Below are 116,617 nucleotides of genomic sequence, written 5' to 3'. Positions count from 1 at the left end.
CATATCGTTGGGGTGCTATGCTTAAGGTCTTCCTTTGAGGAAGAGCCTACGTCATTATTTGTGGCAGTGGGGGTTTGCGTTCGCGCAGACCCTACAATTCAACATTAGTCTTAAATTCTCATACTACAAGTAGTAGTCTTAGGTGGTGTTATTCAATGATGAATTTTAATAGAATTGAAATCTAACACTAATTCAGTGTTATTCAACTAATGATTCTAAATCTAACTTTAAAATCTGGTGTTATTGGATCTTATACTTCATTAGATTTTAATAATTTGGTGTTATTCAACTAAGATATAAAATACTTTATTAAAATCCAGTGTTATTCAAAACTAAAAGACTTGTAAAATTTTTTTATATTAAATCATTTGAAATGAAACTTCTTTGGAGTTTCATGAGTAAATTATTAGAATTAAAATCCAAAATATACTGCAGAGATTTAGAAATCCACACAAACAGATTCTTTAAAACAATATCAGAAAGCAAATCTAAACCTTAAATAATTGACTTTAACTCCATCATTAAATAACACCCCCTTAAATTCATGGCCATAATAGAAGATTCGAGAACCCATTTTGGTGCCGTGTATACTCAATAGTCCCACATTGGAAGTATCTTTATTTTAATCCTAACTAAATCTACGCAAAACGATAAACACAAAAAGTCCCACATCGGAATTATATATTAGCTTGATAGGTTCTGTTTTGGTATAAATAAAGAGGCTCTCCTTCACACAAACTCATCTTTGCGCTTGGGGCAATGACGCAGCTAATGAGGTCTTAACCGAGGCGCGTCTATTGCTGGTTGAAAACTATTTCCAAACCCCCTCCTAGGCCTAAGCTTGTCTTGGGCCTTCGAGAATTTCTGGAAGAGCTCCCTTCGGGGTAAAGCTCTACAATTCTTAGTTCAATATTTATCTCTACAATGTCGTTGGAGGTTGGAGCCACATCGGATGACCTGAGCCTACGGATATCTCTACAATATTTATCAAGGTATTAACGCAAGACTTGTTGCGGTCAAGCTTTGAGCTGTATTTAAGGGTTTTCTAATTTCTAGATCATGGAAAAGAAATGTATAGACCCTAGAAGAATGCAGAATTCAAATTTGTTGTTGAGTCACATAGTGTTCTTCAGGACTTCTTTTTATGTTTCATATTGAAAAATATGACGACAGCGAGTAATATGATCATGCCAACAAGCTCCACTACTTGCAAGTCACTTCTTGATGGGACGTGGGGATAAAAGGTGCAATTGCTATCTCAAAACCGACTCGACCGTTTGAGAAATTATCGATCGAGCAGAGATCTTTCTGGTGGTCCATGTACGCTATAGGCTACACTTTTTTCATGGTATATTAATGTGGACCAGAAACAGAAGACAGTAAGTCATGTCATAAAGAATATCAGTGATCATTTAGCTATATAATAATCTGATCGTAGTTATCTCATATCAAATATCATCTGGATATGCTAATCAAGAATTTGACATTCCATCCACTTTGATCAGCTTTGCGTTTCACATATAAGATTAGATTTCCAAGAAGAATCCATGAACTCGCCTTTGTTATCAAAATACAAGGTAGCGAGACTCGATAAAACAGAGGAAAGTGTTTAAGTTTCTTCCATTTTTGTTGCTTATTTAGATACAAAAAATTCAGTTTGTTCTATTTTTGTTGCAGGTAAAATCATTAATGCGTTAGTATGATTTTAAATTCCCTATCTCAATATATAGGCTATTTATCTCAACACACAACTAGGGTTTTTTCGTGTGTTCGTCTATGTATCACCATCCTCGGTTGAGCCGCAAGAGAAACTCTGAGTATATGATGTATATCTAAACCCAAAAGCAGCCACCACAGTGAGTGGTAGAGAGACAGTTGAGCCACTTATTATGTAACTTGCGCAGGAAGTTTTTGGTGGTTATATGATCTGTTGCTTGTGCTGCAAGCCATCTGAATCCTAGATCAACTCTCTGTTTTGCTTTTGATTGTTGTACCATGAGAATCTAGCCACCATGGGTTTGAAACACCGCAGATCTGTACTGCCGAGCCGCCAAGAAAACCGCTGAGTGATCGACTGATCGTCGAGAAAGGTAATCGGTTATGAACTCTGGTGTCTGTTCTTGACTTCTTGTTGCTTTTGTTGTTTATTAAACCGAGAGACTAAACCAGCCTAAACCAGTAGATCCTCCTCCGTGTATTTGAGTCCATAAACCAAACTTAATCACCGTGAGTTGATTTGTGGTATTGAGGTTGGATTTGTTTATTGATCCGGAACGTATTATCGTGGTCACGTTAGTTGGTTAATGGACCTGTGGTGGCGTAGTTACGTCTTTCGCAATAATAAATTATTAGATTTTGTTTGGTTTAGTTATTAAACCGGCTCTAATTAATTTAGTTGATAACACTAGAATCAATTTACCGATTTGGTTGGATTCGTGGATTAAATCATGGATATTAATTTTGGGTATTATTTTGATTTAATTTCTGACCAGTTAACCTTAATTGATCTAGACCGAGTTTGTTGTTGAATCGGATTATAATCTCCTGCAAGTCCTAAACCCATAAATCAATCTGAATTGTTAAAGTGAGAACGAGTTCATGTCTTCTTCGTATACCGATATATTTTTGTTAATCACTTAGTTTAAGATTAAGTCATCTGTACATATCAGTTATATATTTTATGAATAACCATATTTGTTCGTTGAGTGGAAATGGAAACGGAAACGGAGAAGTGAAACATGTGAAAACAGATTTTTTTTAAAAATACGAAATGGACACTTTTTGGAAACGTGTATATATCCTTATCTAATAAATCACAAGTAGATTTTCAAGGAATCCTTATCTAATAAATCACAAGTAGATTTTCAAGGAACTGCAACATTCTCTATTTGATACCTGTCATAAGTCTTAAAAATTCATCTTTCAGCTTTTTAAACAATTAAATTTTAAATAGAAAAAAGTCAGTCGAGAAAATCTTTTGCTTTTCGACACAACCGCATCCCCTTCTTCTCCCACGATCTCAAAATCGATCTCCACTTCTCAACAATGGAACTACAAAAAGGTTTCAGATCTCTCAAAATCAATATTCCTTTCAGATTACTTCTCACCCTTATTCCCCGATTTCTGAGATCAAAAACCAATGATTTCTCAATTTCTCAATCAATTGAACGGTGTTATTCATTAGAACGGTGTATTTCTCAATTTCTCCATATCTCTACTGAGCCTCCGTCGTTTGATTTGAATCAAAGGTAAGCTTTTCGACTATTTTAGATTATGAACCAAAAACCATCAGTCTAATCTTCTCCCACCTCATCTCAATCAAAGTATAATCCGTTGGAGAAGTTTGGGCTATTATAAGAAAGCTTTTTTTTCCTTTGATCCAAAGAGCTTACCTTTTTATGTGATTCTAATCTAAAATATTGCCTGTTGCAAACTTTTTAGTTCAATATTCAATCGTGATCAATCCGCATGTCACTTATTCATCAAAAACCATCATTTTAATCTTCTTCCACCTCATCTCAATTAAAGTATCGTATTTCTTTTTGTGTGTTTGATTTGCAGATATGCCACTCGACATTACACCTATTTCCCAAATAACTTTAGGCACTGATCCATGTAAAATCAATGTTCGAATTGTCCGTCTTTGGGGTTTTCCAAAAAAGGATAAACTAGAAGAATTTACAGGAATTGATCTTCTCCTTATGGATGAAAAGGTATGCTAAATTAACTTTATTTCCATGTTGTCATCACAAACAATCACGTGTTGTTGTGTTCTCAATTCTTATACAACTCTATGTATAATCATTTGTTGCTTTTAGAATGCTATTGAACAAGAAATAATCACTGTCTCTGGAAATTCAGTGGGACTTCAATCGGGACCTCAACTCAGGTTGTAAACTCAATTTATCACTTATCCATATCCCTTTACTATTACTTATTTTTATCTTTTTTTGCAGGCTGAAATTAACTTTGTTGATGTGGAAAAATTAGACAACAATGAAGACAACGCTTATAACGTTTCCACTCCAAAGCCTACAACTAAAAGATCCTTGGCAACATCTAAAGATGTTCAACAATCATCAACGAAGCCTAAGCTAATGTCCAAGGCTCAGATTAAGAAGGAAAAGTAATGATTGTACTTAAAACTATTGTCTCTCTTATTCTACTCTGCTAGGACTTAGGATTTAGGATTATCATTTTTTCTTAGGACTTAGGATTTCAGATGTTAGGACTTAGGATTATCACTTCTCAATTTGCGTTTTTCTTTTTAGTTTTAAGCCATGTTAACTTTCAAATTGATAATCAACTCTTAATTGCAAATTGGAATTAAAGAAGCTTTTAATCAATAGAAAGCCAAAGTAATTAAGGGAAAATTTATAGATTTGTGATTTGTGTTTGATTACACAAATCTAGAGCCAAATTAAAGTAACATGGGGTTGGGGATTAAAGAGAGAAGTCAGAAAAAGAGACTTTGACGAAGGAGTTAATAATCAGATTCATGTGCATATGTATTATTATTGCTTCTCGGATTTCTTACCAAATAGCTTTGCCGAAATCGAAACAGCTCCTAGATGATTCAACTCGACCGGAGACGGAGACGTCGAAATTAAGGAGACGAGAATCATATTAGAAGATAAATAGGATTTAGTGAAGGAAAACAAACGCAAATTTCAGGATGAACAATCAGAAAAAAAGAGAAATCGAAGAATTTTTTTTGTGAATGAGCTGCAAAAAGGATTATCACTCTCGAAGCAATTTTTTGCTTCTGCTATTCTGTTTTTTTATATATTTTTATTTTTAATAAACTAATATAGTAGCCCAATAGCTCAACAATACTACAAAGAAAATTTAACAATGGCCCAAAATAAAGAAAGATCCAAAATGTTGAAAAAAAGGCGCACGAGCTATAACACTAGTATATATATAAAGGGGCAGAGCTACACGACACTATAGAGGGACAGTTGCCACCGTCAATTTTTTAAAAACTAATGTTATTTTGTAACACTTTTTAATTCTGCCCCTATTAATATATTACTCAATGCCCCCATGACTTTATTATCTTCTATACAAACGTTTCTATTCTATGTTTTATTTCTCTTTTATTAGATTTTTATTATTTTCTCTTACTCCAATCTCTCTTTTTTACTTTTAAGTTTAGAACATTGTTTTTGTGTATTTTCGTATATGAAATCTCTGAGAATTTGGTTTATTAGAAGTAAAACCAAAAATGATTTGTCTTACAAATTTACAATTTATAAACATATATAATGTATACTATAGAATTAAAAATCAGAGACAACCATGATGATAAATTGATCATTATAATTGGATTTAGTGTCTTGGCTTAGAAAGAGCTGAATTGGAAACGAATTTTAAATAAGTGCTTAGTATGTTATTTTGAGAAAGATTTATTTGGATCTATCACTAATGGAAAAAGTGATAAGAAAATTTCAATTTATGAGTAAGTCGTAGGGTACGTTTGTAAGGTAGTATTTTTTTGTTCGTATATTTTATGGGGTTTGTAAGACATAATATTTTTTAGGTTTAATAATATTGCCACGGGTTAAATTATTTCCTAGATCCGCCACTATATATATATATATATATATATATATATAATATGAAACACCAAACTTTAAACTAATATTAAAAAATAATTTAAATAACATAAATTTTAATCTAAATATTAAAACAAAAATAAAAATTCTTGAATACCGTTTTAGTAACTAGAGCACTACATGCAGTTTTTATTTTAATTAAAACAAAAACAAAAAGACATGAATGGTGTCTTGGTAATAGAAGCACCTGTAAATTTTTTTTTTTCTGGCAGAAATCTTAGATTTAAATAGTAAAACAAAAATAAAGATACTTAAATAGATGAATGGTGTCTTGGTAACAAGAGCATTATATGCAGCATTTTTTTGCTTTAATTAAAACAAAACAAAAATACATGAATGGTGTCTTGGTAACAGGACAACTATATGCACGAGTCAATTCTTTATTTATTTTTGGTAGAATTCTTAAATCTAAATATTAATACAAAACAAAAATGCTTAAATACATGAATGGTGTCTTGGTAACAAGAGCACTACATGCAGTTTTTTTGCTTTAATTAAAAAAAAAACAAAAATACTTAAATGCATAAATAGTATCTTGGTAACAAGAGCATTACATGCAGCTTTTTTTTTTTGCTTAAATTAAACCATAAATAAAAATACTTGAATGGTGTCTTGGTAATAGGAAAACTATATGCACGAGTCAATTCTTTATTTTTTTGGTATAATTCTTAAATCTAAATATTAAAACAAAAACAAAAATACATAAATACATGAATAGTGTTTTGGTAACAAGAGCATTACATGCTGTTTTTTTTTGCTTGAATTAAACCATAAATAAAAATACTTGAATGGTGTCTTTGTAATAGGACAACTATATGCACGAGTCAATTCTTTATTTTTTTGTATAATTAGTAAATCTAAATATTAAAACAAAAACAAAAAAAACATAAATACATGAATGGTGTCTTGGTAACAAGAACACTAAATGTAATTTTTGTTTGCTTTAATTAAAATAAAAACAAAAAATACATGAATGGTGTCTTGGTAATAGAAGCATTACATGTACGGATCAATTATTTTTTTTTTTTTGCAGAAAACTTAAATCTAAATATTAAAATATATATATATATATACTTAAATACATCAATGGTGTCTTGGTAACAAAAGCATATTACATGCAGCTTTTTTTCTTTAATAAAAACAAAAATAAAAACACATGAATGTTGGTAACAGGACAATTATATGCATGTGTCAATTCTTTTTTTTTTTTGCATAATTCTTAGATCTAAATATTAAAACAAAAACAAAATTACATAAATACATAAATGGTACTTTGGTAACCACAGCACTATATACAGTTTTTTTTTTGCTTTAATTAAAACAAAAACAAAAATAGATAAATATGATTTTCTTGGTAATAGGAACGAACACTACATGTACAAGTCAATTCTTTTTTTTTTGGCACATATCTTAAATCTAAATATTAAAACAAAAACAAAAATATTTAAATACATGAATAGTGTATTGGTAACAAGAGCACTACATGTAGATTTTTTGCTTTAATTAAAACTAAAACAAAAATACAAGAATGGTGTCTTGGTAATAAGAGCACTATATGCACGGATCAATTCTTTATTTTTTTCTGGCAGAAATCTTAAATATAAATATTAAAACAAAAACAAAAATACTTTAATACATTAATGGTGCCTTGGTAACAAGAGCAGCAGTTTTTTTTGCTTTAATTAAAGGGAAATATCAAGGGATATGCATAGAGGAAGCGATAATTAAGTCCCTCCTGTTTACACTGTTCCATCGTTTCTGTTCAATTTTTTTTGACGCATGTACCCCTATAGCATCAAAGGAATCGTATTTAGATTATAGGGTTGTATCATTGCAGAAGGTAGGAGAAGATTTTGGGAATATTGTTTTGGGGAGATGTGCGATTTAAATTTTTTTTTTCTCCAGTTTCCGAACCGTCGTGTTTGTTCTCATCATATATGAGGAGGAGAGACGGTGTTTTCAGTCAGAGAGAAAAAGGAAACAACTCCCCAAAACTGTCCTCTCGTCTTCTTTTTCTCTGGTTCTGTTTTTCTAGCAAAGGGTTATCTCTCAGATCTGGGTTTTGTTCTTCTCCTCTTTTCTTGTAATTAAAATCGTTTTTTTTCTGTTTGATTAAGCTTTGAACGCCGTGTTTATTGTTGTGTAACTAGATTTTTTTTTTTTCTCAGAACCAATGCCTCCGATTCTGCTTCCTCCCCGGTTGATTGCGTTTGGTCACGAGCCTCGCGGCGAGAGGGTTAATGTGTATCATAAGATGAAAACCCTTTGCGCTATCTTCAACGCTCTCGACGATGGTGAACGGCAGTTCCTTTCTCGATCCACATTCGGTCAACTATTGGAGTTTCCTAACAAACCCGCCTGGTCTGCGAGCTTTGGGATTTTTATATTGGGTAGACAGTTGGAGGTGGCGAAGCCGAACGAGATTTGGGTGCTCTTTGCCGGAATTCCTATTCGTTTTTCTTTGAGAGAGTTCAAGATTGTTACGGGTTTACCTTGTGGGAAGTATCCGGCTTTGAAGAAGAAAAAGAAGAAAGGCACTGCGGGGATGACGATTCCATTTTACAGTAAGTTGTTTGGCCTTGAAGAAGATGTAACTGTAGACCGGGCTATTACGATGTTGAAGAAAAGGATTATCTCCGATGCAGATATGAGGATTCGATGTGCTTGCTTAGCGATTGTCGATGGTTTCCTTGTCCCTACCTCTCATTATCCTAAGATTGTTAAAGCTCACGCCGAAATGGTTGAGGACGTGGATGCATTTCTTGCTTACCCTTGGGGCCGTCTCTCTTTCGAGATGATGATTAAGTAGATAAAAGAGAGGGAAATTGAACAATTAGCAATTACTTGTTTTAGCGTTCAGGGGTTGTTATACGCTCTGCAATTGGTTGTCTTACAGGCAGCTCCATCTATTCAAGATGGACCTGTAATTGATGAGATCATTGAGTCTGAAACTGAAGCCGGCGATGTCGATGTTGAAGATGCCCCTCGAGAGTCTGTCCCTTTCAAGCTAGGGAATGCTAAAGTGTTGGATAAGAAATGCTCGGTAATGTCCTTATCTCTTTAACTTTGTTAACATTTATCGAGATTGTTATCAGTATATATTGTACAAGTTTCCGATAATTATGTTGTTAATCACTAACGACTTTTTCACTTAAGCAAATTAACGCCATCTGGTATTATTATCTTGGTTGTTTTGCAGATTTTTGTTGATTCCATTATTTGTCCTGATTTTGTGTTGGATCCGGAGGAAGATTTGTCTTTGTCTGATGATGAGGAAGATGAGAAGGTCGATAATATTATGATGTTTTTAGGTGAGGGTCTGATTTTCAAGAATGACATGTTTGATGGTGGAGTTATCCCATCCCAGTTGAAATTGGCTTCAAAAAAACAAAAGCGTGGTGGTAAATCCAATGGTAGTCGCACTAGGAAAGCTGCCAAACTAACTAAGAACGGTGGTGTTAGGAGCAGACAAGAAAGACCTATCCCTGAGGAAGGCGGGAATTCAGGGGTTCCTTCGTTGGAGTCTATTTCCCTTTTGTTGGATGCCAAACTTGAAGGTCAGGCGAAAAAAATCATTGCCGCGGTGACTGATTGGTTCACTAAAAACACTGTTATTGAAGGCGAAACCTCGAAAGAGCCTGTCAGTGGGTCTACTCGTCCTAAGAAGGCTGCCAACAATGGTAACGATGGTGTTTCTAATTCTGATGGTCTGGGTTCCAATGGTGGTAATGATGATTTTGGATTTGATCCTCTCCGCCCCTCCCGCCGGAGAACAATGTCCCAATGGATGAAGATCTCCCCTCCCCAGGTCTGATTGCTCATCCGCAGGTAAGTTTGTAGGCAACGATTGTTAACTAAGAGATTAGTTGTTATGTCATTAGTTTGGTAATAGTTATCTTAGCATCAAAACATATAATGTGTTTTTGTTTCTTTTTCTTTCGTTGGATAACAATTACTGTACTAATTTTTTAAAAAAATTTTTAGGGCGGTAACAATGTTACAAGTCATGTTGTCCCACCCACAGAGTCTGTTGTTGAAGATAACGCAGAGGTTAGTTGCTATGTTATAGTGGTGTAACTGTTAGTAAAATGTTTAATCTATATAGTTGTGTTTAATGGAGTTTTGTTAACCAGGTTTGCATTCCCCCCTCACTGTTTAATTAAATTTTTTTTTTTTTTTGGTTCTAGCCGGAGAACAATGTCCCAATGGATGAAGATCTCCCCTCCCCAGGTCTGATTGCTCATCCGCAGGTAAGTTTGTAGGCAACGATTGTTAAGTAAGAGATTAGTTGTATGTCATTAGTTTGGTAATAGTTATCTTAGCATCAAAACATATAATGTGTTTTTGTTTCTTTTTCTTTCGTTGGATAACAATTACTGTGGTTATTTTGTTTTGCAGGGTGCTGACATTGTTGCAGGCGTTGTTGAACCCACTCTCCAAGCTGGTGGTGGTGATAATTCAAAGGCAAGTTGTTACGTTTTAATGTGCTTGTTAACTTCTAACAATTATATTAACCTCAAACAAATAAATTCCTCCTTTTTTCATGATAACAATAATTTCGATAAATGTTTGTGTAGGTTGCTAACAATCCTTCTATCGTCGACGACCTCCTCTTTAAACGAGTTGTCAACGAGGCAAGATATTAAAAATATTTTAGCAACAATTGCCCTCTATTTTATCGGCGTAATCATCATCTTGAATTCTCTGTATTTTGCAAATTTTTTTTTTTTATTTTTCTCTTTAGCGCGTTGAGAATGTTCCAGTAAATGAAGCATTTATAACTCCCAACGATTCGATCGTTAACCAAGAGGTTATCTGTCATCTATTTATTGCAGTCATTATCTAATTAGTGCAGTTATTTGTTTGTTGCCTGATTCTTAACATTTGTTATCGCTTGAATGGACAGGTTCAATGCTCTCAGCCGACAGGTGGCGTTGTGGCCCCCCCGCCTAATGCTTTAGAGGAAAGCCAGGTAATAGATCAATTTTATAATACAAGATAGAATATGTCTGTCTTTTGCAATTCTGTTTTCGCTGCTGGATTAAATTCATTTCAATTATTCCTTGCCCAGGGTGCCCCTGCGTCGGATGATGGTAGTGTTGGCGAGGAGACGTCTGTGGGGATCCCGGATATCTCGGTTAGCAGCTAAATTACAAACCATATTGTTCCCATTTCCTTAGGCTTTTCTTTCCTCTTATGTTCTATTCTCTTTGTAAAGGTCAATTTTACGGGTGATAACGTTATTAGGCACTAAACTATATATTTATTTTTGTTTTGGAATTATTTATAAGTTTTTTGGTGGTTTAAAATTTCAATTTTAGTTTTATTCAGGTACTTATTTTTATCAATGCATCCCTCTACGCTAGCCAACCTTAATCTAGATATGAAAGGTTAACGTACTAAGAGTCTTTTTAATGTCGCTGTTCTTTATTTTCTATGTCTATTTTTACTTAGTTTAGCCCTCAATCTGTTTGCGGTCTTGATGATGTTGGGAAGATTAGTTGTGAACCTCCCAATGACCCTGTTCGTGTGATACCTATTAAAATTTAGTCATCCTGCAAACCCGGTCGTGTACTCATATTGTCTGTTTTGTCTTAAAAAATTTTGTGAATAAGGCTGCTCCCCCTTCTGATGGTGGGGTTGTGTGTGATGGAGAGGCGGTTGATATCCCGGAGGCTGTTTCTATTGATATGGCAGCAACTAATGATCTGGTTTGTATTATCAGGGCCCTGACTTGTCATTTATCTGAAATTTTTTAATTATATATATCGAGTAGCCTTTAAATTTTTTATTACTCCCATTTTTTGTAGGGTGTTGGCCGGGGCGCACCTTCTTTTGTTGCCTCCCCACGCGAGGTTGTATTGTATTTTCTATGTGTTTGTTTTGGTTGCTAACTAATTCTTTACTCCCTATTAATCATTCCTTGTGGCTGTTTTCTCAGGATTCTGATGAGGTATTATCTAATTGTTTAAATGCTATTGTTTTACTAACAGTTAGTTTGTTTTTAATTATTTTCCCATTTCAGGATTTCACCACTCCCCCCCCCCCTTCTAAAGTAGGGAAGTCTCCCCTCCAGGTTCATTTGATAATATTTAGTATCTTTGGTAGGTAAATCTCAAATTTTGCTCCTTTTCTAATTTAGTCCACTCTCCCTGCAAGATGATGGTAATGCTAACGATTTGGATGGAATGATTGGGAGGAGAAGTAAAAGGGTCCGTACTCTTTCTACCAAGCTAGATGGTCGATTCCAGTATGAAAAGAAAACGAAGTTGTTAGTTGGTCATCCATCCCCTGTTGTCAATCAAGCTAACATTTCCGTTGACCCTGAGGAACGCTTCCAAAATTCACTGAAGAAACTAAAGGCGATAAGGTATTGTGTATTCTGATATTTTTTTGTTTAGCCCATACAATGATTACCATTATATTTCCCTCTCGATAATCTTTCATATCATCTTGTTCTTTCAACAGTTCTATTAGCTTTTGTGGTGGTGTTGCTCTGTCTAATAAAGATATTTTGGATTTAATTGACCGGAAGAAAAATCTTTCAAGCAAGGTACCGTTTTTGTAAAATATATTCTATTGAGTGAGTTTTATATTGGGTTATTTCCTTTTATTTCAAATGTTTTTTTTTTTCATTCCCCCAGGTTATGGATGCTCTCATCAAGTTTAGTCGTCATTTGTTGAGGACTGATGATGTTGATGGCGATAAACTTCGTGTTGAAGTCCTTGATTCAAAGTTTGTTTCTCTATTCTGCCGTCAATACCCTAAGTTTTCCCGATGCCCGTCCAAATCGGAGTTCCAATTCCCACCGTCACTAACCGATCTCCTTTCCGGTGCTGGGGAGTCTGACCGTGTCCAGTTATTCACGGACGCTGATTACTTGTATCTGCCTTTTAACTTTGACAAGAAGCATTGGGTAGCTTTAGCTGTTGATCTTAAATTCCGGAAGATCATTGTCTTGGATTCAAATATCCAACGCCGCAAAGATTCTGCTATTCAGGATGAGCTTATGCCTCTCGCAGTAATGCTGCCATACCTTTTCAAATAGGCTGCCTTGAATCCTCTTATGAGTAACTGTCTGCTGGATCCATTTTCTATAGAGCGCCCTATTATCATTCCTCAGGTTGCTTCACCCCTTGATACTGGCATCTTCTCTATATTCCTTATCCATACTCATGCTACCGGGGGTATGTCTGAATGCGTGGATTTCGAGGTTGGCGGCCTTCAAAGTGAAGTGAAAAAGTTAGTGTCGGCTTTAATCCTCGCTGGCGGTTACTAGCTAACTCTAATGTTATCGAAGTTATATTTTCAGTGGTGTTTATGTTCATCGGATCCTGTCTTCCCATTCTTCTTTATTTTGTTTAGGTAACTAGGATTTTATCCAAACTTGCCCCTTAATAGATTTGGAATTGAACGTTTTATTGTCGTAGCTTCGTAATTTATTATGAGAAATTTAATACTCAGTAAATTCTCAATTTTTGTTGACTTTGCCATATTAGTCCCGTCGTTAAGTAGGTTAACGGAATCCAAAACCGGGGTTAACTATCTGTTAATTGAGCCCACTCTCCAAGCTGGTGGTGGAGATAATTCAGAGTCAAGTTGTTACGTTCTAATGTGCTAACAATTATATTAACCTCTAACTATTGTTATCAGGAATAATTTCTTCCCTTTTTCCTGATAACAATAATTTCGATAAATGTTTGTGTAGGTTGCTAACAATCCTTCTATCGACGACGACCTCCCCTATAAACGAGTTGTTAACGAAGCAAGATATAAAAATATTTTAACTACCAAAGCTGGTAGTTAAGACAAAATGACGCCGTTTTGTCTTAGCGGCTCAATTAAATCAAATCGAAGTCTCGTCTCCCCCAAAGTGAGAAACAGAAATCCCCAATTCACAAGAACCCTAACCCTTAAAAGAGAAATCATTCAGAATTGTTCTATTTTCGTTTCGGAAATTGATTGAGTTTTCAGATTGTGAGTCTTTTAACTTGATCTTCCTACTCCAATGAGTTCAAGTTCAGGGTCATATGGTGCTGGCGGAGACCTCCGTGGTTTTCCGTTGAAGTGTTCGTGTGGAGTAGATGTGACGATCTTCACGTCGAAGTCTCAAGAGAATCCAGGAAGGCCTTTTTTCCGTTGTAAAACGAAAAGAGATCCGAAGTCGTGGACAAACAAAAGAGATGTTAGTAGAGTTGGTGTTTATGTTGTGTCTTTGTGTAGTTTAGTAGCTAAACTTGTCTGATTTGGTTTGGTTGTGCAATAGGGTCATGTGTTTAAGTGGGTTGAGGATGCTGTGTACGAAGAGGTTGAAGATGCTTTACCAAAATTTGGAATCATTGCAAACGAGATAAACCAAGTCAAATCTGAGGTTAATGAGCTTAATGTGATGTTACAAGAGCTTAAAGATGAAGCAATCTTGAGCAAAAAGGAGATCCGCAAGTGGAAAGTGTGCTTGCAGATGTGTTTTGTGTGGCTTTGCTTGATCAGCATTGTCATTGTTTACATGATGCTTAGTCAGGCAAAGAAAAAGGAATTAGCTGTTGGTATTAGTTATTGAAGAATTTAACTAGGTAATAAATGACTCGTTGTCTGATCGTGTATGTCGTTTTGATTAATTTTGGCGATTTCTGCCAGAAGGTTTAATGGGCTACCTTTTTAGATAGTCGTTATTTATTTTATCATCTAACGTTATTATCGTCTAGCACAGAAGCTGTCTTATAGCTCAGGTCATAGAGAAGTTGGCTCCCCCAGTGTTAGGATGTGTAAAAATGTGTCTAACGTTATTATCATCTATCTCACATTTTCAGTTGTTTAACACTATGTGTCGAAATGTGTTATCGTCTAACGTTATTATCGGCTAACGTTATTATCAGCACACCGTTACCCTTTTCTCCCGTAGTTTAAATTACTTTCAACTCGGTTGTGACATAAGTTGGCTCTCAGTTTAATATACATGTTTTATCGTATCGGGACAACATGTGATTTAATCTGTATATTTTTTAATCGGTAATTATTATTTCCTGCTAGTAGTTATATCGGCTAACATGCCTACCCATTTAAAGTTACGGGCTAGATTAAATTTTATGACATCTCGATTTTTCTAATTTTCATTTTTTATCCCAACTGTTGCTGTGAAATAATCTTCTATCACGATAACTTACTTATCCGTGATTAATGTCGGTTAGCTAACTTTTGGGCATAGAGATTTCTCTATCATTGAAACACTTAATAAACATTGCCCATTATATTGAACATTTCTTCCCTAAATATGGATGGGATACGATAATTTTACATTTAGGGAACAGTAGCCGTACGTATGCACAATGAAAAAATTTCTGATCCCTTTAATTCCTTATTTATTTCACATAGCCAGGCCAATTTCTTTATTAATCCTGACAACATCCATCCATCCCTTTACTCGCCAAAAAACGTCCTTCCTTCCGTTCTCTATGTACCCTGCATTACAACGAGATATAGTAAATATTCCATAATTCATTTACTAACTGTTAAAGTATTTATTACCGTTATTGGGCCATTGCAGGTTGCCCTGTTATGACCTAATGACTTGCATCGTGAGCATCTTTTCCTTGATGTTCTCTACAAATGTAATAGAATGTTACTACCTAATAAGCTTAGCACATAAGAGAATTAGTACTGTTTATCACATATATAGTTCACGGTGGGTACCTTGAACTCGCCTCTTGAAAATAATCTTCGTTTCCTTGGGCGTCCAGGCGGTCTCCGAACATATGGTGGAGCCCGTTTCCCATCCCCTACATCATTTGGGGAAGGAGTCAGTGTCTCCGTGTCGGGTACCGGCATTATTAGCGCTTGGTAAGACAACCTAAGCTGGGGGTTGGTGTGATGGACTCCAACTAGCGTGTCCACTCTGATTCCTTCTTGTATTGCTGCCGCTATGGCATGAGAGCAAGGGATTGTTAGCAGCTGAAACTCCCTGCACGTACATGTTCTCTCCCATAGGTTGACCGCAAATGCTGCGCCTCCTTTTTCTCTAACTTCATATAGCCCTTCCCCAATCTTTATTACAGCACATCCTGCTCCTTTCTCGTAATTTTCGATTACCATATCGTTCACCTTTGGCAGTAGGATATTGTCCTCAAGCTGGGCAGCTTGCCTCCTAAGCGCAAACCATGTCACGAGAGTTGTGCGGATAGACTCTAAGATTGAGATTACCGGGTAATCTCGAGCCATGGTTAACACATTGTTTAGCGACTCCGCTATATTACTTGTCATGAAGTTATATCTATTTCCAACAAAATGGGATCTCGTCCAATGCTCAAATCCAATACCTGCCAGGTAGTCAGCGCATGGCTCATGCTTAGCCCTAATTTCAGCAAAAAGCCGGTTGAAATCACATAGGCGATAAGCCCTCGCTGCACACGATACCAATGCACTTAGCTCCTCAGATTTAAAGTAAACCTCAATGTTCCTTTTCAGATGGACGATGCAAGCAGCATGAGATGACATTGGATAAACCTGCGCAAAGATTATAGACGTTAGTGGATATCTTAGCATGCGTAATAGATATTGGGATAATTGTCTTTGTATCAGTTAACAACAATGTTACCTTGTGTATGCTGGCATAAATTGAGGAGTGCCTGTCAGACACAAACACCAACTCTGGATCATCTGGTATAGCTTCCGTCAGTTTAGTCATGAACCAAGTCCACGCCTCATCGTTCTCGCTGTTTACTATCCCAAATGCAACGGGAAACACTTGAAAATTCGCGTCTTGTGCACTAGCTGCAATTAAGCATCCGCCATATCGTCCTCGTAGGTGAGTCCCATCAATGACTATCACCTTCCTCATGTAAGCATACCCTTGAACACATGCATGAAGCGCAAAAAACAAGTACTTGAATCTCTCTATTCCAGAGTTATCCTTCTCTGTCTCCATTGCTACTAGAGAATTTGGATTTGTCTCTAGAAGTAGCTTGAAGTATGGTTGGATTAGAGCGTAACTTCCCATAGCTGACCCCATTGCATTGTCCATAGCTATTTCTCTTGCCCGCCAAGCTTTCCAATATGAGACGTTGAGGCTGAATTCCTGGCGTAGCATCCTTCTCAGCTCATTAGCTCGTGGTCCCCTGCCTACTCCAATATATTTTGTTCGCATTAACTTCCCAATTACAGCCGTGGAAGCTTGCTTGTGGAAGTCTCCTCTAGCATCCACGCTACATGTGTGGTTTGGTGTTGTGCTTCTCACCTCGAACCGATCGCTATCTGCCAGCTTTGTTGCATAAACCCGCCACGGGCATGTATGGCTGACGCAGACAGCCGCCACAACATTAGGCCCGGATTTCGCGTATATGAAATGGAACTTCCGGCGAATCGCATGAATAGCTAATTTCGTTGCACAATCCTCTTTGGTTTTAAAAATCCTGCCGATGTAAATGTCATCTCCTTCGTAATCAGCATCCTTTAGGGCTCGTTGGAGAGCATCTGAGAAAGAGAGGAACGACGCAACTGACATTAATAATAAATTCAGTATTTAATTACTTTATTATTCTGATATCGTAGTTAGTGCAATAACTTCTTACTTATCACAAATGGATAAACTATTATTTAGTGCTCTAAACCTATTGTTACCTTCCTCTCCTGGATCGTCGAAATATGGGGGTGCATCTCTGTCATAGAATACCGTTCGAACGGGTGTATCCTTCACGATCATCTCATTCCTCTGTACCTCGGATACTCTTGTGTTAGTTGATGGCATCCCTATTTCTTTAGTTGATAACCCGTCATCTATCATGATACTTTTGCCTTTATCTATCATTGTGATAGGTTGAGGATCCATAATCACAGGGCCATCAGGATCAGAGTAAAAGTGTGCCAGTGTTTCGTCACCTACAGTTTAAAGCATTTTATGGTTGTTTGATTGTGCATAAACAAAATAGCGGATAATATATTGATTATTCATTAATATACCTAATTGTGATAAGCTGTTGTTGTTCGACGAGTCACTATCCTCCATTAGGTCTTCGGTACTGAAAGAAATGCTTCTCGAAAGCGAGGTTGGCGTTCCGAAGGTTGAATCGCTTGACGATAAAGCGACCACCGGCGGCCCAACAGCTGGTGCTTCTGAACTCGCTAGAGTTAGACGCAAATCCGCATTTGGATCTCTCTTTGACTGGTCGCTACTTCCAAAATCTAGGACCCTCGATGTTTTGTCTGTAATTTCCATGTTGTCTCTTATGGTTACCCCTTCATACTTGTTGCGCTGCTCACCGCCTTTACTTATGTTCACCTCGTTCTCCTTCCCCATTGTTGTCATACTGTCTGCGTTACCTGTAACAGGTTTAGTATTAGTAGATAACCAATTTATCTACTAATTTTATTATCCGCCAATATTGTTGATTTAGAGCTGAAAATATATTCTTGATTACATTGTAATAAAACCGGTTAATATCATTAGCTTCTAATTCTTACTGCAATATATTCAGTTGTTCACCTGAAATGTTACGCAGTAACATTCGTGTTAGCGCGGTTCCCCAGACAGCCCTCGTTTCTGCGCTATTCCAGTATTTTTCGGATATTTTTTTTGAACTTAGGCCGCTTAGATCCATGTTACTCCAATAACTATTAACGTTTCGCTCAGTCCCACCTCGTATAATCCTGACCCGCAGATGGACTTCATCTAGATCGGCCCTTATCGCCATGAACAGAGTCATGTCCTCATCGTCTAATATGTCGATCGGGTTTGCACGTTTCCAATCAGGGCCCATCATCCACTGTGGCCACTGGTACGTTAACTCGATATCGTCTTCAGGACGCAATGCTAACTTTTCTTTTACCGCCATAACCACTTTCGCAAACCCATCTTGCTCTCGCAGGCGTACTCCTAGTGCAAACCCATCCATATGTGAGACGTGTTCGAAAAAGCCGTTTTCATTTTTTTTCCATTCCCCAGGGACCAATCTCACCACGAACGCCATTTTTACCTGCTAGTGTTTTCAGCAATAAAAAAGTTGTTAGCGTTCTTGTTATTCTTAACTATGAAACCCTAAATTTTAAAAAATTCACTCTTCTGAACATCAATAATAAAGTATGTTATACCCAGATCTTTTACTTTTACCTTTATGCTTTGATGTCTCTGTGTGTTTATCTTTCTCTTGCACTAAAGATGTCGGAAGCTAAGGTATTTAGAGTGATAGAACTGGGTTGTTGCAGCAAAGAGGATATAGTGCTAATAAATAGACAAACGTCTATATTCGATATACCCGCAACCCAACATTTATCAGCTGCAATGATTTACCGTATCTCTATGTTTCCAATGCCGGCGGGCGATATCTTCCAAGATATCCTCAGCATTTAATGCTGCCGCCCCTAAGCTATAACTGTTTTCGTTTTTTTGGTTTTGTAGGGGCTTTTTCGTCATAATTTATGTCGGGAAGAGAGAGGTTTAATTACCTAATCTTCATGCATACAAACTTAATATTCTCATCCTCTGGGCATAGATATTAATATAGCCCTTAATTAAAATAAAAACAAAAATACAAGAATGGTGTCTTGGTAACAAGAGCACTACATGCACACGTCACTTCATTATTTTATTTTCTGGCAGAAATCTTAAATGTAAATTTTAAAACAAAAAAAAAAAATACATAAATACATTAATGGTGCCTTGGTAACAAGAGCATTACATACATTTTTTTTTTGCTTTAATTAAAACAAAAACAAAAATACATGGACGGTGTCTTGGTAATAGGAACAGTACTACATGCACGGGTCAATTCTTTTTTCTTTTCCAGCTTCCCCTTCAAAACCTTAATCAATGAATTTTTGGTTAGAGGAATATGATCATAGAAAATTAACATTGGGAGTAGCAATAATTGATTGACCATAAATTTTTAACTGATGGAGTAATGTGTCTCTTGTCTTTTCATCTTCATCAGTTTTCTGTATAAATATACAATGATTCAATTCTATGTAATCATTTCTTAAGAACAGAAATATCTGATCCAACCAGTGGAGATTATGTCGACGAAGAGGAGAGCATATGGAAGCAACGATGTGAAGATAGAAGGGAAAAAGCGTAAGGTTGAGTCGGAATCAACTCATGTTACTCTGAACGTGAAGGGTCAGGTAAAAAATTGATTGTTGAAATTACATTTTCAACATTAGCATGCATGACTTGATATAACATGTGTAGATTTATGTAGGATGAGGAAGGAGTAAAAGTGTTTAAGGTAAGAAGGACTGTTAAGCTGCAAAAATTGATGGAATTGTACACCAAAATGAGAGGCGTCGAGTGGGACACATTTCGCTTTCTATTTGAGGGCTCGAGGATTCGAGAGTATCATACACTTGATGGGGTATGTATTTATCATTCAAGCTTAAAGATTCTTATCATATATTAATATAAGTCATTCATAAATGATCTTTTTTCACTGTGTTTTGTTTAGCTGGAGCTTAAGGATGGAGATGAGATTCAGGGCCGGCCCATGGCTAAAGCCCATGAAGCAAGGGCTTTAGACATCAAATAATTATAAGTAGTTTTAGGGGCATCAGTTTTAAAAATGTTACAGTGGTCTAGTGGTTAGTTTGAAGTCTTATGTTGTACAACTCACGGTTTCGAATCCCAAGCATGTTAAAACTTGTATTTTTTTTTCCTTATAACAGTTTTTGTTAATGGGCCAATTTTTTTTTGCTTTAGGCACTCAAATATTTTGGGCACTGATGAGATTGATGCAATGTTGTATCAAGAAAGTGGTTTTGGTCCATCTTCTTTAATATTTAGAGTTTGAGTGTTCTGGTGTGAATGTAATAGTACGCAGATTTATATGTTACATTCAAGAAAATGGTTCATTGTTACATGCAAGAAAGGAACAAAATTCTATGTTGCTTCTGTTACAAGTTTTGAATAGAATCAAAAAGTTGCAAACTTTGAGGAAAGGGAAGTAACAAAAGGAAACTTTTTTCTGTATTACTTAAATCTAATTTATTTTCAATGATGAAACATCCTATACAAATACCATTGATACCATTCTTACATCGGCTTCTTTCACCAATACAGACTTTAAGAAGTCTCTGAGATTTTTTGAAATATGGCAGAAGAAACCGGTAACAATAATAATTCTTCTCTGTTTCAATATCAGACCATATCATAGTTCTGGTGTTTTGAGGGATCATCTATGTTAGCTAAAGCTGTTCTTGATGGTTTTTTGGTAAACAGAAAATGCTGCAATTGAGGTTAATCGAGGATTGCTTAAGGAGCTTGAAGATATGGGATTCTCGATGGCTCGAGCTTCATGGGCTTTGCATCACTCTGGTATGTATAAACCATTTCAAAATGTTCAAGAATCATGTCATGGATCAGTCATATTTTGTCACTCTCTTCATCTTTAGGTAACTCTAGCCTTGAAGCAGCTGTGAATTGGATCATAGATCATGAGAACGATTCGCAGTTTGAAAAAATGCCTTTGGTATGTATAATTCATCTTTATATTTTTCTTTCATAGATTCATAGAAAACTTTTGATCAAAGGTGGTCTTTCAGGTGGAATTTAACATTGAGATTGAGTCTCCAAATCCATCTCATGATACTGCAGAAAATGCTCAGGCAAGAGCAAAGGAACTAATGTAAGCAAGTCTCTTATGTTTATAGGCATATTTCTTAATCTTTGATTCTTTTTAAGGACAAGAGACTTCATTGTTTATGTATTCTCAGGGAACAAGCTCGTAAACTAAGAGAAGAAGAAGAAACTAAAGGTGAAAGAGAAAGAGAAAAGGTACGAATGTATTACTTGCATCATATATAATCGTTACGAAAAAGACTAAAAGCTCTAAAACTCTTGCAGGAAAGGATACGAGCAGGGAAAGAGATGATGGAGACAAAGCGAATTGCGGAAGAAAACGAAAGAAAACGGTATGAGAAAGAGAAGTTTGTTTCTCACATTGTCCCTTTGAACTAAATAAAACAATGTTTGATACTATAAAAACAGGAACATAGCTTTGAGGAAAGCTGAGAAAGATGAGGAGAAAAAAGCAAGAGAGAAAATTATGCTGAAACTTAATGCAGACAAGGTGATGAATCTTGATATCTTTTTGTACACTAAAATTGAAAACTGATTTGATTAAATGTATATGTATAGTTGGAGAGAAAGCGGAGGCGCGGTTTGCCAACCGAAGAATCTGCTTCGACATCAATTCAAGTTTCTTTACTTGACTATAAGGTACAGTCGTACGGAGCCTTTTCATCTGTTGTTTGTTACCTTAAAACTATGAAGAATCTGACAGTTTTTCTGCAACATTACAATTACAGAGGAAAGTAATGTCGTCGTCACGCCCTGCCTCGAAAGCAGAGGAGATGAGAGAATGCTTAAGGTCATTAAGACGAAACCACAAAGTAAGAGAACGTTTTAGGATGATTCCAAAAAACAATAAACATGAGAGGAAATGAAATCTTTCTTTTTGGTTGTTGTAGGATGAAGATCCAAGAATCACGAGGACGGCATTTGAAACGCTTCTGACAATTGTGAGGAACGCAGCAAAGAAGCCAGACGAAGAAAGATATAGAAGAATCCGTCTCACGAACCGCTTGTTCCATGAGAGAGTTGGAAGATACAAAGAAGGTATTGAGTTCATGGAACTCTGTGGATTCAAGACAGAGGAAGGATCTGAGTTCTTGTCTCTATCTTATCACGATGCAGACATCAACCGGCTTCGAGACGCTGCGTTTCAGTTGAACTCTGCGATTACCAATCCCTTCTTTGGTCTTCTTTCCACCAAAGCTGAAGAAGACCGTGAAAAATAATCTTTCTCTTTCTGACATGTTGTGCAAGTCGAAACTCAAAAATTGTTATTATATGGCTACAACAACAAAATGTAACCTGATCATATCAATACATAAAAAATTAATGGTTATGATACCATGTTAAAAACTCAAACTAGAACTTGAATGTACTAATGATTGTGATAGGATGCAAGACGAGAATGGCAGTGATGAGTTGGCAGGTGATGTGGCAGTGAGAAGATCGACCAGGCCACGTCAACAGAATCGCAAGTACTTGGTTTGAAGATGTCTAACGACTTCTCTGTTTTTATTTGTTTCAACAATAAGTGGAAATAGTCATCCTCAATTTGAGGAAAGAATTTCTCCATCTTTCCAGTTCCTGTTTTGTAGGAGTAGTGACTCCACTTTGTGTTTCTTGTTATTTTGCTTCCTTGTAATCGTTCTTCTATTTAAGCAATGAGAAAAACCAAAAATAGGTAGTCTTAACTACCACACAAAAATCTTGTCTATTGTTCTTTGAATTCTCTTACTCTGAAGAGGGACCTTAACATTTTGGTATCAGAGCAGTTCTCTGTTCTTGTTGTCGGCATTCCGTGAATCAACGCCAGCAAGAGCTCTTTTTCTTCTGTTTTTTTTTTCTTTCTTTCGATTTCCACAATTCCACCCAGAAAAACACAAAAACAAAAGTTAGTGCCAATGCCTAACAACAAAGAGAGACTCGATGACCTTGAGACGGGTTTCGGGTTGTTGCAACAAAGTCTCGGATCGGTGCAAGAGGAGGTCCAGAAAGGCAATACCCACATCGATGGAAGGCTCAAGAGGATGGAAACATCTTTTACGCGAATGCTTGAAGAGACTGTGAACCAGATGCGAGAACTCATTGCTACCAGCCGAGAGAGTGGCTCTAGTACGGGCCGGGGGTACCGACGGACCGAAGAGCAGCAGTATCCGATGGAGCAAGGGCATGACAATCCATTTTCTATTGCTGCAGCACAGGGTCAAGGCCGTCAAATCAAGTTAGAATTCTTGAGGTTCAGAAGAATGGCTGAACCGAGCCACACAATACTTCGCTTATCACGAGACTCCACGAGACCAGAGGGTCAGCTTTGCTTCATATCACGTGATGGAGGAGGCGAACGCATGGTGGCAGGCCAAACTAAGAGGCCGAGGGTTTGATGTGCGTCGTATGGCTTGGGAGACGTTTGAGGCAGAGTTGTGGACCCGATTCGGGCCAACAGACGAAGAGGACTTTGAGGAAGCGCTCTGTCACATACGGCAAAAGGGGACGCTGCTTGAGTATCAGAGGGAGTTTGAATGGTTTGGGACTTTTCTCTTTGACAGGTGTCGCAGGCCGCGATGTATTCCGAGATGGTCTAGTGCATTGATGGCCAATAGAATTAGCGAGCGAGCCTCTTTGTGGTGCGGAGCACTCCAGAATGACCACCTTGAGGAGTATCACGGTGTTCCTGCAGCAGCTGGTTGATGAGGGGGGGATTGCGGTGGAATGACTACACGGTTGTTATAACATACTAACCCGTCTTTCCAAGCGTACGGCTTGCCTGGATTAGTTGTGGCTGCGGCTCCAATCCGGATCAGATATGGCTCGGTGGTAGCTACCTGTCTCAACTCTTCCCATAATGACGCATATTGAACAGAGATTGAGTTTAATACCGGACTGTCAGGCACGCGTGATAAGGCATCGGCAGCCGCGTTTGCTTTCCCGGGCTTGTATACAATCTCGTAGTCATAACCGACCAACTTGCCCATCCACTTCTGTTGTTCGGGCTTGAGAATCCTCTGCTCCAGTAAATAACGGAGGCTCCGTTGGTCTGTTTGGATGGTGAACCTGCGCCCAAGAATGTATGGCCTCCATGTCCGGATCACCACTATAATTGCCAGCATTTCTCGCATATAGGTTGACAAGCTCCGCTTAGCGACGCCCAGGGACCTGCTCATGAATGCAATTGGTTGATTATTTTGAATTGCCCCAATATCGTCTCCTGAAGCATCGGTCTGGCGGGGTTACTACAGCTTTTACCAATCCCAAACTTGGTATGGGAAGATGTGTCAATGGACTTTGTGGACGGTCTACCACGTTCTAACAAGCATACAACAATCATGGTAGTGGTAGACAGGTTGAGTAAGTCGACGCATCTAATCCCTTTATCCCATCCTTATACTGCGTTGATTATGGCTAAGAAGTTTGTCGAGTGCGTTGTCCGTCTCCACGGTATCCCAAGGTCTATACTCAGCAACCGTGACCCAATCTTTCAAAGCAGTTTTTGGAAGGAACTCTGGAAACTGTCCGGAACGGCGTTGCGAATGTCATCCGCGTACCACCCGCAGACCGACAGCCAAACAGAAGTGGTTGATCACGTTGACCGTCGGCGGAGAGAAAGGTTGGTCGAGAGCTCCTCAAGCTCATTTGACCTAGAATTTCATCCCTGATCATGTTAGAACTTAGAACCCTCACCAAACACGTTATAGAGTTGAAAATGAAGCAAAAGATAGATTTCAATTAAGAAAGTCATATTTGACTATTTGACCAAATCAGAGAAACTTTCTGATTTGTGATGCGTGTTTTATTTTGCCTCAAAGTTTTCCCTTAGAGACTACACAAAATACTGCAAGTGCACAGTTAATCGGTTTTAGTATTTAAGGATCGATCCCACAGAGACTTATAAGTACGGTACGAATTTCAATAGAAAAAGGAATATGTCTAAGACTAACAAAGAGAGGGGTTTGGTTTGGGTTGTCACGGAACTAAACAGAAATTAAAAGCAATGCAAACGATGAAAGATATCAATAAACGAGAAGTTGGGTTTCAGGGATTTCTCAGGGTATCACGGATCGGGTTATTCTAGGGTTTTAAACAAAGGTAAACCTATGCTTATTAAACAGTCCATGAACTACGAAACACTTATATAAAATCGTTTGGCTTATGACTAAACGACTATCTAAGTCTAACAACTCCGTTACTAAACTGACGCATGCAACGACGAGGTTAGACAACATGATTAACGAGTTCGATTTTAGTTCGTAAAACCCTATAACTAAGTGGTGTGTGCTTGTTATAACACGATACTCACATCTAGGCTAGTGAACGCAGATCTATACACTTATGATGCATAAACCTACCTAAGATCAATTGCAAGTTAGCTATTCAAACAATATGCATTAAGAACAAACCTAGAACGAAGAACAAAGATGACCTAAATATAGATCTAAGAAACCCTAGAAAACAGATCCATGAATCCCCTTTGAAAACCCTTATACCCAACAAGAAAACTACTCACACATACTCAAAGAACACAACATCATATGAATAAGAAATTGTATAAAAGAGTATGAGTATAGAAAAAGGGATTAGAAGGCTTCTCTGGAAATCCAGAGTTTAGGATTGTTCTTCCTTAAACAAGTATAGAACAGAGAGGCAAACGGCGGTGAGGGAGCTTCGAAGGCTTCTCTGGTCGTTTCTCTGGAGGCTGCTGGTGATGGAGGTCGAAGACACACCCTATTTAGGGTTTACAACTTGTATTTATAGGCCTCAGGAAGTAACAAGTCGGTTTAGGAGTTTCTCGGCAAAACTACGTAGTTCATTAAGTGCAGGGACGGGGAGGTTTAGTCCGATCACGAGGCTCCATGACTGTTATCCACTAGAGGCTCCAGCCCGGTCACGTTGGGTTGTGACCGGTGCCACCAAGGGCTTCACCACCGGTCGCACGCCTTGCGACCGGTCTCTGACAGGCTGACTTCAATCGGCTTTAACTTCTGTTTGGCAGTTGGGATTGAGTTGATTCTTCCTCCATTGTAATCTTGACTCTTCAAGATTTCCATAGAGTCCAAGATCTCCAAATTTTCTTCAAGGAAAGGCCTCCAACGGACGCCTAACTTCTGGAGCTTCGAATCTGTCTTGAAACGGGTTTTGCTCGTCTTTTGGTCCATTTTGCTTAGAAACTCCTAAAACCTTCTTGAATCCAGAAATACTTGAATCTCTCCTCTTTGGCCTTGAAATCACACCAAACACTTCCTAAAACATCATAAAATATAACAAATATGAGCGAAAATCCCATGTTATCAATTTGCTTCTCCGGTGGTTAATAGAGGATTCTGGCAAGATCCTAATGCTTTCTACAACTTCAGAGGATGGTGATTGTTTTAGAAATAAGAGGAGATGAAGAGTGTGAAGCAACGTGAAGGAGAAAGTTAGGTACTACAATTGAGCTTATGTGAGAGTTGTATAAGTTCATTGTTTAAAGCTAATGGGAAAATCAGTTTTATAAGTACTATAAACCATTGGTTTACCAAAAACTAAAAATCATTTAAAAACCCACAACCATTTGAACCGATATTTTTTTTTTTTTTTTTTTTGTCGTCAACTTATCTTGTCATTATATTGAAACTTAAGTTACATCCGACCATGATATTACAAAGCTTAACTGCCTAATTTTTGCATCTTTAGCTAGTTTATCAGCAATAGAATTAAGCTCACGAGGAATTTTGACAAAACGTACATGAGCATATTTCACAGCAAGAGCCCTAATATCCTCCACGTGGGTTGACAAAGCCGAATGTTCTCGTCCTTGATGAGGATGGTGAAACATAGATTGTTGAAGTCGAGTAAACAAATTAAGCGCATCACCACATAACGTAACATTCCGATACCCCAGTCTATTGATATGTATCATGGCCAACCTTAGCGCCTCAGCTTCAGTTTCCAGCGATGTAGCCATGGGATTAATTGCAGCCATTCCTTTGAGAATAAACTGGGCATGTTTATTGTAAAGTACAAACATAATCTTGCTCTTTATTCCTGAGATCAGTGAAAACATTCCTTATATGTAATGGATTCTGAGGAGTGTTCCTATCTCGGGTTGTATCCTCCACTGGTATTGATTAACTGTGAGGCTGTCTTTCCATTGTTGGTAATCTAACAGAGCTTTATTTATCGTATCTGGAATGGACCATTGCTTGTTATTGAAATATAGATCATTTCTCACTTTCCAGATACGCCAACCAAGGAAAGGGAATAAACTTACATCCTCTCTTTGGTTTTTACAGTTGCTCTGTAGTGATTCAAGGTTTTGACTGAAAGAGTTCTGAATTATGAATTTACCTATAGCTGATTGGTTTAGGGCGTGTTCCCAAATCTCTCTGCTGACTCTACATTGGAACAAGAGATGATTAACGGTCTCTACATTTTCTCCACATCTCTGACATGTATCATCAGCATTCATCCTCTTTTTTCGCAAGTTATCTACAGTTGGCAAGGAATTATGAAGGGATCACCACCAAAAATGCTTAATTTTTTGGGGAACATTCATCTTCCATATGTTGGAAAACAGAGTTTGGGATGAAACATCAGAAAAAGGAGATGAGTAACTCAAGGTGTCTGAAGATAACTTACGACGGAGCTGGTACCCTGATTTGACTGCATACTGACCATCTTTGGTGTAAATCCAATTTATTATATCTTTTGCACCTTAACAGAAGGCCTAATATTTTTTATAAATTGGATATCTTCCTGGTCAATAAGCTTTTCAATTAGATCTTGTTTTCAAGTACCTTGGTGTAATAAGTCAGCTACTTTCATATGATAATACTAGATCATATGTTTTTGTCATAATTTGAGCACAATTTGAGCATATTTCAAGCAAATTTTGACCATATTTTCATATATTAAATCTGTCACAAAATATCATGGATTAGTAATAATTATTTCATAGCGATTTGAAAAAAAATTACAAGTGTAATCATATTATTCTTTGCAATATACTTACAGTTTGTTGTGATCGTAGATACGTGGAGGAAAAGCAAGATCAGGATCATCATACTTGAACTCATCTTCAAAGAATATATACTACAAGAAAACCTGCGTTTTGCAACTAACATTTGCGACCAAAATATTAGTCGCAAATTGTGTGACTATTCTGTGACTAATTTACAACTATTTACCGACGAATTAAAACACGGATGGAATATAGTCGCTATTCGGCGACTAAAACAAATAGTCGGTATTTAGTCGTTCATTAACGACGGTTTTGCGCCCTATTACAGACTAATTTGTTTTAGTCGCAAATGAGTCGCAGAGGTGCGACTGATGTGCAACTCGGTATTTGGTCTGAAACTATTGTCGCAATTTAGTTACGCTTTAGTTGCAAACTAGTTGGAAAAAGTTGGTACAAAACACGTTGAAAATGCAGAGGAGGTAGGTGTACTGAACTTTTGTGACTACATGGAAACGGTCGCAGTTGAAAATGCAGAGGAGGTAGGTGTACTGAACACCTCATTCATTTCATTTCTCCATCCCACTCTCTTCCATCCTCGCAAAATAGTCACAAATTTCTTTTTTGTTGTTGATAGATTGTGAATGGAAAAGGGTGTTATGGAGAATACAGAGACATCAAAGATTAAGTCGTTGAGCAATGGAGAGGTTTTAGTGGAAAAACGAGGAGTGTCAGTTTTGGAGAATGGTGGTGTTTGCAAGCTTGATTGTATGACGACGGGGCTAAAGTTTAAGCGCCGGAAGGTTTTTGCTGTGAAGGATTTCCCACCGGGTTGTGGGACCGGTGTGGAGCGGTTTGGATCGAGAACAATGGAAGATGAAGATGAAGAATTTGAAGATGAATAAGTTTTATTATGAGATATTTTTATTTGTTTAATAAATGTATAAATATGTGTTTTGTAAAATATTCTAGCATGTGTGTTTTATTCAAAACAAAAAAAAAACAATCTAAACATTGTATCAGATTATATATTAATGTTTCTAGCAAATTAACGAATGAGTATACTGGCAATTTGGTAACATACTTCCCATACGTCTAATAGGACAACTGTTCGAATCTACCCAAGTTTTTTTTCATACATTTTAAAAGGGGTCGTAACACAGTCGCGAACTTGCGACCGTTTTGCGACTAAACGTACATTGCTACTCCTATCTTCAACCAATTTTTATTTTAGTCGCTAAATCGTTGGTCTTTTGTGACTAGCACCTGAAGATTTTGCGCCTAATACCTGAGAAAGCGACCGGTTTGCGACTATTTACCAACTCTCGATTTTTGTTTTTACAAATTTCACATTTTAAATTTGTTTAGATATTAAGTTAAACATTTCTACACTAATTTGATGTTACTTAGTAATAAAAACTTAACCAAAGTCATATATATTGATGTTTACAAATAAAACATTCAAAACTACCAAATCTCTTTGTCTTGTTACATTACTCATAAGAGTAATGTTTATGGATTTAGTAAAAAATCTATATTACTAGAGTTTTGCAACGTTTTTCAACCTTAAACTAATATATGTCCTCTATAACACTAATATATGAGTGTTTGTGAGTGATCTATATCACCATTTTAGGGAAAAACGGTCTATTTCTCCCCGAGAACTATCGTATCTGGCCAGATAAAGCCCGATCTTTGACCTCTGTCTATATACCCATGAAACGGAAGTTAAATGTTTATTTCCCCACCAATTGAAAGTTCGAGAGCTTAATGTCCATGAATCCTAAGTTCGAGATTTAAAACCCTATAGCGCTGGGTTTAATTGGTTTACTGTATACCAAACCGATGCTTTAACCAATTAAACCTAATTAGAACCAGCCTAAACCCAAATTACAACCCGTTTATGACCCATTACCCAAAAAACAAATCGAAACCAAAAATTGAAACCAAAAATCAAAAATCCCCAAATTGCTCTCGACGAACCCTAGAATCCCCAAATCACTTTTCCCCGAATTTGATCGATGTCGTTAGTCCTTCACGACCCTGATCTTGTTGGTAATGGTCCGAGAGTGTATGTACCTGAGCCACCAGAAGGAGAAGAAGACAAGAAGATGACAAAGGCTGAGAAGAAAAGGAAAAAGGGTGTGAATGACGAGTCCCCCGCGAGACACAGCCTTATCTTCCGTGGTCTAATCCCGGTGCTCTACGCTGGATCCGCAAGAGCCTCACACGATGAATCAACAGAGGAGGCTATTGAGTTTGCTACTCAGTACGGGAAAGAGAAAGAGCTGTGCAAGACTGGAGACTCCGTTGTTTCTCTACTCCGAGTCGGTAATGCTTCCGTGATCAAGATCTTAACCGTCAAGCGATGATTCCAATCAAAAATCACGTTTTTGGCGTTTGGGGAACGCTACTTTAAACGTTTTATTATGAAACTATTCAAGATTGTGATTAAAATCTTGAGATAGAAAACTCAAGTTCTATTTTTTGCTTATTACCATAACTATTGTGACCGGTGAATCCACTTAACAGCTCCTTTTGGGATATTTTGGTTGTATGGAAACTATTGGATCATACATAAACGTATCAATTATCATGATTTCTTTTTGTTTCCAAGTATTTCTTATGTATACGCCATATATAAATAGTGAAAAATATGTTCTTGCTCTTAAAAATGACAGGACATGAAGAGAAAAAGAAGACAGCACATGAATGATAGGTTGCTCATTCTAAACTGGAAATCGGGTTTTCAATTCGAAAATTGAGAGTTCAGCTTTTTAGTGTTCTTAATTTGAATTTGGGGATTTTGGGATTTTGATTTTTGGGATGACAACGACAATGGGTCGGGTTTTAATAAGGAATCGGTTTTTTTTTTTGGTTAAGTTACGACCGAAACATGGTTCCGTCTCGGGTTTACGCACTAAACCGACGAAACCAGGATATATGGACATTAAGCTCTCGAACTTTCAATTGGTGGCGAAATAAACAATTAACTTCCGTTTCATGGGTATATAGACAGAGGTCAAAGATCGGGCTTTATCTGGCCAGATACAATAGTTCTCGGGGGGGGGGGGAATAGACCGTTTTTCCCCATTTTAGATCACAATGTGTAGATTTCTAAATTTTGTCTTGTGACTAATATATCACAGTCACAAACCCGTCGCAAAAGTGCCACAATTTTGTAACCATTATTCATTTAGCGACTATTTTGCGACAAATATTGTAACTATTGGCCGACCAATTTTGCGACTATTTGTGAAATTTCTAAGATTTTTACTAAGTGTTTGGTCAGTTTCGATTCCCCCCCCCCCCCCACTTTTTTTGCTTGTCACCATTTGCAACTAAATAGCGACCGGTACTCTTAATTAATTAGGTTAACCCTTAAACGATTCCTCATTATCTCGCAAAAACAAAATCGATCTAGGGTTTTGTATCTCAGACTCTCTCAATCGATTTCTTCCGATTTCTTCTCACAAACACCTCAAATCTTCGATTTCTCTCAAACAAAAATCTCTCTCAATCGATTTCTCGATTCAAACTTCTCAAATCGGGTTTGATTTTTTCCGATTCTCTCTCAAATCTCTTCAATTCTCTCTCAAATCTTCTAATCTCAAACACAAATCTTGTCTTTCGTTTTCTTAGGCTTCGAATCGACTCTAAATGCTCTCAAATCTCTTCCTAAATCTCTCTCAAATCTGAGTCCCAATCTCTTCTTATGCCGCCTAAAGGTAAATCGTCAAGAGGCCGCGGAGGGGGCTAGAAAACCAGAGCAGTAGCCGCTGGAGGGGGCCAGAACACCAGAGCAGTAGCCGCTGGAGGGGGCGAGACCAGCAGACTAGTAGCCGCTGGAGGGGGCGAGACCAGCAGACCAGTAGCCTCTCGAGTCCGAACATATGTTGGTCAGAGACCACCAGTCACTACGAGTGGGGTCGGAGCATCTTCTCACTCATCAAACCCATCGGCGACACAGTCTGCGACCCATTCCCATGCGACTCGTCCTTTACAGTATCATAGTAGACATACTCCTCCTCTCAGTCAACAGACTCCTCCTCCTCAACCGCAGCATCAGCCACAGCCACCGTCTCCTCCCCAACCTCTACCGGAACATGATGTGAATCACGAAGTGATACCTTAACAACAAAACCAAGACCTTGGAGAGGAAGAGGACGATAAAGTAGGAAACCAAGATCACGAAGAGAACCCTAATCCAAATGAAGACTACCAAGAAATGCTGGATCGTTTGCTAGCCCTTCTTATGTGTAAAGACCCAATCCCAGACGTTGAAACATTGTGGTATATATTCTGTGTCCCTCAGTCTAGTAGAATAAGTCTGAGAATTATTTTTGCATTTGTCTGAGAATTATTTTTTGCATTGTTCTGAGAATTGTTTTGGATTGTCTGAGAATTGTTTCGAATTGATTGAGAATTGTTTCGAATTGTTTGAGAATTATTTTTGCATTTGTCTGAGAATTGATTTGGAATAAGTCTGAGAATTGTTTTGGAATAAGTATGAGAATTGTTTTGAATTGTTTTTTGCATTGTTCTGAGAATTGTTTTGGAATAAGTCTGTGAATTGTTTTTTATTTGTCTGAGTATTGTTTTGAATTGTTTTTGAATAGGTCTGAGAATTGTTTTGATGAATTCTGTTGCAAGATTTTCTTGATCATCTTAAGAGGTCTCCTTAGTTGGTTTACATAAAAGTTCATAAGTTGAAAACTTGGATTGATTTAATAATGGATTGAACTACAATCCATGTGTCTATATGCTTATATGTACATCTTGCTGCTTAGTTCTAAAAGGACAGTAAAGCCTCATACGTTTATCTTCTGTACTTGCAATCTGTTGAGTATAATAGAGTCTTGTTTATTTAACTAATCTGTTGAGTATATTAGAGTTGCCCTAAGCTTTTTGCTTTATCTACTAATAGCCTGTTATTGTAACAGGTTTAACCGGCACAAAGGGAGGCTGTCCTGAGCGATTTCCACAATCTTTAGGAGGAAGTTTGATGGGCGTTATTACAGCTGGAAGGTTACTCCAATAGACAAACGAGAGAGATATTTCAGGACTTTTGCGGTAATGACATATATATATAGCTTTCATTCTCTCTTGTTGTAGTATATTTGACATTAGTCTGTTATAACTAACTTACTGTTTTGTGTTATGTAGTGGGAGTTTAATTGGGATATTGGAATTACTGCCATGTTTAGAGAAGGAATCTTGGTTATAGCCAAGAAACGGATGAAAGGGATTGTCAGTCAAGTGAAGAAGACTGGTGTACAACCAACTTGGATTCGTAACACACTTTGGGCTGAGATGCAACACTTTTGGAAAACCACTGATGCTATAGAGAGGAGTGAGAATGCTTCACAATGCAGAAATTCTGATCGTGGCGGACTTGGAGTGCACAAACACTTAGTCGGTCAGAAATCTTTATCCAAGTTCATCAAGAGATGGTAAGATGTTTCTTTCCATCCAAACACTTTACTTTTACAGAATTTCTAATATTTCTACACTTGATAATCTATTTGTCTTTCATTTTAGGAGGAAGAGTTGGGGCGTCCAGTTTCACTTGGCGAAGTATTTATGAGAACGCATACTAGAGCTGATGGATCTTTTGTGGATTAAAAGTCTGAACAAGTTGTTGAGTTGTATAAGAAGACAATTGAAGAGAGATTGGCTGAACTGGAAGAGGAGGGTCAGGATACTACAGAGATTTCCTCTGAACATTCAACGCATCCTAGAGAACTCAACATTGATGAAATGAATGATATCTTCCTTAAGGTAATTTATTTATGTCTTTAGTTTACTGAATGTTTGTTTTTTGTTTCTGTGTACTCATACAGATGACCAAGGCAACCCTTATGGCCTTGGATCTCTTGTGGAGACCCTACACAAAGGAAAAAGGAAGGAGAGTTATGCGAGCTCTTCTTCTACAGTTACAGTTGTTGAGCTTCAAGAACAGCTACGGCGCAAGATCTCTGATCAGGATGCTGAAAATGCAAGACGTGATGCGGAGCACCGCACGTCTCAAGCTCGGATCGCCAGCTTGGAGAAGCTCATCCTCTTTATGAAAGAAAAGGATCCTGACTTGGTAGCTTTCATGTCTTCTTCTCCACTCCTGCAACCAGCAGTCTTCATACCACCCATCACACAAACAGACACACTTCGCACCTGAAACCACACTAGCCTCTCCTTTATCTAACACTGCTTCAAACCAATGAACTAGACTTTTATTTGCTTATGTTTTTGTACTCTTTAATACTTTTTTAGGATGGTTTTTAGTATGGTTTTTGAATGATGGATTATTAGCATTTGAAATCGAAATTGCAGGTTTCGGATTATTAGCATTTGAAATCGAATTTGCAGGTTTGGGATTATTAACATGTAACCAATCTGTGACCAAACCAATTAACAAATGTGACCAATGTGTGACTAAACATTATTACAAGAAACTCCAAACCTGGTATCAAAATGGTTACTAATAGAAGACTCTTTTGCTACACAACAATGAGAGTCTTAAATTGGTCGCAAATTATTAAGACTCTTTTGCGAATAAATTGGTACTAAAAGATATATTGTCTGCGACTAATGTGGGACTAAGTATTCGATCCAAGAACTCTTTCGTTTGAACCGAACAAGTCGTAAACTAGTCGCTAACTTACGTTTGTCGCTCTTTAGTCGGAAATTTACAACGATATTTACCCGTCACAAATTAGTCGGTAATCTACGACGCTATATTTTATGTTGGAAAAGAGTCGCAAATTAGCGACTATCTTGGGACTGGAAAATTTTGCGACCATTTTTTTTTTGCGACTATCTGAGTTAGTCGTGAATGCGTCGCAAAACCCTATTTTGCGACCATTTTGCAACCAATATGGAGGTCGCAAATGACGTGTTTTCTTGTAGATCTTACCCTGCTTCTATTGGTCTTCCTCGGTTTCTAATGGCTCAAAGTGATGAAACCTTTCAATTTTGGTTTATGTCATTATGTGTAACTACACATCTATAATTTATTAAATTACCATTGAAGAAAACATAAATAAGGGTCTACTATAGACTTTCTGCAAAATCATATCATCTTAAAGTGTTTTAGTTTCTATGGGTTAAAATGCATTTATTGAGATTGTTATTATTATTAGATTATTTGTTTGTTATTTTTTCCTATATTCTTATGTTTTGCTAAAAAAATTCTTAGGTTTTGCTAATTAATGGTCAACTTTTTAAAAATATATCAATAATTATTACATTACTATCTTTTATATTTATACCACTTTAGAGTTATGGGGACGTACGAATGCTTCATATGTTTCTTCACGCTCTCTGTTTCACTTTATTTCAAAGATGCATCTTCATCAGATTACTCTCTATCAATACCTCACTTTCTCTAGAGGACACCATTGTTTCTTGGGGTAACGTGTTTGAACTGGTATCTATAAACAAAGTTATCTTCCCTACATTGTCATATGGTATAAAAATTACCTTTAAACTATAGTTTGGTTAGCTAATAAAGTATCTCGTTTTGAAGATAGTATAAATTCTTTGTTCGTTATAAAAATATCAAACGGAAGTTTAATTTTCTATGATAATTACACGGACCAGACAATCTAGTCCATTAGCCTTCCTTCTAATAGAAGCAGAAGAGGTAGCCGCAAAGTTCAAGCAATTCTTCTCTACAATGGCAACCTTATACTAAGAGATTCATTTAACATCATATTGTGGGAGAGATTCGACCACCCTTTAAACAGCTGGCTCCCGACGCTAAGATATGGTTGAACACACAATTTACTAGTTGGAAAAGCCGATCCATGAGCGAGTCTGGCTCCTGACTCTAAGATATGGTTGAACACACAATTTACTAGTTGGAAAAGCCGATCCATGAGCGAGTCAATATACTTTCAATATTGACCCTAGCAAAAGAAATTCAATCCTCATGGTTTGGAATGATTCTTTGGACGATTACGAGTTGATATACTCTCAATATTGACCCTAGCACAAGAAATTCCCTCCTCATGGTTTCATTCTAAACATGCGGTTTCTTCATTGCATGTAAACGCTGCATATTCCTATCCAAAGGAGAAATTTTGTAAGTGACAAACTAATCTTTTTCCTTATAAAAACATATGAACTTCAATCTAAAGTTTTTTTTTAATAAAACCCCAAGGATAGAAGGTTTTTTTTTTTTTTGTAATTCCACTCATCAATAAAAATTCTAATGCTAGATTCCATACTAATAGTTTCATGTTTATAGGATTTAATAAAAAAAATTTGTTTTGATTATAATTTTTTGTTATATATTTTAATTTATTTAAGTATGAGTGATAGGTTTCATTCTAATTTTCTACCAACTAAATATTATTTTCATTAAACATATGATTTCATATTTTTTTAATCTTAAGGACCAAATTTGTTTAACAAAGTTCTTTTTAAAAAAAAACACTTAAACCTCAAATTTTAAATAACATAAATATTATAATAATCTTAATATAATTATTTATTGGATCACAAAAATTAAATATAATGATACCTATATAAAAATGAATTAAAAAAATTTATTTGAGATAAGAAAGAGGTAAGAAAAAATTATTTTATTAATGTATTAAAATCATTTATTTCATTATATATTGCATAACTAAAAAAATACATAAATATGTTAGAAAATAATCAAATATCCAAGGTAAATAATGGAGATGGATCTTTTCAACTTCATTCCCTTGTTGTACGATGATAAGAATTGATATTTTTAATTTTCCATTACCAATAAACCTAAAAGTTTTGTTATAGCCATCAAAACTTTTATTTTACACATGTTAATTTAAAACTGAAAATATAAAAATTAAAGAAGAAATAGGTATAATCTAGTATGGTGTTTAGGGGTGTCAAAATGGGTCAAGATTCATGGGTCAACCCAACTCAACTCAACCCATGAACCCTAATGAGTTGAAAATTTTGACTCAAATGAGTTGATGGATAAAATAAGTTATTGAGTCAAATGGGTTGATGGATCAAATGAGTTGGGTTGTAATGGGTCAATGGTTTAAATGGTTTACCTATTTAACCTATCAATTTTTGTTAAATTAAATCAAACCAATTCAAATCTCTAAACCGATTTCAATTTGAGTCTAACCAAAAATTCTAAACCGATTGAATATAGTCTTTAATTTTCCCGCCAAAAATGTGAATACACAATTTTCCCATCAAAATATAATTCGTGATTTTCCCGCCAAAAAAAGTAAATCCGTAGTTTTCCCGCCAAAAACGTAAATCCGTGATTTTCCCGCCAAAATTTTTTATAATTTTTAACCAAAAACGAAAATATGTAATTTTCCCACCAAAAAAGTAAATCCGTGATTTTCCCGCCAAAAACGTAAATCCGTGATTTTCCCGCCAAAATTTTTTATAATTTTTAACCAAAAATGAGAATGTAAAATTTTCCCGCCAAAAACGTAAATCCGTAATTTTCCCGCCAAAAACGTAAATCTGTGATTTTCCCGCCAAACAATAGTGATGTTGATGATGAATTGATGATGATGATGATGATTATTATTATTATTATTATTATTATTATTATTATTATTATTATTATTATTATTATTATTATTATTATTATTATTATTATTATTATTATTATTATTATTATTATTATTATTATTATTATATTTTAATTATTAATTTATTTATTACATTAATAGGTTAATGGGTCAACCCATTTAACCTTCAAACCCATTTGGCTAAATGAGTTGAGTCAACCCATGAACTCATTTAACTCTAAACTCATTGGGTAATGAGTTGAGTTGAGTTGGGTTAACCATTTTGACACCCCTAATGGTGTTAGGAACAAAAAAAACATGATAAAAAAATTAGAATTAAATTTTTACAATGATGTTTTCATTGATTTCAACCCATATAACAAAAAAAATAGATACATGAATATAGTAGAAGGGGATGAGAGAATGATTACTTATAAGATGATAATAAAAAATATACAATGGAGATGAATCTTAAAAAAAAAAAAAAAACTAATGTAGAAATTAAAATTTAGAATTATGCTTTTACAATGATATTTAATTTGATTTTTTTAACCCATACAACAACCACCACAACAACAAAAAAAAACACAAATCAATATTAAAAAAAAATTGAGATATAGTGGAAGAGAATGAGAGAATAAGAGAATGAGAGAATGAGAAAATTAGTAGTTATAGGATGAGAAGTGATAGAATTACAATTCTAATTGATTGTGTGTTGAATAAAATTGAGTGGAGAATATAGTTAATGTATAATTTATATGATTTCAGTTTTATATTAAAGTGTGAGTTAAATGTAGAGAAATTGTTAAAAATGCTCATTTTCAATACCCTTTTTCAAAAATGCCCTGTTTTAGAGTCCATTATTAAGTTTGCCATCTTTTAATTTTTAATGACCATTTTACCCTTATTTGAAACAAAATTAGGTCCACAAAATACAAAATATTTTTTGGCGGGAAAAGTGATCCCGCAAATTTTTGGCGGAAAACGTGATCGGGCAATTTTCCCGCAAAATTTTTTTTTTCGGGAAAAGTGATTCCGCAATTTTTTTGGCGGGAAAAATTTACAAGGTATTTTAAAGGTTTTACAGAGTATTTACAAGTGTTTTGTAAGGTTTTACAATGTATTTTAAAAGGTTTTACAAGGTACTTATAAGGTTTTATAATGTATTTATAACTTGTAAAACCTTATAAAAAAAATTGTAAAACCTTATAAAATAGCTTGAAAAATCTTATAATATCTTATAAATACCTTATAAATACGTTGTAAAACCTTTTAAAATACATTGTAAAACCTTATAAATACCCTGTAAAAAATCTTTAAAATACCTTGTAATTTTCCCGCCAAAAATTTTCCGCCAAAAAAAATTGCGGAATCACTTTTCCCGCAAAAAAAAATTTTTGGCAGGAAAAATTTTTACGGGAAAATTTTACAAGTTATTTTAAAGGTTTTACAAGTTTTTACAAAATCAAATTTGTAATTTTGATGTGTATACATTCTCATGTTTTCCTTATATATTTGTGATATCTTTTATTAAAAGAAGGGTAATTTAGTCATTTTGTACATAAAAAGGGGTATTTTAAAAAATAGACAGCCAAAAGGGTCATTTTAAAGGAGTATTGAAAAAGAGGCATTTTTGTGAGTCTCCCTTAAATGTATATGATTAAATATGTTTTATTGGTGGTTTAATTGAAAACAATTTTTAAAAAAATTATATTGTCAAGTGGACCAATAAAGAGATAGAGTGAAACCTTATTTTTATATATGATTTTAGAATAAAAAATTGTGGTAAGACAAAAAGGGAAAAAATTCCAAAAATATCCTATCTTTTTTTTGGACGTTTAATATCTCAACTTTTTTTGGATGGAAGAAAAATACCTTATCTTTGAATTGTTGGTAGGTTCAAATCCGCGACTTAGCGACACATAACAGACGTTATACAATCAATAAACGGTGTTAAATTTTAACCGAATAGTTATGCAAAAATACCCCATTTCTTTTTATTTGGACGTTTAATATCCTAATTTTTTTGTTGGAAGAAAAATACCACATTTGAAATAAAAATACTTCATCTTTGAATTGTTGGTGGATTCAAGCCCGCGATTTAATAACCATTAGCGAGCGTTACAGAATCATTAACCGACGATAAATGTTTCTACACCAAGAGGTCTGGGGTTCGAGTCCCAGATATTGCGATTTATTAACAAATTTGCAGATTAATGGAGGCAAGTGTGCAGGAGATCTCCAGCGATGTACAATTATAGCCGTTCGCCAGGATTCTACGCAGAGAAGGAAGTGTCGCCAGGTCGTAGATCATTGAAGGTATGCATCAAAATCATGAAGAATGAAGTGTAGTCTGTCGTGGATCTAGTAAAGATCGGAAGGAATTGTCAGTTGTAGAATCGTCTATGTAACCGTTCTCATAATTTGCAATTAATAATAAATTTAGACGAAAAAAAAAAAACGTATCCCGCCCGACTCACCCGATTTGACCCGATTGTGTTTAGTACTTCGGATAGACCCGATTCGACCCCGGTTGTGTTTGATATTATTGTGAAACCGGTCGAAATCGGAAACTAGAAATATCGTTTTTCTTTTTTAATCGTTCGAGAGTTTCACCTCTTGTTTCTGTGATTTCCAGATTCAGATTAGGGTTTTGTAACTTTGGAGAGCTCAACTTCTGTTTCATTCTTCTCCCTTTTGGTTTTCCTAAATTAGGGTTTAGGGTTCTTTTTTTTTTTTGTCTTCCCCCATTCGATATGTATTCAGATCAAGTAGTGGCTGAAACTAAAATCAGCAAATCGTTAAAGAACCGTCTCAATGGTGGTTCCGGTGACTTCTCTTCTCGCGGCAAACAACAACAAGTCACGAGGAAGAGGTTCGATTTAAATAAACTTCATTTACTTCAATGGATTCTTATTTCGAATCTCCTCTTTGGTTTTGTATTGAAGAAGATGACTAGTTGATTCTCTGATTTAGCTCATAAATTCTGTTGCTTTTGCTGATTTTAACAATTTCAAACAGTTCTATAGATTTTAGCTCTGTATGTTTGATTTTGTGATGTTTAAACAAAAGTGTAATTACCTAATTGTTTTCAGAGGAAGGCAGGATGATGATAAGTGGGAGCATGATCTTTTCGATGACGACGACCAGCCTCGGCTTTCAAGTATGTTGTTAGCTATCACTTTTTTCTTGCTTGTTTTTGCTTACAGTCATTGAATGTTTATGTGTATCTGTTTGGTTGTTGACTCTGTTGTATTGACTTGCTAAGAACGCAGATTTGATCCTAAAGATCTCCGCTTGAAGCTCCAAAAGAAACATCATGGCTTGCAAATTGGTGGACGAGTGTTTAGTTTGAGCGTCGGGGATCTACGGAATAAGCTATCCGGGACAGTGAATCCACAAACAAAGAACGGTAAAAGGGAGGCTGTTAGACCAGCTATAAAGAAGGTTGCAGGGGTAACCAAATCCGAGACTAGAACGGCTCCGAACAGAGCAATCAAGAAGAAACCACAGCAGGCAATATAATTCATTCTCTCCAAATATAGTTCTCTAATCAGTATTTTATGCTAGTTAGCTTTGCAATGCCTCTTTGACTAAATGGATGTTTCACCAGTACTTGTTCTCAGTTTGAGTTTGTTATCTTTTGGTTCAGAATGATGCATCGGTTGATAGCTTCCTGGAATCATTGGGTCTCGAGAAATATTCGACCGCATTTCAAGTGGAAGAAGTATGTAAATTTTATTTACTGCTAGTTCCCGCGTTCTCTTCTTGACGCCGTCTATAGATGTACAAGGATTCTTATTGGTTTTCATCTTTTTCCAGGTTGATATGGATGCTCTCAGACATATGACAGATGATGACCTCAAAGCTCTGCTCATACCAATGGTAAAATCCTTGATAAGCTTCCTCAAGATTTGTTGTCGCCATGCTTAATATCAATATACCTTACTTAATAGTCATTACCTTAGTTTTACTCCATTTTTAATTCGATTACTATTAAGAAAACAATGTTTAGATTGGAGTTTCTCTGTTTGAAATCTTGACTTGGTTTGTTCTTTTTCAGGGACCTAGGAAGAAGATACTTCTTGCCTTGGGATCTAAACGTGGATAGTCCAGCTTCTCAAGCTTAGGTGCATGATGATACATCTGGGATATTGTCAGAAAGATGCTGCATTTTGACTTTTCATAGTCTTTTTCCTTTCTCATCTGTATCTCAAGAGACAACAAGTAGTTAGAGTTTTGAGATTAAACAGTTGTAACCCTTTAACATAGAGAGAGAGACAGGAAGAGCAATGTTGCAATGTGCTTAAGATCGTGCTTCTCTTGATGAACCTTGTAGAACGCAAAGGTGACAAGAAAACAAACTTGTGACTGGAAGGTAAGACACAAGAGTTGATCATTAACCAAGTTTTGCTAAAATAAACATGAATAAAAGACAGAATTTGAAAGTGAATTTAGTAGACTCAATGACAATACAATCCTCATTTTGCAAAGGACTGATTCTTCTAATATTTTAGATATGATAATGAAAAGATGTTACAGGCCATATTTGGTAACAAGCAACTTATGTTATTTGTCTTTAAGTATGATTAAATTATTAAACTTAAATATACTAACAGTTAGCCGTCTTAGCTCAGTGGTAGAGCGCGTGGCTTTTAACCACGTGGCCGTGGGTTCGATCCCCACAGACGGCGTTTTCAGTATTTATGATTTTTTTTTTCCTTTTTTGTCATCTAAATATACATTGATACTTGGTGGAATAATACATTCAACTTTACTAAATTGCAAAGGAAGTACGAGTTAGTGTTTACAGGGAGAAATACAAACACCAACTGCCAAAAGAATGAGATTCATACAAGAGCAAATAAGAGCAAGTAAAACTAAACAGAGGGAGTGATTCTCTCATCCTCTCTCTCTATAAGAATCCTTTAAAGTGTCCTTAACAACAATTTGAGCAATGAGAATAGCACCTTTATTTGTTGAGTGAGGCTCCAAAACTAAAGTCCAATCTTTTAGTTGCCCAAATGCCGGCGACATTTCAGAAGATTGGTAACTGGTAAGCAAACTAAAGATGGCTACGCATTTGGCAAGTTCGTTGCCTTGATAATGTTAGCTACTTCTGAGGCAAGAACCACCCCCTTTCTATCCGAAGTCTCTGCATCCCTTCAATAGACCAGATATGCTGAATAGGTTTCCTTCATTTCTTGTGTATCATAATGCTAATAGGTTTCCTTCATTTCTTATGTATCATTGCTCAAACAGAAGTACACATCCTAAACCCAAAAAATGTTTTTAACTTTATAAATTAACTCAACCCCGGAAAATGGTGTATTTCTTAATTTTGATTAAATTAACGGATGTATGTGTGTGTGTTTCTTAATTCTCTCATGTGTATGTGTGTTCTATATCAACGGATGTGCTATTTTTGTTATACTTACAAAAAGATGTTAACATAAAAAAAAATTCGGAACACTAAACTCAAATTACTCTTAACCAAAAAAATAAGTTTAAAGACCTATAATAAACTAAAATCTCCAAAAATAACATATTTTTAATTTAGATAAAATTACTAGATTTTAAGATTTATATGTAAAACATATGTTAGTGTATATGTTCTATATAGAATGACTCGTTTTTACTAAGTCACATATACGTCTTTAGATTTATATTTTTCTAAAATTTAAATCATAGTATGAGCGAAGTTTTAAAAGGGTTTCGAGATTTATTTATTTTTACAAAATTTGATAGCAAATAAGTCTAGAGAGACGAAACAAATGTATTATCCAAAAAGAAAAAAATATAAAGAGAGAAGGAAAGAAAACAAAAGACAAAAAAAATGTGCCTATCTATATATACATTTTTGAATCACTTTTAACAAATAAATCCTGGACTTGGAACTTATTTACAATACAATGCCATTGGCATTTAATGTTTTAACAAAAAATTTCTCAAATCTAAATATTAATCGATTTTGTTACTAAAATTTAGGAAACTAAAAGAAAAAAATTACAAAAATCATTTAAATTTTTCCTAATTCTTCATTAAAAAAAAAATTTGTTTTAGTTTTATGTTTTATTTTTTATTTTTTCATATGTTTGATTATGTTTTTTGCCAATCATGTTTGTTCAATACAATATCACTCTTCTTGAGAAGATCGAAATTGATTTTATTTTATTTTGAATCACTTTTTGGAGAGTATGATCTTCCTCTTATAGTAGTAGTTCATATGTACAAGCCATCCATCACAATTTTAAAAAAAAAAAAACACTCCCTAAAACTTTCTTTTCTGATTTTTTAATTCCGGCGTTCTAATTTTGTTTTTCTATATACTTTTTTCTAATTTGCAATTGTACAAAATAATTATCACTCCCTAAAACTTTCTTTTCTGATTTTTTTATTCCGGCGTTCTAATTTTGTTTTTCTATATACTTTTTTCCAATTTGCAATTGTACAAAATAATTATCACTCCCTAAAACTTTCTTTTCTGTTTTTTATTAAATTTTGTTCTTTTTCTGGTAAGAATAAATTGTACATGTATTACGTTGATATTGCTAATTCAAATAATGTTAACAAAAATGCCCAAATATAGGCTATATTAAAAGAAAAAACAGTTAGTCAAAAACACAAGTATATCAATCCCAAGTTATGATTAAACTAAATATTTATTTATAATATTTTTTACCCAAAACAATAAATTTATATATACTAAAAAATTTGAAGTACCTTTTTTAAAGTACTTTTGTGTTAGTAAAGTAAGAATTTACAAAGAATGTCATCACATTAAAGTCAAAAAACAATTATTATTTTTGAAATATTATTATTGATATATTTTAAATTTATAAAACATTATTAATTAAAATATCATGAGACGAGTTATATAGCGGGACGGGTTTCGATTAATATAACATGGGTTATATCTATACTTTATTATTTTATCATCACTAATTTTTTTTAGTTACAACATTAATATAAAATTATATAACTTTAATACTAAATTAAAAACCATAAAATTTAATATTTATTATATATATGAATAAAACATTTGCCCCGTGGTGTACCACGGGTTAAATCCTAGTAAAGACAATATGATCCAACTAGTAATTTACAAATAGAATATCATAACATTTTGGTTGTGATCGGTGGTTTTATAGTAATTGGGCTGAAAGAGAAATAGTAATTGAGCTCAAAGAGAAACATCAAAGTAGAGAAAAAGTTTACTCCACTATTTTTAGGCAGAAATTTTTTCAGCTTTAAAAGTAAAAATAGAGGAAAAAGACCGGAAAAAAAAAAAAAACAAATCAGCTTAAAATATTATTTTATCTTAATTGAATCAGATAGTACTGGTCCTTTATTCTGTTTTTAAAACTCTAATAGTACTTTCCAATCAAACCCTTTATGGTATATGATTATTTGACAAATTAAAAAAAATTTTGTGGTTATTATTACCAATATATCTACAAATACAATGTAAATATTTTTCTAAATTAAATAACAATTTATAGATTCCATATAAATATACATATTATTTTATTCTAATTATATATACATTTGGTTAGACTTTTGATTTTCAATGTACACACTGATTCATTACTAAATGTGACTTGTAATCTTCTGATAACATCACAAGTTGGCAATAAAATATTCGCCCATGATGTCCCTTCTAAATTTTATTTTTAAACTTACCACCCTCAATTATATATTTTATTTCATTTAAGAAATGTAGTCTAATTGTACAAGCATTTATTTATATTTATACTTGACGATGGGTATTGTAAAATTGCTAACATAGTCTAAATATATATACAAAAGCACGAGATTTATGAAACGATTTTTTAAGAATTATCTTTATGATGCTTTAGTTCATGATTAATTCACAAGTCAATAAACCATATTCAATGTCCCCAATAAGGAAAAAAATCACAAAAATATATTGAAAAAGAATCTTTGACTTAACTTATAATATCAAATCTTAGTAATTATCAGAATATTTGAAATTATAAAATCATCGTATTAATAGCATCTTGTTTAATTAACATTTCTAAATTATTATTTCTTAATTTTTGCTGTTAAAAACTAAATTTATTAGCTAATTTTTATCCTAGTTTATTGTTTTGATATTATCAGCCTCCTATTAGTTTAATACAATATTTATTTATGACTTTTGGACTATAGTTTTTCATATTTCAAATCAGTAGGGATAATACATGTAAAATGGAAAACGGTTCTCATATGTATCTTCAATCCATTCAGATTTTTTTATAATGTTCATGCATTAAGCTTGATTTGGACGTTTAGATTTTTTTCTTGTAATAAAAGAAAGATACCCTATATAACACAATTTTATTAGCTGTAAATATATTTTATTTTGTTGACTAGATGTAATCTAAAATTAAATATCACTTACCAAAACCCTTTCATTACTATATATATAATACTACACATTCACAATTTCAAAACAAAACACACAAACAAAGAAGAAGAAAACAAAAAGAAATAAAAAAATTTCAATGACGAGAAAGAAAGTGAAACTTGCTTACATTCCCAACGATTCTTCAAGAAAAGCAACTTTCAAAAAAAGAAAGAAGGGTTTGATGAAGAAAGTACACGAACTCTCGACTCTATGTGGCATCACTGCATGCGCGATCATCTACAGCCCGTACGATACCAGCCCTGAAGTATGGCCATCAAATTCCGGTGTACAAAGGGTGGTTTCAGAATTTAGGACACTCCCGGAGATGGATCAACACAAAAAGATGGTAGATCAAGAGAGTTTTCTCAAACAAAGGATCGCGAAAGCGACAGAGAATTTGAGGAGACAAAGAAAGGACAATAGGGAGCTCGAGATGAGTGAAGTCATGTTCCAATGTTTGATGGGAAACATGGAGATGTTTCATCTAAATATTGTGGATCTTAACGATTTGGGTTATATGATTGAACAATATCTTAAAGATGTTAATCGCAGGATCGAGATTTTACGAAATTCTGGTATGGAGATTGGTGAATCTTCTTCTGCTGCGGCGGCGGCCTCTGAAGGGAATAGATTAATGCCAGATTTGGTGGCTACAACAGCTCCCACCACTACAATTTATGAGGTGGGTTCTTCTTCATCTGCGGCTAACGCGAATTTCTTTAATCCTATTGAGCATCAACAATTTCGTCATCCGGCGGTTCAACATGTTGGACTTAATGAGCAACCTTGGAATCTAAATCTGAATTTAAATCAGAATCATAATCAGAACCAACAACAATGGTTTATGGAAATGATGAATCATCCTGAGGAAATGAGGTATCCAACAGAGCAAATGGGGTTTCAATTCATGGATGATAACCACCAAAACCACATCCACCACCAGCAACAAGAGCACCAACATCATACCCCTGGCGAATCCTTCAACCGCTCCTGATGCCGCTAACTCAAGCAATACCATCCATGTTACTTGTTCAAGTATTACCAATAATATATGGTTCCGTTAGGATTTCGTTGAATGTGGCATTACAATAATTTCGAGAATCGATTGATAAGTAAAACTATAACTAGCTTTAAGTATTTTTTTTTTGTTGCACTACAATTTACGTTTTAATGTTGTCTGTTTTGTGATGGTGATATCTTCATTATATTTTCACAATGATTCTGCTTTTTATATTCAAATATTTTTGATACTCTTATTTTTGTTGTTTCATTTTTCTTTATGATATGTGTTTTTCCCCACATATATGTGTTCTCTTTAATAAATTTTTTGCGCATATTATATTTAAGGTTTTTTGTTACTTTTAGTTATGAAATAGAACCGTTGAGATTTTATACATTTTATTTTAATTATGGAAACATTGCACCTCACATTGTTTTTTTAAACTATTTTAGTTTAAAGTTTTTAAGAGTATAACTATTATATAATATTATAATCAATAATAGACATGGAAATGTTAATTCACATTTACTTAATATATTGAGTTTAGACTCTAAAATATATTTTACCAACTTTAGAGTCTAAGATATATTACCAAATGTTAATCCCTAACTAATGGTAGATGGCGATTACCTAATATATATTACCAAAAGCTGTTATTCTTCATGAGAATTACACATAAATTTCAAATGATAAATTATTTTGATTTTTAAAAAAAAATTATGCCAAAATTTAAATACATTTAGTTGAAATTTGAGTAACTCCAAAAGTTATATCCATTCTACTCGTAGATTAACTACATCATATATCAAAAATTAAAAATGCCAACATTTTGTTTTTTTTAACACCTTAAAAAATGCTAACATTATACACACACATTTAGTATGATTTCTTTTCTTTTTTTTTCTCCAAGTGTAGTGTATTGCTCTTAATGTTTTTCTAAATAATGAGATTTTACATTTTCAACATGACTTTTTAAAATATATAATGTACCTTTTAAACAAAGTTATAATGTTAGAGTTTCCTTAAATCGAAAACCTGATATAAAGTTTCCTTCGTCGTGGTATGATACAATGTTGTGGCTGTAATTGCATACCGATGCTCAAAAAAATCTATATTGTGACTCCACCAGCACGAGTTGTTAAGATAGAGCATGGATTGGAGGTTGTTTTGAAGACTTTCCGACTATCAAATAAGTAAAACAAACTATAAAACTTAGTCGAAAACTAGATAGAACCAAAAGTTGTGGAAAATAACTAGTGACCAACAAGTATGAAGAAAAAAGGTAGTATGAAGTTTGGCTGATGATTTAGTGGGATCGAAAATATGAAATTTGGGGGTTTAATTTATACGAAGATATGACAGGAAAATAATTAAAAAGTGTTAATTACTAAGTCTCCAAGGAAAAGAAATATTCTAAAACTAAAGGGAGGGCCAAGGGATTATTGAGGAATGCTCGAGGTCAATCAAAAGAAAATAATCGATGATCTTTTGGAAAAATGTGGACCCTTTTAGAGAAAGTTGTTTTCATAGGGTACATATAATTTGGGTTAGTATACTGGGTTAATGATACAGTAAAATCTCTATAAATTAGTAATACTAGGTGAGGACCCACGCATACGCGTGGGTTTGATTCATACTTTTAAATTTTTATGTTTATCATTGTTTTTTGTTTTTACGTATAAAACTACATTAGACTATTATACATCTTCGTAATGTAAAGAAAGTTTTTACAAACGTTTCTATTTTAGAGACAAGAATAGGAAGACCAAGTTAAGTTATTTTATAGAGAGCTCAAAAGCAAAAAAAAAGATATTAAGATCCTTCGATACATCCACAAATACACAACCACATTGTTACAGCGTTAATAAAGTTTTGATAAAACACAGTTCAAAAAGTGTAGACCTTTTAGTCGACAGTTTGGACGCCTTTTGATTGACCCTTTCCTAGATTAAAACTTTTCTGATTCATCCATGTATTCTTTCATATCATCAGAAACATTAAGCCCAGTCAAGGTTTGGAATATTCGATTATGAATAATGCTTACATGCTTACATTACATGCATCAAAATATGGACAACAAGCAGAACATATTTTATCAACAATAACCAGCAAGTGAATTAAAATGGAGTAGAAATATATTTTTAAAGAATTATACTTCTGCTTTAGTTCTTAAAGAATTATATTTCTGCTTCCATTTCAAACTAAAACATGTTCTAATAAAAAGACAGACACACAATTTAAAAACCTCTAATTCTTTCTTTCCTATAAGCCAAAATAAAGCAGAATGAAATATTCCCATTTTTATAAATATGTGCCATGTCTAGGGTTTATGAACAATCAACGATATATCTAGATTCTAGATTCCTCATCTTCACTAATCTGCTATGAAGCATCACATAACTGTAACATTTTTAACTAAAAAACAAAAACTATTTACAAGATTAAGTATAATATTGTATTACGTAACTAATCTGCAGCTCTAAAAATGTTCCAATAGTTGATAAGCTTATATATTTATTTTTATTTTATTATAATGATAAAATTAGAGTTTGATTCTTCAACATGCAATAGTTATTTGTTCATGTCTAAGTAGTAAGCAATACTCCTTATCCACCACACCTTTCTTTTTGTGATCTCTTTCATGCTTCGTCTTTGTACTTGTGACTCGGAACAATAGAGGTGAACATTAACATGTGATAGAGAGAAGAATGAGGCGAAGTTCTAGTTTTCTCTAACAAAAGAAGTGCAAATTCATCCGGATGAATTTGGATTTTGGTTTCAGCCTCTAGATTTCTCCATGGGAATCAATTGAGATCAATTGTGAAATTGAGATGTTATTAACACAAAGGTGTAGTGGTTTACGTGTGTTTGAGGCCATGAGAATTTAAAAAGACTTTTGAAACGGCCGAACGAAAAATAACGGAATTAAAGCACCGAGAAGATGAAAAGGATGAGTAATAAAAATAAAAACTGCCACGTGTCCATCTTTGGAGTGCTGACGTGTCCATCATATGGAGAGTGTTCACCTCCTTTTATATATATGATTGGGACTAGCAAATTTTATTAATTTATAGGGGTATTAATTTATCGATAAATTAATAATTATTAATTTATAGAGAGATTTTAATAATTTTGTAATTTTTTAAAATACTTTCTATCTAAAAATAATTTTTTTTATAAGTAATATCTTTTAAAAAATAATTACAAGTAGAGAAGTAATTATTAAGTTTAAAAAAATAACACAAACTTTTTTCGAATAATAGAGTCATATTTTATTAATTTTTTTACATAGAATATTTTAAATATATATCATAGTAATTCAAATATGACATATATAAATTGATAAGTTTGTATAATTATTTATTTATGATATCGATGAGACCATATGTTTATATGGGATTTTCAAGAAAAAATTATTATCTTATTAATTTATTGATTTATGTCATATTTTACACTAGTCCTAACTCGGGACCGGAAGAATTTATTAATTTAGAGAGGTTATTAATTTATAGAGTATTAATTTATAAAGGTTTTACTGTAGATCCATTGGTTAATAAGGTATGAAGCACTTGAGTAGTTTGATGTATTTTTTTGTTTAATTTGAGTGTTTCCAACATATTAATTCAGCGACACACGAAATTGGAGGCAATGTCCTCAAACTCCTTATTTTTAGAAGATCCGCGGACAGTGCCGGTCCGATATATGCGAGTACCCTACGCAAAACTTCAAAAAGTATGCCTTTTTCATATATTACAAAAACCATTAACGAATCATTATCGGATTAGCAGCTTTCTTTTTTAAAACAAATTTGCAAAGAAAAAACAATAAATTCAATAGCAAAACTAACAATTAACTTCAAAAACTAGGATTTTTCACTTGTAAAATAAGCAAATTGACTCACATACACGCATAAGAGGTATCATGTAGCGTCCGTTTTTTTTTTTTATATTCAATCAGCGTTTTAGAGTTTTTTTTACTAAATCAAAAATTTAGTGTTGAAGATAATTAGTTTGTCTTAAAAAGCCCATATCATTTTTTTAAAAAAGGCCCTACAAAATAAATTTATAGCTTTTGCAGCATATCCAAAACTTAACAAATTTTTAGTTTAAAGGGTCCTAAAATTTTGGAACCCCAATCGCTGGCTTCAATTGCTTGGCCTCTGCGCCGGCCCTGTCCGCGGGTTAGTCAACCAATTTATAAGAAAGTATGATCGGCAATACAAAAATATACTAAAATATTATTTAAATTAGAAATAGAATAAGAATATTCAAATAAACAAATATGAATAGGGACTCGTGACTCCTTTGGGTGGAGATCAATTCAACACGGGAAAGATCTTTTATGTCAAGGTTTGAGAGCTCGAATAGGGAATGGCCAAAACATTAAAATCTGGAGTGATAATTGGTTGCCTACTCTTCCACCAAGACCAGCGGCTGGACCTATTTTGGACCCGATGATGACTGTCTCGGACCTGTGGAAGGAAGGGCAAAGGGAATGGGATCCTACCATCTTTGAAGGTGTCTTGAATCCGGAAGATCAAAAACTGGCGAAAAGCCTCTATCTTATGTTGTTCATGGTACAGGACAACATTATCTCTCGGACTACCTTGAAGACAATATGAGAAGCCTTCTCCTCCGGGCTACGATTTCAAGTTTCTCTCAGTCCCAACGTCTGTTACCTTTTTGGATAGTTTGGAGACTATGGCGGTCAAGGAATGATTTTCTGTTTCGCAAGATAACACGAACTCCACAATCTGAAGCAACTAAGGGGACAAATGAAGCGACTGAATGGTTGGACGCCAATATCAACTCCGATGTTGATAGCAACAGTACTTCAGCACGGACTACTCCCAGTGATAAATGCTCCCGATGGTCGCCTCCACCAATTGGTTGGCTGAAGTGTAACTTCGATAGCGGATACAAGCAAGGGCAATCCTTTACAAATACGGGCTGGGTGATAAGGAACAGTGATGGGAAAGTACTTCTTTCGGGATGTGCAAAACTTAGTTCTTCTACCTCTGCATTGCAGGCCGAAGCTTTGGGATTCTTACATGTTCTTCACGTAACTTGGTCTCAAGGAATGTGTCAAATTTGGTTTGAAAGCGATAGTAAAGAATTGACTTCCATCATTAACAAGTGTGAGGACCATTCGCAGATTGGCACTCTACTTCAAGACATTCGATATTGGATGGCAAAGCTCCCACTTGCATCTTTAGATCATGTTAATCGAGAACGAAACAGTGCCGCGGATAAGATGGCTCATCAAGCTATAACTATGAACTCTTTATATAATGTGTACTCTGTTCCTCCTTCTGTTCTAATTCCTTATTTGTATCAACCTTACACAATCTAATAATAAAGCTTCAGGTGTTAAAAAAAAATAAAACAAATATGAATAAAATACTAACAAGGAAAAAATTTCATAATTTTTGTACGTCCGGTTGGTTTTCAGAACCTTTTGTTAAAATGTGAAGTTTTTATTCCATATTAATAAAAAAGAAGTGGCACGTTGCATAGTTGAACTAATTATATTTTATTATTACATCGAACAACATTTAGTACTAACCCTGCTATTTAAAGAACATACTAACAACATGATAATTTACAAAAACCAGATAACAATAAATATTATAATGTTTATATATATATATATATATATATTGTAATGTTTACTATCATATATATATATATATATATATAATTATTTATTGCTTTTACGGTTCATATTTTTCACCAATAAGTAAAATGTGATCATATATATCACTAATTAAGCATATTTATATTTTTTATCTTAAAATTTGCACCCAAAAAAAGCATATAATTTAATGTAGTTATTATATTTCATATATTATTTTGGGAGAATAAAATTTATTAGTCATAAATAAAAACAAAATTTTCAATGAAAATTAATAATAAAATCAATGAATTAAATGATAAAAAAAATCTTTGGAAACTTTGGGAATCTAAAAATATAAAAGTTCTTCAATTAATTTGAAGACAATTTTATATAGCCCTTTCTTAATTTAATATTTTTAACTATTTTCTAATGGCATCTCATGTAATTAAATACATAGTAAGGGTTTATAAATACTGTATGTATAATAAATACTTCTACATCTAACCTGTGCTTGCAATCATATTACAAGCAAACCAAAATGCAAAGAAACAAACAAAATAAATGTTTAAAATAACATTGAAAAAGTTAAGTAAGAAACTTACACTAAGCACAGTTAAATGAATTTCGACAATATGTTCAGGTTTTTCAGGTCAACCCAAGCCTGGAAAAGGCCTTACCAAACGGGTTTAGGTACCAATTTAAATAACCATCGTAGCTCTCTTTCTTTGTCAAACTCAACATGGAGTTTAATATAATTGTCGACACAAAACATTCCAAAGACTTGAGAAGAAACAATAACCAGTTTCAAAAGACATTCAATATCCATATACTAAAAACAAAAATGTTGCAATAATTCCTGCAACTACAATACTCCATAAACTTTCTCTTTTTCACCATGGTTAAATGACACCAGACAAACTTAACCTCAGCTCTTGGTTTTCCCCAAGATTTGGCTTTGGAGATGTTGGTTATCTTCTAGCAATCTATCATACTCTAGAAGCAGCTCTGCAGACTGTTTCTGTAGCGCCGTGACATGGGTTTCAGCGGTTTCGAGTTTCTTCTCTTTCTCTTTCGACTCAGTCTCTGCTTTTTTTAGTCTCTCTAAAATAGATGACAGTTCTTCTTGCAGCTGCTTGATTTCCTTGGATGCTTTATCCTCTTTCTCCTTCAGTCCGGCTCTTTCTTTCTGAAGCTGTTCAAGTTCATCTTTTGATGACCCAACGTTGCTTCTTAAATTGATTAGCTTTCTGAGGTAGTGATGCATTCTGTCAATTATGAAGCCGAGAAAAAGTACGACTCCTGCAAAGATCATTAAGCTTTTTGAGCTCCAAATGTAATTCATTATTTACACGTTATAAAGCTCAACATTTTCATGTGTTACATAGCTAATAGCTAGATCATATGTGAATGCATTTTTGGCCATCTGTTCTTAATTGATATCAACAAATCAAGAATCAATATAAGAAGTATTTTGTTACTGTTAATAAGGATTCAGGTTCCAAACTTATCAACTACCAAGTCAACTTCTCAAATCTGGTGAATACTAGCAGAACAGAACCTTGGATACAACTATAGATAATATGTGTGATACGAAAACACCGGCATTGTGGTTCTATACATGGACACCGTTATCCACTCAATTGGTATACAAACTCAACTTAAGCTTGCGAATCTGTATTATTCAGATCATCCCTCTAGCAAAAACAAAGCCTATACGAATTTAGCAAAAGCTGAATCAGCCTTAAAAGCCACGGACCAAGAGGAACAGCTAGACTTATCAGCACAAAATCAAGCCAAGATTTCAACTTTTGTTCAGAAGCCAACAGCTAAGACCTATCAAGACAACAATCAATCAACAAAGCCCTATAGTACAATTTTTATCACAACAAGAAAAAAAAAGAGAGAAACTGACCCAATAAAGAAGCTTCAAGCAAGTGTGTTCTCCAAAGAACCTGATCCATAGGAGACATTGTCCCAAGCTTTGCACCTTTGTTCTGGATCTTGACAATGCTCATGAGATTAGAGAAGAGAATAACAGACATAGTTCCCGCAATGGTTTTCACAGTGGCAGGACCTTTACCCATCTTCATCTGGTCAAGGCTTTTAATCACAAGCTCTCTCAAAGGACCAATCTTTATCAACAGTAAGAATGCAATCGCACCTTCCACAAATAGAACTAGAAACAGTAACTGAATCATGTCTGAATTTTCCCCTAAAGTTTGTTCCTTTACCACAATTCACCAATAAGGTAAACTCTAAACCCTAATTTCTCACTCTTGTCTTCAAGTTTTGCTACTTGGGTATGAGATTAAAACCAAAACCCAGATCGGAGAACGAAGAGAAAGCAAGCAACGAGTTTATCTAAAACCCATTTGCTTTTTCAAGAAATTGGTCACTCAGTTCTTGATACCACCAAGAAATCATAAAATGGAGAGGACTAAAAGAAGAATTGAAGTCAAGAAATCGAAGAAGGTTTTAGTAGGAGAGATGAAACACTGAATAGTGAAGAAGAAGGATCTGAGAAAAGTTCAGTAGAAAGCATAAAGGTATAAATGTTGTTTAGTACTACTAATCTAGAGAGAGAGAGAGAGATCAATGGTTGTGATTAATGGTGTACTAATTATGTAAACTTAAGATTTAAGAGTGAACTCTATACCAGGCCGATCCGGAGGGCAAGCAAGTGAAGCCACCGCTTAGGGTCTCACATTGTTAAACACTTTTTTTGGGAGAATTTTTTTTTTTTTTACATTAACAAAAAGGCCCAAATTGTTAATTATGCGTAGGGCATTAAAAAAAATTTAGAAACTTCCGGTCCTGCTCTATACTATAAAGTCTAAACTAGTCATGCCTTTGTAAAAGCAACAATAAATTTGTCCTTTTGCTTTACTTTTAAGAGAGATGACGAGGCAATGGTAAAGTTGCCTCTGTTTTTGTCTTGGAGAAATGAATACATAAATTTGTTTCGAAAAGGAAAATGTCAACAAATTTTAAACCATCGAATGAATATTATTTACTTTAGTTGTGAAATTAACTTTTGTTTTTGTTAAAATATCAATTTTATTAATAAAAATAGAGATATTAATTTTAAATTTTTAATCGATTTCGTTTGTTCATGCGTTATGATCCACCTTTGTCTCATCTTTTTCACTCAATCTTCGTCTTTTGATTTTTGAAGCTTTTTCAGCTAAATTTTCTAATACCCCTTTCTCGATCCACTTGTATCTATACTTGTTTTTGTTAGATCCATTTTTAGACTTCCATTATTTCTCGTAGATCTCCACTTATTGAGATACGGTGATTGTAATATATTTATTGTAGCGTGCATAAAAGTATACAAATGTTAATAACGTTCTATGTTTATGTTTACATATATACAAATGTTAATAACGCTCTATATACGTGTTTACATGTATACAAATTTTAATAACGCTCCATATACATGTTTACATTTATACAAATGTTAATAAAGCTCTCTCTATATAAAATTTCAAATTCCAGGGAACTCAAATTAAAGGTACCTGCATTTAATGATCATCACCTCGTTTTGATTGTAGCCGGATAAGTATCAGTTCAGCTGCTTGGCATTTATGATATGTCAGAATGTTCTTTTAGTTCGTCATAAGGCCATATTCGTATCGCCCACGCGAACGTGTTTCACGACCTTTGGTTATTTTGTAATATGTTCGTAAACTAGACCCATTTTCAGTAATTATTCCTTCGTCAGCGACAGCCAACCATAATGTCGAATCCTTAATTTATGTTCCCTCATAAAATTAAAGGTTATTTACTCTTAAATCTTAAGTTTAATTTGTAGCTTAATATGAATTCTTCATAGATGACTGCGTATCTAATCTCTCTATGGAAGATGACCCTCTTGATGGTTAAACAATTAATCCATACCTAAAATAACTTCGGCAAAAAAAATAAAAATAAATAAATAAATAAATAAATAACTTCGGCATACTTCATATCTTGAAGATACAATCAAACCGGCATCGGACCTTTTATTTTGGACAATAACATCGAAAAGACAAGTGGTAGTTCGAATTACCACCGTGGTTTGAGATCCTATCAAGGTAAGTCATCTTCACGTTTTAAGAGTTTCATGATGCTCTTAAAGGATCTGGTACATTTGTAGTTTTGTACTAGTACTTTTAAAATATCTCATAATGTACTCACGTGTGAGTTGTAGGAATTTGAAATTAAATCCATTCTTTTCAGACGTGCCAAAAGTATGATCAAACTAGCTGCTTCTTGTCATGAAGATAAAAAGTATCATCATGAAACTTCTTGTCATGAAGAAAAAAAAAAAAAAAGTATATAGTTGAAAGGGTTTTTTTACATGCTCTAAATTAGGAAAAAAGATATTCAGCTACACGAAGTATAACGGAATACATGGCTACACATGCCAAGTTTAGAAATGTACAACCAACTACACGAACTAAATGTATTGCATGCCCACATATACCAACTATATGACGACATGTAGTCAACATCACGAACATCTTATTCCGGTACACCAATCGTTGAAATCCGGCGTTGACCATCGTTGACCGGCATTGACCAACAAAAATATGCAAAAAAATTATTTTTATTTATTTTAATATTAAAAACAAAACTAATACATATTAAATTCAAAATAAAGATATTTTGTATATATATTTAATATATTGATTATTATAATTAGTTAGTTTTTTCAATTTAAAAACTAAAATAAAAGTGAAATAAAAATAATTAAGCGAATTACTTATTTGTACATTGTCAATAAAAAACATTAACTTCTTATTTTACAAATGCTTTTGCTAAAATCAACATCGTTAGATTTTCTATTTTCTATATATTAAAAAAAAACATTGCGAATTTTTTTGTTGTTTACGCGTTATTACGAGAATTTGTTTTAATAATTTTAATTACAAAAATTTAACAATATATTAAATTTAGACTAAAGAATATATAAAATTTTCTATATATCTTTTTTATGTATTATGATTTTGATTTTAGCAAAAAAATTTATATATTTTTACCATGCAAAATTTAGACTAAAGAGTCATATACTCAATTTTTTGTAATAGAATTTTATTTATTTCGCTTTTAGTTTAGTTTTGAAATTGAAAAAATTAACTAATTATTATTATCATACAAAATATATATATTTTAAAAATATAGAATGTGTTTTTTTATTATTATTATACAACACCATAACCGATTCTATAGAGTAATTCTTTTTAAAAACATTTAAAATAAATAAAAATATATATTTTTGAATATTTTTGTTGGTCAATACCGGTCAACGATGGTCAATGCCGAATTTTGATGATTAGTGTACCGAAATAAAATGTTCGTGATGTTGACTACATATCGTCATATAGTTGGTATATGTGGGCATGCAATACATTTAATTCGTATAGTTGGTTGTACATTTTTAAACTTGGCATGTGTAGCCATGTTTTCTGTTATACTTCGTGTAGCTGACTATCTTTTTTCCTCTAAATTATGTACAAACGATGCTAATGATCGTCCTTGTTCTCCCATGTTTATAGAGTAGTTTATTGGCTACTGGCTAGCTATCATACAAGAAAAAAAGAAGTAAAAAACAATTAAGTGTTTCATACAAACTATTGATCTAACCGAACCGTGTTCTTTCTGATATACTAGCATAGAGCAAATAAAATCTAGATTTATTTTGAGAAGTAGAGACTTTTGGTTTGGGATCTATAAAGACAACCTTTCTCTTTTCTTTTTTTTTTGGTCAGGAGTCTCAAAAACATTTGAACCAATTAACTATAATTTTTATGTGATTGGATAATACCTAGTATGCAATTATTTTATTTTTATATATAAAACAAGCATGAAGCGCGTCGTTAGTTGGAAGTATTCGTTAATCATTAAGGTAGAAAGAAGACTAACCAGAACCGTAGAAGGAGTCGTCGTCGGTTTACGCAATCACAAAGAAAGACAAGTCAACGACAATGAATTGTCAACGCCTTCGTGTTTACACGTCTCTTACCTCTCTATCTCTATCTCTCAATAATCTCTCTTTCTTTCATACCCATTATTGAAGCAATTCTTCATTTCTGGCTGCTGGAGATTCAGAAATATGGCCGTAAGTCTTTTTTTTTTTTTTTTGTTGGTTTTAGTCTTCATTTATGATAATTTTCGATTTGTTCTACAAGTGTTTGTCTTTATTCTACCCTCTATCTCTGAGTTTTACTTCGTGAGAATGGAGGGTAATTCTCAAATATGTTTGTATAGTTCTTACCTACATATGGATCCTATAACATGTTTAGAACTTGTAATTTTTCTAGAATTTATACGATATCATGAGATTTTCTTTTGTTTGACTCTCTATATTGACATTTATGCGTATGAATACACATTAATTGGTCTTCTTCTTAACATCAATATAATTCAATACGTAATGAAATTATGATTAGCTTCTACAGATCGACGATGTTTCTGTTTCTTGCACGTTAAGATTCAGCTCTAAACATTGTAGCAAATATAAAATTTCGACTCTAAATATCTACACCAACTCTTTATATGGTCTATAACCACAATATTTATGTTCATTAATATGAGATTTCTAATTTTGTAAGAATATTTATGTCTCTTACTTACAATTTCAATGAAAGTCTATGTTTCTCAAAATCTTTTTTTCTTTCTTGTGGTTATAGAATCGTCCACACGTGCCCAAATTCGGAGACTGGACCGAAGATGCTCCTGCATTCACGGTCGTGTTCGAAAAAGTGAGCAAAAGCAAGAAAAATATGAACGTGTCCAACCCGAATGAATATCCAGAAATGAATCCAAATGCTGCACAAAATCGAAATATGTCTAGGCATGACCAACAACCACCAAACCATAATGTTAGACCAAGACATGGAAGATTCAATAGCAGAGAAGAAACTGAATTCAGACCGTCTCCTGCACACAATGAAAGAAACAAAAGAGTTAGATCAGTTCCTCCCACACCAGAAACATACAACAATCAATCATATGGTGGAGGAGGCAGATCAATGGGAAATCCGTCGGAAACAAATAGACGGCAATCACGTGATCATGACCCGGTGCGGCCCATACGCAATCTTAGAGGTCAAAGTAGTGAAAGGGTATGTATACTCTTACCATTTTCTAATACAAAATGTGTGTCACAATTCATAAATATATCACTAAATAAGTGTATTTGTTCTCAATTAGGTGGCGACTATTCCGCCATTTCCTGGAACTGGTTCGAACATGGAGAATCAGAGTTACACACTCATCTTTGACAAAGTGAAAGAAGATAGGAACCATGCGAGATCTTCTAATGGAACCGATCATAGCACCCCGACTCGACCCATTATCAACCAACATCATCAACCTTTACCTTCTAGTCCCAAGGTATATATATTCTTTTATTTATTTATATATTTCCATAATAATATTTGAACAAATTATTTAGAAAGTATAGCCACACATCAAAAGAATAGATCATACATAAGGCTATCCGCCATTACTCTATTTCCATGACAAGAGACAATATAATAAAGGGAATATGCACAAAATAGCCAAATTTTTGAGGATCATTAACAAAATAGCCATATGCTACAGTAACTTGTCTGTATTATGTCGGAAAGCACATGTAATTATGTATATGTCCTTTATAACATGTTTTTTTTTCGAATTACATGTGATAGAATAATATATCTCTTTTTATCATATTATTTTCTCGTATTACACGTTATTTATAAAAAGCACATGGTATTTCTTGAAAAAAACACTCTATTCAGTTTAATATCTCTCTCTATCATGTTATTTTGTAGTAATACGAGTTTTTTAATTATGATCACATGTGATTTCTTTAAAAAAAGATTCTTATTTTCTAGTAATACACGGTTTTTATTAAGATCACATGTTATTTTTTTTTAAAAAGATTCCATTCAAGTTTAATTTTTCCATGACAATGTTTTAAAAAAAAAAACTACGTAACAATGTTTTTTCTTAAAAATTCAATACGTTTTTTGAAATAGCATGTCTTTTAGTTAAATATAACATGTGAAATTTAGATCTTACGTGCTATTTTTAAAAATCTCACGAAACAATTTCGCCTACTGTTGATCTCAAAACAAACGAAGGATGGTTTTGTTATTTCACATATTCTGACAACGTGGGTCCATGGCTATTTTATGACAAAAACCTTTCTCTCTGCTGGTTTCCTAATTTATGTGTTTTATTTGGCTATTCCCTAATATTACCCTATAATAAATTTGATAAATGCATTGAAAAAAAGAAATCATATTTTGGTTATCTATCATATTTAAGTTGTCAACGTCAATTGTAAATTGTTATGTGTAGGGTTGCTGTTTTCCTCCATGGAACCGAAAGGGAAGCTAATGAAGATGATCATTTTCCTTTCTTTCATAAATCCTCTCTTTTTTTTTTTTTTTTTTTCCTTATGCTTGTTTTCTTTTAATTTCTTTATGTTATTCTTATGGGGATGTAGGGAGTAGTTTTGGCTAAAACAATCTGCAACTTCTGTTACTCTATTTGTGTTTTATTTTTGGGTTCTCAATTTGACTCTGAGAGCTTCTTGATATATTATACTTTTTCGGTTTCACAAAAAGTGTCGTTTTAGAGTTATTATTCTGTTTCAAAAAGAATGTTATTTTACATTTTTAATGCCACTTTTGTAATTAATTTCCAGATTTTGCCCTTTATCCAAAGTTAATCAACTTTTGTATTTAGGGGGGTGTATTCAATAAAGGATTTGAAATGATTTGTATTAGAAAGATAAATCCTATGTTATTCAAACATGAATTTTAAAAATCTTTTTAAAATCAAGTGTTATTGGATTAGTGATTTTAAAATCTACAATCAAATCCACTGTTATTGGAAACATTTAAAGTTGTGGATTTGAAATGACTTGAGTGATTTTTGGTGGGATTTCAGAGAACATCTTAGTTAAAAATTCAAATATCCAAATCTCATGGTTTTAGGTGGGATTTGGGAGAGTTTTGATATCAAATTCCCTAATTCATCAAAATTCACCAAAATCATCTCAAAACTCATTAAAACTCAAATCACTCCAAATTCTTTCTTCAATACACCCCCCTTAAGTTATTATGATATAATTAAGGGAAAGTTAGTAGATTAACCCAAACAATGACTTTAATTATTAGAGTGTCTCAAAACATTTGGGGGTTAGATAGGTTATTTTCATGACGATAATATATTTTCTCTCTTTGTTAGGAAAAAGAGTCAAAATTACCCTTATATTTATTTTAAAAACGTGGGGGAAAATAATTCGGGAAATTTTTTGTTCAAAAAAGTCTGCTGGATTAGTTGTGACAGGTTTATTTTCCATGAAAGACTTATTTGTCTACGACAGATTTTCTGTGGCATATCTTTTTCCCACAGATTTATTTTAACAGGTTACGACATATATTTAATTTGTTGTAGATTTTTACCCCAAGACAGACTTATTGTTTGATGACACCACATACTTTCGTCACTTTGACAGATTTATTAAAATCTGTGACAGATTTATGTTTTTAGTGGCCTCAGATTTTTATTTTCATAAAAATATCTGCCATCAAGTGACATATTATTTTTTAGAAAAATAATTACTAGTGTGACTTAATAGTGATAACAAATTTCTTTTATGTTATGACAGTTTTTATTTTTAAACAAAAAAACTGTTGAGTGATAGCAGATTTGTCATACAAAAAAAAAATTGCTAGATTGACATACAATCGCAAATAAAATATTTTATTTGATAACATATTTTATTTACATTATGACAGATTTGAGATAAGTTATAAAAAAACTGTCACATGTTATCAGTCTTAGTGATGAAAAAAAAATATTCCTGGAATGACTTCATATACTGATAACAGATGTATTAAGCAATGACAGATTTAAATTTTTATTCCTATTATGACAGATTTTTTTCTTCTTATATGGTGACAGACTTTTCATGACAGATTACATATTTTAAGTACAACAGACTTTTTGTTTCTAATTTCCAATACTGAAAACTAATAAATGAAGAGACAACCTAAATTACCATATTTTACATTATGGGTTTTTCTGGTTTTTTTTTGGTTTTTTGTTTATTTTTTTTAAAGACTAATAGAATTAAAATGGGGTTTTGGTCATTTTACACAAAATTTGTGGTAGTCTAGTAAACTACAAAATTAGAGTGTTAATCTAGTTATTAATCTTTAGATTTGGGTCAATCTGGGTAAATTTCAATATAATTAACGGTATGTTAAATAAAGATATTATGTTTGTATATTTAAGTCATTTTTTATATGTGTGAAATATTTCAAAATAACACTCTTTATAAACACATGGATCATAACTACAAGAAAACCAGCTTTTTGTGACTCCCAAAAATGTCTTAAATTGGTCACAAAGTCACCGTTAGAGACTACTTACCGACTACGGCAAAACGTCACAAATATTTGGTAGGAAATTTTCTTAGTAACAAAACCGTCGCTAATTTGCCACCGCATTGTAACAGCTATATATAGTCGTATATGTAAGAAAATAATTATATCTTACTCATGTATGTGGTGTTATAGTTAATTGGTTTATAATAGAATTGTTATATTTTCAATTAACATTTGGTAACCAATATAATTGGTTATTAAGGAGTTAATTCCCTAATGAATGTAGAAGACAATAAGAGGAGGACAAGTGCTAAGCTACATGTCATTAAGAGGACAAGTGTTAAGCAACATGTCATGCTTTGGTTAATAACTTGGAGAGAAAGCTATGGCTAGCTTTGGGACCAAGATAAAGAACCAGTGCTAGACACATGTCCTCACACATGTCACCAAGGCCTTGATCTCTACTTTGATGGATAGTTAAGATTAAATTAAAAGGCAAAACCCTAATGAGGAATAAGGTCCTCTCCCCACCTATAAATAGATGCTTGCTCCATAACAAATCATCATGAACAAAAACAACACTTAAAGAGAAAGACTTATAGGCAAGGGGAGAGAAACTTTATCTCCTACCTAAAGATTAAGAGTTTTGTTTTCAAGTCTACAAACTATTGATCAAGGAAGGTTTACTTTCAAGGAACCATCCAAGTAAGCATCATTTCTACAATGAGTGGAGGTATTTCTTGAACCCTCTTTATGATTCTATTATGTGATTAATTTAAATGTTTAAGATCTTGGGGTTCAAGTTAAAAGTATGTATAACATGTGGCAGCAGAGCTTATGGTTATGAACATCTAATTATCCATTAAGAATAATAGAATTATGGTTTAAATAACCGAAAATTAAAGACGCATATTATGGTGTTTGTAGTCTTGAATCTTTGTCTAATTTTCATGTATGAGTTAGAAAATTTCAAAGATAAAAGTTATTCTCATAATCCGCATAATAGAAATTTGTGAGAATTTTCTAAATGATAAAAGACTGGTTTTTTCTAAAAGTACAAAATTAAGATTGATATAACCATAATAGGTTTTATCATATAATGATTTTCACATGAAAACCAAATATTTTAAAGATAATTTTGATATGTTTATGTATTAACTAGCTACCCACATGTAGGCTATTGACATAAAACATGATCAATAATTTATAAGAATGTTTGTATATAAGTTAGTTAAGTATATCCACATATAGCTTAATTAATGTGATACATCATTCGAGAAAAGTTTCCGAAAGCTATAACCTTAAGATTGATTATAGTGATTACCCATATGAGCATTATAATCTATAGTCATATGCATTCAATAATTTTATGTGTTGTTTAACTTTGAAGTTTAATTTAAAGCTTGTTATATCTCTAAATTATAGCATTAATTACTGATGGCTTGTCATCCATGGTCTCAAATGTTCCGATTTTTAGTGAAACCAACTTCTCATAATGGAAAGAGAAAATTGAGTTCACATTAGGAGTACTGGACTTGGATTTGGTATTCCATGAAGAGGAACCAATTACAGAGAACAGTATTGAGGAAGAATATGATTTCCATAAAGCTTGGGAGAAATTCAATAGATTGAGCATTATGCTCTTAAGGATGACAATTGCCAACAACATAAAAACTTCTCTTCCAGATGCAGATAAAGCTAAGGCTTATCTTGCAGCTATAGAAAAACGGTTTAAGACTGCGGACAAATCCCTTGAAGGGAAACTTATGGCAGATCTTACAACCATAAAGTATGATGGGACAAAGTCTATGCGTGATCATTGCATTGAAATGACCAACCTTGCGTCAAAGCTAAAGAATTTGGGAATGAGTGTGGACGATTCATTTCTCGTCCAGTTTATCCTAAATTCACTACCTCCTCAGTATGGACCATTTCATGTCAATTATAATGTAATTGATGAAAAATAGACATCTAATGAATTGGCTAATAAACTAGTCCAAGAGGAGGCTAGGCTAGGTCGTGAAGGTATTAAAGTTGTCCATTATGTCCAAGGAGCCGGACCTAAAGTTGGGAAAATGCATCAAAAGAGCCATCAAAGAGCACCACCCAAAATGAATGATTTCGATCAGGCTAATCCGAAGAAAAAGGCAAAGAAAGATTATAGATGTACCTTTTGTAAAAAGGTTGGACACTTTCAGAAAGATTGTACTAAAAGAAGAGAATGGTTCGAAAAGAAAGGTAATCCTATGGGTTCCGTAAGCTTTTTCGAATCTAATCATACTCATGTCTCTACTAAAGCTTGGTGGATTGATAGTTGTGCTAATATACATGTAACGAATTCCGTACAGGGATTCCTTACGATCCAGACTATAAATTCAAGTGAAAACTACTTATTGATGAGAAATCGAGACAAGGCGCCAGTGGAAGCTATTGGCACCTATCGTCTCATTTAGATGGTGAATTTTGTCTAGATTTATATCACACTCTTTATGTTACATCTATTTCCCGTAATTTAGGTTCTGTAAGCAAACTTGATTTGGCTGGTTTTAAATCTACCCAAGGAGATGGTTGTTTTAATATATTTCTGAACTCCGTGTTGGTTCTGGAATATTAGTTGATGGTCTTTATATGTTAAAACTGGCTGATCAACCCTTGTGAAGCACATCTCTCCTTGAATACTGAAAGTAGACTTAAAAGAAAAACATGTACTAATGTATCATATTTCTTGTGGCATAAAAGGTTAGGACATATTTCCTATGAAATAATTAAAAGATTGGTAAAAGATGGAGTCATTCCGAATCTTGATTTTACTACTATTAAAAAGTGTATAGATTGCATTAAGGGTAAGCAATCTAAACGCACTAAGAAAAGAGACACAAGAAGTACACAACTTCTTGAAATTATACATACAGATATTTGTGGACCTTTTGACGTTCCAATTTTTGGAGGTGAAAAGTATTTCATTATATTTATCGATGATTATTCACGTTATTGTTATCTCTATCTATTGCATGAAAAATCTCAGTCTGTTGATGCTGTAGAGGCATTCATTACTGAAGTTGAGAGGCAATTAGATAGAAAGGTGAAAATCATAAGGTCAGATAGAGGTGGTGAATTTTATGGCAGATATGATGAAACAGGACAACATCCTGGACCATTTGCCAAACTTCTCCAGAAATTAGGAATCGTTGCGCAGTACACAATGCCTGGTTCTCCATGGTAGAATGGTGTAGCTAAAAGGGGAAATCGTACTTATATGGAAATGGTTAGATCCATGATAAGTCATGCTAACCTACCTATATTCTTGTGGATTGATGCATTACGTACAACCGTATATATCTTGAATCGGGTTCCAAGCAAAAGAGTTCCAAAGACACCCTAGTCTGTGGAAAGGCTGGAAACCTAGTCTGTCACATCTCCAAGTTTGGGGAAGTCCAACTGAAGTGAGAATATACAATTAACATGAAAACAAATTAGATTTCAGAACGATCAGTGGTTTTTTTATAGGTTACCCTGAGAAGTCTAAAGGATATAGATTTTTTGTCCAACTCATAGTACGAGAATTGTAGAGTAATGCCAAATTCTATGAGAATGGCGAGATTAGTGGGAGTGATAAAGTTCAAGATGTGATGATTCAGGAAATGAGGATTAATATCCCTTTACCCTTAGTTCCGAATGTTGGAAATTCTCCTATTGTTGAACCGTTAAACAATGAAGAAAATCCATTGAATGATCACACACTCCATAATGAAAGCATCGCCAATGATGATCACATAGTACAAGAAGAACCAGTATTAAGAAGATCAACTCGTTAGAGAAGATCTGCTATTTCTGATGAATACATACTTTATCAAGTAGAATCTGAAGAATGGGATATTAAAGATCCGGTTTCTTATTCACAAGCCATGAAAGATGTTAATTCTGATAAATGCAATGATGCCACTAAAGATGAAATAGACTCGATGTTAAGAATGAAGTTTGGGACATCGTTCCATTGCCTAAAGGACACAAAGCAGTCAGGTGTAAGTGGATCTTTAAGACCAAACTCGATTGTAATGGCAATGTGGAACGATATAAAGCCAGACTTGTAGCCAAAGGGTTTAATCAGAAAGAAGGCACCGATTATAGGGAAAATTTTTCACCTGTGTCAAAAAAAGACTCACTTAGAATTATCATGACATTAATAGTTCACTAAGATCTCGAGTTACATCAAATGGATGTGAAAACTGGTTTTCTTAATGGAGACTTACAAGAAGAAGTCTATATGCGTCAACCTGAAGGCTTCATAATCGAAGGTTAGAAAGACATGGTCTGCAAATTAAAGAAATCAATATATGGACTGAAACAAGGTTCGAGGCAATGGTATCTAAAGTTTGATGAAACCATTACGAAGTTTGGTTTCAAAGAAAACATAGTAGATATATACCTCAAGATTAGTGGGAGTAAGTTCATATTTTTGGTTCTGTATGTTGATGACATATTATTGGCCAGTAGTGATCTCATTCTATTACATGAGACTAAGAGATATTTCTCTAAGAATTTTGATATGAAAGATATGGGTGAGACATCCTCTGTGGTAGGAATTGAAATATTCCGTGACAGATCACTATGAATTTTAGGATTGTCTCATAATGCATATATTGACAAAATTCTTGAGAAATTTGGCATGGTGACGTGTTTTCTAATAATGTTCCTATGCAAAAAAGGTGATAATCTTAACCTTAAACAATGACTACAGAACAAAATGGAACATAATGAAATGCAAAAGTACCCTTATGCATCTCTTGTGGGAAGTTTAATGTATGCTCAGGTCTCTACTCGACCTGATATTAGCCATGCAGTCGGAAAGTTTGGTAGATTTCAAAGTAACCCCACACTTGCTCATTGGAAAGCTGCAAAGAAAGTTTTGAGATATCTAAAGAGAACAAGAAATTACATGCTGACATATGGAAAATTAACACATCCACAGATGGTAGGATTTTCAGACTCAGATTTTGGTGGATGCTAAGACTTTAGACATTGTACTCTCGGCTATATGTACCTCCTCAATGGAGGTGCCATTTCATGGAAAAGCCAGAAATCAGAGTTAATTTATACATCCACCATGGAGGCTGAGTATGTCGCATGTTATGAAGCTTCTATTCAAGAAACCTGGTTGCGGAATTTCGTGTCTGAGTTTGGGGCTCTGAGCTTTATTGACAAGCCTCTAACTCTTTACTGTGACAATCAAGCTGCAATCTTCTTCTCTAAGCATGATAGGATATCTAAAGGCGCCAAGCATATGAACCTTAAATATCTATCACTTAAGCAAGATGTTAAAAGAGAAAAGATTGTCATTGAACTCATAGGCACTGAGCTAATGGATTTACGAAAGCATTACCTCCAAAGACTTTTATAAAGCATGCTGAAAGTATGAGTCTAGAGGATATCACTTAATTATATTGTCTGATTATGATTTAGCCTATGTTTGACATTTACTAGAGCTCTCTTATGACTTTTACATTTTTTATATTCTGTTTCTAATGTGTACACATATTATTGTTGTTGGATTTATTGATAACAGAATATGTCTTTATATAAAAGCATAAAAGAGACCAGTAAGATAACTCCTACTTATGTTTATGGTCTAACTATGATAGTAGTCAATACAGTAGTACATGGAAGGAATCATGTTGCAAAATGATGTGTGACCGCCATGACTCTTATTGGTTATGAAAGACCAAATGTAAAATATAACGTATTATGCCGGCTTTATAGTTCCCAAATAAAACCATTATATTAACGACCAAGTGGGAGAATGTAAGAAAATAATTATTTCTTACCCATGTATGTGGTCATATAGTTAATTGGTGTATAATGGAATTGTTATATTTTCAATTAACATTTGGTAACCAATATAATTAATTGGTTATTAAGGAGTTAATTCCCTAATGAATGTAGAAGACAATAAGAGGAGGACAAGTGCTAAGCTACATGTCATTAAGAGGATAAGTGATGAGCCACATGTCATGCTTTGGTTAATAACTTGGAGAGAAAGCTATGACTAGATTTGGGACCAAGATAAAGAACCAATGCTAGACACATGTCCTCACACATGTTACCAAGGCCTTGATCTCTACTTTGATGGATGGTTGAGATTAAATTGAAAGGCAAAACTGATGCGTGTTTTATTTCGCCTCAAAATTTTTCCCTTAGAGACTACACGAAATACTGCAAGTGCACAGTTAATCAGTTGTAGTATTTACGGATCGATCCCACAGAGACTTATAAGTACGGTACGAATTCAATGGAAAGGAATATGTCTAAGACAAACAAAAGAGAGGGGTTTGGTTATGGGTTGTCACGGAACTAAATAGAAAATAAAAACAAATAAAACGATGAAAGATATCAATAAACGAGAAGTTAGGTTTCAGGGATTTCTCAGGGTATCACGGATCGGGTTATTCTAGGGTTTTAAACAAAGGTAAACCTATCCTTTTAAACAGTTCATGAACTACGTAACACTTATGTAAAACCGTTTGGCTTATGACCAAACAACTATCTAAGTCTAACAACTTCGTTACTAAACTAATGCATGCAACGACGAGATTAAACCATCATGATTAATGAGTTCGATTATAGTTCGTAAAGCCCTATAACTAAGTGGTGTGTGCTTGTTATAACATGATACTCACATCTAGGCTAGTGAACGCGGATCTATACACTTATGATGCATAAAACCACCTAAGATCAATTGCAAGTTAATTACTCAAGCAATATGCATTAAGAACAAACTAAGAACGAAGAACAAGATGACCTAAATATAGATCTAAGAAACCCTAGAAAACAGATCCATGAATCCCCTTTGAAACCCTTATACCCAACAAGAGATCTATTCACACATACTCAAAGAACACAACATCATATGAATAAGAGATTGCATAAAAGAGTATGAATATAGAAAAAGGGTTTAGAGATCTTCTCTGGAAATCCAGTGTTTAGGATTCTTCTTCCTTAAACAAGTAGAGAACAGAGATAAGAGATGAAGAGAAAGGTTGGTGATCAAACGATGGCTTCAACGGCGGCTATGGGAGACAAACGGCAGTGAGGGAGCTTCGACGGCTTCTCTGGTCGTTTCTCTAGGAGGCTGCTGGTGATAGGGTTGAAGAAACCCTAGGTTTAGGGTTTATAACTTGTCTTTATAGGCCTCGGGAAGTAACAAGTCGGTTTAGGGTTTTCTCGGCAAAACTACGTAGTTTTGATAAGTGCAGGAACAAGCTGGCTAGACCTGTCACGAGGCCCCATGACCGTTCTCCTCAAGAGGCTCCAGCCTGGTCACGAGGTTCTGTGACTGGTGCAACCAAGAGCTTCACCACCGGTCGCACGCCTTGCGACCGGTCTCTGACAGGCTGACTTCAGTCGGCTGTAACTTCTGTTTGGCAGCTGGGATTGAGTTTATTCTTCCTCCATTGTAATATTGACTCTTTCAGATTTCCATAAAGTCCAAGATCTCCAAATTTTCTTCAAGGGAAGGCCTCCAAAGGACGCCTAACGTTTGGAGCTTTGAATCTGTCTTAAAACGGGTTTTGCTCGTCTTTTGGTCCATTTTGCTTAGAAACTCCTAAAACCTTCTTGAATTCATAAATACTTGAATATATCCTCTTTGGCCTTGAAATCACACCAAACACTTCCTAAAACAGAAAAAAACAATAACAAATATGGGCGAAAATCCCATGTTATCAAAAACCCTAATGAGGAATAAGGTCCTCTCCCCACCTATAAATAGATGCTTTGCTCCATCACAAATCATCATGAACAAAACAACACTTAAAGAAAAATCAAGAATAAGAACAAGAACTTTAACAAAGAATTACTCTCTTTATTACTTAGGAAAATATCTCAAAACCTAAAAGTTCTATCTCTCAAATTCTCACACAACTCATATGTTTATCACAAGCTCAATAAACATATATATAGGGTTTTAAAAGGCTCATAAACCGACTTAGATTAGCAACTAGATAACTCCTAGACCTAATACAATTTTATCCAAAAACCCTCTCATAAACCGACTTTAACTTGGGCTTTAAGTCAAGCTTAATCCAACAATCTCCTCCTTAAGCTTGAAGCCTCCTTTCTTCACTTCTTGAACTCCAATAAATTCTCTCATTTCACTGAATTTTACTCTTCCGAGAGCTTTAGTCAATATGTCTGCTTTCTGTTCTTCTCCCGGAATATGCATGACTTCAATTTGTCCAAGCTCAACACATTCTCGAATAAAATGATATCTCCTATGAATGTGTTTGCTTCTACCATGGAAAACAGGGTTCTTTGTTAGAGCTATAGCCGATTGATTATCGATAAAGACAGTGACCTTCTCAACTTGTGTTCCTGAAATTTCACTGAGTAAATCTTGTAACCAAATGGCCTGTTTCGCAGCCTCTGTTCCTGCCATGAACTCTGCTTCGCAAGAGGATAATGCCACAATACTCTGTTTTTGTGAGCACCATGATATTGGTGATTCTCCAAGATAAAATATATGTCCCATGGTACTTTTTCCATCATCTGGATCCACATTGTGGCTGCTATCACTGTATCCTATTAGTTTTGGCACGTCATTGCTTCGTTTAAACACAAGACCTAGAGATGTAGTTCCTTTCAAATATCTCAAACATCGTTTCATTGCTACAGCGTGTGATTCTCTAGGACTCTGCATATATCTGCTCAGAATTCCTACACAATATGAAAGATCTGGTCTGGTATGAAGAAGGTACCTGAGACAGCCTACATTCTTCCTATAACTTGTAGCATCAACCTCTTTCTCGTGTTCTGACTTTGAAGTCTTTAATCCAGTTTCCATGGGTGTATGAACTGGATTACAGTTTCTCATACCAGCTTCTTCCAGGATTTTCAAAGCATATCTGTGTTGATTCAAAGCAATCCCCTCATTGTGTTGTATGACTTCTATTCCAAGGTAGTAGGTGAGTTTTCCCAAGTCACTCATTTCAAACTTTGAAGACATCTCTTCCTTGAATTCTTTGATAAGCTTCAGATTTGTTCCTGTTACAAATAAATCATCAACATACACAGCTATGACTAGTAAGTGTTTCCCAACTTCTTTTCGATACACTGATGGTTCCTTTGAGCATTTCTTGAAGTGTAATTCACAGAGTATCTGATTCAATTTGTTATTCCAGGCTCTTGGTGCCTGTCTTAGCCCATATAGAGCTTTGTTGAGTTTGTAGACTTTATTTTCTTTTCCTTTTATCTCAAAACCTTCAGGTTGGTTAACATAGACTGTTTCTTTTAGTTCTCCGTGTAAGAATGCTGTTTTTACGTCAAGATGATGTATCTCCCATCCGTGTGAAGCTGCTAAGTCAATCAAGAGTCTAATGGTTTCTATTCGTGCAACTGGTGCAAAGACTTCCTCAAAATCTACTCCATATTGTTGTACATATCCTTTTGCAATAAGTCTGGCTTTATGCTTATTTATGCTTCCATCTGAATTCCTCTTGAGCTTAAAAACCCATTTTAGGCCAATTGGTGAAGCACCTAATGGTAAGTCCACAAGATTCCATGTCTTTAGTTTTTCTATAGAACTTATCTCATCTTCACATGCTTTTATCCATTCTTTTATTTCTTTGGCTTCATGGAAACTTCTTGGTTCATCATTTAGACATAAAAGCAACACTTCTCCTTCTTCCTCAGCCATTAACACATAATCTTCAAGATATTTTGGTTTTATGATTTGTCTCTCTGTTCTTCTTAAGACTGGTGGTGAGACATAGCTAGGATCCACATTCTCACTTTCTTCTTCCTCATTGACTCAGCTCTATCCTCTGTTTCAGTATCACTTTCACTTACCTCATTATCAATCGGATCATGATTTTGCAGTCCATGTTCTGTTCCTGCTTGCTCTGTTTCAATGGTTTCTCCATTCTCTCGGAGACCATTGTTCCCATAGGTATCAAATGTGATATTAAAACTTCCATCCCCATCTTTTGTTATGTTTTTATGTTCCCAGTTCCATCCTTTTGTTTCATCAAACATGACATCTCGGCTTACTACTACCTTCTGCACTTGCGGATCAAACAAGCGATATGCTTTTGACCCTGGTTCTATACCTAAGTGAACAAGCATCCTAGATCTGTCATCAAGTTTTTTCAAATGTGGCTTGTTTATTTTTGCATATGCAATGCAGCCAAATACTCTAATGTGCTCAACTGTTGGCCTTTTTTCTCGAAAACATTCATACGGAGTTTTATCTTTAAGAGTCCGTGTAGAGACTCTATTTAATATGTAGGTAGAATGTCTGATGGCCTCTCCCCACAAGTAGTTTGGTAATTTCATATGCTTCAGAATACTTCTTGCCATTTCCATTAGAGTTCTGTTGCGTCTCTCCACAACTCCATTCTGTTGAGGAGTGTATGGAGCAGTAAGATGTCTTTTTATCCCTGATTCTTCACAAAAGGTGTTAAACTCAGATGATGTAAACTCTCCTCCTCTATCCGTTCTAAAAGTTTGTATTCTTGATCCTGATTCTTTTTCAACTAAAGCTTTGAAATTCTGAAACCTTTTGAATGCATCTCCTTTTTCTTTTAGTAGTATGGTCCACATATAGCGAGAGAAATCGTCAATAAGTACAAAGATGTACCTGTTTCCAGCACTTGTGCTTGGTGATATTGGTCCACAAAGATCACCATGGATCAGCTCAAGTTTCTTGGTAGCTCTATAGGTTGTTTCTTGTGGGAAGCTTTGTCTGGTTTGTTTGCCAAGTAAACAAGAGCTGCAAACTTCCTTTTCAACCTTAATAACAGGAGCACCTAAGATAAGCTTCTTGTCAACCATGTTTTTTAAACTTGCAAAGTTTATGTGTCCCATTCTTGCATGCAGTCTGCTTGAATCACTTACTGTTGTCAAATACAAGTTTGCTTCTTTTCTTAATCCCATCTGGACCTTGTATAGTCTGTTCTTGGATCTTTCTGCCTTGACTAGTAACTTTCCATCAGAATCAAGCATTGTTAGATACTCTCCTTTAAGTCTTATATCATAGCCAGATTCAGTAGCTTGTCCTAGGCTTATGATGTTGCTTTTTAAATCAGGTATAAAGTAAACATCAGTCATTATTCTTGAGTTCCCATTTGTATCTGTAAATGCTATTGTTCCTTTTCCTTTAATGTTAATACGGGAATCATCTCCAAACCGAACCTTTCCTGTTATGGTTTCATCAAGTTTATCAAAGTATCTTTTGTCTCCAGTCATATGGTTACTAGCACCATTATCAAGATACCAACATTCTTCTCCATTGGTATTTGTCTCAAAGTTACTAGGCACACAGTTTTTCTCATTTAAGTAGACTACTTCATTCATCATAAGCTCATCTGCATTTTGTGTGTCTTTTGTTTCTGTTTCTTGTGCTTCTTGTAATTTTAACAATCTATCCGGACATTGTGATGCAAAGTGCCCATTCTTGTCACAACGGAAACAAGTTATATGTGAAAGATCTCTTCCACCAGATCGGCCTCGACCTCTTCCTCTATAGAAACCTCTGCCACCTCGTCCTCTGTTTCTATAATCGCCTTGATAACTTGTTTCTGTGCTTGTGTACATCAGTTTACTTTGATCTTCTTCAATTTCTTCTTCATCATTCACACGGTCTTCATAGGTTTTAATCCGTCCAACTATATCCTCGAAGCTTATGGCTTTGAGGTCTAAAATCTGTTCAAGAGATGCTACTATGTGGATATATTTTTTTCGTGGTAAGCTCTTAAGAAACTTTTTCACAAGTTTGGTTGGTTCAATGATCTCTCCTAGTGAAGCTGCTTTTGAGGCTATTTCAGATATTTTTTCAGAGAATCCATCTACAGTTTCTGAGTCTTTCATCTTGAGCCGATCAAATTCTGCCATCAAGGTTTGTAATCTTGCTTCTTTTACTCTTTCTGCTCCAACATGCTTTGCTTTAATTGCTTCCCATACTTTCTTTGCATTATCTAACTCTCCAATTTGTAGTACAAGGGCCTCAGGTATTGACTGGAAGAGTAAGGCCATGGCTATATCGTTCTTATCATTATTAACAATATTAGTCTCAACAACTTCCCATACCTTGTGTACACGGAGGGCGATCCTCATCTTCATGGCCCATACGGTGTAGTTTGTGGAGGTTAGCATCGGGCACTTTATGGTAGAAGGTATGTGATCCTTCCCTGTGATGTTATCCACGGCGAGAGCATCATCATCAGCCATGGCTTGGCTGTACCTAATGATCTTCACGTCTTCTTAAGGATCGAGTAATCCTTATAGCTCTGATACCAAATCAAGAATAAGAACAAGAACTTTAACAAAGAATTACTCTCTTTATTACTTAGGAAAATATCTCAAAACCTAAAAGTTCTATCTCTCAAATTCTCACACAACTCATATGTTTATCACAAGCTCAATAAACATATATATAGGGTTTTAAAAGGCTCATAAACCGACTTAGATTAGCAACTAGATAACTCCTAGACCTAATACAATTTTATCCAAAAACCCTCTCATAAACCGACTTTAACTTGGGCTTTAAGTCAAGCTTAATCCAACAAAAAATACTTATAGGCAAGGGGAGAGAAACTTTATCTCCTACCTAAAGATTAAGAGTTTTGTTTTCAAGTCTACAAACCATTGATCAAGGAAGGTTTACTTTCAAGAAACCATTCAAGTAAGCATCATTTCTACAATGAGTGGAGGTATTTCTTGAACCCTCTTTATGATTCTATTATGTGATTAGTATAAATGTTTAAGATCTTGGGGTTCATGGTAAAAGTATATTTAACAGTATATAAGAGACGATGTTAAGACCCAAATTAAAGGTCATAGTTAAAGAGCCAAATCAAATAGTGACTATGTTTATTTAACGACTATTTAGAGATTTTGTTTTATGGTTCAATAATAGAGACTAACTTTTCACGGTTTAGTAGTCATATAGTTGCGACTCTTTGAAGACTAATATGGGACTTATCAAGTCAGCATGAACGATGAAAATCTCATAATGTAGTCCCGAATTAGTCAGTACTATAGTTACAATATAGTCGCATAATAGTCTTAATACTTTGTGACTTACTTAAGACTAAGTGTGTGTAGTCACAAAAGCGTCAGATATTAACAACTACTAGATGAATTTTTTGTTCATTTTCAGTAATGTGTTTGGTTGGAAATTGGTGGAATTATAGCAACTCATTTGCATCGGTTTTAAATTGAATTTGACCAAAAAAAAAAAAACACAAATTAAAAAAACACAAAAAATCACAGAAGTGAATGATGGCTTGATTGGCTAAGTAGATACAAAGTAAAACATATAAATAATGTTTTTGTTTTTTGTTTTTTTATATAGGTGATGGTTTGATTTTTTTTCTTTAAATAATGACTAATAAGTTTTACTCAGGTCCGCCCAAAGATTTTTGATGCCTAAAATCCAATAAATATTTTGCTTGCCCTTTTACAAACTAGAATATAAAAGTTGTTAAAATTTTTGGCAGAGCAAGGCTCAAACCCGTCAACTAATACCAATACATGAGACCCCAACCACTTGACTACAAGACCTTTACACAAAATTAATGCCCCTTAAATCTAAAATATATTTTGTTGCCTAATGCACCAGCTTGCTGCTTTAGGTCTGGACTGGCCTTGGTTCCACTCCATGGACTTTTATTCTCCTACGTTTGATTTTCCAAACTACGATTTGCCACCTATGGCTTGAAAGAAATGCGAGACACCAGCCCCGGCCCAACATATATTTGGACTCTTAGGCAAAAAATATTGTTTTGGATTTTTTCTTACTTAATTTTTTTTAGATTTTTTCAAATTTTTGGTTAAAATCAGGAATATTTTGTAAATAAATTTTGTCTTATTTTAAAATTTTTAAAAATATACAGGCCTCTTTATGTAAAAGATTATAGAGTTAAAAATTTTGGACCCATTTATTAGAAAGTTCATGCCAATTTACAATTTTTACAAAAATCTATTGTCTCCTAGGCTAGTGCCCTTATGCCCACCCCATTTGAATCGGGCCTGCGCGAGACGCACCAATATGACTATATATACTCCGGCTAACAACCTTATATTCGCCATTAACAGAGTGATCTCCACCCACATATTTTCATTAGACAACGTTCGTGAGGAGCTGCAGCGAAAATGGAACTTACAATGTAGGCCTTAATTTTAGGCTATGTCACTTTTATTTCAGCAGCTCTACTTTTACCTGCCCCTTTGTCTAGTACTTGGTTTAGTACATTTTTTTTTTATTAATAAATTTCACATTTCATATAAAAAAATTAGAAAAGGAGTTCAAATTTTAAAATAAACAAAGACAAAAACAAGGGAATTCAAATCTGAGAGAAGCTCATAGAAAAAAGAAAAAACATAAAATATGTTTTTATGTTTCAAAACATCAAAATATAGTTTGGCATGCTTGGGAACAACATGAACTTAAACTTCTGTAAGTTTAACTCCAGGAAATATGGTTTTTAAGAAATTTATCGTTGCATGAGCTTTGGTTTTTGCTTTTTGGGGATAGCCAATTCCAACTTCACAAGAGATGGTGTATTCTTCACAAAGAACTCTACTATATCAAGCTCATGCCTATAGCCTTTATAGCCAATGATTTTGACTTCATTGAGAAACTTCAAAAGGTAACTATTGTTCTTAATTTCCTCCTTATGATGACTCTCCCAAATCCAATCGAGGTGCAAATGTGAAATTTAGAATCTGCACATAACAAACAAAAAGTTTTAACAAACGTAGGTAGATAGATATATATATATATATATAGATATATAGATAGATAGAGAGAGACGTACATCGCTTCAAGTTTAGGAAAATCTTTGAGGAGTTCAGCGATGTCAAAAAAGTGCAAACTATCTGATGTTTAAAGAAAATATCAATGTGAAGTTCTCTAACTTTTACCACATATATGATCATACTTGTTGTTTTGTAAAGTGGGTACGTCCAAAATGATGTATAGGAGATTACGCATAGAAGACAAGACCAGCGACTTAAACTTCTTATGATTATAATCATGTATGCTTAGTAGCATGTTCATACATCATTTTATTTGTTCAAGTGACTCTTTGTGGATGCAGTTGCTGAAAATTGCATATATCGTCTTTTTCGCCACCTCAATTCGCATAAGACAAAATCTACTCAAGAGCCGCATAGAAGACGAGACCATCTACTTAAACTTCTTGTGATTCTGAGCGTGTATGCTTAATAGTCTGTACATATACATCATTCGATTAGTTCAAGTGATTCACGTGAATGCAGTTGCTGAAAATTGCATCGATCAAATCTTTCGTCACCTCGGTCCGCATAAGATAGAGTGTATTCAAGGGCTTTAGATTTTTTTTAGAATTATTTGTTATTTTAAAATTTACACGATGGCAGCTTTAAGACTTGTAGAGTCTCCATCGCCGAGAAATTGATCGGGATCTCCATAACTTTCTTGGAATTTGAGAAATCTAACTATAGCTCTTGGATGTTCTAACCAATACATGTATTGATCCACAAGATCGTTATAACTTGTACCCCAAGAAACAAAAAGAATCGGTGGAGTCAAATTTGTTTTGTTATCAATCATCTTGGGGTAGAAGATAAAATCATCTCATGGATCAATACGTGCATTGGTAAAAACATCCAAGAGCTAGAGTTAGATTTCTCCAAATTCAAGAATGTTATGGAGATCTTGATCGATTTCTCGGCTATGGAAACGCTAACAGTCTTAATCAACGAAACTAGTAAAAAAAACATGTATAGCCACAACAATTTTAGTGGTTGTGGTACAAAATTCGTGGCTATATGCTAAAACAGCCACTAATGGCCAGGAAATAAAAAACGTGGCTATAGCATCGTGGCTTTTTTATTTCGTAGCTTTTCGTAGCTATGTAGCCACGATCTAGTCACGCGTATTTCGTAGCTGATTTCTCACGGATAGCCACTTATATATTCGTGGCTATACAAGTCTACAGCCACGAAAGTAATCCTGACTAATTCGTGACTTTTTCATATAATTTTAATAAAAAAAAAACGGAAACAAAAAAGATTATTATTTATAAATTAAAATGTAAAATTAATTAATTTATAAAACACAATGATTTTAACAAAAAAAAATTAAAAAATGTTTCACGAGATGTCTTCTTCCGTCAAGCATCTTCGGTGGTCTCGTGGCGTCGGATCTAGGAGCTCTCATTGTTGCCCGTTAAAAACATTACAGCAATCGGAACTTGGATCAGACTCCATGGCTGATGTGACGGCGTCGACGCGTCGTTGCGTTGAAATCCATGGCTGATGTCACGGCGCCGATCCGTTGAACTTTGTCAATGGTGGTGGTGGTGGTGGTGAACGACGTCGTAGTTGTGGCTTAGCCTTCTATGTTATAGTTTTGGGGGTTGGCGGAGGAGGTGTGCTCTCTTGGATGAGGAGAAGAGGTGGAAGGTGGAAGGTGACGAAGATGAGAAAAGGAGAGGAAAAGAATCAGAGAGAGGCCCACTTCACCAGCTCTACTCATTGATTCACACACTCACCTGCAATCTCTTTCTTTCTCACTCTCCAAGTCTCCCCCTGTGAAAGCTGAAATGAGAGGTGGAAGGTGGAAGGTGACGAAGATGAGAAAAGGAGAAGAAAAACAATTGAGAAACTTTGTGTCCGTTGGATATAGTTTATGAACTAACCAAAAGAAGTCATTATTATTTGGTTTATTAATTTTGCAATTTGCAGTAGTATTTGGTATATTAAATATAAATGGTAGACAAAATGTCTTAGTTGTTGGGTATATTAATTAGATTTTGTTTTTTAGAGTTTATGGTTTAATTTCTATAATGAAAATTTTAATTAAAGTTTAGATTTTAGGATTTGGAGTTAAATTGAGGGTTTGGGGTATAGATTTGAAATGTTTGATTTAAAAATAAGAATTTTATAAAAGTGTTGGATCTTAATTTTAATTAGGGTATACATTGGTAATTAGATTTTTGTTTAGAGTTTATAAATTTAGAGTTTGTCTTTAAGATTAAGGTTTTCGTCTAGCCACGGATAAATTAGTGACAAATTCGTGGCTATATAATAAAATAAATTCGAAAATAAAATAATCACGAAACTTTTGTGGCTTTTTCGTAGCAAATAGCCACGATTTAGCTATGGAATAATTTCGTAGCTATATTTAGCCACGAATTTGTTACAGATAAAATCCGTGGCAAATATTAGCCACGAAAAACCACTAAAATGCCACGAAAATTGTCACGTTATTGTTAAGTGACTAATTCGTGGCTGGAATGAAATTAGCCACGAATGTCCATGGCTAAACCGTGGCCATCGATGGTGTAAATTTGAACTACCAAATAATGCTTCCAAAGACCTAATGTTCTTGAGGACACTAGCTTATGCGGACCAAAGTGATTGAAAGAGATGATAGATGCAATTTTCAGCAAATACATCCACCTCAAGTCGCTTGAACTAATCGACTATCGTATTTATAGGCTATTGAGCATACACGCTCAAAATCATAAGAAGTTCAAGTCGCTGGTTATTTCTTTTATGTGGAATCTCAAGAGAATATAAGAAATGGCAGAATCCTAAACAAAAGAAGATGAAACTCACTCAAACAATCCTGAAAATCTAGTTGAACCCGTTTGTTTTTTCCAAAAATTAAATTTTCAATAATATGTAAGTTATTATATTTGTCAAGGGAAAAAACCTAAAAAAACCGCTATCTATTTTTTTTTTGGCCGTTTAATACCTGTGTTTTTAAATTTGGAATAAAAATACCTCATTTAATTTCGATTGCCTTTTAAAACTATCATTTTTTAAAACTTGGTAATTTCGAACCCGAGACTTAACAGTCGTTACTGGGCGTAACGGAATTATTTAACGGCGTTAAATTTTAACCGGGAAAAAACCAAGAAAAACCGCCATCTATTTTTTTTTTTGCCGTTTAATACCTGTGTTTTAAAATTTGGAATAAAAATACCTCATTTAATTTCGATTGCCTTTTAAAACTATTGTTTTTTAAAACTTGGTAATTTCAAATCCGAGACTTAACAGTCGTTATTGGGCGTAACAGAATTATTTTACAGCGTTAAATTTTAACCCCACATGTTTATATAAATATATACAAACTGCTCACAACACATTACGAGAATGTCAATGTGGTTTAGTGGTAGCGTGTGTCTTTTTTTAAACCACCAGATCCGGGTTTGAATCTTAAACATGTTTTTTTTCTCTTTGTTCTCCACTTCGAATAACTTCCCATCAGTACAAAGTTAAGACTCGAAATGCAAACAAAAGATGAATCATAGAGCGATTTCAACAAATCGATTCTGCAATTAGATCTACCATTGAAAAAGAACAGCAACTAAATCGACATCAATCAGATCAGATCTATACATAAATGGGATGGATCTCGGCAAAAATCCATTATCTAAAAAGAGATTCGAGTGAAGAAGAGAAAGAGAGAGAGACTAGTTTGCATCATCGGAGATCTGAGAAGAAGAAGTCGTCGTCACCACCGGCGAAGAAGACGAAGAACACAAAAAGAAATTAATAAAAAAAAAAATGAGGTTGAAGTCTTGAAGAGTCAAACCCAGCTTCTAAGGTTTACAAAACTAACATGCAAACAGATAGTATATATTTATATGCAAACAGATAGTATATATTTATATAAACTCGTGGGGTTAAAATTTAACGCGGTTAAATAATTGTGTTACGTCCAGTGACGACTGTTAAGTTTCGGGTTCGAAATTACCAAGTTTTTAAAAACGATAGTTTTAAAAGACAATCGAAATTAAATGAGGTATTTTTATTCCAAATTTAAAAACACAGGTATTAAACGGCCAAAACAAATAGATGGCGGTTTTTTCGGGTTTTTTGCCGGTTAAAATTTAACGCCGTTAAATAATTCCGTTACGCCCAGTAACGACTGTTAAGTGTCGGGTTCGAAATTACCAAGTTTTAAAAAACGATAGTTTTAAAAGGCAATCGAAACTAAATGAGGTATTTTTATTCCAAATTTAAAAACACAGGTATTAAACGGCCAAAAAAAAAATAGATGGCGGTTTTTTCGGGTTTTTTCCCTATTTGTCAAAAGACAAATAATGTCTTTATATAAGTTGACTAATTTTTGTAACATTTTCAAAAACATTAACCATATGAGAATCAGTTTTCTTGACATTTATACTTTTTTATTGGTTTCTTAAATGTTTTAAATTAAAATATTAAAGTATTAATATTTTAATTTTGAAATATCCAAAACAAAACTTTGTACGTCACTTTGACTTTAAAGTCAAAGTGACGTACAAAGTTTTGTTTTATAGTAAGAGGCAAATCCGGTTTATAGTATACCGGTTTACATTACAGAATCAAAAATATGGTTAACTAAACCATACACTCTATTATGCCCCCTCAAGATGGCATATAGATAGACTTCAATGACATCTTGCCAATGAGAGCTTTGAACTGTGCTGGATACAGTGGCTTAGTAAACGCATCTGCAAGCTGTAAATCTATCTTGACATGTAGAGTTTTGATCAAGCCACTCAAAATTCTGTCTCTGACAATGTGACAGTCCAGCTCCACGTGTTTTGTTCTCTCGTGAAAAACAGAGTTGTTGGCTATGTGTATAGCTGTAGTAGATTCACAAAAGAAAGCCACATGTGCAAGTTGAGGTACCTTGAGGTCATTCAAAAGATTCACCAACCATACTATTTCTCTGACAGCATACTGCATGGCCCTGTACTCCGATTCTGCAGAAGAATGAGAAGCCATTTGCTGCTTTTTAGACTTCCAGGAGATGAGTGAATCTCCCAAAAACACACAGTAGCCAGATGTTGATCGTCTTGTATCCTTGCAGGAAGCCCAATCAGCATCTGTAAATCCTTTTAGCACAAAATCAGAAGTGGAAGAATAGAACAAACCATTCCCAATGGTGCCTTTAATGTAAGCCAACACTTTGTGAGCTGCCTTCATGTGTGTCGCCTTAGGAGCTGATGTATATTGACACAATTTATTCACAACAAAAGTGATATCAGGACGAGTTATTGTAAGATACATCAGTTTCCCAACAAGTCGTCTATAGGAGGCAGGATCATCAATGACTGGTTCTGGACCATCACCCACCAGTTTAATACTTGGTTCCATAGGAATGTTAGAAGGCTTACAAGCCAACATTCCAGCTTCTTCTAGCACATCTAAGGCATACTTCCTCTGTGAAACAGATATACCTGAGGCTGATCTTGCGATTTCCAATCCTAAGAATATTGCAAAGACCCCAAATATCGAAGCTTAAAAGCTTTCTTCAAATCTCCTTTCAATTGAATCACATCCTCATCATTGTTACTATCTATTACTATGTCATCTACATAGACAAGAACAGCAAGATACTTCCCATTAACATTCTTAACGAATAGGGTATGATCAGCATGAGATTGTTGGAACCCCAGAGACATTAACGTGGATCTAAACTTCAAGAACCACTGTCTAGAGGCTTGTTTTAAGCCATAAAGGGACTTCTTTAATTTGCAAACTGCATTGGGAGGAATAACTTCTCCGTCCTTTGGTGTGTAACCTGGTGGCAAGGTCATATAAATCTCTTCATTGAGATCACCATTTAAGAACACATTGGAGATATCTAACTGATGAAGACTCCATTTCTTAGCAGCTGCAACAGCAAGTAAGGTCTTGACTGTTGTCATCTTAGCCACTGGTGAAAATGTGTCTGCAAAATCTACTCCTTCTTGTTGCGTGTAGCCTTTAGCTACGAGACGAGCTTTATATCGCTCTAAGCTTCCATCAGCATTGAGTTTCACCTTATATACCCATTTACAGCCTATAGCCTGCTTATCTGAAGGCAATGAACAAATCTCCCATGTAGCAGTGCCTTCTAAAGCCGTTAACTCTGCATTCATAGCTTGAAGCCAATCATTTGACTTCTTAGCTTGAGAGAAAGAGCTCGGTTCTGAATATTTTGTGACTGAACATATATAGGCTCGATATGGGGTTGACAGCTGATCATAAGACATGTAATTAGACAAAGGATATTGAACTCCTTTTCCTGTCAGATTACAGTAATAATCCTTCAAGTGAGCAGGTTGCTTAACTGGCCTTTTAGCTGAAACAGGTGGTGGAGCTGAAACTATAGGAGAATCAACATTTACAGAGTCATTCACAACTGCAGGAGATTCACTTAAAGAAGAAGTTTCACTCACAACTGCAGGAATGTTACTGTAAACGTTTTCAGGAGAATTCTCATCAACAGAATTATTGATGCTGCCAAAAATTTCAGAAAAAGGACCAGTAGAATCACCTGAACTGAAGGGAAAGATAGATTCATGAAACACAACGTTCCTTGAGATGTGTACCTGATTTGTTTCCAGATCCAATAATTTGTATCCCTTGTAACCACTTGGATATCCAGGAAAGATACAAGCCTTCCCTGGGTTGAAACTTATTCCTGTTCTTAGAGGAAGTTAAACTGTAGCATAAACAACCAAAGACTCTTAAGGGTGCATAGTCTGGTTTCTTGAAGGTGAGAACTTCATGAGGTGATTTATTCTGCAGTAATGGTGTAGAGAGCCTGTTGATAAGAAAGACTGCGGTGAGAACACAATCTCCCCAATACTCTTCAGGAACTCTTGACTGAAACATTAAGGACCTAGCAACATTCAAAATATGTTGATGTTTTCGTTCAACAACAGAGTTTTGCTCCGGAGTTTCTGGACATGAATGGTAAGCCATGATGCCCTTGTTCTTATACAAATCAACAAACTTGAGCTCAGGTGCATTGTCAGAACGAACTGCTTTTACTGTAGTCTTGTACTGTGTTTCCACCATTTTTAAGAAGTCCGGAAAAATCTGCAATACTTCAGACTTTGCTTTCAACAAATACAACCATGTTACTCGAGTATGGTCATCAACAATGGTTAGAAAGTATTTGTATCCTTCTGTTGTAGGAGTAGAAAACGGACCCCATATATCAATGTGTAATAGATCAAAAGCAGAGTCACAAATGTTATTCTTGGATGGAAATGATAATTTCTTTTGTTTGGCCAAGGGACAAATAGCACAATGAAAATTATCTTTATTCCTTTGTTTAAAACCAAGTACATCTGTAACAATATCTGTTCTAATCATAGATGGATGACCTAGTCTATTATGCCATAAACTAGAATCAACAATAGTTGCAGAAAAAGCAAGAGGTTGAGCTGAATCCTTCATGAGAGAATGTGTATCCAGAACATAGAGATTGGAGATTTGATCACCTTTACCAATCATCAACCCCTTGATATGATCCTGTATCAAGCAACCACCATCATCAAAACTTACTCTATATCCCAAATCTCTAGTTAACTGACTCACACTCAGCAAATTTAACCGAAAGTCTGGAATATATAACACATTCTGCAATATCATGTGATCACTTAGTTCCACTGTACCTATTCCTGTGATTTTCACTCCAAAACCAGTAGGTAAAGTGACTGAATCATTCAATGTTTCAGATAAAATCCGAAACAACTTTTTATCATGAGACACATGGTGTGTAGCACCACTATCTATTATCCATGATTCAGAACATAAAACATTCCCTGTTGCTCTCAATGCTCCAACAAAATGTAAAGTGGAGGAAGAGAAAGCCATACCAGGTAATGCATTGATAGTGGCACCAGAAGAAGAAGCACCAGTAGAAGGTGAAGCCATATCATCACTGAGTTGTGCAGAAAAGTAAGCAAGAACACCTTGAATTTGATCCTTAGTCCGATTTTTTGCCATTCCCGCAAGCAAATCACTCGAAGTAGAACTTGTCAAAGCAAGTTGAGAAACAACAGGTTTGATAGGAGCAACAGACCGCTTATCCTGCTGAGTAGACTTGTTTTTATGCTTGAAACCAATGGGGTACCCATGGATCTTGTAACATTTATCAACAGTATGACCAGTATATCCACAATGAGAATAAATCACCTTCTGTTGTGTTCTTGAGTGATTATAAGTAGCATTAACAGAGATCTGAGTTGGTTCTCCCGCTGAAACATTAAATGTCACTGCATTTTGAATAGGAGCAATGGTTCTCTGACTCAAATCTTGATCCAACAAGTTGTATATCTCAGCATGTTCAGGAACATGCTTTTTCATGATGATCTGACTTCTAATGACTGCATAAGATTCATTTAAACCAGCCATAAACTTAATAACACGAGTGTGTTCTGACTTTTTCTCCATAGTCTTGCAGCAATCACAATTTCGACAAACTGTAACCCAATTAGCACCATCTAACTCATTCCACAAAGTCTTCAGAGTGGTATAGTAAGTAGCAAGATCCATTGAGCCTTGCTGTAATGACCAAATCTGCTGAGACAATTGGTATGATCGTGGAAGATTTGTGATATGAAATCGAGTGGATAGATCCTTCCAAATCTCAGATGCATCATCAAAACGAAGAATGCTTTTGTAAATCTGTTTCGATACTGAATTCAATAGCCAACATTTCACCATACTATATTGCAACATGACCAAATCCTGAATATAGTAGCTGTTGCACTAGGTCTAGATATAGATCCATCAATGAACGCTAATTTGTTTTTCGCATCTAACGAAGTTTTCATCGCTATTTGCCAATCATCATAATTTGTTCCATCAAGAACTCAGAAATTATAGAAATACCAGGATTATCACTATTAGAGAGATGATACGGTGAATGAATGCTATCCAAATTCTCAATCGGAGCTATGAAAACAGGAACTGGAGGAGGAATCGGAGGAGGATCTTCCGGTGAACTCTCAGATGAATTATCTCCGCGATTAACCGATCTGCGAGCTGACGAAGCTACGCGAACCGTGCGACGATTAGTTTTACGAGTTACAGCCATCAGAAAAGAAGTTTTACGGCGAAAACAACCGGAAAACAAAGAAAAGTCGATCGATATTTATGATTCCGTTACATAAACCAGACGAATCTATCGAGAAGAAGATCAAACAATGAGAATCATCATAGATTGAAGCGGAAAAACGAAGAAGAATCGGTTGAATCTTGAAGATTCAACGCTCTGATACCATAATAGAGAAAAGTTTGTTACAGTCTAAAAGTAGAAGAAGCTCTGTATTTCTCATTAAAGTCAAAGTGACGTACAAAGTTTTGTTTTATAGTAAGAGGCAAATCTGGTTTATAGTATACCGGTTTACATTACAGAATCAAATATATGGTTAACTAAACCATACACTCTATTACATTTGAAGATGCTATTAGTAATTAATAATTCTGCATATAGAAATATATATATTCAATGAGTCATAACGACTAACTCCTTATAGCCTAAGCAAATCAGAGTCTCTATTAATTGAAAACATATATATCTAGCTATGCAATATATGTTGATCTACAATGTGTCAAACTCTGAATATGACAAGACATGAAAAACTTTTATATCAGCAAACACGCACAAGAATACAATTGAAAAACTACTAATGTTTACCAATATTATCAATAACTTTCAATTGCAATTTCTAGATAAAATAACATATCAATCGAAGGAAAATATTTTATTTTCAAAGTATTTTCTTTTTGATATCAAAAAGAAAAATTAAAGTTCTTAAGCATCACCAAAAGCATTTTCAACCAACACAAAAGATCAGATTTTAATTGATTTTTTAATTGCTTAATCATAAATACTTACTAGTGAAAGTCTATTCAGTCAAAAATCCATATTTCATCTAAAGCAAACATCAAAGATGCAGAGTCCTCAAATAAGTAGGTGAAACTCCTTGGTGGTGCGCGTCTCGTCATTTCTTTCCATCCGATGTTTTCTACAAAATAGTGTGTTGTCCAAAATCTTCAAGCATATAGAGATACTTTGATCTCAGCAAAAAACTTTCTGTTAAATGTTGTCAACCCATAACATCATCCAAAACTATATCAAACAACACAATCTCTCTACCTTGATTTCAGCATAATATTTTCTCTCTCCCCAACGAAAGAAAAGAGAAGCCTTTTCTTTAATTTTTGGTGTCTTTCATAGCCTCGAAATCACTGTTTATCTCTTTTAAGCCCTCCCAATCCTCATGAAAAAGAAAACCAAGGGAAAAGAGATCAAATTCTCGAATCATATCTAAGTAATCATAAATAAGATCTTCACTAAATTTTGGTTCAATTGTTATGTCTACTATCTGAGAGAAAACGTAGGCCCCAAGCCCTCTTCAGATTTGGCAATCACAAGAGCATCCCAATTCTAGATCTGCAAATGACACAACAAAAATCTGTGATAATGGAAGATCCAATCACTACCAGTTCATCACATGATAGGGGTACGTACCTCTTAGAGATATACCGTAATAAAGCAGTGGTGATTGTTTCGCTGATAGGGGGCCATCAGAGAAGACAAAAGAAAAGTTGGCGCTAGAGAAGGGGAAAAAAAGAGATGAGAGTTTAGGTTTTCGAAAGCTACGATACAAATCTAAATTGTATGATTTCTTACACAAACTGTTATATGTATATATATATATATGGAGGATATTAATGACACTAGGTCAAGATAATTACGATTAAACCCCGAGTTTTAGAAGGCCGCAACAAAAATAAATAAATGGGCCGCTTTTACATATTTTCATAAAAACTTTTTCCATCCAGGGTCGGCCCTGAGATTTATAGAGCCACAAACAATTACGGTTTTGGAGCCTCATGATCTATATGTAGTTTATTTTTGTACTATTTGAGGGCCCTAAAATCTATACATATTAACTTGTTAAACTTCTGTAAGTGATAAATCAACACCCATTTTAGTGATCTACTTGGTACATTTATTATTTTTACAATCGAGTTTGAACAACAAAAATGTCAATAATTAATATTTATGATGATTATATTAGATTACAATGGTAAAATGCTCACCTCAAAATGGGGCCGCTCTAGAAAAATGGAAAGTTCGTGTGTTCCTTTGGCAAGGAAATCAGTCCATACATTAGAAGTACACTGAAAAATTAAACATAATGATAAACTAGAAAGATCTCTTAAAATCAGGAAAAAAATTCCAATTCTAAATCAGGCCAATCCGCTTGATAGCCAATCATTCGGCATAAGTCTGAACAATCTCATTCCATTAATATTAAAATCAAAACTTTTTCAACTAAACATTGAGTTGCTCATAAAAGTGTTTCTAGTTCAGTATCAAGAGATGATAAACATCTTTTTTACCCTATAAATCTAATGAGATCATTTCGTATTTAACCAACAAGATTTATCCAATGCCACTACCTTGATCATGTTCGGTCCGTAAACCATTCAATGGACAATGGAATGGATGGGTTGGGCTGGGCTCATTTACCCACGACAACATCCCTATGGATAGGCATACTATGCATAGCTATGAGCAACCCAAAAAGCATTTTTTTTAAGGGAATTAGTTATACTTAAGTCTGAGTTGTTTTTTAATTTTTTAATATAATTTTTGTATAATGATTCATCTATCTCATAAATATTTTAACTACCAGAATCGTTGGTTAATAAAATGTTGAAGTACATAAAATATCATAAACTTATGTAAGTGATAAATCGTTAGAAAAAGAGATCACGAGTACGCAGGGGTGGACCCACATGCAATTTAGAGAGTTCAATTGACCCATCTTAAATTACCAAATTGTTTACTAATTATAGCACTTATCCTTAATTGACTCCATTATACAAAAATTTCCGGCATCCATTTCTTTATTTAGATGGTTTTTCCCCCCAAAAAATGTTGTATTCCTTTTGTATTCTTTGCGAATAACTATAGTTCCTATTTTTTCTATAAGATATTCATATTGTAATCTTTCATTAAATACCAAATTTGATCATATTGACATTTTATCTTTCATTCCTAGCAAATTCGATAAAAAATAGATTTTATTCATTTGTTATTAGTTAAAACGTGGGTTTCATAAAAATTTTTTGATATATTTTATTAAATTTAAGATTTTTTTTTAATGTTTTTAACTACTAAAAATAAGAAAACAAATAAAACATTATGAGAAAATTTGAACTTAGAAAATGTATTCATAAGATGATTTTTTTTCGTTATTTTTTTTTATATTTAAATAAATTTTGATCCATGTAAAATATTGTTCTGGGTTCGCCACTGTATGGATAGAAGGCGCAAAATAGGCTGAATTAGATGTGAGAAAATGTCATCATGATATGCATTTAATGTCTTCGCATAGAAGACGCTACTTTCACCTTCGCTAAGCGTAGGCTATGAATGGAGAACGGTTAATTGGACGTCGAAACGTGGGTCAGAGAGAAACGCTTTTATCTTACCCATTCGCCATTTTATTTTATTAGAAAGCAGCTCAATTGTAAAAGTAATTAAATATTGAACGAACCACTTGCGGTTCAATAATATGAACAAAATCCATGATCTGCTAACTACATTAATAACACGGCAAATAATGAGTGTTTCAACTGCGTTTCTTTTGTGATCAGATTTCTTAAATGCAAATACTTTTTTTTTTTGGATCATTTAAACTTAACCAAAATTTACAGAAACATAAAAACATAAATCAAATACTTGATATATATTTTTTTTAAACTATTTTTTGTTTAATGTTTTACATATGTATAATAATAAATATTTTATTGCATTTATAGATTATAATCAAGAATATGTTAAACAATGTTATAAATTTATTTTAATATAATTATTTTTAGTATGTATCGTTTATGTAAAATGTTATATTTAAATTAACGTCTTTTACGCAATAGAAATACTTTACCCGCCCCGTTTGATCTGTTTTCACCATTCAACACATATTTCAAAGCGTTCAGCCGCTTTATCCACACTTGTACCGCCAGATCTGCTTGATCCGCTTTTATTCTGCTTGATACGCTATATCCGCTTGATCCGCTCCATCCGATACGCGGCTCCATTCGAAGCTGTAGTTCGAGCGCATACATGTATGTCAGAATCATTAGCACGATGGATATATCATGTCACCTAGATTCTAGCAACCAAAATTTAGAGTCATAATGTGGTCTAGCTATAAATCTGAAGACCCGATATTTGATTATGAGAAAGATAATTGACGGCTAAGTTTGTTAGCGTATAACTTAACGGCAAAAAATAAAAAGTTTTATGAAAAAGAGAAAAAAGTTTTATTTTCGTTATGAAAATTTTAACCACAGTAACATTGTCTCATAACTCCATTGCTTCTTGAATCTATAAGAAAAGAAAAGTTTGTTCAGCTCCTCGCTTACCCGTTTATATATTTCTATAAGAATGGGCGGAGGCAGTGTGATATTAGGGGGGTCAGTTGACCCCTATGAATTCAAAATTCTACTACATTTTATTAAGGTTATTATAGTGACCCTAATGCATTATAGTTTTTGACCCCATATAAAAGTAATTCAACTATATGAGATAAAAAATTGTCATTAAAACAAAAAAGAAGCCAAATAAGTTGGTTTCATTAGAATTTTTAAACCAAATTTTAATGTAATAAAATAAAAAATTTTGACTTATTTAAAAAAATGTTCAACTAATGATCTAATATTATAATTATTTATAAGAAAATCCCACAATTTTTTTGCATTTGTTAATCTTTGTGGACCATAACAAAAAATTGTAAATATTAATTAGGTTGATTTTCAGATATTTTTCTCTTAAATGTAAATTATTTATGAGTAAAATTAATAATAAATTTTATATAATTTATATTAAAAAATTGATCCATGTAACAAAATTTTCTACCTCCGAAAATCTTTCATGGTTGAACACAAAGACTACATTGCAATATGCAGAGTTCTTTGAAAGTTTCTTTTACATATTTTAATGTGGTGATCAATATATTTAATATAAAAAAACTTTGGTTCTAAATTTTTCACCACAATAACATTGTCTCATAACTCTATTACACTCTGCATAATACTTGAAAAAATTCTCTTGCATAATTGTTACTGTGGTGGATAGATTTACAAAAAGTTTAAAAGTTGTAGAATCTTTTAAGTTAACAATATTTATTAGTTTTTATTTATTTATTTATCTGTACGTGTATTTAAAATCCAATCAAATGGGCTGAACAAAGTTGTATAAATTGTTATCGTCATTGCTAACGTAAACCCAATGGGCTTTTTAAACATCTCAAACGGTTTGCTTTTTCTAGGAAACAACACTGTAAACCACGACGAAACTACACAAAAACCGTTTCGTATTGTGGAACTGCGATTTCGACACGTGTCACCGACCGCGTGGCTTTTTATTACGAACTCAAAAATCTCTCACCGTTTATTACCACCTTCGCGTTTTTCTCTCTCTCTTACAACAAAAGATTCAAAAACCCTAGATTTCTCAAAATCGATTGGCTTTCAAAATTCTCTCCGGCGATTTCTCCGATTGAAATTCAGCTCACGGTGATTACCTCGAACGTCGAATCGAATTGATCGAAGAGGTTCTTCACTTTCAAAAACCTAATCTAATTCAATTCTCTTGTTTGTTTGATTACGAACGATCATTCTCGAATTTAGGATCGGATTAGTTGTTTCGTAAATTCGATGAATTTCTGGGAGATTGATTCTTTTCCCTTTTTGCTGAAATTGAGTTCTTTTGAAATTTTAATTACATGAAAATCTGTGGAAAGTTTGAATTTTTTTTTTTCTGTGAAAACGTAAATTTTATTATTTTGCTTGCAATGATTTGAATTTGCATACAAGACTTTGAGGAGTAAATTAGATTGTGTTTTATTGGATGAAACTTACAGGTACAAAGGTTAGGTTACTTTGAGCTGAAAGATGAACTCACAAGAGGTGAGAGTTCCTCGAGGAAATCGACGGAGGAAAGCTGTGATTGATCTGAATGCTGTACCTGGAGATCAAGAAGGGACCTCTGCTTCTGTAAGATCTCCTACGGTGCCTACTACACCGTCTCAGCCTGCTCCTACAATGATTGATGTCGATGCTATTGAAGATGATGTTATTGAATCATCCGCTAGTGCTTTTGCTGAAGTATGTTTGCTTCCTGTTATCTTTTTGTTTTTTTTTTGCAGTGATGGAGGGGATTTGTTTGTGTAGTAGGTTCACTAATTTTGTTTTGTTTTGATACCAGGCTAAAAGCAAATCGAGAAATGCACGTCGGAGACCTTTGATGGTTGATGTAGAGTCAGGTCAGTTTTTATCTATTGTGAAGGGATATGAAAATCAATTTTACTCTTCTGGTTCAGTGTCATGTCTCAAGTAGTAGGGAGAGACAGAGAGTTTGATTGTTGGATTTCACTTTGTATTTGTTTTTGTTCATTGCTTACAAATTTTCTCTTACGTGGCCGGGTAATTGCAGGAGGTACGACTAGATTGCCTGCCAACATAAGCAACAAACGCAGAAGGGTTCCTTCTAGTGAACCTGTCATCGACTGTGAGCATGCATATGTAAATGATGAAGTCAACATGTCTTCGGTAAGAGAGATGCGGATTTCTGAAAGCATACTATGCAGTTATGCTACTTAGTCTGAACTCACGAATTTCTTTTATCTTGTGCAGAGAATGTCTAGATCAAAGGCTCCAGCTCCTCCACCAGAAGAGCCAAAGTTTACATGTCCAATCTGCATGTGTCCCTTTACAGAGGAGATGTCAACTAAGTGCGGTCACATCTTCTGCAAGGGATGTATAAAGATGGCAATATCTCGCCAGGGCAAATGCCCGACTTGTAGGAAAAAGGTTACTGCGAAAGAGCTGATCCGAGTATTCCTTCCAGCCACTAGATGAGTGGTCCGGCAACATCACCAGCCACCCTGTAGGTCAAACAATGATTAGTTTATCATCTACGCTTGTAGAGATTACTAGATTTGAATTATATTCTTAATTAAGTAAACGGGAATATGGTTTTTACTCTCACAGGTCTAATGGTTTGTCATACTATCCTCCTATTCACTTTGGAACATTGAAGGGACTTCATTGACTTCATAATTTTGAATATTTTGCTTTGGTGGAAGAGAAATATTCACTCATCAAGAAGCCAGAAGGCCCTATCATTTGATGAATATCATTGGTAATAACTCTTGGTTTTTTAGTTGTTGTTCTATGTAATTTAGGTCTCTGCAAACCTCTCAGTTGATACTCTTCTCTCTTGATAGATGAAAAGATATATGGAAAAAAATATATATTGGATCTATACTAAAATTCTACATCTTGATCATGTCGTGTATGCCAGTTCTCATCTCACATTACTGATAAATACGTTAAGTATTTGTGTATGTCAGCATAAGCAAGTAGTAGGAATTTTAAGAGAAATTTATTAGAACTCTCCATGCACTGGGATTAGAGTGCAAAAGATAGATTACAGAAGCTATCAATCGGTGCTCTATTGCTCTGCCTTATTACTCACACCTTAAGGTCACCTTGTGCTAGTATGCATCGTCACCTAGTCATGGAAACACAGTGGATGCAGCAACATTGTTATCACCTGTAGTGTGAGATCCGTGTACGGGGTTCTGTTTGTTGAGGCCAGCTTTGAGATGAAAATGACCAAACCTTCCTTTATGAAAGGGCCAGCCATAGTGTGGAAGATGAAACCAACCCCAGAGTTTCTGGTTATTGGCAATGACCTCACTTTGCTCCTCAGGTACATACCTCCCTCCTTCAGCGCCTGAAAGTAGAAGTGCCATCAGAATTAGTGCCAGAAGGAGCTTGGCTTTAGTGTTATTCTTCTCCATTGTGATTTATATATGGTAGTCTAGTTTGATATTTTCCTCTTGCTTGGGTGGTGATACTGAGAAGTGAGAACTGGATTTTATAGGCCAAGCTGGTGATCTCGTGGTTGTTTAGTTTCCTTCTTTGTGAGGGATATTGAATGGTGTATAGATTATAGTTTTTGATCCTTTTGAAATGTTGGTCCACAGTTTTATTAACTGTTGTGTGATTAAGATTTGTTCTAGAGATTTGACCAACCTCTTGAGTCTTGAATCTATGAGTATCTTCTAGTCATGGGGTTTGATTGGTATTGCAGTGTCCTGTTGAACATTAGCTTAGTTCGTCTTCTTATACTAACTGGCAAGTTGAAATGTCAAATATCAGGAAGATAGAATTGCACCTTGTTGTTCTTATGTGCCTCTGAGATTGTTGGCCTTAACGACTATGATTTGGTAATGACTCAAAATTACCAGTCTAAAAATGTCGTAAACAGCCACCAGATTTGACCAGCCCGTGTGGGTCTAAGAGTGATCACTGAGGATTTGGTTGAGTCTTGGTGATTCAAACCGATCTCCAAACCCCTCCCTATCTGTGACACCCTTCAAAACTCCAGCCGTCTATTTAAACCAAGACACGTTCTATTTAAATTTCCAGAGGCGTCTTCCTCAGATCATGTTTTCTTTGGTTCACATGAATCGCCAAAATTCGTCTAAGAGACCTTTCATATAGGAACCGTTTTCATCGAAATCTGCCATCTAAACAAACCACTCCCATAATTATATGTCCGCATTCGTCGAATCATATATCTGTTCCATCTGATCCAATGGTATGAGTAACAGTTTAGTGGTTACGTAACTTTCCCAAGAAGCCTAAACCACCATCGAGCCAAAGACTACGTCAGTCAACTTAACTCGAGTAAGTGTCAGTAAACTTATTTAGCTAGTTGAGCTAACAGATAGTCTTTCAAACTCAGCTGAGCTATTTATCTATATAGTTTAGTCGAAATAGCTCAGTTTTTCCAGCTCATGTCAACTAGTCAATGCACTTTCTCTCACTTTCCATGGTTCATCCTGAAACTCAACTTTACCAACCCTAAGGAGTCTTAAAGGTATCATACTATGTGTTTGACTAGAGTCACTCAATCATTTAGGTTCAGCGAATCTTGCCATTTCACCAATTCTCTTATTTTTCTTCCTCCAAGCTTAAAAGAATAAGAGGTGCTAAAGTTTTTTTTTTCTCATGAGCTTAAAAAGAAACGTGTAGTTGACCAAACAGAGAAGTCTCGATTAAAAAAGTATGACAAGAGCGTATAAAAGAATATATAAAGTGTTTTTGTCCCGGTCAAAGAAGGATCCGTCCGTAGAAATATATCATGTTCCAAAACGCTTTAATACCACACGGCACACGGTTCATAATCAGCAAAATAAAAAACAAAAAGCAAAAAAACAAAAGCATTTGCATAAATTTAATAACCTCCACATAATATCGAATAAGAAACGTCTTATCTTACAAATCATAAGCCTTAATATCACCACAAATCATTTTTTTTTTCTTTTACCTTTCACTAATATATGAATACCCAAGAGAGAGATATCTACCAAGTCTGTCTGTCTTGCTACCATCTTCTTTCCACCATTCCAAAAATCAATTATCCGCCACAAAAGAACCCAATCCCCGCTCTAGTACGAGTTGATGCTGGCGACATATTCATTGCCTCTACGGTTAAAAGACCTTCCTCCTCCTCCAGGACCTCTACCTCCCCTCCTGTAATCGTAGCCATATCCATAACCTCCTCTTCCTCTCATTCCCACTCCAACATTTCTATTCCCGTATCCACCATTTCCATTTCCTCTGTTCCCTGTTACTCAAGCAAACAAACAATCACCCTCCTCTTCTTCACATTACCATATCAAAGCTTTGTTACTTAGATCAACTCACCTCTTGATGTCGATAGCTTCTCCTCCACAAAAGCTCTCTGTCCACCAATCATCAGAGGTGAAGCCTGCATCATTAATGATTTCATATTTATACCCGATTTAAACGTTAAGACTCATATGCCCAACAGCCCAAGACACCTAATAGGCTAATAAAGTTGGTACTGGTTTTCTATAATGCTAAACAAGAAAGTGAAAATTATATTCCACGTTAGAATATGTACCTCTATTGCTCTGTGGGCAGCATCTGCCTCCTCAAACTCAACAAAACCATAAGGATAACCAAGGCCCTGCCAGTCATACAGTAAACTATCATTCTTCAGAACAATAAATTATGTAAGATCAGTGTTTCTTTATCCCCGAATAAGGGATTCAAGCTTCCAATACTTAATGTTAGTTGATTGGTCAATCTTACCCTTTGGTTTATGACTTGAATCCCACCATTGGTAATAGCTCCAAATTGCTTAAATTCGGCCCCAAGCATGTCGATGTTGGCATTAAAAGGAAGATGTTTCACATAAATAGATGTACCCTCAGCTACCGCTAATAAAAAAGACAAAAGAAGGATATAACCATGTCATGAATAGATAAGAGAATATAGACCACCAAGTATTATAATTGAAAACCTGAGGATCAGCTATACTGTGAACTACTACCTTCCTGATTGTGCCCATTTTCAGCAGCATCAACAGACTCAGAAACTGTATCAGATTCTATCACTTGAGAAGGATCTGAAGATGCTTGTTGACCTTGGTCTTTGAGTATCTGGCCTGTAGAAGGATCTGAAGGCGCTTGATGTTCTTGGTCTTTAGGTATCTTCTTTGGAGAAGGTACAGAGCCAGCTGGAACTCCAGATTTATCTTTCGTAACCTTCAACTGTTATGAAAGTAAATAATTATCAATAGAAAACCCCAGAAGTGATATAGTAAAGCCTAAAATGAGATGTAACAAGATCGAGTATGAATCCTCTTCGGTGACTAATTACCACAAAGGCATAGGATTTCTTGGGAACATCTTCAAGTCCATCATCAGGGTCATAGTTTTTCGGTGAATCATCTGCAACTTCTTTGCGAGTTATATCAATCTCTGCAACTTCATTGACAATCTCAGGTACCAGAACATTATCCTTAGCATTCTCATCATTCAAGGGTTTAGACACTTCCTTAGAAACAGAATTCACCGAAACACATGCAGCTTGCTCCGAGCCCTTATTGCCTGTAACTAAGGATATAGGAATATACTGTGCGTTAGAAGAAACTAAAAAACAAAGTGATGGAGAATGAGTATACGTTTAACTTACCATTAATATCACTGGGTCTTGTAGAGTTTATCCCAGAAACAACTTCCCCTTCTATGGTCTCTGGAACAGTATCCTTAGCATCATCATTGGCAAATCTGAGGATGTCATTCAGAACAAAAAACCCAATTTCTTGCGGAGCAAGGAAAAAAGTTTGGGTGAATTTCCTCCTCGACCTCTCATTTAGAGTGAAGTATCCAGTAACAGCGACGAGGAAACCCCCATCGTGAGATGCTTGGGTATCATAACTGGTTATCTCAGCCGAATTTCCATAAGTCAGTGTCTTAAGCTCCTCAGTTATACCCTGCACAAAGAATAAACATCAATGAGACACACTTTTAGCAAGTTACTTAAAACTGACATCCAATTTCAATCAAACCAATTGACACTCCAGCCCAACCCCATGTTATTTACTCAAGTAAGTAAATAGACTAATAATCCTTCACATCAAAGAAAAGGAATACTCTCATTCAACCAAAGTCAGCTAAACCACTGACAATACTTACCTCCAAGGTAGAGAAATTTTGCATGACTCCGTCCTGTCCAACACGCCCAACTTTACTGATCTCGTGATAGAACCGGGGCAGATGCTCAGGCATGTTATACAAAACGTGGTAGTACTGACTGACAAACGCATTCCCAACCTATAATTTACCAAACCCAAAATTACACTTTAACCACACCAAAAACAGAACAAACCACACAAAGAATCACAATTACAACTAGTGAAAAGGAGAAGAAACCCCATAATCGAAACATACAGTAAGTGGGTCAACAACAGGGCTAGGTTCAGCAACAGGATCCATAGTATCTATCACCAAGCTCCAGAGGAAAAAAAGCAACACCTGTGATTCATAAACACAAAACTGTCAGAATCAAACTAATCACAGAAAACCCCAAAGAAAAAATCCTTGACATGTAAAAGCAGAAAAATCTCCAAATCACAGACAGTAATTTCCAAAATCCCGATCATTTCGGTAGACGAAACCTCATCAACTACACACATACAAGCAAAACGAACTAAGAGACAACAAAATCTACTTCACATTTCGCTTCTACACACTCCGAAACACTGTAGAACACTTTGTTTCTAGACGCAATCGTGACAATAAACAAAACGAAAACGAAATTGTAGAAGAAGATTCACCTGAAATTAGTGAAATTGGAGCTTCGATTTAAGCCTGGGACAAACAATGGCGGGACCTAGGGTTTGATCGCGAGAAGGAAGACCAAGTGTACGGAGAAAGCGAAAAGGCAACGGAAGAGGACTTTGTGGGGACTGTGAAGAAGAGCTGCTTTATATAGACGGAGAGAGAGTGTGTGTGTTGATGACTTTTTCTTTAATTACCTTTTTGACTCTCACGTGTCAAACATGGTCCGTTGCACTTCCTTTCCTTTCTTTCTTCGAGAGATTTATTCTCCACTAACCTTTTATTAATGAGTAAATTAGATTTTAATTTGGGTTTCTTTGTGTTAGCGCATATCCCAAAGAATTCACATTCTATAATTGGAGAATAATAATAACTCCTCTTAAATTCTTTTGATAATGAGAAACTGAGAATTAAACTTAGACATGGAATAAGCGATACTTCTTTTTCATGCGTTTTTAGATTGTAGTCAATCTATTTGGCTTGTTCCTTCCTCATGCGTTTTTTCCATGCGTTTTTAGATTGTAGTAAACTTATTTGGCTTGTACCAAATATTGAACGCGAGAAACATGTATGGTCAGTTCTGAGTATTAATAGGAATTTAGTATGAACTTAGACACAGAATAAACGATACTCTTTCTTCATGCGTTTTCATGCGTTTTTAGATTGTAGTCAACCTATTTGGTTTGTTCCTTCCTCATGCGTTTTTTCATGCGTTTTTAGATTGTAGTCAACTTATTTGGCTTGTACCAAATATTGAACGAGAGAAACATGTATGGTCAGTTCTCGAATATTAATATGAATATAATATGTTTGAAAAAAAAATTGATAAAGGAGTATGGATTATTCTGTGTCTAAGTTTAATTCTCATTATAAACAAAGTTTTGGTAGGAAAGATTTGGTTTTTCTGTTTAGGATTTAATATGTTGGGTTACATTTTTGTTGAGTCAGCTCTTCCTAGGATTAGTTGGGTTTGTTTGTGAAGACGGACAATTATGTTAACCTGGTATTTGCAAGAAAAAGTAATTGAATTTTGTTTTCTCCAAATCCAATCCAATGAGTCATGACCACCTAGATAAATTAAGGGAAATGTTTTTGTAAAATTTCACACATTTTCTTTTATTTGGTGGATCGATTTCAGTAAAACAAATGAACATGTGTATTAGGCAAAGGAAAATTCTTTTATGAACACCCAAACTTATTGTTAGATGAAAATCACTGATCAAGCTTTGGAACAATACATGATGTGAAAACTTGTGGGAAAAAAAAAAAATCGTTGATAGGATGGCTGATGGTATAAAGCTAGAATTTTTGTAGCTTTCATGCGAAAAAATGAAACTCAAATTTAATCCTTTTGAAACTGTTTATACCCGGTTGAAATGACATATTCAATCACTACTTAGATATTTATGGGATTTATGAATACACTTGGAGCTTTTGAAGTTTTTCTTCTTGCTTGAATATTGACATCTTTATATCAACGAATTTCAAATTTTATCGATGTTCTGTTATTCAAAAAAACAACAAACATGTTATATCAGAGCTGCAAAAGCTATTTTTCGGTGAGCATTGAGCAACCTTGAAAGATTTATACTTTGCGTAATTGTGTTTGTTGCGATCTTTGTTCGAAAAATCGGTAGGCGTTAGTCGGACGTTCGATATACGTCTAGCGATTAATCGGAAATGAAGGCTATGCTTATTGGGCCTAGCGACTAACAACAGATATGCTTATTGGGCCGATAATGGGCCGAGCCTTAAATATAATTTCAGATAAAAGCAACGAGATGTGATAGATCATGAGACCACCAACCAAAAGATTTGACAGATAACAGAAAAATGTTGAACTTATTATGAAAGCAAAAAGCTTCTTCTTCTCCTCCTTACCAAAAACTCGACGGTCTATCGGAAAAAATGGCTGCCAATTTCTGGAATTCATCTCACTAGTAAACGTTCTTTTCACCTTAACCCATCAAAATTCACTTCTTCTTCTCCTTCAACTCAACTTCTAATTTCAATTTCTCGAAATTTTTTGTTTGGTTTTTGCGTTTGTACGAAGCAGTAAACAGCTTTTGGATCCAGAAGAAGTCGATGTAGTTCATGAACTTGATAAAGAACGTGGAATTTCAATTGAGGATTTTAAGCTCATCAAGTTCCATATGTCTAATCGTACAAAATCTTTTTCTTCTCAATTCTTCGAATTTTTTCTACTTAATTTAGCAAATTTTGTCTCTACTTTGAAAATATTTTAAAGATTGATCAAAGAAAGTGTTTGTTTTGCTGTTGAGTTTAAGTCTCTTTGTATTTTTGCCTTTATTGTTGTTTCAGATATTATGAAATTGGCTCAACACATTAAAGTGAGGCAAAGGTTGGTTTTTTGCACTTTGGGGATCCAATTTTTGCTATATCAGAGATTCTACTTTTGCAGTTGTTCCATTATTTTGTTTTGCTTCTGTGGAAATAATTAGCTCTATATCTGTTGTTACCTAGAATTTAATATGAATCATTGCCTTGTTTTCAATACTTATGTAGGGTTGTGGCTACCGCAATTACGTATATGAGACGGGTTTATATCAGGTATGCAATGTAATTTTGATATGATCTTATACATCAAAGTGCATCTTTGTGTATGTGAGGAATGAAATGAGTTAAATTCTTGTCATGCCAATGTCTCTATATGTTGCATCTCTGCTAACAAAAACCATAACTGCGTCTAATATCTTCCTTTTGATATTATACTGTCTCAGAAAGAGTATGGTAGAGTTTGAGCCTCGTCTTGTTGCTCTTACGTGCTTGTACCTGGCATCTAAAGCTGAAGAAAGCATTGTGCAGGCCAGGAATCTTGTTTTTTACATCAAAAGATTGTGTAATATCTTCTTCTACTGTGTTTTGATTTTTCAATGTGCTAAATCATAAGAGAACCTTCCCTTCAATATGCGTTTTTTGACTTATCGACAACGGTTCTTATTTCTTTGCAGATCCTGATGAGTACAACAAATATGAACTAAAAGATATATTAGGAATGGAGATGAAGGTCTTAGAAGCACTAGACTATTATCTGGTTGTGTTTCACCCTTACCGGTCATTATCTGAGTATGTCCACTCATCTCTCTTATCCGCTTTTCAGAAGTGTTTGCCTTATTGTCTGCGGTTGCAAACAGAGGAGATGATTAGAAGTGTAAATGATGATACATGTAAAACCTTGCAGTCTTCCCATTCAATGCTCTTGATGTTTTTCATTATATCCTGTAAAATTTTAGACCAATTTTATATTCCTTGGTGAGAGTTTTGTGTGCCTTGATCCTTGTAGTCAGAAAATCAACTCTCATTTCAAGACTTCCTTCTTTTGTTTTCTCAGGTTTTTGCAAGATGCTGCAATAAACGATGTAAATATGAACCAAATTACATGGTAAAGTCTTTCTACATGTGAAACTTTGCTCAGAACTCATTTCCTAGTTCCAACACTAAGATCTAAATTCTCTGACCTTTGTAAAAAGCATAGGAAAACCGAGTTTTGTTTTCGTGTTTCAGGGGAATTGTTAACGATACTTATAAGATGGACCTCATTCTTGTACACCCTCCGTATCGCATAGCGCTAGCATGCATATACATAGCAAGTGTCCACAGAGAGAAAGACATCACTGCCTGGTTTGAAGATCTTCATGAGGACATGAACTTGGTCAGTCATTCTTCTAAAAGTTAAGCAAAAAGCTATGACCTTTCGGTATTCTTAGTGACGGTGAAAGCTCTACATGGGTCAATGGTTTGCAGGTAAAGAACATTGCCATGGAGATTCTGGATTTCTATGAGAATTACAGAACAATCACAGAGGAAAAAGTGAATTCTGCCTTCAGCAAATTGGCTTTGAAACCGTAGCAGCCGAGGGAATCGCTTCCATCTCCAAGATTTATCTCACAGAAAAAACAAGATTAGAGACTTTCACAATTGCCCATCTTAGCTTTGTGGCAAACATGTAACACTGTTGTTAATTCTACCAAACCAATTAATCTTAAAGTAAACACAAATACACTATTGTTATTTGATCATCAAAATGGGTTTTGTTTCCCCTAATCTAAACCTAAACCTCTCCTAGAAGCAAAAATGTGAAAAAACAAAGGTCATATTGATGAAGATGACAAAAGATGAAAAAAGTTTATAAAATTGACTTATTTACTTTCATATAAGACTTTTAAAAACTGTTTTTAGTAAATAATAATGAATTAAAAAAGTTTACTTTTTTATTTTATTTATCCTTGGTGGTCTTCTTATGCTTTACATTATCCACACCATAAAAATAAAAATCTTGTATTTTTGAAGTTGAAGGATCAAAGAAAGAAGCTATGGCTTCCAATTTCTGGACTTCGACGCACTAGTAAGCTTCAATCAACGATTAAAGATCGTCTTTTTATATGCAATTTCTATGTTCCTGATTGATTTCGTTTTCTGGGTTTTATTCTCACAGCAAAGAGCTTAAGGACCCAGAAGAGGTTAATGTTGTTCATCCTCTTGATGCTCAGAGAGGAATCTCTGTTGAAGATTTCAGACTCATTAAGCTTCATATGTCTAATTGTATGTTTTCATTGGATTTGATTACCTTGTTAATTTCCAGATTGGATTTAATATCTCTAATGTCATGAATCATGTCCTTATCTTGAGGTTTTGATTGGATTTAAGCTTGTTTTCCTTGTTGTTCGTGTTTCAGATATATCGAAACTGGCACAAAACATTAAGATTAGGCAAAGGTGAAGTCTTTCGTTGTTAGTTCTTAAAAGAGATATGAAATGTGTAACGACCCTTTGAACAATGCTGACTGATTTAGCACTTCTATTATTCAGAGTTATTGCAACTGCAGTAACGTATATGCGTCGCGTTTACACAAGGTATGGCTTGTTCTAGCTTCTGATTGTTTGATCATCGTTGTGTAGCTTGAGGCTCGGTCATTTGACTTATGGGTAGTGTTGTGTGTTTTGACAGAAAGAGTTTGTCGGAATACGAGCCTCGGCTTGTTGCTCCCACCTGCTTGTATTTGGCTTGCAAAGCAGAAGAGAGTGTGGTGCATGCCAAACTTCTTGTCTTCTACATGAAAAAACTTTGTAAATTCTTTTTTTGTTTTCTGCTTCAAAACTTTCTTGAGTTTTTTTGTCTGAGTTTCTGATGAGATTGCATCCTTCACTCTCGGTAGATGCTGATGAAAAGTTTAGATATGAGATCAAAGATATTCTGGAAATGGAGATGAAGGTCTTGGAAGCTTTGAACTTCTATCTTGTTGTATTCCACCCATACCGATCTCTTCCTGAGTAAGCCATCTGCTTAAGATCTTATGTGTTGATATCAAAATCCTTTAGCATTTATTCTATGCATTTTGTTTTATTACTATTCTTGCTTTACTTGCAGGTTCTTGCAGGATTCTGGAATCAATGACACAAGTATGACCCATTTAACTTGGTAAGTATCCAAAATTTGTCTTTTATTAATCTTGGGGATGAAGTGTTGTTGTAATCAAGAAGGCAATTGTATAACAATTACCATCACCTGACAAATCTTTAATTGGAATAGAGCTAAACAGGTTTTGATATGCAAGCAAAAAAGTAAATGCTCTCTTGATGCTTTAAGTTTTGTTTGGAAACGATAGGGGTCTTGTCAACGACACATACAGAATGGATCTCATCCTTATACATCCGCCGTTTCTCATCACACTTGCTTGCATTTACATTGCTTCTGTACACAAAGAGAAAGACATAAGGACTTGGTTTGAAGAGCTTTCTGTCGACATGAACATTGTAAGTCTATGCACTGTTATCCACCTTTTAATTCTCTGAGGAATTATTGCCTTATTGGTCTTGTTTAATGATTCATCGGTATGTTGTGAACATATTGGTAGGTGAAGAATATTGCAATGGAGATATTGGATTTCTATGAAAACCATAGACTGTTCACGGAGGAGAGAGTTCACGCCGCCTTCAACAAACTTGCTACAAACCCGTAAAGTCCAAGGAATCTTGTCTGTGTATTATGTTCCCCTGAGAAAATATAATGTTTTGCCAGAAGTTTTGGAAATGAGATTATTCTGTTTATTGTACATCAGTTTTGTTCGTCGTGGTTCAACCATGTCTTGCCTATGCGTAGACACAGTAAAAGAGGTGCAAAGCTAACAAAACTTAAGCCTAAATGTTAAATAAAAGCAATTGTGTTAAATCACAAACGAGAAAACAAAACACAATTCTTATTAACATAAAATATCCAGTTTTTACTTTTTACAGTAAAACCAAGGTTCGTTTCTCCATTTTGTGAAAGAGTTCTCAAGCATGTTCCATACATCCACATCGAAAACAAACATCAATAAAAGCATTATTTTCTCTAATATAGTTCTGAGCCACAACATAACGATGCTCCAAGACTGGCAACGTAATCCGTAGTACTTCAGAATCTGTATTCTTCATAAGCAATTCCAGAGATTCTTCGCGAAAACCTGTTGATCAGCAGATGAATCTTTCAAAGCTAGCTTCTTTTTCTTTCCTGCATCTATTTCAGAGATGATAGATGTTAGACAATGTATAATAGTGGAGACTGTCCAAATGACTTTCACACGAATCCAAATAGGATGCAAAACCAACAAATGAACAAAGTGAACATTATACCATTTTTATTTTTACCTGCTACTGGTTATTCCTTATTCATCGTCACAGTTGATAAATTGAACATCGGGAATGTGTTGGACTTTGTAGTAATCTTCTCCACCTGGTATCAATTTCTCATTCCACTCCCTCTTCATTCCTCTAATCTTCAGTTCCTTTAAGGATGTCATGTACTTGAGTCCATCAGGAAGTTCCTTCAACTTTTTGCAATCAAGTATATTTAAAGTACGAAGACATGGCATCGACCCTTCTTCCACTATCCACTCTTCCAACTCTAATTCTTCATATATTTCTAGAGCACGTAATTGAGGAAATCCACCTTTTGAGCACAACATTTTCCTCCCAACGAAAGCGTCAGATCCTAATTTAACCGACTTCAAATGAAGCAACTTTTCTAGAATCGGCATTGGATCCTCCTCAATGCGGCAAAGAAATAGAGATATGTGTTCAAGGTGGGGAGGGAATTGATGTTGATCAGGAATCTTTGACATACGTACTGCCAATCCTAACTCTTTTAGATGAACAAAATCCAGATCGAACTTTCCCACATAATCAACCATAATGGTTTTGCTCGTAGAAAAGAAATGAAGCGTCTCGAGGTTTCGCAATTCACGGAGAGATGACGATAGGGTTTTAAAAGTACACCTTTCGCTCAAAGATACAGAGAGAGACCTGAGCTTGGTCATACGGAGGAGGTCTGTCACACTACTGTGTTGCGTTGAGAAAAACCACAAGTGCTCTAGGTTCACTAGATCACCCAATTCCAACTTGGTTTTATCATGCATCTTATGAGGTAGGACAAGGTTCCTCAACTCTAGCATCTCTTTCAAAACATTTGGCACATGAACTGGTTCCCCAATAGCAACACTTAAGTCTAAATAGAGGAGAAGCTTTAAATTCCGCATAGAAGAAGGTAGATGAGATACCCCAGCATCGTATAAGCTCAAGAATCTCAAGTGGATGAGCCCTCCAATACTAGAAGGTAACTTCCCTCCTTTAAATTTCACCTCAGAAAGATCCAACACCCTGAGAAATGGTAAATTTTGGAAGACTGAAGCTGACTGTATCCAAAAGTCTTCCTCGAGTCCCAAAACTATAAGAGATCTGACTTTTTTATTGTTTTTGTGTCCCAGTATATGAAAGGCTTTACCACTACGTATGGTGAGTCTGCGAGATCTACTAGGAGATTGAGCATTGATGCTAGAGGTGGAAGTAGGGACTTTGATAATTTGTAGGAAGTTCTCTTCTTTGGCTTTTGATAAACATACTTCTCTCATCATGTCATGCATTTGACAATATTCAAATCTCCAACTCAAATTGTTTTTTTCAGCAATAACCAAATTTCTCCTCACTAGCTCTTGTAGGTAGTCTTCTCCACTATGTCTGATGGTTGATCCATAACAAATTCCTTCTGCAGCCCAGTAATTGAACAAATTCCACATATATATCTTGTAATCTTCGGGGTAATGGGCTAGATAAAGGAAGCAATGCTTTAAATGCGTTGGCAAATCTTCATAACTCAGAGACAATATTCGGTTAACCGAATTGAGACTGTTGTCATCTAAGCACAATTTTCCTACGATTTGATCTCCGATATTGTCAGAAACTCTTTTCCACTCATGAACTGTATGTTTATTAACTAACAAGCCTCCCAACACTTTAACAGCTAATGGTAGTCCTCCACAATGTTTGACCATTTCCTTTCCCATGGCTTCCATTTCTTCACCAAGCCTTACTTCTGCACAATATCACAAGCTAATACATTTCAAGATGTGAGCTGCTAAATAAAATTTATTAGATTATTGGACTAATTTTACATTTGAACTAGATTAATTAGGACCCTTAATCAATACATTTTTTTTTTACAAATTTAGTTGATTTTAAATTGTTAAATTTTAATTGAACCAACCATGAATCTTATTATATAAAGTATGGTTTTCAAAGTTAATAACTCAAGAGATCGTGACACGTATGAACTTTTTCGATCTGAGATTTTATAATGTTAAATTTTAATTGAACCAACCATGAATCTTATTATCTAAAGTATGGTTTTCAAAGTTAATAACTCAAGAGATCGTGACACGTATGAACTTTTTCGATCTGAGATTTTGACATGTGTCAAATAAAATTTTCCTTTTAAAAAAAAAGTAAAAAGCTAATTATAAGGAAATTGTACATATATTTTCATAAGAGTTTTTTCCATCTAGCAAACAAAAATTTTGTTTTTAAAAAATAATTATAAAAAATGATAAATTTAAACAGTTTTAAACATATAAAAAGATTATAATAAGAAACCTATACATATATATAAAGAAATTATATGTATATATCCATAAAAATCGAAATTATAAAATTATGCTAAACGTTTTATTTATAAGTTACTAACTTAACAAGAAAAAGATTTAAAATTAGAAAAAAATTAAGAAAATTATACAATCAGTTATTAATCCTATAAGAAAAAGATAGTAAATAGTCACATTTATATAAACAAATAGATTATCTCATATTTTCTCATCAAGCAAACTAATTTCTTAACGATGTTATATAATATCAATTATAAAAAAATACTTTCAATCACGATGTTTTTCTAAAAATAGCATGTGATATTCAGATCTAATGAATATATGACAATTAAGGCAAATTAATAATTATGAACGACGATAGACATAGACTAGAGTTATTGTCGGAGAGGTTTGGTCTAATGTCGGAGGAGATAAAGAAGGTGGAGTAATAAGAGAAGTTGGGGAAAGAGGATAAGAGGCGATAACGGTGGTGTTGGTGTTGATGGTGGTGGTGGTGGTGGCGGTAAATATTGATAAAAGTGGTGAGTCAGAATTAGCAAGATTCGGTATTGATGGTGGTGGTGATTGTGATAGTAGTGAGATTCAGTTGTGGTAGTGGGTCAGAGTAGTGAGACTCGATAGTGATGTCCGACGAATACGAGAAATGGAGATAGAGAATAAATAAATAAATAAAACTATTGTGGTGAAGAAATCCGATGAGAGGGAGAGAAAGATAAAGAAAGAGGAGTTCGACCAAAAATAAGAAAAATCTAATGAAAGATATATAGATTTTTGAGAATTAGAAAGAAGAAAAAACAAAGAAATTGGTAATATGGGCCTAAAATGATAAAAGTCATGTTGCAAATAGATAATGTTTAGCCTGATGTTGTTTTTTTTTTTTTTTTTTAGTCTTAAATTATTTAGTGTGTATTTTGTAATTCCTTATAAGATTGTTTTTTTTTCTGTTGAGGATATTTCATATTTATAAAGTAAATTTATATGACATGGATATAGACGGTTTCATATATATATATATATATATATATATATATATATATATATATATATATATATATATATATTTTTTTTATTGTCACAATTTTATTATGACGTCAAATGTTTTTTTTAAAAAAATCTATATTTACGTAACTCAGACTATATGTTTACGTAACTATATGTTTATGTAACACACTCTTCTGATGGATATAAATAACTTATTAAATTCAATAATACAACATATGAACATTTATGACTTTATAACTTATAATAAGCAAAAAATTATATAATTTTATAAATAGGCCAATATTTATATTATATGATTTAATAAATAGTATAACATAACTATAAAGAATGTTTTATATTGCAAATTATGCTAATAAATCTATATTTAGAAATAATTATGCTGCATTTTTTAAAATATATATGTTTATAGAATTTTAGTTAAGCTTACAAAACTAAAATAAAAATATTAAGAATGATAATCTCGACTGGTAACCCGTGCAACGCACGGGTCCATATCTAGTTAATCATAAAGAGTAGATATTCGATTTTTCTAAAAAATCGAAAGAAAAAAAAAAAAATTAAGATTAGTAATTACTTTTTTTGATACATGTCAAAATACGTAAATACGTTTTTTAGTTAGTTTTTCTCATTCGTTAAGGGAAAAAAAGTTGAAATTTGTTTGAAAAATTACCAATATGTATATATATATATATATATATATATATATATATATATTTTTTTTTTAATTTTGCTTTTTGGTTAAGGAAAAGAAAAGTTTAAGGAATAGTTTAAATATACACATGATAATTAGTATGTGCAAATATGTTTTTCTTAAAATTTGTTTATCTTATTTAGTTAAGGGAAATAAAGTTAGTGAAACTAAACATTATATAATAAGATATGTACCAGTTTCATCTCTCCTAGCGAATACTATTCTCTCAAAGAGCTTCCAACTTTCATCAGGATTCAGGATTTTTGCTTTAAAAGTAAAACATGTTGGATCAGCATGTATCCCAACACCTTCATTCCGAGAAGTAAGCAGCATCTTCCAACCTGGAATATATTTGTGTTCTCATGTTAAGGAATAAAAATGCATTTATTCTATATATTTCTTTTAACAATCACTTATATGAACTAAAAAGACTAAGTGCTTCATATATGTACCATAAGAGCTCACCTCTTTGCTGCGGAAACACTGCTTTTATTCGATCCCAGTCTTCTTTTTTCCATACATCGTCGAGGACAACCAAATATCTACCGGTTTCCAACAACTGAAAGAGTTTACGCTGAAGTGCATATTCGTCCATCTGCAAAATTTCACCATCGTGTGGCTGAAGTTCTTGCAAGATCCTCTGCCAAACATCTTTCTGCGTAAACTGTTGCGAAACACAGACCCATGCGAATCCATCAAAATGACGTCGGACAATGTCATGATGAAAAACTTGTCTGGCCAAAGTCGTTTTACCAATACCGCCCATCCCAGATATAGAAACCACTTGATGTTTATCATTCTCCACCAAATGACCAACCAATTCTTCAACACTCTGCTCCACCCCAACAAGATCGTGTTCAGGACTCTTAGCGTAGGTTTGTCGGATCTCCCTCTGCTCCCTTTGTCTGTCCTGAAGAGACATCGAACGACCACCATCAATGACCTGTTGTATCCCTAAACTCTGCATATCCCCAATCACCTCAGAGATCCTCTTAGTGATTCCTTCGATATCTGAAGCAACTTTGCGGCGATCCGTTAAGAAGCAAGCAAGTCTTCTCACATGCTTCTTGATCCCTTTTTCTTTTCCTCTACTTTTGTTCAGAACATAGGATTCAAGTATATCCTCAGCATCATAAACAAGGTCTGTGACATCTTCCAAGAAGTTTCTCACCCTTTCACTTCCATGTTTCTTGGCATCTGCATCTTTCAACAACGACTGTAACCTTCCCAGCTGACGCTTTAGTCCATCAACTTGCTCATCAATACCCTGCAATCGCTCAGATTCTCGACTCAGGAGATCCCAAAGCTTCTCAACTCCAAACGACACAAATGCTTCAGCCATAACAACTACTCGTCGTCAATCACATACGATGAACCAATACAAGAACGCCAAAGGAAAAATAGATCTAAAATCAGCTAAAAGTTTAATCCAAGTCAACTATGTAGCTACCAATCTATTGACGGAGGGGTTCTCAACAATAATATATATTATGAATTTATAATCTATTGCCACCTCTAATTATTCGTTTTGATTAATCAAAGATATTTGATAGGGCAGAGTATTAAATTAGATGCTTGAACTATTATCACAACCACCGTTGACTCCAGCTCATTCACACTGATATATGCTTGAACTCTGCAAACATGTCACATATACAGCTTGTTAACTTCAGAGGCTAAATTTTCAAGAGGGGCATACAAAACCTTGCACCATTGAAACTATTAGAGAATTGTAATCAGAAGACATAGCCTGAAACCTAGTGTTTGTAAATAAAATGTAACTTGAACTGTGAATGTAACCAATTTTTCATCAGGATTCCACGAGCATATACATACACTGTAACAAATTTATCATTTGAGAGTAAACACAACACGTCATATATTTAGCTTGTTAACTTCGAAGAATAAATTTTCAAGAGGGGCACCAAAAACCTTGTACAAAAATGTAGCTTGACCTGAATGTAACCAAATTCTCATCAAGATTCCCCGAGCATATAATAGACACCGTAACAAATTTATCATTCGAAAATGGAGAGTAAAAACATTCAGACACCTTACTCATTCTTAGCCTACTAATAATGCTTAAGCATCCAAAGGGATTATAGGTTACCGTTTCAGCGGGAAGAGAGAGCCTTTGAGAGAGGAAAGGGCAACATGCTTATCAAAAGACGTCACAGTGTATCCTTGATTCAACAGCTTTAGATTCTTTGTGATTTCTGTTCTTTGGGGATCATGATGAAAAAGCACTAAACCCTTATATCTAACACACTTCAGGTGAAAGTAAATTTCCCTAAAGTCTCTCTTAAGCATTTCATTGAACACCTTCACTGCATTGATCATTAGAGTAACTAATACCAAAATTGTTCTCTACCAATCTATACTATTAATTGGGAATCATTCTAATTTAAATAACCTTATAAAGTATAAAAAATTACAATGAATGCCATTAGAATTTTTTCAATCTAAGACTAAAATTTAAAACACGTGGAAGGCTAAAATAATAATTTGGTAGAGAAAGATCCATGGATCATGGGCTATTGGATCGGTTATTTTTAGAGCCTGATGGGCTAGCTTTCGGATAAACATGCGGATCGTAACACTTGACCCGGCCATTCCTAAAAGTGATCCTCACGGTTGATTTTCCTCAAACTGATCCTCACGGTTGATTTGGATTGAGCGTCACGATTTGTATTGATCCTCACAGTTGCCATTTGATAATCTAAACATAATTACAATAACAAATAAGTCAAGATAATACCTAAACAATCATATCTCTTTAATTTCGAATTCAAATCAATGTCATAACAAATTTAAGTCATCTATAGTTACCAAAAAATCTAAACTAAATCAAAAAAAATATATTCAAAACATCTTCAATCAAGAATATACCTAAAATATCTATTCAAATGATTGATTTGCAAAGATATTATTCCTATCTAATAGGACTAACCCTAGACGTTCTATCTCTTATATATATAGATCTTCAACGATATTCTCAATACTCAATAAGCTACCAAACCACCTCTATACCTCTAAAACAATGGCTCATCTCATCACCGAACTTAACGCAATTAAATCTTTCAAAACTCAATGGAAGATTCAAGTGAAAATCGTCCATTCGTGGACTCAATACATCCAATACTCCGGAGAAACTGTCGAGATGATTCTTGCTGATACATGTGTAAGAATCTTTTTACTAATAGTAGATATTTTCTTCTGTAATTATTATGTGTTCATACTCTTTCTTTGCTAAATACAAGGTACCTTGATTCATGCGACTGTCAAGAAACAACAAGTCAACAAGTTTCAAAGGCTCATCACAACTGGAGAGTGGAGAACTGTGGAAAATTTTACAGTTGCAAAATCTATTGGAAAGTACCGGGCAACCAGACTTCCATTCAAGATGTCCCTCATGAATACGACTGTTATAAGTCGTATTCCTTCAATTTCTGAGGAGTTTTACTTTGATTTTGCTAACTTTCCAGACATTCTGAATGTTAATTGAATGAAAACATTTTGATTGGTATTTTCCATTCCTCCTATTTATGTATATAATGTTTAAAGCAAAAAAAATAGCAAACTAACACCATTTCATATTTTTACAGATGCTATTGGTCAGGTCGTGAGTTTAGGTGAGATGACAAACTCACGATGTCATCAACAAAGCTACCAAAAGATTTGAGTTTGAACTTACTACTTCTATTAACAAACAAATACAGAATAAACCACCAACAACATAACAAGCAACCAAATTACTATGTACAAATTTGATATATTTAATTTATAAGTATTTAATCTAATTTGAAAATCAATAGAGTAGGTCTATATTGTTATCACCTAATCAAAAATGTTATGTTTAATATCTTACTAACCTTTTAAATTTAGATCTCTGAAAACCTCCAAATACAACACCAAATCTCTTTTCTCCTTCAGATTCCAAGTCGCAAAAGATTCTTGGTCTGCAGATTTTTAACAGTTATCGATTTTACATTAGTACAAACATATAAATCATTGTAAAGACTAAGAAACATTGCCATTTTTAAAAGGATTGTACCAAATTAGCTTTCAAGAATGCTTCAAATTGAACTGTTACTGTTCTGCTCCATAAGAATTAGAGGTGCAAAATGATACTTGGCCTGCAGACATATTGAGCTTTGTATCATGAATATAAGATTGATCTAAAGAATAATGAAGCAGGAGCTTATTGAAATAAAGTGCTCACGTTATATAATAATCTTAATAAAAAAAAACTTATCTTCGTGGTTCTTCTTCTTTTGAGAATCCATCAAAATATTTGTAATCATCTGAAACAATTATAAAAACAAAAATAGGTATATAGATTCACAGGTTTCAAGATATACTGAAATTGATTAGATTTAGTCTCTTAACACTAGAAATTTGATGAAATAGATTGATTCACTAACTAACATGTTTAAACTAAACGAAACAAAATATGATTCAGTTGCAAGCAATTAAATATGAAAAGGGTAATATTTAATCAAATTTCTATGGGTTATTAACAATCTTTGAATAATATCTATTATGAAACACAAAAAAATCAATGGTAGAAACTCAATCGACCGATTCTAAAAACGTAGAAACAAAAATCAAAAAAAAGAAAAGCTTACCTCTTTTTAGATCTAATAATTTGCGAATCACGATGTATAATCGAAGACGAAGGAAGTCGATTTAGTATGGATTTCGATTCAGATTCGTAAATTGACCGACAAAGATGATTTTCGTTGATTGGAATTTTTTTTCCGTTTCAGACAAAGACTCAAGAACAAAAACATTATCTGTCCAGATAATAAAAAACATAATTGAGATACTGTTTACGACAAAGTTTTGGATTGATTACGGCCCATTACAAATATTATTGGTTCTGTGGCCCAAGGAATAAAACTCAATATTGACCATGTTAGTGACAAATAATGAATTCATTTTAAACATTTGTCAATTATAGTATAGATTTAATAAATTTACCTTACTAGACCAAGTACTAAACACACTAATTATGTTACAAAAACAATAAAATAAACACAGTAATGTGTTGTATTACCCATCTATATTTTAATACAAAAATATACCGAAATACATATTTCTCGAGCGATTTGATTTGTTCCCAATACTAATATATTCAATCCTGTAATTTGTTACATAAATCTATTTTAAATAGTCATACAAAATTCAAATTGATACACACATTCAAAACCTAATTGACATAAGTTTTATACTCAAAAACATATGTTACCAAAAACCCCGCACGTACGTGCGGGTCCGGATCTAGTTTAGTGTAAAAACCAATCTACCCTCGCCGAATTGCTTCTGTGTGAGAAATTCGATCATTCTACTAAAGAGTGGAAAAAAATTGAAGTTGGTAAATCATTCTAAAACGAGGAAAAAGTATTGGACTTTTTTTTTTTTGTCATGAGTTCACATAGGTGATACTTATAAAGTATCATTAATAAATTTTTAGTATTATTTATAATGTTTGTTTATTATTTGAGATTTTTTATGATACTCGTACTAAATATATTTCTATTGGTGAAACCGGTTTAAGTATTATAAAAAAAAAAATTATTTGCAAAATCAAAAATAAATATAAAACATAAGATTACAAAAGGTAATATTACAATAAAAAAACGTAGAATATACTTAAGCAAAAAAAACATAAAATTCAAAAAAATATATAAAAAATCATGATGATAAAAATAATCGGGAAAAATCGAGAAGACGAGAATGTTTTTTTTTTTTTAGGGAAAAACGCGTTTACCAGCACGAATCAGGAGCCGCCACGTCACTCGATACTGGGTATCAGAAGTATCACTGTACTGATACTAATAAGGTCAGTATCATACCCAAATGTATTGTCTAATCTATTAAAAAATTATTTATATACTCTTGATACTCTAAATATATCAGCTATGTATATGGTCTTAGTAGAGATAAAAGTCATTATATTTGTGGTAGGCGAAATTAATATTGGTTTATAGTTTTGTTGGGTTATCTTTTTCGTTGAGTCATCTCTTTTGGGAAATGAAGATAAGAGTATCAGTCTTTTTGAAATTGTTTATAATCCGAAGAATTGACATGTGCAACCACTTTATAATATATTTACGTACTTAACATTTGGAGCTTTTGAAGTTTATTTTCTTGCTTAAATTTTGACATTCTATGTACGGACTTCAAGTTTTATTCCGAAAAAAATATTTATGATGCGCCACACTCCATGAAACTTGTATTCAGAGTTACAAGAAATATTTTTTAGGTGAGAAACCTTCAAAAATCATCAAAGTTGTTCGACTTTTATAGTTTTTTTTCTCAAAAAAATATTAACGACTAACAAATGACATGTTCTGATGAATATAAAAGGCTATGACTATTGGGCCGAAAATGGGCCGAACACCTTAAATGTAAAAAACTGTTGAGCAAAAAGCTTCTCTTCCTTCTCTATCTTCTCAAAATCTCGACTGTCTACCGGAAAACATACATGGCTGCCGATTTCTGGAATTCGTCTCACTAGTAAAAACATTCTTTTCACCTTTACCCATCAAAATTCACTTCTTCTTCTTCTTCTACGCAACTTTCAGTTTCAATTTCTGGATTATTTTGTTTGGATGTAGTTCATGATCTTGATAAAGAACGTGGAATCTCAATTGATGAATTCAAGCTCATCAAGTTCCACATGTCTAATCGTACGAAAGCCTTTTCTTCTCAATTCTTCGAATATTTTCTGTTTAATTGAGCAAATTTTTTTGACTCTTTAGCAACTGGTTTGAAATTATCAGTGATTGATCAAAGAAAGTGTTTGAGTTTACTGGTGTTTCAGCACATTAAAGTGAGGCAAAGGTTGTTTTTCCTTGCAATTTTTGCTAAATTCAGATATTGCATTTACTTTTCTTCCATTACTCTTTGTTGGTTCTGTGGAACTTATTAGCTCTATATCTGTTGTAAC

The 116,617-nt window shown here is 34.4% G+C and overlaps 18 protein-coding genes, 2 long non-coding RNA genes and 1 other non-coding gene across 36 annotated transcripts in view; 15 read left to right on the top strand and 6 right to left on the bottom strand.

Moving 5' to 3' along the window:
- The first annotated feature begins 1,905 nt into the window (after positions 1-1,905).
- On the top strand, positions 1,906-4,295 carry LOC9301739. Of its 2 annotated transcripts, none has more exons than XR_002331817.1 (4): positions 1,906-2,090; positions 3,562-3,713; positions 3,819-3,889; positions 3,957-4,295. It is a non-coding gene; the product is annotated as an uncharacterized LOC9301739 (long non-coding RNA). The 2 variants fall into 2 exon arrangements; XR_002331816.1 differs by lacking the exon at positions 1,906-2,090 and adding an exon at positions 2,942-3,248.
- A 4,273-nt stretch (positions 4,296-8,568) lies between these two features.
- On the top strand, positions 8,569-11,754 carry LOC110225276. Of its 3 annotated transcripts, none has more exons than XM_021014612.1 (12): positions 8,569-8,661; positions 8,818-9,446; positions 9,603-9,668; positions 9,806-9,868; positions 10,017-10,082; positions 10,196-10,252; positions 10,363-10,428; positions 10,525-10,590; positions 10,690-10,755; positions 11,234-11,329; positions 11,429-11,473; positions 11,644-11,754. In XM_021014612.1, exons 2-12 carry the CDS (start codon positions 9,402-9,404, stop codon positions 11,728-11,730), a joined length of 723 nt encoding a protein of 240 aa, XP_020870271.1. In that variant the 5' UTR covers positions 8,569-8,661; positions 8,818-9,401; the 3' UTR covers positions 11,731-11,754. The 3 variants fall into 3 exon arrangements, with proteins under 3 accessions (XP_020870271.1, XP_020870265.1, XP_020870277.1); XM_021014606.1 differs by having other exon boundaries at positions 11,560-11,754; XM_021014618.1 differs by lacking the exons at positions 9,603-9,668; positions 9,806-9,868 and having other exon boundaries at positions 11,560-11,754.
- A 22-nt stretch (positions 11,755-11,776) lies between these two features.
- On the top strand, positions 11,777-13,104 carry LOC110225274. Its single transcript, XM_021014597.1, has 3 exons — positions 11,777-11,988; positions 12,087-12,171; positions 12,263-13,104. Exons 1-3 carry the CDS (start codon positions 11,807-11,809, stop codon positions 12,665-12,667), a joined length of 672 nt encoding a protein of 223 aa, XP_020870256.1. The 5' UTR covers positions 11,777-11,806; the 3' UTR covers positions 12,668-13,104.
- A 294-nt stretch (positions 13,105-13,398) lies between these two features.
- On the top strand, positions 13,399-14,367 carry LOC110225271 (uncharacterized protein At1g43920, Chloroplastic-like). Its single transcript, XM_021014588.1, has 2 exons — positions 13,399-13,804; positions 13,886-14,367. Exons 1-2 carry the CDS (start codon positions 13,628-13,630, stop codon positions 14,177-14,179), a joined length of 471 nt encoding a protein of 156 aa, XP_020870247.1. The 5' UTR covers positions 13,399-13,627; the 3' UTR covers positions 14,180-14,367.
- Positions 14,368-15,049: 682 nt separating this feature from the next.
- LOC110225659 lies at positions 15,050-15,937 on the bottom strand. The gene is made up of 2 exons (XM_021015510.1): positions 15,310-15,937; positions 15,050-15,219 (listed from the first exon to the last, which is right to left on the bottom strand). The coding sequence occupies exons 1-2, from the start codon at positions 15,874-15,876 to the stop codon at positions 15,115-15,117; spliced, it is 672 nt and encodes a 223-aa protein (XP_020871169.1). The 5' UTR covers positions 15,877-15,937; the 3' UTR covers positions 15,050-15,114.
- Positions 15,938-19,471: 3,534 nt separating this feature from the next.
- LOC9301738 (putative small ubiquitin-related modifier 4) lies at positions 19,472-20,496 on the top strand. Of its 2 annotated transcripts, XM_021016303.1 has the most exons (3): positions 19,472-19,728; positions 19,806-19,958; positions 20,049-20,496. In XM_021016303.1, the coding sequence occupies exons 1-3, from the start codon at positions 19,621-19,623 to the stop codon at positions 20,127-20,129; spliced, it is 342 nt and encodes a 113-aa protein (XP_020871962.1). In that variant the 5' UTR covers positions 19,472-19,620; the 3' UTR covers positions 20,130-20,496. The 2 variants fall into 2 exon arrangements, with proteins under 2 accessions (XP_020871962.1, XP_020871963.1); XM_021016304.1 differs by lacking the exon at positions 20,049-20,496 and having other exon boundaries at positions 19,474-19,728; positions 19,806-20,020.
- A 43-nt stretch (positions 20,497-20,539) lies between these two features.
- On the top strand, positions 20,540-22,508 carry LOC9301737 (UBX domain-containing protein 1). The gene is made up of 10 exons (XM_002865617.2): positions 20,540-20,706; positions 20,819-20,914; positions 20,992-21,068; positions 21,142-21,224; positions 21,313-21,373; positions 21,443-21,510; positions 21,587-21,668; positions 21,737-21,817; positions 21,907-21,990; positions 22,069-22,508. The coding sequence occupies exons 1-10, from the start codon at positions 20,691-20,693 to the stop codon at positions 22,396-22,398; spliced, it is 978 nt and encodes a 325-aa protein (XP_002865663.1). The 5' UTR covers positions 20,540-20,690; the 3' UTR covers positions 22,399-22,508.
- A 9,083-nt stretch (positions 22,509-31,591) lies between these two features.
- Positions 31,592-34,470, top strand: LOC110225641. Its single transcript, XR_002329870.1, has 4 exons — positions 31,592-32,396; positions 33,047-33,176; positions 33,270-33,556; positions 33,645-34,470. It is a non-coding gene; the product is annotated as an uncharacterized LOC110225641 (long non-coding RNA).
- Positions 34,471-40,194: 5,724 nt separating this feature from the next.
- On the top strand, positions 40,195-42,033 carry LOC9299992. 2 transcript variants are annotated; one of them, XM_021016271.1, is made up of 6 exons: positions 40,195-40,505; positions 40,726-40,793; positions 40,899-41,146; positions 41,292-41,357; positions 41,453-41,515; positions 41,694-42,033. In XM_021016271.1, exons 1-6 carry the CDS (start codon positions 40,387-40,389, stop codon positions 41,739-41,741), a joined length of 612 nt encoding a protein of 203 aa, XP_020871930.1. In that variant the 5' UTR covers positions 40,195-40,386; the 3' UTR covers positions 41,742-42,033. The 2 variants fall into 2 exon arrangements, with proteins under 2 accessions (XP_020871930.1, XP_020871929.1); XM_021016270.1 differs by having other exon boundaries at positions 40,196-40,505; positions 41,283-41,357.
- A 219-nt stretch (positions 42,034-42,252) lies between these two features.
- Positions 42,253-42,324, top strand: TRNAK-UUU. The gene has a single exon. It is a non-coding gene; the product is annotated as a tRNA-Lys (tRNA).
- A 3,764-nt stretch (positions 42,325-46,088) lies between these two features.
- On the top strand, positions 46,089-47,459 carry LOC110225682 (agamous-like MADS-box protein AGL80). The gene has a single exon (XM_021015572.1). The coding sequence runs from the start codon at positions 46,138-46,140 to the stop codon at positions 47,032-47,034; it is 897 nt and encodes a 298-aa protein (XP_020871231.1). The 5' UTR covers positions 46,089-46,137; the 3' UTR covers positions 47,035-47,459.
- A 5,882-nt stretch (positions 47,460-53,341) lies between these two features.
- On the bottom strand, positions 53,342-55,290 carry LOC9301734 (B-cell receptor-associated protein 31). The gene is made up of 2 exons (XM_021012946.1): positions 54,569-55,290; positions 53,342-53,955 (listed from the first exon to the last, which is right to left on the bottom strand). Exons 1-2 carry the CDS (start codon positions 54,852-54,854, stop codon positions 53,582-53,584), a joined length of 660 nt encoding a protein of 219 aa, XP_020868605.1. The 5' UTR covers positions 54,855-55,290; the 3' UTR covers positions 53,342-53,581.
- A 3,251-nt stretch (positions 55,291-58,541) lies between these two features.
- LOC9301733 lies at positions 58,542-61,278 on the top strand. The gene is made up of 4 exons (XM_002865613.2): positions 58,542-58,759; positions 59,331-59,765; positions 59,854-60,036; positions 60,991-61,278. The coding sequence occupies exons 1-4, from the start codon at positions 58,754-58,756 to the stop codon at positions 61,027-61,029; spliced, it is 663 nt and encodes a 220-aa protein (XP_002865659.1). The 5' UTR covers positions 58,542-58,753; the 3' UTR covers positions 61,030-61,278.
- Positions 61,279-77,392: 16,114 nt separating this feature from the next.
- LOC110225931 (uncharacterized mitochondrial protein AtMg00810-like) lies at positions 77,393-83,214 on the bottom strand. Its single transcript, XM_021016318.1, has 3 exons — positions 82,725-83,214; positions 77,840-77,912; positions 77,393-77,747 (listed from the first exon to the last, which is right to left on the bottom strand). Exons 1-3 carry the CDS (start codon positions 83,190-83,192, stop codon positions 77,665-77,667), a joined length of 624 nt encoding a protein of 207 aa, XP_020871977.1. The 5' UTR covers positions 83,193-83,214; the 3' UTR covers positions 77,393-77,664.
- Positions 83,215-92,262: 9,048 nt separating this feature from the next.
- LOC9299991 (pre-mRNA-splicing factor CWC24) lies at positions 92,263-94,873 on the top strand. Of its 2 annotated transcripts, XR_002328881.1 has the most exons (7): positions 92,263-92,425; positions 92,735-92,978; positions 93,079-93,136; positions 93,307-93,422; positions 93,507-93,759; positions 93,864-94,014; positions 94,374-94,873. XR_002328881.1 is itself a non-coding variant. In XM_021009935.1 (6 exons), exons 2-5 carry the CDS (start codon positions 92,766-92,768, stop codon positions 93,729-93,731), a joined length of 612 nt encoding a protein of 203 aa, XP_020865594.1. In that variant the 5' UTR covers positions 92,263-92,425; positions 92,735-92,765; the 3' UTR covers positions 93,732-93,759; positions 93,864-94,219. The 2 variants fall into 2 exon arrangements, 1 of the variants encoding a protein (XP_020865594.1); XM_021009935.1 differs by lacking the exon at positions 94,374-94,873 and having other exon boundaries at positions 93,864-94,219.
- Positions 94,874-96,011: 1,138 nt separating this feature from the next.
- On the bottom strand, positions 96,012-99,181 carry LOC9301731 (ras GTPase-activating protein-binding protein 2). 2 transcript variants are annotated; one of them, XM_021036116.1, is made up of 10 exons: positions 99,034-99,181; positions 98,648-98,731; positions 98,393-98,530; positions 97,890-98,190; positions 97,575-97,804; positions 97,246-97,465; positions 97,005-97,132; positions 96,814-96,879; positions 96,594-96,657; positions 96,012-96,513 (listed from the first exon to the last, which is right to left on the bottom strand). In XM_021036116.1, the coding sequence occupies exons 2-10, from the start codon at positions 98,690-98,692 to the stop codon at positions 96,335-96,337; spliced, it is 1,371 nt and encodes a 456-aa protein (XP_020891775.1). In that variant the 5' UTR covers positions 98,693-98,731; positions 99,034-99,181; the 3' UTR covers positions 96,012-96,334. The 2 variants fall into 2 exon arrangements, with proteins under 2 accessions (XP_020891775.1, XP_020891769.1); XM_021036110.1 differs by having other exon boundaries at positions 97,575-97,810; positions 99,034-99,179.
- Positions 99,182-100,809: 1,628 nt separating this feature from the next.
- On the top strand, positions 100,810-103,102 carry LOC9301730 (cyclin-C1-1). 3 transcript variants are annotated; one of them, XM_002865610.2, is made up of 9 exons: positions 100,812-100,977; positions 101,094-101,200; positions 101,360-101,399; positions 101,564-101,608; positions 101,779-101,897; positions 102,010-102,124; positions 102,390-102,440; positions 102,563-102,710; positions 102,803-103,102. In XM_002865610.2, exons 1-9 carry the CDS (start codon positions 100,946-100,948, stop codon positions 102,905-102,907), a joined length of 762 nt encoding a protein of 253 aa, XP_002865656.1. In that variant the 5' UTR covers positions 100,812-100,945; the 3' UTR covers positions 102,908-103,102. The 3 variants fall into 3 exon arrangements, with proteins under 3 accessions (XP_020865583.1, XP_002865656.1, XP_020865589.1); XM_021009924.1 differs by lacking the exon at positions 101,094-101,200 and having other exon boundaries at positions 100,810-100,977; XM_021009930.1 differs by lacking the exons at positions 101,094-101,200; positions 101,360-101,399.
- A 107-nt stretch (positions 103,103-103,209) lies between these two features.
- On the top strand, positions 103,210-105,136 carry LOC9299989 (cyclin-C1-2). 2 transcript variants are annotated; one of them, XM_021036123.1, is made up of 9 exons: positions 103,210-103,403; positions 103,494-103,600; positions 103,734-103,773; positions 103,867-103,911; positions 103,988-104,124; positions 104,214-104,328; positions 104,426-104,476; positions 104,664-104,811; positions 104,913-105,136. In XM_021036123.1, the coding sequence occupies exons 1-9, from the start codon at positions 103,372-103,374 to the stop codon at positions 105,015-105,017; spliced, it is 780 nt and encodes a 259-aa protein (XP_020891782.1). In that variant the 5' UTR covers positions 103,210-103,371; the 3' UTR covers positions 105,018-105,136. The 2 variants fall into 2 exon arrangements, with proteins under 2 accessions (XP_020891782.1, XP_002865655.1); XM_002865609.2 differs by having other exon boundaries at positions 103,220-103,403; positions 104,006-104,124.
- A 98-nt stretch (positions 105,137-105,234) lies between these two features.
- Positions 105,235-111,087, bottom strand: LOC9301729 (disease resistance protein RPP8). Of its 3 annotated transcripts, none has more exons than XM_021036095.1 (4): positions 110,128-111,087; positions 109,857-110,003; positions 105,670-107,404; positions 105,235-105,553 (listed from the first exon to the last, which is right to left on the bottom strand). In XM_021036095.1, the coding sequence occupies exons 1-3, from the start codon at positions 111,002-111,004 to the stop codon at positions 105,702-105,704; spliced, it is 2,727 nt and encodes a 908-aa protein (XP_020891754.1). In that variant the 5' UTR covers positions 111,005-111,087; the 3' UTR covers positions 105,235-105,553; positions 105,670-105,701. The 3 variants fall into 3 exon arrangements, with proteins under 3 accessions (XP_020891754.1, XP_020891756.1, XP_020891747.1); XM_021036097.1 differs by having other exon boundaries at positions 105,235-105,500; positions 105,685-107,404; XM_021036088.1 differs by having other exon boundaries at positions 105,685-107,404; positions 110,128-111,086.
- An 80-nt stretch (positions 111,088-111,167) lies between these two features.
- On the bottom strand, positions 111,168-114,719 carry LOC110224176. The gene is made up of 4 exons (XM_021009963.1): positions 114,291-114,719; positions 113,717-113,966; positions 113,535-113,621; positions 111,168-112,381 (listed from the first exon to the last, which is right to left on the bottom strand). Exon 4 carries the CDS (start codon positions 112,000-112,002, stop codon positions 111,769-111,771), a length of 234 nt encoding a protein of 77 aa, XP_020865622.1. The 5' UTR covers positions 112,003-112,381; positions 113,535-113,621; positions 113,717-113,966; positions 114,291-114,719; the 3' UTR covers positions 111,168-111,768.
- Positions 114,720-115,999: 1,280 nt separating this feature from the next.
- The window catches only part of LOC9299988 (cyclin-C1-2), a 1,680-nt gene continuing 1,062 nt past the window's right edge, over positions 116,000-116,617 (top strand). Inside the window, exons 1-3 of one of the 4 annotated variants that reach the window (XM_021009950.1) lie at positions 116,000-116,184; positions 116,286-116,357; positions 116,451-116,511. In XM_021009950.1, the coding sequence (XP_020865609.1) occupies positions 116,348-116,357; positions 116,451-116,511 (71 nt within the window). In that variant the 5' untranslated portion in view covers positions 116,000-116,184; positions 116,286-116,347. Of the gene's footprint in view, positions 116,358-116,450; positions 116,512-116,617 lie in introns of all 4 variants that reach the window. The other 3 variants (XM_021009944.1, XM_002865608.2, XM_021009953.1) reach the window with 3 other exon arrangements.

This window comes from Arabidopsis lyrata (genome assembly GCF_000004255.2).
Source record: "Arabidopsis lyrata subsp. lyrata unplaced genomic scaffold ARALYscaffold_8, whole genome shotgun sequence".
In the NCBI taxonomy this organism is placed as follows: Eukaryota; Viridiplantae; Streptophyta; class Magnoliopsida; order Brassicales; family Brassicaceae; genus Arabidopsis; species Arabidopsis lyrata.
Note: the sequence above shows the minus strand (reverse complement) of the source record. Positions and strands in the feature narration are given on the sequence as shown.

Coding starts and splice junctions, on each gene's coding strand:
- LOC110225276 (XM_021014606.1), top strand. CDS start 9,402: ATGGATGAAGATCTCCCCTCCCCAGGTCTGATTGCTCATCCGCAG. Junction 9,869..10,016: donor GTCTGATTGCTCATCCGCAG/GTAAGTTTGTAG, acceptor TTTGTTTTGCAG/GGTGCTGACATTGTTGCAGG. Junction 10,429..10,524: donor ATTCGATCGTTAACCAAGAG/GTTATCTGTCAT, acceptor TTGAATGGACAG/GTTCAATGCTCTCAGCCGAC.
- LOC110225274 (XM_021014597.1), top strand. CDS start 11,807: ATGATTGGGAGGAGAAGTAAAAGGGTCCGTACTCTTTCTACCAAGCTA. Junction 11,989..12,086: donor AAGAAACTAAAGGCGATAAG/GTATTGTGTATT, acceptor TTCTTTCAACAG/TTCTATTAGCTTTTGTGGTG. Junction 12,172..12,262: donor AGAAAAATCTTTCAAGCAAG/GTACCGTTTTTG, acceptor TCATTCCCCCAG/GTTATGGATGCTCTCATCAA.
- LOC110225271 (XM_021014588.1), top strand. CDS start 13,628: ATGAGTTCAAGTTCAGGGTCATATGGTGCTGGCGGAGACCTCCGTGGT. Junction 13,805..13,885: donor CGTGGACAAACAAAAGAGAT/GTTAGTAGAGTT, acceptor GTTGTGCAATAG/GGTCATGTGTTTAAGTGGGT.
- LOC110225659 (XM_021015510.1), bottom strand. CDS start 15,876: ATGACAAGTAATATAGCGGAGTCGCTAAACAATGTGTTAACCATGGCT. Junction 15,220..15,309: donor TTTCAAGAGGCGAGTTCAAG/GTACCCACCGTG, acceptor TTACATTTGTAG/AGAACATCAAGGAAAAGATG.
- LOC9301738 (XM_021016303.1), top strand. CDS start 19,621: ATGTCGACGAAGAGGAGAGCATATGGAAGCAACGATGTGAAGATAGAA. Junction 19,729..19,805: donor CTCTGAACGTGAAGGGTCAG/GTAAAAAATTGA, acceptor AGATTTATGTAG/GATGAGGAAGGAGTAAAAGT. Junction 19,959..20,048: donor AGTATCATACACTTGATGGG/GTATGTATTTAT, acceptor TGTTTTGTTTAG/CTGGAGCTTAAGGATGGAGA.
- LOC9301737 (XM_002865617.2), top strand. Junction 21,374..21,442: donor GTGAAAGAGAAAGAGAAAAG/GTACGAATGTAT, acceptor AAACTCTTGCAG/GAAAGGATACGAGCAGGGAA. Junction 21,511..21,586: donor GAAGAAAACGAAAGAAAACG/GTATGAGAAAGA, acceptor CTATAAAAACAG/GAACATAGCTTTGAGGAAAG.
- LOC9299992 (XM_021016270.1), top strand. CDS start 40,387: ATGTATTCAGATCAAGTAGTGGCTGAAACTAAAATCAGCAAATCGTTA. Junction 41,147..41,282: donor TCAAGAAGAAACCACAGCAG/GCAATATAATTC, acceptor CTTTTGGTTCAG/AATGATGCATCGGTTGATAG. Junction 41,358..41,452: donor CCGCATTTCAAGTGGAAGAA/GTATGTAAATTT, acceptor ATCTTTTTCCAG/GTTGATATGGATGCTCTCAG.
- LOC110225682 (XM_021015572.1), top strand. CDS start 46,138: ATGACGAGAAAGAAAGTGAAACTTGCTTACATTCCCAACGATTCTTCA.
- LOC9301734 (XM_021012946.1), bottom strand. CDS start 54,854: ATGATTCAGTTACTGTTTCTAGTTCTATTTGTGGAAGGTGCGATTGCA. Junction 53,956..54,568: donor GCTTGAAGCTTCTTTATTGG/GTCAGTTTCTCT, acceptor TGATCTTTGCAG/GAGTCGTACTTTTTCTCGGC.
- LOC9301733 (XM_002865613.2), top strand. Junction 59,766..59,853: donor GAGGTCAAAGTAGTGAAAGG/GTATGTATACTC, acceptor GTTCTCAATTAG/GTGGCGACTATTCCGCCATT. Junction 60,037..60,990: donor CTTTACCTTCTAGTCCCAAG/GTATATATATTC, acceptor TGTTATGTGTAG/GGTTGCTGTTTTCCTCCATG.
- LOC110225931 (XM_021016318.1), bottom strand. CDS start 83,192: ATGTTGGCTTGTAAGCCTTCTAACATTCCTATGGAACCAAGTATTAAA. Junction 77,913..82,724: donor ATGCTGTCAGAGAAATAGTA/TGGTTGGTGAAT, acceptor ATTGATATTTTC/TTTAAACATCAGATAGTTTG. Junction 77,748..77,839: donor TTTCCTAAACTTGAAGCGAT/GTACGTCTCTCT, acceptor TGTTATGTGCAG/ATTCTAAATTTCACATTTGC.
- LOC9299991 (XM_021009935.1), top strand. CDS start 92,766: ATGAACTCACAAGAGGTGAGAGTTCCTCGAGGAAATCGACGGAGGAAA. Junction 93,137..93,306: donor GATGGTTGATGTAGAGTCAG/GTCAGTTTTTAT, acceptor GGGTAATTGCAG/GAGGTACGACTAGATTGCCT. Junction 93,423..93,506: donor ATGAAGTCAACATGTCTTCG/GTAAGAGAGATG, acceptor TATCTTGTGCAG/AGAATGTCTAGATCAAAGGC.
- LOC9301731 (XM_021036110.1), bottom strand. CDS start 98,692: ATGGATCCTGTTGCTGAACCTAGCCCTGTTGTTGACCCACTTACT. Junction 98,531..98,647: donor CTGTTGTTGACCCACTTACT/GTATGTTTCGAT, acceptor GGTAAATTATAG/GTTGGGAATGCGTTTGTCAG. Junction 97,811..97,889: donor AAGACCCAGTGATATTAATG/GTAAGTTAAACG, acceptor CTATATCCTTAG/TTACAGGCAATAAGGGCTCG.
- LOC9301730 (XM_002865610.2), top strand. CDS start 100,946: ATGGCTGCCAATTTCTGGAATTCATCTCACTA. Junction 102,441..102,562: donor AATATGAACCAAATTACATG/GTAAAGTCTTTC, acceptor TTCGTGTTTCAG/GGGAATTGTTAACGATACTT. Junction 102,711..102,802: donor TTCATGAGGACATGAACTTG/GTCAGTCATTCT, acceptor AATGGTTTGCAG/GTAAAGAACATTGCCATGGA.
- LOC9299989 (XM_021036123.1), top strand. CDS start 103,372: ATGGCTTCCAATTTCTGGACTTCGACGCACTA. Junction 103,912..103,987: donor ATGCGTCGCGTTTACACAAG/GTATGGCTTGTT, acceptor ACTTATGGGTAG/TGTTGTGTGTTTTGACAGAA. Junction 104,477..104,663: donor AGTATGACCCATTTAACTTG/GTAAGTATCCAA, acceptor TGGAAACGATAG/GGGTCTTGTCAACGACACAT.
- LOC9301729 (XM_021036095.1), bottom strand. CDS start 111,004: ATGGCTGAAGCATTTGTGTCGTTTGGAGTTGAGAAGCTTTGGGATCTC. Junction 110,004..110,127: donor AGTGTTTCCGCAGCAAAGAG/GTGAGCTCTTAT, acceptor AATATATTCCAG/GTTGGAAGATGCTGCTTACT. Junction 107,405..109,856: donor CGCTAGGAGAGATGAAACTG/GTACATATCTTA, acceptor GATATTGTGCAG/AAGTAAGGCTTGGTGAAGAA.
- LOC110224176 (XM_021009963.1), bottom strand. CDS start 112,002: ATGATCAATGCAGTGAAGGTGTTCAATGAAATGCTTAAGAGAGACTTT.